Raw genomic sequence first — 133,166 nt, 5'->3', positions numbered from 1 at the left:
GTCAAAGAGAGAGAGACTGAGCAGTCTCCGGCCTCCCCCTGCCCTGCACTCCCTACACCACCCCATCTCACACCGGGGGCCCCCAGCCCGCCTGGATTCCCTGAGGGCACTGGGCTAGGGCCTGTGAATTTCGAGTGGTGGGGCTGCCCTGACCAAGCCCCACCTCCCCTGCCTATGTCTCCTCCACCAACCTGGGGAAGACATCCCAGGGGCAGTTTTGGCACTTGGGGATTCGCAGGGACACGTCGTCGTCCCTGGGGGATCAAAGGAGCCAGTGGCAGCGTCTCCTGGATTAGGCAGTCTCACACCTCCTAAACCCCAGAGCTCTGGGACCAGCCTCAGGTTTTCAGGTGATCTGGGTTCCCGCCAAGCTGAGCTGGCAGTAACTGGCCCAGAGACGGAGCCAGTCCTGGGTCCAGAACACTCGTGGGGTGTGCCTCTCTTGCTGCGTGTGGGTACTGTGGTCTCTGTGGGCCAAATCCCCTCTTCTGAGCTCCGGCTCTAGGCCCCCAGGAGCCCCAGGGAACTGAAGCCAAGGCGAGGGGAGGCGCCCACTGCCTCGGAGATGAGGGTGTGTGTGGAGGGAGGGTCCCAGCCTAGGAGGAAGCTGCCAGAACACTCAGCCCTTTCTCCAGAGGGCCCCTTTGCCGCTGCCTGGGCTCCACCCTCCCATCCTTCAGGAAAGCTCCCCGCTCTTGCCCCAGCCCAGCTGGAGCTGCTGGGCTGGATTATCTGCCTCCCTGTGGGTCCTGGGTGTGGGCTCCATCTCCCTCCCCCGGCTCCCAGGGCAGGGGCAGTCAGCCTCCTTCCTCCTTTGATTATGGTTGGATCCCTCTCATGGAATCTTTCCAAAGAAGCGACCGAACAGGATTCCATAGGGGTGGAAGGAGAAAAGAGACCGACCCTTCCTTGGCGGAAGCTGTCCTGACCCAGAGATGCCAGACAGACTGGGTTCCTGATGCTGCTTGGAGCTGTGACAGTGGGGCCAGGGCCGCAGGTCAGGCCTTGAGAGGAGTGGTGGGTCGGCCCGGAGCTGTGTGAGTGTCCCACGTGCTGCCTGGAATGGAGCTGATCCCAAAGCTTTGCTCTTTTTTTATTTATAAGAGAGAGAGCACAAGTTGGGGAGGGGCAGAGAGAGAGGGAGACACAGAATCCGAAGCGGGCCCCAGGCTCCGAGCCGTCAGCACAGAGCCCGACGCGGGGCTCGAACTCACGGACCGCGAGATCATGACCTGAGCCGAAGTCGGACGCTTAACCTACTGAGCCACCCAGGCGCCCCCATTCCAGATTCTTAAAAATACCTTCCCTCCCACCGCCTCTCCCCACCCCCCACCTCTCTCAAAATCCTGTGCGTTCTATATACCCTTTCAAAGAAAGCCCAGAGTTGGCGGTGTCCTGAAATGGCTGTACATATTCAAGGCAGCCAGCCCGCAGGTCAGGACAGCCAGGGGCCTGGGCAGCGAGGGCTTGGGGGAACGCCCGGCTGGCCAACCCACTAGATGTCACTTACCCATGTCATCACTGCCTGAAAAAGATCTCGCAATCTGACCGCCCAGAGCCCGCAGCCAACCCTCACCCCTGACCGCGCACTAGGTCCTGACCTCTGAGGGTGTGGGCACTCCCTGAGCTCTCTTTGGCAGGGGGGCAGGTGTGTACAAGAACTCAGATGAGAGTTCAAAGGCCAAAGTGTCGGCCTTGATTTAAACAGTTGTTCAGGGCGTGCGTGGCTGGTTCAATCAGAGGAGCGTGTGACTCTTGATCTTGGGGTTGTGGGTTCAAGCCCCATGCTGGGTGTAGGGGTTACTAAAAAAAATAAATTGAAATGAAATGAAATGAACGTCTGTTCAGGATCAACTGCACCAGAGATCGCCCATGTGTGTGAAGTTCATCTGTCCTAAATCAGGGCGGCCGGGGATCCCGTCCTCTCGCCTCGACAGGGCAAGAGCCTTCATGGTCCTCTGTCCCCATTCTGTCCCCTCGCGGCCGCCCAGGGCTGGGAGGGGGTCCTTTGCACCTCAGTCAGTTCAAACCACGCCTTTGCTCAAATCCCTGCAACGGCTCCGTCTCGTGCAGCTATAAGCCGAGTCCTTACAGCGGCCGAAGGTTCAAACTTCCTCCCTCCGTCCCCCCTGCCCACCGACCCCACCTCCTACCACTTGCCCCTTGGCTGGCTCGGCTCCTGAACACACCAAGTGTCCTCCTGCCTCAGGGCCCTGGCACCTCTCACTCTCCCTGGAATGTTCTTCCCCAGATTACACGACTGCTTCCTTCACTGTTTTCAGGTCTCTGCTCCTATGTGCTGCCCTCAGAGACGACTTCTGGAAACAGCCCGTCTACAAAGCGCATGTGCGTATACGTCCGCCTCCGTCCTCACTGTTCCTCGTGTCACTTGTGACCCCTGGCCGCAAGGGAAGGCCACGTGGGCTGTGCTGGCCTACAGCAGAGTCTGGCACACAGTTGGTGCTCAATAAACATCTCTTGAACAAATGAATGAAGAGTAAGCAAATGACTTCAGCCACAAGCAGTGACTATTAAGGCGGAGAGAAACAATCGGTTGCACCTTTCATTAGCAGTCTTGCTCTTTTTTGACTTTATTTATTTATTTAGAGAGAGAGAATCCCGAGCAGGCTCCGCACTGTCAGCCCAGAGCTCCACGGGGGGCTTGGCCTGAGCTGAAGTCAAGAGTTGGACAGTCAACTGACTGAGCCACCCAGGCACCCAGTACCCTTGTTGATTTCATCATTTACTTAGTTGTCCTGGATAAGCGCACGAAGGAAGTACTCTGACAAAAATGAGGTCTGAAAACGAGAGTGGCCCCGCCCTAGCCAGGAGAGCTCCGGATTCTTCAGGGTCCTCAGTGACGCCTCAGCCCCCCTTTTAGAAATGCCATGTGCTTGCGGGCGCCTGGGTGGTTCGGTTGGCTAAGCATCAGACGCTCGATCTCTCGGCTCAGGTCATGATCTCGGGTTCATGAGTGGGAGCCCCGCAGAGGGCTCTGCGCTGACAGGAGCCTGCTTGGGATTCTCTCTCTCCCGATCTCTCAATAAATAAATAAACCTGAAAAGAAATGCCATATGCTTATGGCCACATCTGCCCGGGTCACTGAAGATCCAACTCAGGCTCCGCGCTGACCGGGTCTCTGAGCCTGCAGCGGGCCACCGCGGGTCTCTGACTCGCATCCAACAGCTTAGCCTCTCGGGGCCGCAGCTCCTTGGGCTCCAGCACACCCCAGCCTCCGTCTGCAGCCCGCCCGGCCCCGACCATGTAAACTCTCCACTTCTCTATGTGGACTGCCCAAAGAGTGAGGCCAGAAAGAGCCAGGACAGCCAGCAAGTGCAAACTCAGTTGCTGACGTCACCCAGGACCTCTGCCCTTTCTTGCGAACTCCGTCAGCTCACTCTCTTGTCTCCATGGCTGTGCCAAACGTCTGTTCCCTGGTTTGTGGCCCATGCTCTGCTTGGACTTAGTAAGCCATCCAGGTCACCAGGTGCTGCCTGGGAACATACCCATCAGCCCCACCCTTGCCTCTTTCTTTTGGTCCCAGAAGACAAGTCACCCCTGTTCCTGGACGAGGCTAACCTCAAGACGCCATCTCCTCAGTCTTTTGGGACCCGCTATAGTGCCCATCTTCCTCAGCACTTGTGGTCCACGGCTTTGCTGGCAGCATCTTCAGACCGCTCTCCAGATCGCCGCCTTCCAGATGCCTCCGGATCACCACCCTCCAGATCCCTCCAGATCACCACCCTCCAGATCCCTCTGGATCACCGCCCTCCAGATGCCTCCGGATTGCTGCCCTCCAGATGCCTCCAGATCACCACCCTCCAGATCCCTGCCCTCCAGATCCCTCCAGATCACCACCCTCCAGATGCCTCTGGATCGCCACCCTCCAGATGCCTCCAGATTGCCACCCTCCAGATCCCTCCAGATGCCTCCAGATCCCTGCCCTCCAGATGCCTTCAGATCACCGCCCTCCAGACGCCTCCGGATCACCACCCTCCAGATCCCTCCAGATCCCTCCAGATCACGACCCTCCAGATCCCTCCGGATCACCACCCTCCAGATCCCTGCCCTCCAGATCCCTCCATATCACCACCCTCCAGATCCCCCCGGATCACCGCCCTCCAGATCCCTCCAGATTGCCGCCCCACCTCTCCCCGCCCCCACCGCAGACACTGCTCAGATGAAAGGCACCAAATTGATACAAATAACAGGCCCTTTCCTTGGCTCTCATCTTACTGGTCCTCTGTGTGGTGTCTGATACCATCCCCTCCCTCCTGGAAAGCCTCCTCTGGCCCATCTGATGGCCTCCCTTAGGCCTTCCTCTGGGGCTTGTAGGAACAGCATCCCCAAGCCTCTGGTCTTGACCTCGTGCTCTCCTTTATACACTTTTCTATGTGACGCCCTCACCCCCATCCGAGGCGCCCCCCGCTGTTGCCCTGTCGTCCCTAAGCTGCCGGCCCCAGCTCTTTCCCCCCACCGCTGAGCTGCAGTCTGGTGTCTTCTGAGTCAACCCAAGTCGGCCTCCTCAGAAGCCCGCTCTTCTGCCCGCCGCACGCACCACCCTCACGGCTGACGGCACCACTGTCTCTTCCTGCAGCTCAGAAAGAGCAAGACAGCCTCTGATCCTCTCGCCCTGCTCTCTGGGCCACGTTGATTCCACCTCCTCAGGGACGCTCAGGTGCACCCTCCTGCCTCACGGACCCAGGCCTCGGCCACTGCTCACCCGGGCTCGTCCACAGAACCCCTCTCCTGAGAGGCCCTTCTCCAATCCTGCTTCCATCTGGCTGCCAGCAGCGTCTTCCTAAAACACAAATGTGACCACATCACTCCCCAGCTTTAAATCCCGCAACGGCCCCAGACAGCTTGCCACTGAAATGGATTTACTGGTTTCTCTTTTTCAGACTGTAAGCAGCTGGGGGACAAAGACCACGCCGTTTCCCTGGGGTCTGCCACAGGACCTGGCACACAGCAGGTGCTTCGTCGATATCCGAGCAGGATTCCAAGTCTCATCAGGTGCCGCCCGGACGGGTTAAGAGCGGAGTAGGGCAGCGGTTAAGAGCGGAGGCTTCAGGCACAGCTGGCAGGTCCGAGTGCCAGCGCCAACCCCCAGCTATTTGGCCTGGGCGCGATTTCTTATCGTTTGTCAACCTAGGCTTCCTTGAGAGCTGTCCTAGAACAGCACCGCCTACCTTCCCGAGAATGGCACAGTGTGCCTCCAGGACTTAGCACAGTGCCCGACACAGGGACACAGTCAAAGACCAGGGGCTGTTGTCATTATTATCGATGGCAACCATTAGTTACCCATCAGGGGTAGAAAAGAATCCCAGGATCTTAATGCTGGAGTCCTTAAGCCCCAGAAGGAAACCGACAGCCACTAATGCGGAATGCGGTGAAACCAAACTTGAAACATGTTATCAGTAACTTGTATCAGTATCAGTATCAGTATCAGTATCAGTATCAGTATCAGTACAGGGTAACTTGCTCTTCTGCCATGGGCTGAGGGCTTGCTCTGCAGAGTAAATGCAAGTGCTCTGTGAGCAGCAGTGTAGACAGAAGATACACAGTGCAGACAGGACATACTCGCAGACACACCTGGCGTATTTCACACCTGCGTATGGTCTCTCCCAACACGGACTCGGGCTGACGTACCTTGGGGCAAGTTCATAATTACAGTCCTGTTGTGCTTCCCTATTGTCAGCTGTAATCATCTGTTAAACCAGGAATCAAACGACTCCTCCTTGCAGCCTTCGCTACGGCCATCAGTGGAGACAGGGCGGCACGATCACCTCAAATTCCCACACACACCGCCCTGCCCCTATTGAGAACCGCTTTGCTAAGGTTCAGGCCGTTGAGACGACGTTGGCAGGGTCCACTTCTCACGCGCTGCCCTTTGCTGACCTCACCCGCAGAAGGGGTCCCTGAATCAGAACACGTCCTTCCTCTATGAAGAGAAAGCATTGGAAGAGCTCGTGTTTTGCCACAGTTCAGGCAAAACGCTTGCTGATTGGAATTCGGGCAGCAATCTGCAAGGGGCTGGCCACCCTCTTGGAGGAAGCCAGGCCCCTGGGGACAGAGGAGCAGAGAAGGAAGGGGACTTAAGGAGGCACCCTTGCGGGGCAAGCTGGGCTCTACCCAGAAAGTGTGAGGAGAGAAAACGCTGAGGAAAACGGTCACAAGGTCCTCTGGTCCCCAGGTTCTTCGTGGCGAGCATAAGACAGCTCTTTCCAGCGTTGACCGAGACCAGGTGCCTTTCAGGACACGGGGGTGCGGTGGGGTGGAGAGGAAGTGCAAGGGTCAGCTGCTGTTTACCCAGACAACCACAAGGCCGAGTCAAGCCGACGTGTACCCCCAAAACTGAACTCAACTGAGATTTTTCGTCGTCTCCCACCCTAACTGATTAAAACGTAACTAAGACTTGCCTTCAGCGTATTCCCGGTTTTGGGCGTGGCCCTCCTAGATCATTCCCACCTAGACCTAGAGGTGGGTGTGAGGGCGCCTGGTACGTCTCTGCAGTGTCACGGACGTTCCGTGTGTCAGGCGCAGCAGGAACCAACTTGCTCCGAGCTCCAGAGCTGCCTGTGCAAGCGGGTCCCGCGGTGCAGGACAGGACGGCAAGGCCACGTCTGAGGTCCGGGTTGGCTGCAGGAAATTCCCGTCTACCGGCAGCCGTGACCGTGGCCCTGCCCCTGGAGCCAAAGCAGCCACTCGAGGGGCACAAGCCACACACGAGTGTGGAGGCCGCACTCTCTCAAGACCGTGCACAAAGCAATCCCAGACACGAGGTCAGACCCGTGACTCACCTTCCCAGGAGGGCGTGTGCCACCGAGGAAGCGCTGGCAGGACCGACCAGGCTGGCGTCGCCCAGCACCCTCCCGCCCCTGCTCCGTCCCTCCCGCGTGCCCGCCCTGAATCGCTCTACTGGTCACACACCCGTGTGTGAAGGTGTCTGCGTGGCTTGGGGCACCGCTGCAGGCGTGCTCAATTCATGGTAGGGGTGGGGACCGGGCACCAGAGCACACGGGCCACACACGAGGGCTTAGTCGGTGCTTCCTGGTGACTTCTGGCCAAAAAGGGCCCAGTTAGTGCCGTCCACAGAGATCCTGGACTCCTCACAGAATCACAGCCCTGTGAGACCTTGTCACAGAGACTTTTTTCAAATAGGCTCTACGCCCAACGTGGGGCCTGAACTCACAATCCCGAGATCTAGAGTTGCACGCTCTAACAACTCCAGCCAGCTGGGCGCCCCACCTGGTGACAGAGCTTTTTAGCGTAAACTGAAAAAGAAAACAGCACACGAGTGTTTTTCCATTATAAAAATTTATCAAGGGAATAATTTGAGTCCTTAAAGGTTTGTTTCAATGAAGTAAAAGACTAAAAACCATGAAAACACTTTAAGTTCTTTTTTAACCTACCAAGTGGGATCTAAATTAAATAAATCCTCTAACACTTTAGGAGAGACGTTGCTTTCCCAAATTAGAAAAATTGATCTCCAAGTCCCACTCTCCTACCCCTAAGAACTGAACCTCACCAGGGATGGCTCCCCTAAGGACGGGCGCTATGTCTCCGATGCAGACAAGGCCAAGGGCAGAGTCTGTGACACGCGGTGTGACCAGCCAACCAGCGCACTTCTGACCGCGAAAGAGGGCACTGCTATTTACGTGAGGACCAAAGGCATAAAACGGACATGCGGCCACCCTAGTGATAAGGCAGTTTGGGAAACGGTTCCCAGTATGCCCCGCCCCTTGAAGTCAAAAGGCCCGCCTGGAGCCAAGCACCTGGGACCTGCAGGTAGCACCATTTAGGAGGGAAACAGTCCAGGGCTGGTCCTGACACGGAGGCTTCCTCCCTCCACGGGATTCTCAACCAGACACGACACGACACCGGAGGTGAAATTTCAATGAATACTGTCTGGGGTGGAGCCGGTCTCTCCCGGTTGGGGCAGCGAGCCGGGCCGCTGCCCAGTCCTGCTGCCCGGTCCTCCCGGGCACGGTGCTGCCCTCCACCTCTCGTCACCGGCGCCTCCGCGGCCGCTAGTCCTTTGGGGGATTCTGGGCCAGGTGCTGTTCCCACTCGACTTCAACCAACTTGTACAGCTCCATGGTGGCCTGAGCGTCTTCCACAGAGGAATGCCCGCTTTTCCCAACCTGGACGCCGGAGGAAGAGAAGAACGTGAAGCCACAGAGAGAGACTACGGCTTTCCTTCCCAACTGGCTCTCCGCGGCCCCCGGGGTGCAGGTGCTTCTGCAGAGTCTGTGGGCTGCGAAGGCCGAACTCCGGTGGGGTCTAGTCCCCACCCCATCTCAGAGGCTCCACTCCCACCCTAATGGCTCAGCCCTTCCTGTGGACGCAGGTGCTCGTCGGTCTACGCCCGGCCAGCACGACGCACCAGGTGGCCGCCAGGCCTTCTGAATCTTCCAGCTTCCCCAGTGCCTAACCACGTTCTACGCGACGCGTGGCCCCTCCTCCTCCGGCCAGGCAGGCCGCCCTCCTCTGAGTGCAGACGCGTAGACCACGCAGGGGGTCCCGGCACCCACTCTGTGGACTTCTGGACACCACCACGTGCTCTCCTCTCTTCCTCTCTTCTCAGTTAGGGCTTTGCACCCACCTGAAGGCTCTTCCCTGTCCCAAGCACCCTCTGTGATGCTCTGGGACGGGAGATGTCACCCCACGTACAGATGGAGAGTCTACCGGGCCCCTTGGTCCAAAGCTCTTCCCGTCAGAGCAGCCCGCCCACACCTCTCTACAACCAGAGCAATTCTGGGGCCAGAGCCTGGAGTAAGGCCGCACGGAGGGCGCCCCCAGCGTCCAAGCCACGGGCCTGGCTGCACTGGGGAGACACTACCTGGATGTCCCGGTTCAGAAGCTTCTTGGTGAGACACTTGAGGGACACGGTGGCGTTCTCTGGGCACTCGGCCTTCCGGTTGAGGGGCGGGATGTGGGAGGTGTCGCGGGTGAGAGACTTGGGGTGGGAGTACTGAAGGGCTTTGAAGTCGTTGTGGATGGCATGCCCCACCACTATCTTCCCTGCGAGGATCTTCAAGATCTGAAACAGGAACAGAGGCGGCGCTGGCGAGGAGGCGGCGAAGCCCCTGCATCCTACAAGCCCAACGTGGCCATGGGTCCTTCTAGGCCCTTTTCTCCAAGTGCTCACCCGCCTCATCCTTGAAACGCCCTCTCCCACCAGGCTTCTTCCACCCGAGGCCCAGCTCCACGCCCCGAGGTGAAAGCAGCTACCACCCAAGACGACCCCGCCGCACGACGACGGGAACCCCGTCCGGACTTACATCCCCAACGGCTCCTTATCTTCTAACTTCCATCCCAGCGACAGACCGATTTGCTTCCGTCCCAAATCACACTCACGCCTGAGATGCTCACGTAACTATCCAGGTCGGTTCTGGCTCGCTACGTGAAGACCTTTGACCCCTACCATATGCTGGCCTGAGACACGAGGCTTGGACAGATGGGGTCGAGATGGGCTCCAGGGAGGTGACAGAAGCCCCAAATTGTACACAAAGTTACGTACATGGGTTTTTTTTGGGGGGGGGGGGGGCGGGGAGGGTCTATGGTTTCCATCCGACTCTGGAAGGCCCTACGAGCTACAAAAGCTTCAGAACCTCTTGCAGACTAAGTCCGCGTGCGCCAGCCCCCGGCCTTCAGCTCTCCCCACTCACTCACCAGCCGCCCTGGAACCTTATTCCCGTGAGCCTCAGAAGCAAAGACCTTCTCGCCACCGCAGGATCTTAAAGCGTGAGGGCAAACCGGCAACGAGGACAACCAAAGAATACGCCACCAGCTCTGAAGGCCGTTCCCCCGACGGGTCCCGATCAGGTTGTGAACAAGAACTAAAGCGCCCTGACTGGGACACGGCCGGCAGGAAGCCCTGGAAGCGGCAGACCCTGTGGACGGGGCTCTCGGCCCGGCCTGAGCGCTGGGGGATCACTTTAGGACGAGAGCCCCGCGGGAGCGCCACGAGCCAGGCAGGTGCGGGCTCCTAAGGGCACTCTGCGCCCCGCCACACCCTCCCCACCTTCCGCCTCTCCCAAGCGCGGCTCAGGGGTGCCCTGGTGCGCAGGCTCAACTCCTCTCGGGTTCTTTCTAAGATCCAGCCCCCTCCCCTCTGCTGAACTGCCTCCAACTGAATGCAGGCGCATGAAGAACACCAGCGGAACACAGAGTGTCCAGAGAAAGCAAAGAGCAGGGGGTTGAAGTGGCAGAGAAGCGGACCAAGAGCGCCCTCTGGAGGCCTCCCACGACCAGCTGGCTTCCTCTCCTTCACCTCAGGTTCACCTTCCTTTTCCCGTCCCTCTGTGGAGCTCCCTGCGGCCGGTGAGGAGGCTTGCTCGGCGAGCGAGGTGAGAACCCGACACGACAGCCCTGTGTCATCTGTCGCAGCTGTCTCTTCGGCACACCCGACCCAGGTACGCGAGTCACCCCTGCTCCCACCAAAACCACCAGCACCTCCCACACTAGGCAGGAAGCCCTCCCCACTCTCCCCGAAGAGATGGAGCATTTCTCCACTCCCCCACCGCCCCCCCCCCCCCCGCCATCCGCGCCTGGGGCTCTGTCCCTAAGTGGTTACTTCTCTGTACGGATTCCCAGTTCCCCAGACAAGGATTCGACCGGAGAGCGAACAGTCTCAGCCAACCAAGTTCCCTCCACCAGCTAACTGTAGCTTTCTGGACTCCCACCGCTCTGCCCAGCAGGAAGCCCTCTTCCCGCGGCGATCCACTCCCTCCTTCCCTCCTCCCCATCCTCTGGCGCCTTCCTAGAGCGACATCCTTTGCTGAAAAAATGACGCGGACCTCAGCCCACCGGCCTCGCCACTACCATCGGACCCCAAGCCTCTCACCTGGCTCCGAGCGACCTTGAAGGGTGTGGCATTCACCATGTGCTGCTTCCGGATGCCACTCCATCTGGTCCGGTAGTCCACGATGTGGCAGGGGGGGAGGACGTACTCATCATAAAGCACATCTCCGTGGTAGCTGACGATGCTACATCGAGCCAAGGAACTGACGTGCCCCTTGGGTCCTGTGCCCACCATCTCGCAGTCAATCGCCACCATTTTCCCTGGCGTCTTCTGCGACGCTCCGGAGCATTTATTCTCCAAATGAGATTGGGTGGAGTTCTGTGGGGCGTTTTTCTGAGTAGGATTCTTCTGGGGGCCCTTCTTCTGGGAGCGAGCTGGGCGGCTCCTAGTCTTTGGAAGAGCACTCTGGAACTCCCCCAGCAAATCTACTTTGGCCACGACAGACCCAGCCTTCTGTGAAGGGGCAGGGGTCAGCCAAGGCACCGCAGCTTTCCTGTCCAGGGACTGCTCTGGTCCGCTGCTGGAGGCGGCGGTCTTCTTCTTTGGAAGGGGAGAGACCTTCCAAGTGCCATCCACCCTAGGAGCTTCCCCTTTCTTCGGGGGGTCTGGGTGCAGCTTAGGCACCTTGCTAGGGTGCTGGTTCTTCTTATTCAGAAAACCTCTCCGTTCCAAGAACCTCCTCTTCTTCACAAATTTTCGGTGCTTGGCATTCCCCTCTAATGTCTTTTTGGGGGGAGGTTCACCGAAATCCAAATTGAGGAGTAAGGTAGACATGAGGACAGTGGACGGCGGGAGAGCAGTTGCGAGGAGCGACTTACTGACGACAGGAAGATAGAGGACTCATCTTCTGCTGAATCCCACAGGCCAACGTCTGGAGGTCTGTAGGACACCCTGGGGAAGAGAGTAATCCTGACAACGGAGCCCATAGGCCCCGTGAAACAGTAAGACCCATCTCCGGACGACTTAAAGCTGGAAAGGCATCAGAGCGACCGCCCAGAACAGGTACGAATCTGTAATGTGAAATAATGTCAGGGGCACGGTCTGCGCCAGGAAGCTTCGGTTCTAGCGCGGCCCCACAATTCACCAGCCACAGCGTCTTGAGAAGGCCACTTCCCCTCCCAAGAGCTCAGTCTCGTTCGCACCCGGAGGGGGCTGTAGGGCCAACCACCTCGAACTCTGCGTCTGGAAAGCCAGAACAGTGGAGCTGTACCATCCGCCCGCGAGGGCCTCTAGATTACCCAGGCATCCCCGCGCGGCTCCAGGCGGGGGACCACCACACGCGTCTCACGCCTGTCCTTCTCCCGACAAAGGCCCTCTGACCACACACACCCGCTGGGTGAACCGAGGCTTAGGGCCCCCTACATCGGCGAGCACGCCGGGGGTCCCCGCCACCGAGAGCTACCCCCCGCGCCCACACCTACCTCCTCGCCGGCCCAGCTGAGAGCGGAAGCGCCCGGAATCGGAGGCGGAAGTCGGCGCGCGCCGGCGAGGCCCGGGGCGGCAGGCGCGCGGGTTGGACCGCGCCGGGGGCCGACGCGCACGCGCCCGCAGCGCCCCCGCCTCCGGGAGGGAGGCCAGGGACTCCGAGCGCGTGGGCAGCGGCGGCGGCGGCGGCGGCGGGGGCAGCGGGGGCGGGATGCGCTCCCCGGCCCCTCTAGCCCCGTGGAGGTACAACTCGAAGGCAGGGAGGCCGAGCCCCGGGGGAGGTACCGCCCCCACTTCCGGGGGAGGAGGGAAGTGCGCGCGGAAGGGGCCTGGGCGCCGCGCCACGCCTCTGTGACGTAGTGCGCGGCGCCCCGCCCCAACCCACCCCACGTGTGCGCGACGTCGCCCGCTTGGCGCTGGGGAACGTCGCGACCTGTGACGTCAGGGGACGCATTCCGTCTTCCGCCCCAGCCGCAGGCCCCCCGCGGGGCACTGACCCTGGCTCCCCGCTCGGCTCGTTCTCGCTCCTGACGCCACCAGCTGGACCCCGGGATGCCGGGCGTCTCCGCCCGCGGCCTCTCTCACGAGGAGAGGAGGCAGCTGGCGGTGAACCTCACCCGTGTGCTGGCGCGCTACCGTCCCATCCTGGACGCCTACATCATCGTGAGGCCACAGGGGTGTGGGCGGGGTGCTGCCGGTTGTGCGGTTGGCTGGGTGCCCGTGGCAGGGGCAGAACCTGGAGAGGTGGCTTCTACTCTCTTTTTTTCTATGGGTTTCGGTCTGTGGTCTGTACCAAAAGGGTTAAAACTGGGGTTACTCCCTCCCGGTTTTTGAGTTGACATACGTATTAATATTTCTAGTATCTCGCTGGTTTCTCTAACTTTCCCAAGTCCAAAATAAAATGCGTGAACAACAGAGCCACGCTGCAGTTACGTTGAGCTCCCCCAGGAACCTGTGAGGTGTTCCAGGAACACACGTGTTCATTGATCCGAGCTTTGCATAAAGTCCTGGTTTAGTAGCCTGCTGGACAGCCACAGCTTTGGAATCAGACCGGCTTGACTGCCTCCTTTACTGTGTTAGATGGAGGCATTATTAAGAACTTCCTGCCACCTGTTTCTCAGCTGTAATAGGGATCCCTGTCTGAAGGATCGTTATGAAGAATGAGTGAGATGATGTGTAAGTGGCACCAGCATCCACTGAATTGTTCAGCCCCCCCAAGCCCAGAAGCCATTATTGATTTAACTCTTGCTTTCATTGATCAACAGTCCAGTTCTTCAAAGCGTCCTGTTGCCTCTACCTCCAGAACAGATACTAAATTCACCCTTTGTTTCCACCTCCATTGCTACCACCCTGGGCCAAGCCACCATCATCTCTCTCCTGGACTCCTTCCTAACTGATCTCTGTGTTCACTTACTCTCCATAACCACTTCTTCATAAAGCAGCTTGATCCTTGTAAACTGGGAATCCCGGGCGCATGGGTGGCTCAGTCAGTTGAGTGGCTAACTCATGGTCTCATAGTTGGTGGGAGGGGGTCCCGAGTCAGGCTCTGTGCTGACAGCGCTGAGCCTGCTTTGGAATCTCTCTCTCCGTCCCTCTCTGTCCCTCCCCACCCCGACCCAGGTATGCACATGCAATCTCTCTCAAAATAATTTTTTTAAAAATGTAAGTTTGATCAGGGCACCTGGCTGGCTCAGTCCGTAGAGTTTGCTACACTCTTGATCTTGGAATAGTAAGTTTGAGCCTCACGTTGGTGTCAAGTTTACTTGAAAAACACGTAAATCTGATCGAGACACTGCCTTGCTTCCTAGGTGCTTTGATGAAATCTTAACTCCTTACCATTATCGAAAAAGTGCTACATGATCTGTCCCCTGCTGCCTTTTGAAGGCTAGCACATTCATCCTCTCCCACATTGACTCTACTCCACCTATACTGGCCTGATTTCTGCTCTGTAAATATGGCAGGCCTCTGGGCCTTTGCACTTACTGGTCAGCCTGGAATGCTTTTCCTCCACAGGAAGGCGAAAGAAAACAGTGATTAAGAGCAAGAACTGGAGTCCAGTTGGTTTCAGATTCCAGCTCTCCTGCTTACTAGCTTTTTGACTTGGGCAAGTTACTTAACAGCTGTGTGTCAGTTTCCTTCTCTGGAAAATGCCAAGTAAAAATAGTACTTATCTCATACGGTTGTTTGAAGATTAAATGCATTAATACACGGAAAATGCTTGGGACAGTGCCTGGTATATTAAAATATCTTATGAGTGTTTGCTATGACCTGAGTTTTTTTTTTTTTTTTTTTTAATCGAGGTATAATTGATATGTAACTTTGTATTGGGGGTATAACACAGTGATTTGATATTTGTGTTGCAAAATGATCACCATGGTAAGTGTAGTGAAACACCCTTCACCTCTCAAGTTACCTTTTATTGTGAGGAGAACTTCTAAGGTCTGCTCTCATCAACTTGCAAATATGCAGTCCATCATCGTTAGCTGTGGTCACTTTGATGTACATTACGTCTCCATGACTTATTTATTTTTACAACTGGAAGTTTGTATTTTTTGACCCTCCTCACCCATTTCGCAAGCTCCCCAGACCAGTGTTCCGTCCGTACTCTCTCAAGCTCCGTTGTGTTACCGTTTTCATTAGTGTTTGATCATCTCTGTGGCACTTGACGTTACCTGAAATTATTTTTTTTTATGTAAACTCTGCGAGAGCAAGAATCTTGTCTGGTTCATTGTTGTGTCCTCTGAGCCTAGACTAGAGCTTGGTGCGTAACCAAAGCTCCAGAATTTGTGTTGAACAAGTGAACAAATAAAAACACCCTGGCATATAAAGTGTGTGATGCATATAATGGTAGATTACTTTTTTAATGTGTTTATTTTTGAGAGAGAGAGAAGGGGAGAAAACAGGAGCGGGGTGGGGGCAGAGAGAGAGAGGGACAGAGGATCTGAAGCAGAGAGCCCGACACGGGGCTTGAACTCACCAACCATGAGATCATCTGAGCCGAAGTCAGATGCTTAACCGCTGAGCCACCCAGGTGCCCCGTGGTAGATTTTTTTGTGTTTTTTTGAGTTGTTTTTTTGAGAGAGAGCACAAGCAGGGGAGGGACAGAGAGAGAGGCTCCCAAGCAGGCTGCACGCTGTCAGCCCAGAGCTCCCACGACCTGAGCCAGAATCAAGAGTCAGACGCTTAACTGGCTGAGCCACCCAGGTGCCCGGGTAACAATGGTAGATTATCAAGCGGTGATGTACTAATACCGCACAGGTCAGTCACTGTGGTGTCGCAGATGCCGGTGAAGACACCATCCTTGCCCTTAAGCACAGTTGAGTAGAGAAAGCGGACACATCCATGAGTAGGGACGCTGCTACAAGAGAGGTGTCCGGGATGCCATCTGGGCTCCGAGGAAGGGGGAGGCAGGAGCAGGCTTCAGAGGAGAGGGGACTCGGAGGAGTAGGAGGCGCCTGCTGGCCGCAGCCAGTGGCCCTTCGTTGAGGACGGGGAAGGGCGGGAAGGGCAGCGGCCTGTTGACTGCTCCCCTTCTCCCTTGTCCCGCAGGAGTTCTTTACAGACAACCTGTGGGGCACACTCCCTTGCTCGTGGCAGGAAGCGCTGGATGGACTGAACCCGCCACAGCTGGCCGCACAGCTGCTGGGGATGCCTGGGGAAGGGGAAGTGGTCAGGTATGGGCAAGAGGGGCCCCGTGCCGGGGGACCCAGGGTGTCACTGTCAGGATGCAATGGAGCTATTCACTGGGGGCCCGGGCTGGCCTATCGCAGGTACAGGTCGGTGTGGCCACTCACCCTGCTGGCCCTGAAGTCCACAGCCTATGCCCTGGCCTTTACCCGGACACCTGGGTTTCAGACCCCCTCAGAGTTCCTGGAGAACCCCAGCCAGAGCTCCCGCCTGACAGCCCCGTTCCGGAAACACGTCAGGCCCAAGAAGCAGCATGAGATCCGGAGGCTGGGAGAGGTGAGATGGCAGGGGGGGGGGGGGGTGGCGGGAGGACCCCTTAAGGCTGTGGGTTGCCAGGATGTGGGCACTTTGCACGGCCCGCAGGACCATCCTTGGCAGGCATGGTCTGGATGCTGGGTATTTTGTGCGTCCGCCCTCTCGACGGGTAGGTTGGTGGCTGTGTCTGAACCAAGGTCTTCCTATTCTCCACCTCCGCAGTCTGCTCGGGGCTTCATAGCAGCGCTCTCCTCCTCGTTCACGCTGAGAGGAGCAAGGAGAGGAGGCTGAGCCTGGGGTCAGCACCTCCCTTTCGGTTTCTCTACCTCGTGTTCGTGGCACCCCTGCCCTCTTCCTGTGCCCTCTGCAGTGCCTCCGCCCCCGTTGGGGGTGTTTGCCCTGGGAACCAACACCCAGTGGCCAGGAGAGCTTTGTTCCCTCCTCTTGTAGTTGGTGAAGAAACTGAGTGACCTCACGGGCTGCACCCAGGTCGTGGATATAGGCTCAGGCCAGGTGAGTCAGACCCTTAACATTCTGGGTTTCAGGTCTGGGTGTTTCGTTGTTTGAGTCGTGGGGACAGAGAGCTGGAGGCAGGTCGTCAGGCTGCAGGCCCAGGGAAGCAGGTGCTGGGCAGTGGTGGAACTAAGCAGGGCGGGACTTGAGCCTCCTGCGGGCCCGGGACCCAGGCGTCCAGGTCACTGCTAGGGAGGCTGACGGCAGAGAGGCCGCTGGACGGGACCGTCTCCACCCTCCCTCTCGTGACTCCAGGGCCATCTCTCCCGATTCATGTCCCTGGGGCTGGGGCTGACAGTGAAGAGCATCGAAGGCGATCGGAGGCTGGTGGAGAGAGCCCAGCGCCTGGACCGGGAGCTCCTGCAGGCCCTGGAGAAAGAGGAGAAGAGGAGCCCACAGGTCGGCCAGCTTTTCGTGCAGCCGGGGCTGCGGGACGAGGCCCGCTTGGCAGGCATTGGGCACCAAGGCCGACTCCTCTCTGTTTCCGGGATTGACGGCGTGATCCCCAATTCTGCTACCCCTTTGAGGGCCCCCGTCACCCAAACCTCCTCATACCGTAAAAGCACTTTCTGGTTACAAAGCGCTTTCTTCCACCCTGACGTGCGCTTCTCCCAGCCACCTGTGGAGCGGCCGGTCAGGTGTTCGTTAGGCTCGTGACAGAGGGGAACCGGGACTCACAGACGAGGAGGTTTGCAGTTGATGGTGATGGGCCCCAGAGTTCACCCAGCTCCCCCGTCCCCCGGTTCTCTCCCTCTTGGGGAAGGAGTGCAGGGGACACTCCCTTCCTGTGGCCGGAGGGGGCACAGGGACAGCAGACTTCCCACCTGCCTCTGTTCCGTCCTGCCTCCACAGGTGACCCGGGCCGGCCCTCGCCACTCCCCACACCACGTGGTTAGGTGGGTAGAGCCCACGGCCCTGTGCAAGGAGCTCCTGCTTCCCCTGGAGCCCTTGCCTCCGCGCGGGGCCCGCCTGCTGCTGACGGGCCTCCACGCCTGCGGGGACCTGAGCGTCGCCTTGCTGAGGCACTTCTCCTGCCCCGAGGTGGTGGCCCTGGCCTCGGTGGGCTGCTGCTACATGAAGTTGAGTGAGCCTGGCGGCTACCCACTGAGTCAGTGGGTGGCGGGGCTTCGTGGCTCCGAGCTGCCCTACAGGCTGCGGGAGGGGGCCTGCCACGCCTTGGAGGACTACGCCGAGCGGCTACAGAGAGCGGGCCCCGGGCTCCGCACCCACTGCTATCGGGCGGCACTGGAGACGGTCATCCGGGGCGCCCGGCCCGAGCTTCGACGGCCAGGCGTGCAGGGGATCCCCAGGGTCCACGAGCTCAAGATCGAAGAGTGAGGCTGGGGGGGGGGCGGGGGGTGGGGACGGGCATCACGGACTGAAGGTCTGATTTCCCTCCCATCCTCACTTGTTAGTATGAACGAAAGATCTATGGGGCGTCGGGGGGCGGGGGGGCTCAGTTTAGGCATCCGGCTCTTGATTTCCGCTCACGTACATCATGATCTCTGTCGTGGGCAGAAGCCTGCTTGAGGGTCTATCTTCCTCTGCCCCTCCCCTCAAAAAAAACCAAACCACAAACAAAAGAAGATCTAAATGTGCCCAGGGAGTTGATCTTGAAGTCTGACCGGACAGCTTCTCAGAATTCTTTTAGAACCGAGTTGTCACTCTTTTGTCAGGGGACCGTCCAGGTCTTTAAGTGCTAAAACTATGGTCAGATCATTGTATAGATGATAAACTTGGGGACCAATCTGCTGCTGGACAGACAGTTCCCGGCCAGGGAAACTTAGGAAAATGCACACTAGGGTGGCAAACCCAGCAAAGCCGCCATCAGATCGGGACCATCCAGTCTGGGTGGGAGGGGAGGCTCCTGAAGCCAAACTGAGCATGGTCTGTGGCTGACCCCACAGATACGTACAGCGGGGGCTGCGGCGGGTGGGGCTGGATCCCCAGCTGCCACTGAACCTGGCTGCCCTTCGGGCCCACCAGGCCCAGGAGAACCGAGTGGTGGCCTTCTTCAGCCTGGCCCTGCTCCTGGCCCCGCTGGTGGAGACACTGATTCTGCTGGACCGGCTGCTCTGCCTTCAAGAGCAGGGTGAGGGTGGCCCACAGCAAGGACCGGGGGCTGGGGGGGGGGGTGCTGGGTCTCTGAGGCTCCTCCTTCCGGCCCCAGCCCCGCGGCGGGACTCAGACTAGCTGCTTCGGGTACCAGTGGGGTGGGAGATTTGTCCACGCATATTCCTGCTAAGTCGGGCTCATATCCCATCTTGCGTTTTAAGCAACAACAACCCCAGGGGTGGGGGGTGGGGTCGGTGTCTGGGGTACCCATATTCCTGGTAGAGAATTGGGTCTCTTAGACACCTCAGGCCCCCTGCACAGGGAAAGGGGCTGTGCCCACAGGCCTGGCAGGGAACAGCTGAGTTCGTGATTCCTCCCTGAGTAGCCCTGCCTTTCTTCCAGGCTTCCATGCTGAGCTCCTGCCCATCTTTAGTCCTGAACTCTCGCCCAGGAACCTAGTTCTGGTGGCCACCAAGAGTCCCCTGGGTGAGGCCTTCTCTCTTCTGGAAACTGAAGACAGCTGACGAACTCCATCTGGAATTCACCCAGAGGACCAGCCTCCTAGCTTCCTGCAACCCTGGCCTCTCCCTCCCCATGTCAATATAATACTATGTAAAGGTTTATTTATAATTTATTAAATAAATGAAATCTTTATTTCTCTGCCACTTCTATTTTTCCACCCCCGCTCCCGCCAGCCTCCCTGACGGGTAGCATCTCGTTACTCACGGGTCTCCCAGAACCCGCAGGCCCTGTCCCTGTGGAGGCTGCCTAACTTCCACCCAGGCTGTCACAACGTAAGGACAGACGCCCCTTCCTTCAGTCCCAGAAACAGGTGTGCTGGGTTAAGGTGCCGATCTAGCAGACGCGTGTGGGGGAACTCCTGGCTCTCTCTTGGTGTCTGAAGGAGAGGTGGCCTGGACCTTGGAGGCTAAGACAAGGAGGGGAGAAGCTGATCTCCAGCTGATTCCCAGGATCAGTACCAATAGACTTTCTTGTGTCTCCGCGTCTCCTGGATCCCCATCGCCTCCATCACCTCCTCCTCCAGTGTCTTTAAACGGGGCACGTAGGTTCTTTCTAGGGCATCTTCCACTGATGTGTCTTTAGGGCCATCTATTGAGCCAGAGGAAAGAAGATGGGTGGGAAATCCCCTCCCTCCCTCTCCTCCCACCACCCCCTGTCCCCGTCTTCCTGCCCCTCACCCAGCCTCACCAGTCCAGGTTTCAGGGACGATGCCATCAGCTCTGGGAAACTCAGGTTTGGGGATAATTCTTCCTGATCTAGTGGAAACACGTACCCGCTCTCCTGCCTCCGTGAATCTCCACTCCACGTCAGTGGGTTTCCTAGTGGACAGAAGAGATGAACCCAGCCTGGGAACCACGTCTTCCGGCTACGTGCCGCCCCAAAAAGTCAACAGCTGAAAACATGAAGGTCACCATCTTGCTACTGCTATGTCTGTACTGGGGGTGACCCACAGGGGTCACGTCCACCAGAGGGATGGCCCCTTTCAATCTCCAGAACCTCCAACCCACCATTCCTTTTGTAGAAACGGGATCGACACTGATGCACACTCGCAGGGCGGGCAGCCCTCTGACCAGAGCCCCACGTGCTTGCCTGTCCACGGGATCCACGAGCTTGACCTGGCGGTGGAGCAGGGGTGCTTCACTGGGGATCATGGTTCCCCGGGAATCCACGGTCTTGCCCACATAACGGTAGTGCTGTCCAAAAGAGGGGGGATATGAGAACCGGGGGTGTGCAAGGGGGCTCGCCCACCGCGGCTCGGGGCGTTCAGCCCAAGCTGGAAAACAACGTCAGCTGTCTCACTGTCCCTGCACCTCGTCTCCTGCCTCCCTAGGCTGCTCCGAATGCGGTGACAGAGGGGACAGGCTTCCTGAGCACCCCTGAGCGCCCCATCTTCACTCACCGTGTTCAGTCCCTCCAGGACCACCCAGTTGCGCTGCCGGATGACTTGGACCACTTTGCCTTGCTTCCCAGCATCCTTGCCTTCTAGGACCTCCACCTGCAGGAAGACAGGAGGGTCAGGGAGGGGGGCCCTCACCCAGCCCCCCCCACCACTCCACTTCATCCAAGGCTCACCCTGTCCCCACAGAACAGATGCCATTCTTCATCCGAAACGGGCTCCACGGCCACCCGGCGCCGCCTGGTCCCCGGAGGGTTCTTCCTCTTGTCTGCAAGAGAGCCTGGGCGGCTCATCCCATAGCGGTAGTCGCGGGGCAGAGTGACCTTGGATGCCAAGGCCAGCAGGGCAGAGAGACGCATGGCTGGAGGCTGTGAGAAATACCCTGGCCAGGGAGGATCCAGAAACCTTCCTCATCAGCTCTGAAGGAGACAGAAAGAAACAAGCGGGCAAAGAACATTTTTTTAAACACTTAGTCCCTTGCTCAAGGGATCTCATCTCACGGAGTCCTCACAAGATGCTATCTTCACTTCACGGATGAGGAAACCGGCTCAGTGACTTGCCCGAGGTTATAAAGCTACTACGTGAGAGAACTGACATTCAAGCCCACAACGTCTGACTTCAAAGTCCAGAAAGAGGCCAGGGACCACGCGATCTAGTCACCCCTGAATCGAGTAGACCCAAACAGGGCTTGGCGCATAGTTGATACTTAATAAACAGTTACTAGGTCGCTGCAGGAACAGTGGGATAGGAAAAACACAGGTAAATGGAACAAAAAAGAGGCACAAGGCCAAGGGGCAGGCATTTACAAGGAAAAACAGCAGAGATTAAAAAACAGTACTAAAATGTCCCTATGCCACTCACAATTCCTGAACTCAGTCAGGAAATAACCACTCTTCCTCCCCAAGGCAGCTTCTTTTCCAAAGAAAAAGGCCCCAGAAGCAGACTTTAGGATTACCAAGTCCTACATTTCCCAAATAAGTATATTTTCTAAGCCTCCCGATTTTGGATGATGGACTAAATCAGTTGGGGTGGTGAGAGAATGGAGGGCAAAAATAGTTAAGTGCTCCCATTTTTATTGATTTTTTTAAGAGAGAGCAAGCAGGGGAGGGGCGCCGAGGGAGAGAGAATCCCCAGCAGGCCCCACACTCAGCACAGAGCCCGATGCGGGGGCTCAATCCAAGGACTCTGAGATCGTGACCTGAGCTGAAATCAAGAGTCAGATGCTCAACGGACTGAGTCACCCAGGCGCCCCGTAAGTGCTTCAATTTACTGAGCACTTACTACCTGCCAGGTGCCATGCTGTTTTCCTGCATCATGCGCTACAGAAAAGGATTAAGGAGGGCATCTTTAATTCTATTTTAGAACCAAGAACAGAGTCTAACTTCAAAGTACAAATAAAGTGGGGGATTCACCTTCGAATGCTCCCTCTCTGTAAAGAGAGCTTTCCTACTATTCTTACTTTCTAATCTTATACTCTAATAAAACCTTTTGCCTGCTGCTCAAAAAAAAAAAAAAAAAAAAAAAAAAAAAAAAGTACAAATAAAGTGCACTCTAATGGCATAAAGGGCTGTGGGTTCTAGTCCCTGTTCCGCCACCTTCCTCTATGATCCAAGGCAACCTAGCTTACAAGCTTGTGTCGTCATCCTGAAAACTTTACAGGGTTGTTGGAGCCATTCAAAGTACGTTTAATGTTTTAACAAAACAAGGTACAGAATAATGCGAATCGTATTATGATTTTGGGCAAATTAAAAAATACATATTGTGGCACAGGCTTAAATATTTATGCGAAGGCAACAGGAAACAGCCAAAGTACTTGGCTGGAGCAAGGGCACTATCTGGGGGAAGAGTTACTATCCATCTTATTCCTTCCCCACGACCTTTGTTTACATTTTCCCACTATGCGCCCCGGGGGCGGGGGGGGGGGGGGGCTGGTTTATCTGAACCTTCGGAGTTTTCTTCTTTATACTTCTCAATGTGAAAAAGAAAGTGCCTATGTTATCTTCAATTAGCGTTGGCCTCAATGTTCCCGTGCGGATTCAACAAATGCTTAGGAGCACAGCTAGGTGACAGCCTTAGTGCGAGGAGCCTCACGGATTACTAGCGTCTGATCTTCCCGCCGCCCCGGGAGGGAAGCTGACAGGTGCGGGTACCCCAAGGTTCGTTCCCCAGACAAGGAAACCGGGCGCTGGGGGCTACAGGGCCTGCTCTAGTTCGCAGCTGCACAGGAGCAGGGCCAGCGTTCGGCCCCAGGACGCCAGCGGGGTCGCTGCAAAAGGCCAGGCGTCGGCCACTCTAGGTCTGCAGCTCCGGGAGGAGACCCCCAGAAGCCAGCCCCTAGGCCCTGCCCTCCTCTCCCGCACACCCTGCAGGGGCTGTCCCCGGGCGGGGGGGGCTTCCGCGGCGTGGCCCGGGCCCCGGTTCCAACAGTCTTCACCACCCACCCGCTCCAAGCAGCCGGAGCAGAGCAATCCCGGGCGAGTCCAGGGCGGCCACCACCACCGAGCACTCAACGCTCACCTCCGCTTCGCGCCTCGCCCCACGCTGCCCTGCCCCCCCGCCCCCCCAGCGGCGTCCGCACATGCGCCCTTCGCCCTGGTCCCTCGGCTTTCTGGGAAATGTAGGCTGAATGCAGAGCGGACGCTCAAACCAACCTCGCTCTGAAAGCCGGAAGTTGTAGTCCACCGCTACGGAGCGAGCTGGAAACAGGAAATTTGGTCGGGTAGGAAAGCAAGGAACACCAAGAAGCACGTCGGGAGTTGAAGGCAGGGCAGGATAGGTGCGGCGCTCGGCGCGTCTTTGCGCACGCTCTGCGTGGAGGCCGCTGGGAACCGTAGTTCTCAGAGAGGAGGGCTCCATTTTCTAGGGGACTGTGGCTTCCTGTTCAAAGCAGAGGGCTTCCCTTTCTAGGCTGGGCTGCGGCCAGTCCTCTGCCCGCGCGCCCGTCTGCAGCAGGGGATCGGGGCACACTAAGAAACTGTCCTGGGTTTTCTGCAGAAAGGAATGACACGTGGGCCCTTCCACTGCCGGTCGATGGGCTAGTCACAAAATGTCAGCTGTGGGAGGCACCTGCGATGACCTGGTCCAACCGCTGCGCGCAACTCGGGGTAGCTGGCCGTTCCACGGTACCAGCCTCCGGGCCCTTCCCCACCAGCGGAGGGCGGCGGGCATCCCCAGCTCCTGAGCTCAGCAACACAGCGGCCCCTCCCCACTCCGTGGTGGCCAGGGGCTGCGGCCGGATGGTCAGCACGCACACTGCACTTCTCGTGCAGGCCTTTAAGGCTTCCCAGGTGGGAGCAGGGCAGACGGTGGTTCAGCGGCGGCTGCTGGGAGCAGCGCATTCCTGGGTGTTTGCCCTCCTGTCTCTCAACCTGAGAAAGGAGGCTGGCACCACTTCCTCCGTCTGGGAAGCGGGCCTGGAAATGGCCACTCCCCCCCCCCCCCCCCACCGGCCGCCCACCCAAAGAATCAGTCAAAATCCAATGTAGTAATCAACGGGTTTTATTTTCCTAGAACTGAAATCGTCTACGGTTTTCAGAGCTAAAGTCCCAAAGCTACAGTCAGCAATTTTTCATCAGAGCCCAAGGGGGGGTGGGGGTGGGGGGGGAGACAGGAGACGGGAGAGAGGCATAGAGGCCGCTACAGAGGCTGGGCAAGGGCACTTATTCCCCTGTCCTCCCAGTGGGTTTCAGATCTGGTGACAACGCTGAGGAGACCAGGTGAGGGACGTGATGGGAACGGACACCAGAAGGAACACCAAAGCCCCAGCTACAAAAAGAAAAGTCATCAAACCCCAAATAGAAGGGAAGCCTCCCAGTGCACCTCGTAAGTGGGGGCAAGAGAGGGGAAGGAGCCGGGGGTGGGGGTGGCACACAAAGGGATAGGGGTCTTTAAAATTTTTTTTTGTAATTTTCTTTTATTAAAAACATCTCCTAAAAAATGTGTCTTTTCCTTTATGTCTGGGTGACATATGTGACTGTAGGATGGCCTTGAGCACTGTGGGGAGAGGGAAAAGGGCAGCTAAGGGGTCTCCCCAGGGCATCCTATCTCTGGCCAGAGATCAGAGGTGGACAGACGCTCCTCAATGCTCCCACCCTAGCTGGGTGAAGCCAACCCTCTGGACCTCAGGTCCTCGACCCAACAACTTGGAAGACCCCAAATCTTCTGACGATCATCTATGACCCCCAGAACTCCTGGGGTCAGCAAAAGGAAGGTTGGATGTTGCCCACCATCAAGGGTTTATGGAAGGGAGCCCCTCCCCTACAAGCTGTCCCACTCCCCCTGAATCTAGGGGGCTGAGAGAACAGGTCCGGGAGGAGGGGACAGGAGCGCACGAAGATGCCATCTTCCTGCCGACCCCCCACCCCTACTTGAAGACCGCCCCTCTCAGGCCCAGAAGCCTACCCTGCTGTTTGATTCTCCATCCCTTCCAGTCCTACCCCCGATGCCAGCTAATCCAGAGGTCCAGAATGCTGGGGGGGGGGGGGGGGGGGGGGCGCGGCGGGCAGGAAGGTGTCAGGAGGTGGAAACCACCAGTCCAGGCCCCAACAGATACCCTGGGAAACGGCTCCAGGCAGGGAGGGACACAATGGCCTCATTGCAGCCCACGAAGCAGAACACAGGGCCCTGACTCAGATCACAGGGGTGTGGGGATCTGGAGGCAAGGGCCAGGTGGCCTGCCCCATCCAGGTCAATCTCCAGGGGCTGGGCTTGGAGTGGGGAGAGTTAAGTGGCAGAGGAGGGCGGGGCGGGGTGGGGTTCCCAGTTTGCAGGCCATGGCCAGTTTCCCCAGTAGCACCCAGACAGCAGCAGGAACGGGGCAGGGGCTCCTCTTGAAACATTGGTGGCTACAGGCTGCGGGGGGAGGGTTGGAGGGGAGAAGGGTTATGGGTGTGGCCTTGGGCTGGCCACACCCCAGCCAGTGTCCACTTCCTGGGAGAGCCCACCCTGCCTCCGTGGCAGGACCCCCCTCCTCCTCCACAGGTGGCTGGTCAACCCCCAAGCCCAGCTGCCTCAGAGCAGGGGGCTCCCTCACCTCTCACGATCTCTGATGCCAGGGGCCTCAGAATCTTCCTTGGCAGCCTCTTCCTCCTCTAACTCCTCATCTTCCTCCTGAGGAAGCCCCCGGCCAGAGCCGGGCTCAGAGGGGGTACGGTTCTTCTCCACCTCCACAGGGAGGGGCCTCTCAGCCTCCAAGGGGGCTACTTCCTTCTCCTCCCCTTCGGGGTCTTCTGTCTCCTTGGGACGTTTTGGGGAGTCCTAGGTAGGGTTGGCAGAGACGAGGCGGGCTGAGGCCAAGGAGTGGGGGTGCCAGCCACCCACCTGTGCCCCTCTTCCACAGAGGCTCTTTCCTTGACATACCCACAACCCCCTTCCCCAGGCCTCTGCCGCTGAAGGGTCTCCTGTGCCCCAGCTTCTTGGCAAGGGACCCCCAGACTACGGGCTGGTCCACCCCAGACTACGGGCTGGTCCACCCCAGACTGCAGGGTCTCTGGAGTAGCAGCTGGCTTCCCTGGGACCCAGGCGGGGATCAGTTACCTCCAGCAGGTCCCCCGCTCTCCTCTTCAGCGCCCCCTTCTCGTTCTTCTCCTTGGCCGGCTCATCGATGACCAGCTTCCCTTCCTCGTCGCTGCTACCCTCTGCACTCCCCTTCTTGTCGCCATCACCCTCCGTGGCTTCGGGCTCGGGCTCGGGCTCATCCACAGAGCTCTTCTTGGGGGCAGACTGCGCGCGGAGACACCAGAGGCTGAGTGGCACCTGCGTGGCCTGCGGGGGCCCCTCCCCAGACCCACCCTCGGCCACTCACTCCTTCCTTCTCCCGCCTCGCCCCCGCCCCCCCCCCCAGGTGCCCAGTCTCACGAGTGATTTGAGACCCACCTCTGTCGGATTAGCCCCGGGCTAAACCCACTGGCCGGGCAGGCAGGGCTCTGTGCAGGAGGGGGGAGGGCTGGAGCAGGAGGCAAAACCTCGGGTCAACTTCTCCCAAAGGGAGCTGGGACCCTTTCCCCGCCGACCCCCGCCCCCCACCCTCCCGCCTCATCCTGCCCGGCTCACGAGCACCTCCTCCTGGAAGCCTTCGTGGAAAGAGTTAAGGCCAAGTCCTACACTCACACCGGGTCCCTTAAAGGGCTGTCCCCACTTACCGCCTCTGTCCTGTCCTTGCCCCCCAGGCCACTGTCTAAATAGCACAATGATACCACACGCCTCCCCCAACCCCTCCTGCAGGGCCCCCCACCCCCACCCCAGGAGCTCCTGCCCCCCCCGAAAGGCCTGGTTTCTCAGTCCTGAAAGCTAAGCATCCCGCGTGGGCCCGGGTTCCAAATGAGCCGGCGGCCACACCTGCTTTCCAGGGGGTCTTTGGGGCCGCTGGCTGCTCACCTGGTAGCCCGAGGCCTTGACAGTAGGGTTGTTCTCGATCTCCCACAGCCCCTCGCTGAACCCTTTCCTCTTGTTGGGCTTGCCAAACTTCTCCTTGGACTCTTCGTAAGGGAAGAGGTCTTTGGGACCCAGGAATGCCCTGGGGAGAGAGGGGAGACTGTGCTCTGGAGCCCTCCCTGCCTGAGCCGCGGGGAAGGGGCGCCGACACCACCTGTGGCCCACGGCGCTCTGCCCATGGCCCTCCCCACCTCTGGCCCCTCACTCACGTCTCATGGGTCCCGAAAAAAAAGACTTGGTACTTGTTGGCTGTCGACTTCACGGCGGCCTCGGGCATCTCGTCAATCTGGGAGCAAGATGAGGAAAGTTGAGTGTGAGCCGAGTCCTAAGGTCACAACTTGGGGCCGAGTTGGCCTCCAGGACATATCTGTGTAAAAGCCGACGGAGAGGGGCCCAAGACGTCACCGAGGTGGCTTCTGAACCCTTTTTAGAGGTGGCACTTTGCTCAAAGTCAGACAGCAGCCCCAGCAGAAACCTGGAGTTGGCCCCCTCTCCTCAAGCCCGACGGCACGGTTCCACCTGCCCACAAGCCCACGTCCCAGCCAGCGCCGGTGGTCACCTCTTCCCCCGGGCTCTCGGCCTCCACCCTCACGGGACTGCAGGCTGCCTACAACGCACCGGCCCCAGGGCAGCCAGAGTGGCCTTCCAAGCGCAGCACTTCGCCCCTGCTGAGACCTTCCCAAGTCTGCTCGTGATCAGAGCCCCCCCGCCCCGTACACCTCTTCCTGAGGAGGCCATACTCCCAGGGCTGCCACCGATATCTGTCTGGCCTTGGGCAACTTACTGAACTGCCTTCTACCTCAGTTTCCTCATCTGTAAACGGAGAGTCACAGAACTCAAGCCACAGGGATTAAATTCGGTTTGCCCCACGTGCACTAACTAGCTCTCCTCCTTGGCCACTGGCTGCCCTCCCCCTCTCTGCTGTGGCCACCCTGGTCTCTGCTCTCCCACACTCACTAACTCTTGGCGAGCCCTCCAACCGCAGCCCCGCATGGCTTCCTCCGGAGGGCGCCCCCACCCCTCCTGGCCCAGCTGGCTCCCCACAGAAGCCTCAGCACCTCTCCTTCAGAGCGCCGGTGCCATGGTTACCCACATCAACATCTGAGCAACGCCCATGTGGATTCTCTGGCCCGCACCTGCCCCGAGACCGGACAGCAGGTGCCCAGCAAACAGCAGGCTCACGGGAAGATCTGCTGAATGAATCCATGAGACAGATAAAGGCCACTGCTCTGGTTACCGTGGAGGCGCAAGACCAAGGGGCTGCCTATTCAACAACCCCCCCCCCCCAGGGAGCAACCCCAAAAGCTTCTGGGGAACACTTTGGAAAGCCTCTTGATATAGTCAGACACTCTCATTTTACAGATGAGGAAATTGAGGTCCCCCCCCCCCTCAAACGGCATAAGTTAGTGAGGGTCCCAGAGTTGGTCTCCTGCCACGTCCTGGGGGAACGAGGAGGGAAAGGTGCAGAGATCTGGGGTCAGAGGAAACGCACAGGCAGTGGCCCCAACAGCCTCCCCAGATCAGGCCAGGAGAGCCCAGGCCAAGCGAGCTGGGGGTGGGGGGGACTACAACTCCCGGCAACACTTGCAGCAGCCGCCTCGGCCGCCTGGCTTCCCGCCGGACACGGGCCAGGTGGCCATGTTGACTGGGGCCCCACGCGCATTTAGGACAGAGACAGACAGCCTGAGGCATCGATTAACACCACCAGGACTGGGACACAGTGTCTGACCTGGGGGCCTGGGGACACAGGGAGGCGGGGTGCCGAGAAGGCGCGGAGACACACCCAGGAGGGGGCGGAGCCCCGGGCAGGGAACGGAGGGGCACCGGGCTCCAGGCACGGAGTCTTCAGGTTCCTGGGCACCTCCCCCCTCGCCCTGTGGCCTCTGGGGACAGAAGTCCAGCCCCTCCCCTCAGGAAAGCCCAGCACCAACTGGGCCCTCCCCATGACCAGGAGGTTGGGGTGTGATAGCAGGGGGTGGAAAGGCACGCAGTTCCCCCCCCACAAACAGGATCCCCATCGCCATGACAACCCACCCCGCCCCCGGGGCCACTCAGCAACCAGGAATGTGACCACCCCTCCCCCCACTCTGGATTGGGGAGGAGGGGACACAACACACCCCACCCCCCACCCCCACCCCCGAGCCTGGAGTCTGGCACCTGGGTCCCCGGCCTGCTGGAAACCGCAGCTAGCGCTGGAGGGCCCAGGCCCTTCTCGGGAAGCCAGGCCTGGGGTGCGGGAGGAGGAGGAGCCAGTCTTCGGCCAGGACACCTGGGTCTTGTGACCAGCTGGCTCCCCACCCTCCTCTCAGAGGGGGGCGAGGCAAAAAAAAAAAAAAAAAAAAGAGAGAGAGAGAGAGACTCCAGGGCTTAGAGGTCCCAGGAGACGTGCACAATAGCACGAACCCTCCCCTAGGCCTCTTCTCCACCCATATTGACCCCAGGACCCAAGGCAGGGGTGGGGGGCAAGAGGGCCTTCCTGGGGGTGCAACAGGGAACCTCGTGCTCGGGGCTCACACCTGAGCCAGGGCCTCAAGGCGCAAGAAAGGTGAAAGGGAAGAAACTGAGGCTCAGGAGAGGGGGTGGGGTGAAGGACGGGTCAGACAGGAGGGGACAGGAAGCTCTCTCCAGGAGCACAGCCCTCAAAGCGCTGCCCCACAGGGCTTTCCCATGTAAAGTGAACTCCCAGGCAGCTGAGCGGTGTGACAGGGGACCCAGGAGGCCACCAGCTGCCCAGCCTCAGGGGCGGAGGAGAAACAAAAGAATGGATGAGAATTAAAAATAGAACCACACGCCAGATACACCCGCCCTGCTGACTTCTAGCCAAATGAAGGGTGGGTATGGAGTTCAGAGGGAAGCCAGGGGCCTTCGACCCCAAAAGGGTCACCCTGCTCCCGGCCTCGCCTTGACGGTGGTACCTGTGGGGGAAGCGCCAGGACAAGTGGGCTGTTGTCACTCAGTGGAATCCTCAACCCCTCACCTCAAAAAGGGGAAAAGTCCCTTCCATCCTTCAAGCTACAAAGGAAACCTCGTTTCTCGCGTTTCAAAGCAAAGGGCAGTTCTTTCCTGCGTATGGAGGACGTGAGGTCTCAAGAGAGGCCTGTACCCCCAATACAGACATATGTCTCCCAGGCGGTGCCTTTATATCCAGACCGTGACTCACAACAAGTGAGTCAAGGGTAAGCGGGGCAGGGTGGGGCCGGACCAGTGCTAGGGACCCTGCCGCAACCCCCTCTACTGGTCAACGGGGGAGGGGGGTCTGCTACTTCTCAGCCATTCCAGAAATCCAGGCAGGTTAATTCTCCCAGGCGGGGGCCCATCCACTCCAGGCCCAACCCTCTGCATGTGCCTGGCTCCATCAGACAGACCCGAGGGCAAGAAAAGCTGCCCCCCCCCCGCCCCCAGGGCTCATGGCCACCCACTGAAGCCTGATGAGGGACCCCAGGTGAGGAATGGGGGAGGAGACTGAACACCTCTCCCCAGTCTCGGACCCAAGCCAAGTCGGGGACCGCCTGTCCACACGTAGGAGGACAGCAGGGAAGGCTAAGGCCACACTGCCTGCCAGCCAGGGTTCTGACCACCACACCCAGAGCCGAGCCCGGCCTGACCCAGGAACCGGAAAATCTGGGGCAGGAGACAGTTGGGGCCGGGAAAGTGTGGCAAGCCCAAGAGGCAGAAAAGAGAAGGTGGTGCCTGGACGTGGGGGAGGGAGGAAAGCTGGGTGAGGCCCTGTGGCTGCTCAGGTTTTCTGGGATTGTGAAACAGGAAGCAGAGAGAGGAGGAAGGAACCTGGGGGGGTGGGGGGGAATCCCAGAGTCTTGAAGGTTAGTTGTTAAGTGCTTGGAGATTCCCCCCAAGAAGTCAAGCCGAAGGAAGAGGGGAAGGAGAAGGTTAAGATGTTGTGTGGCACTGCAGTCGGGACAGGTCTTGCCTACCACGTGGCCCCTCCGGCTGGCTGGGCTCTCCAGTCCCACCCAGTCAGCCGTCCTCCCCAGAAGCAGGGGCTGAGGAAGGAAAACCCACTCAGCGGCCTCCACCTGGCCATCCACGAGGCCCCCTTACTCCTCTTTGGTCTCAGGAAAGGTCAGGCCCCTTCACTCTGCCCCTCTAGGGGCTAAGACAGCATCCACGCATGGAGAGGAGACCCAGACTTGTCAGCTCTTTTGGCATCCCAGAAGGATCTATGTGGGAGATAAGAGCCTTGGGTGCACCGATCCCCAGATGTCACAATCGAAAGCTGCAGCACAGGCAGAGGGTGGCACCCTCCCTATCTCTTGGAGATCCAGTCTGACCTCCCCTCCCCAAGCCTCTATCTAAAAGCTCCAGGCCTCAACAGGAAGGCACTGCCCCCTGGTCCCGCCCTTCTGTCCTGGAGGCCGAGGAAGGATGAAGACAAGACTAAATGGCATCCCCAGTCCCAAGGGCGGCCTCACCCTAAAGGCCACCAGAAACCTGGAAGGTCTACCTCATAGGGGCCAATGTGGGCCCGTCTGTGTCCCCCTCACTGTTTTCTCTTTCCTGATCCAGAAGGAGTTCCCTGCAACCCACATTCCAGCTGCATGGCTTCCCCGGGGCCTGGCCCAGCCTCCAGACTTTGTCCCACCCCCCCCCCCAGGAGGTAGGAGCCGCAGCAGAGACCTGGGTTCAGTTCTTGCCCTGCCCAACAGGGCCTTGGCATCTGGGCCAAGAAGCCGGACGGATCAAAGGTACAGAGTAAAGTACACAAGTGCTCACAGGCCACATACCCCAACACACACGCAAGGCTGTCTGCGGCTGCTTCCTCACAACCCGCCTAACCCCCAGCCCAGGCACTTAGAAGGCCCTGGAAGCTGAGAGAGCCCCTCGTTTCCATTCCAGTGTCCGGACATCTAGAGGTTTCAGGGAACAGGGAGCTCAAAGCATATGGGGTTAAGCATACTCCTCGAAGAGGGTACAGGGTGAGGAAGGGACTCCTGGGTTTCCTGAGTGGCCCCAAAGTTGGCCTGGCCCTCTGAACAGGTCCCGGCAGAGCCTGGGGCAACTTCCCAGGCTCCAAGCAGGGTCGGGCCAGATAAAGACACAGACTCACGTGGAGAACCGTAACCTAAAGCCTGGAAGCAGTTCCGCACTTGGCCCCCTGGCTTAGAAAGCTCCCTCCTCCCACTGCCCTCGGCCCTATTTCACTGCCCAGAGTCCTACCTCCAGGGCACAGGGTCACGACTGCACCCAACTGCAAAGGCCTCTCCAGACCAACTTGGAAGTTGCCAGAGGCGCTGCCCCCTGTAACACCCCCAAACTCCTCCAGCAACCTCCCCTCCCTCCTTCCCTCCTTGAGCTGTCCCAGTCCTTAGGGGAAACCTGAGGAACACAGCAGGTTGGGCTTCTGGGCCCCACCCTCCCACCTGGCCAGGTGCTGGGGTGGGGGTGGGGGGGCAGGCCCTCAAGTTGGCGGGCTCAGTCAACCACATGGCACACTGGGCCGTTGCGGCGGGAGGTTCCTATCTAAGGGGAGAAGCAGCTGGCCCCCCCCCCCCACCTCCAGGAACGGGCAGCCTGGACTGGACCTGCCGGCCTCCCAGGGGCCCTGCCACCCTCAGCCCCCAATCTGAGCTGGCAGCATATGGAGGGCTATTTTTGTGGGGCTGAGCAGCGAAGGGTTCTGGCAACTAATTTCCGAGCCAAGTAGATCCCCTCTCACGCCGCCCCCAAACATTCCTCGACCCTCCCAACTTCAGACCTCTCGCGGCCGCCCCAAACCAAAGTTTTCCAGAAGCGAACTCCGCCTCCGCAGATCCCTCCCCGGGCTGGGACCCTCCCGCTACCTTCTCGCTCCTAGCAGGGTCTGAGCGGGGGCAGCGATCGGGGAGGGCAGCGGGGGTCTCTAAGCGGGTCCCGGGGCGCCCGGGAGGGGTTCCCGACGGCCCCAGCCCAGGCCGCGCGCCCCGCGCCGCCGCGCTCGGGGGGAGGGGGGGGGGGGCCGCGCGGACGCCGTGCTCGCCGGGGCCCCCGCCCCCACCATTATGTAACCGGCGGGGGGCGAGGAGGCGCTCGCAGCGAGCCGGGGACTCGGCCGCCCCCCGCCCGCGCCCCTCCGCGCGCGGCGCCCGCGTCCTCCCGAGTGTTACGCAACCCAGCCCGGGGCCGGGGCGGCGGGCCGCGCTGCTCACCCGGGCCGGCCAGTGCGGGTAGCCCTTCATCTTGGCGAACACCAGGTCCCCGCACTTGTACTCCTTCTGCCGGTTGGAGCGCGACATGGCGGGGCTCCGGGCGCCCCGGGCTCCGCGCCGCGCCGGCGAGCGTGAGCCCAAGTTTGCGCGCGCGGCGGTGGCGGCGCCGCTGCGCTCCGGCCCTCGAGCGGCCCCCGCCTCGATGGCGGCCCCCGGCCCCAGCTCCGGCGCGGCCACGGCTGTGCGCCCGCGCCGCTCGGACGGGGCGGGCGCGGATGCGGCGGCGCGGTGCTGCGCGCTCGTGCGGTTGTTTGTGTTTGAAATTCAATTGCTCCCTCCTCGGCGCGAGGCCTCTTCCTCCTCCCCCGCCGGCCCCCTCCCCCTCCTCCCCCGCTCCCCTCCCCCTCCCGCGCCGGTTCGATGCGCGCGGCGCTCGGCGCCCCGGGCCTGCCGCGGCCCGACGCCCAACCCGGGGCCGCCCGGCGGCGCGCGGCGGCACAGGCCTGAGGAGCCGAGCGCCGAGCTCGCCGAGCGGGCTTTGTGTGCAGCTGTCGGGGGGCGCCCGCCCGCACGCCGGCCGGGAGGAGTTGGCGCCCGGCTGGACGGAGCGGCCTGGCGCCCCTCCCCTGGCTCGGGGGCGCTGGCTCGCGGGGCCCGACGCGGCCGCGGGGGCCCGTGTGGGTCCCTGCCCTGCGCCCCCAGTGCGCGCCGGCCGCCGACGTGCGGATCGCCGGGGGTCCGAACGGCGGGCTGTGCGCCCCGCAGCGGCCTCGGCTGAGGGGCGAGGCTCCAGTTTGGGAGCCGGGAGGTGTCCGAGGGCTTGGGGTACAAAGCGGCCACGTTCTGGGTGCTGCTTCCTGGCAAAAGCGATCTGGGCTCCGCCGCCAGCTCAGCCCGCAGAGACGAGCCCTGTTCTCGCGGGGAAGAGACCGTACAATGCCAGTAAATCCCAGACCATCAGTAAACCAAGCCGTGAAGCTTGGGGAGCAGAGGGCACTGCTTCTTGCGGGGGGCGGCGGGGGTGGGGGGGGGCGGGTACTGGGGAAGACTCTTTGAAGGATTCCCAAAGTTGATGACTCGGATCTGGGTCTCCCAAGAGTGATTTTGCTGGATTCCAGAGACGACATCGTAGCCTAGGTTCTGTGATCACAAGTGGTAGAACCAACCCTTGAACGCGGGTCTCTCCCCGTTAAGCCAAACGGGACTACTGTCATTACTTCTTTGGTTTGCTGTCACCATCGATCTTGGATTCGCTCAAATCCAGACACCTGTGTGGTCTCAGATAAGACAACTTTGATCTCTTACCGCACTTCCAGACCCTTAACATCTTGCAACTAGATATTCTGGTAAAATAACGTGGTTTTCTTCGCACAAGTTTCCTGATCCGACCTCAAAGCATATGCAAGATCTCCCTGCAAAGAAGCGCGGAAGGCCCACGTCCGCGTGCCTTCCTCCTGAGAACCCGGATCCCTTCCTTGCACTTTCCTCAGTCAGTTTCCTCAACCGCGAGGTGGGATAACATTCTGCCCTGACACCGTCTGAGGCATGGGGTGGCTACTTATTAGCGGAGGCCCGCGGCTGTTACAGCGTCCTTCCTATCAGCCTGCTGTCCCTACACGCGACATCCTTACGGGCAATGCGTGTTACAAGTTTTGCCTTTATAACAGTGTGGCCTCCCGGCATAATTCCCCCTTGGGATAAGAGTCCCTCCAGCCCTGTCCCAGGCGCTGCTGGCACAGAGGGCCACTCTTGTTGCGATGCGTGGCCCCAGCCTCCCCGCGGACTTGTCGATTCGCTTCAAAAGCAAATCCAAACTTGTTGCAACAGAGCAGCTAGACTCCAGTTGGTGTTTACTTTGCAAAGCATTCCAGTTTGAAATGTTGTCAGTGTGATAGTCCACATTCTGTCAGGCTAATGCTTTTGTTTGTTCTTATTGTTGTTAGCCCAGAGTCTTGTCACAAGTTTTTGAAGATGTTTCGGAAAGCGCTGTGTCACAACACGCTTCCTTGAAGCGTCCAGGCCAGTTGTTACAAATGTGCAGAGTTTGAGGGCAACAAGCATGTTTTAAACTGTTTAACGATGTCGTGTAGCCCAGTTCGTTAAAACCAAGAGCTCTATCCATTTCTCCACTTTGTTGCATCTTAATAGCCTGTTGGGAGGTGGCTGCCAGACTTCAGAATTCTCCAGCAGATCTCTTGGGCCCCGGCATCGAGACCACCGTGCAGATCAAGGTTGAAAGGAAGCAACCAGGTTCCCTTTGTTGCCATAAGCTCCCAGGCCTTGGTTGCAATTTAATATCCAAGTTCTCCTTACAATAACATCCTCAACCACCTCACAGCTGGCCCTAACAATGAGCCCAGAGCTGCAGAGGGTCAGTTACACGGGTGGCCAGGCATAAGCCGGCTTCCCGGGGGAGTCAGGTCTAACTCCTGCTCTGCAGACTTCAGTATGCAAACGAATCTTTTGGGAATCCTCTCCAAGAGAGGATTCTAACTCGGTAGGCTTGGGGTGGCTGCATTTCTCACGACCCCCAAGGTGCTGATGCTTCTAGTTTGCATCACCATTTGAGGGGTAGGAGCTAAAATGCACAGGTCACAGGCCCCTAGATGCCCAGCCCCGCTTGGAACTGATTCACAAATGTCTCAGTGAAATCCTTCTGTGGAGGCTGGTGCCTGGTTCCACTTTTGTGTGAGAGGGAGGTCAGGACAGAAGTCAGGGGACTTGGGGCCCCACAGCAGAGAAGGCTGGGGGTGCAGAGTTAGCTCTAGGGTTCCGAGGCCAAGTCTCTGGACCTTGCTAGGTCAGGGGAGTGGTGGGATACTTAGTGTCCACATCAGGAAGGGAGCGACCCAGGGAGGGAGGTGTGCAGGATGCTCTGTGCTGGGTGCTAGGGGAGTGGGCGGTGTGGTCTAGTAGAAACGACCTGGGTTTGCCTGTTGGGGTAACTGGTTTGAATCCCGCTTTTGGCAAATGGCTTAGACAGAATTTCTAAACAAAATTCCCTTCCGCTGTAACAACGTGATACAAATAGGGGCCCTTGGGTGGCTCCATTGGTTGAGTGCCCCATTTCGGTTCAGGTCATGATCTCACAGTTCATGGGTTCGAGCCCCGCGTCGGGCTCTGTGCTGACACCTCAGAGCCTGGAGCCTGCTTGCGATTCTTGAGTCTCCCTCTCTCTCTCTGCCCCTCCCCTTCTCACACTCTGGCTCTGTCTCTCTCTCAAAAGTAAATAAACATTAAATTTTGTTTTTAATGTGATACAAATAGCTACCTTATGGGGTGTCCTGAAGTGAAAAGATTTGCCTCTGTGAAAACCTCAGATGCTTAATTGGTTCAAAGGAAAGTTTAGTTGCCTTCCTTTGACCGCCTAAGTTAGAGGTTCCGCTCCTGTGCTGGCTCTGTATGACCCCCTCCCCACCCCCTACCACCAGTTATATGCTCTGTAAAGTGGAGGAAGGGAAGGAAGATGGCTAGTTCAGACCAGTGTGGCTGTTTTTTTGTTTTTGTTTTTGTTTTTGTTTTTGTTTTTGTTATTTGGGTGGGTTTTTTTGTTTGTTTTTTGAGAGAAAGAGCACCAGCCGGGGAGAAGAGCAGAGGGAGAGAAAGAAAATTTTAAGCGGGCTCCATGCTGGGCTGGTCTCACAATGTTGAGATCATGACCTGAGCCGAAATCAAGAGTCGGATGCTTCCCCAACTGAGCCCCCCAGGCACCCCTGGACCAGTGGTTTCCAAAACCGTGTCTGCACTGCCCCCCCAACGCATGCCAGCCAACGTAAAGGCGGAGACGTGCATTTCTGCGTGTTACCAAGAGTCCGAGTGGCCAAGTGACCTGGTCCCAGCACCCTCTCCACCGCCGCCACTCTAGGAGAGCTACCTAACCGCCAAGTCTCAGTTTGCATGTCTGTAAAGAGGGGTTGTGATGAGAGATGAATGAAGGAACGTATTTAAAGTGTTTGCGCAGAGCCTGGAACATAGTAAGTGCCTGATAAATGTGTTATCACGGTATTTATTGTTCTATTAGAGTCTCAGTGCTATGCACTTTGAGAAGATGGGCTCCCCTGCCCCCGGCTGCTCAGGCAACAGCATGTGCCTGTTAAAAGCTGGCACCTGCCGCCGTGGGGGCCGCTTGGCTGGGCTCCAGTCCCAGCCCCACCACTCACTCAGTCACCGGTTACCCAGCCTTCCTGTGCCTCAACTCTCTCATCTGGGAAAGGGCTGACTAGAATCAGTTCATGTGTGTGCTCTGGAAATGCTTAGAACGGTGCCTGGTGCATGGTTAGCTGCACCTCAGCTGCTGGTACATTATTAGATATTTTTCTTAAAAAATGCATATGTTCTAACTCTTCTATAGGTATAATATCCTTCATAATAAAAATTTTTTTAAATATTGATTTATTTTGGAGAGAGTGCAAGCGGGGGAGGGAGGACAGAGGACCCAAACCGGGCTCTGTGCTGGCAGGCTGACAGCAGCGAGCCCGAAGTGGGGCTTGAACTCACGACATCATGACCTGAGCCGAAGTCGGATGCTCAACCGACTGAGCTACCCAGGTGCCCCTAAAAAAGTATTTTTTAAAAAGAGGGCTCTGTTGGGGCGCCTGGGTGGCTCAGTCGGTTGAGCGTCCGACTTCGGCTCAGGTTATGATCTCGCAGTTCGTGAGTTCGAGTCCCGCATTGGGCTCTGTGCTGACCGCTCGGAGCCTGGAGCCTGCTTTGGAATGTGTCTCCCTCTCTCTCTGTTCCTCCCCCACTCGTACTGTCTCTCTCTCAAAAATAAATAACAATTATAAAAATTTTTAAAAAATAAAAGAGGGCTCTGTTCTACAAAAAGTAAAACTCACTGGATTCGTTCTCTAGGACTGTGCTGTCCAATCTGTTGGACTCTCGAAACTGAAATTGTTATATTAAACACAATTAAATACTCAGTTCCTCTGCCATTCAAACCATGTTTCAAATGCTTGGTAGCCTCACGTGGCTCATGGCCACCTATCAGACAGCACAGACATGGAACTTTTCTGTTATCACAGACCGTTTGCTTGGACGGCACTGCTCCAAGGCAGTGACTTTCCACTTGGGCTGTACATTAGTCACTTGAAGAATTAAAAAAAAATACCAGTGCAGGGGTGCCTCGCTGTCTCAGCCGGTAGAGTGTGTGACTCCTGATCTCAGACCGTGCGTTCAAGCCTCACGTTGGGCATAGAACGTGCTTAAAAAACAACAACAAAAAAACAGCTAATGCCTGGGCCCGAGTCCCCAGAATTTAGATTTAATTGGTTGACGGTGGGAGCCATTAGAGGGTTTGGGCAGGAGAGAAACATGAGCAGAGCTGAACTTCTAGAAGCTTCTAAAAAGGCCTGGGACTGCCAGGTCAGGGGAGAGGGTGCAGCTTGGCTGCTGCTGAGCGTGTGCCCGATAAGGGAAGGCCAAGGAGGCTCCCAGGCTTGTCTCCCGAGCACTGTGGTGACAACAGCTCCTCAGCTCTCGGGAGAGACGTGACATCTTCCAGGACAGGAGCGGGCAGAGCCCCTCGAGAGCGCCATGAGGCCCGCATCGCCGTTTTCAAAACTCAGTTTCGTTTTTTGGATAAGTAATTAATACACGTTTACAATACAAGACTCAGGAGGTAAAGAAGGTGCCTTTGAAGAAAGCGGTCTCCACGGTATCTCTATCTCCTAGCTGCCCCAGTTTTCTTCTTAGAGACGAAAATATGACCAATTTTGTATGTGTTCTTCCAGTCGTTTCCTATGTAACTTTGAAGCCAACACAAAGCGGATTCCTGCACACAGATCTCAGCATCCCATATGCACCGTTCTGCGCTTTTACTTAAGCAGTTTACCGTGGGACCCCTTCCACGTCGGCCACAAAGGTCTGTCCCATTCACTGTGACGGCTGCGTGACAGTTCACGATTCCTCCCGTCGCGATGACTTAGCCAGTCCCCCGTTGGTGGACGTTCAGATTCCTTGCTCTCTTGTGATAACACCAACCAACGATGCTGTAGCGAAGAAGCCTGTGTGCACGCCGTCCGCTCTGGGCGAAGGATCTCCAGGTTGCTCTGCAATTTGCAAACTGGAAGAGGGCGCACGGTCGTTCACCGCTGTGGTGTTTGCCCACAAGTGGTTCTGGAAGTAACCTCGCTGCTTACCGCCAGAAGTGCCCGGGTTGGATGGGCCGCCCGCCGTTCTGTGCAGCCACAAACCCCCGGTGTGTCTGCTTTCCCCTAAGTCCCTGCGGCGTAAAGGAACGAGGTCTGGGGCCAGGGTCAGGGCCACAGAAGTGTCAGGGCCCCAATCACGTGTGGCCGCACGCCGTAGCCCTCTCTCACCTGGAGTGTGGCCTCTGGGACCCCAGGGACAGACGCGTGGGGAGGGGAGGAGCCTGGGAGGTGCTCGCTAAGGAGGGGTCAGGGCCCTGGTAAGATTGAGCCCTGGCGGGCTCGCTCCTGGTCCCTCCCTCTCAGGGGAGAGAGAGCCTCCCTCCACTGGACAGCAGGACTGGCCCTACTGGAGGAGGCGGTGGTGGCTTCTACGGGGACAGATGGCAATCGGGTCTGAAAGGCCGTTTCTGCCACCACGCTGCCTATGGCCTGGGGCTTCATTCATTCCTTTACCCCACGCAGTTCCTCGGGCATTGTTAGGTGTTGTGCCCGACAGCAGGTGAATTTTGGGGGGAAAGGGCGGGTCTGGAAATGAGTAAGACAGGCGGCTGGGGCGGCCCTGGGTGCTGTCGTCACCCTCACGCACCTGACTTCGTGGTCCGGTATGGAAGCTTCCAGTTTTCTCCAAATTCACCCTCCCTCCTTTATTTTTCGGTGCGTTTCTTTGTTTTTTCAAAGTATTCATGCAAACCAACCTAAGATTATGTCAAGACTATACAAAGAACACGTACAAATCAGTAAAGAGAAACAACCCAACTGAAAAATGGGCAAAATTCACGAATAACAATTTCACATAAGAACAAAATTACAGGGGCGCCTGGGTGGGGGGGCTCAGTCGGTTAAGCATCCGACTCTCGATCTCGGCTCAGGTCCTCATCTCACAGTGAGTGGGACCGATCCCCGCATTGGGCTCTGTGCTGACAGGGCGGAGCCTGCTTGGGATTCGCTCTCTCCTTCCCTCTCTGCCTCTCTCTGTCAAAATAAATAAGTACACTTAAAAAAAATACATGGGCGACACATGTGAGAGGACACCAGTTACTAATGTCATTAGTCGTTACTAATGTTACTTTATTATCAGCGATCAGTAAATTCCCATCAAGACCCCAGTAAGAAGCCACAGTATGCTCACCCAGTAGGAGGTGGACAGTCACTTACATGTTGTTTGGAAATCAGTTTGATGGCACGTTGTAAGGTCTGACATTCACATATGCTACGATCTCCACTCCCAGGGGTGCACACGAGAGAAACCATTGTGCGCGCGCACCAGGAGACGTGGAGAAAGACCATCGCCACCTTGTTCATAACAGCAAACACCGAGGCGCAATTCAGATGCTCACTAGCAGAATGGATAGATAAATTGTATGTTCGTACAAAGTAGTACCAAAACAAAAAATAACAGACGTGTTCAATGTGGATACGTTTAAGGCATATGACATTGCGTGGGAAAGGAAAAGTCATTACAGCTTGATACCCTTTTGGTAAAGTTAGACACAGGTAAAAATGACCAGTGTATTTTCAGTTGTACATATGGATGCGAGAAAAAACTGGATATACATGGAAAAGTTTTCGGGAGAGTGGATACCTAGTGTTGGGGGAGGAGGGGACCCTGAACGGGAAGGGGAGCGCGGGGAAGCACAGATCAGTGGGAGTCATCGGCTGGGCTGGGAGGGACGTAGGTGTTGGTTACATCCATACACAGTTTTCTTTTTTTTTTTTCTTTTTTTTTTTCTTTTTGAGACAGAGAGAGACAGAGTATGAACGGGGGAGGGTCAGAGATAGAGGGAGACACAGAATCAGAAGCAGGCTCCAGGCTCTGAGCCATCAGCCCAGAGCCCAACGCGGGGCTCAAACTCACGGACCGCGAGATCCTGACCTGAACTGAAGTCGGACGCTTAACCGACTGAGCCACCCAGGCGCCCTGATATACAGTTTTCAAGAGAGACCAGAGAGGGTCATGTGTGGACCAACCGTGAAAGCAAATCAGGAGCCGGAGGTTACGGGGTCTCCACTTCTGTGCGGAGATTTGTTGCTGCTGTTTTAAAGTCACAGATGCCTGTGGTTTAAAAGAAACAGAGGTCTCTAAGTTTTAATCAAAAACAGTGGTCCCAGCCCCCACTTTCCTCTCTTCCCTCTCCAGCGACAACAACATTCAGGATGTGTGCTGCCGGGTCCAGCACGAGACAACAACGTTCAACGTTCAAGCCATTTTGACTAACGTTTGGAGATTCACTTCCGTATTTCTGAGCAACACGCTGTGATGGCTATATCTTGATTTTTCTCTTGTGGGCTTTATCTATTGACAGAACCCTCTGGAATATATCTTGCTCTTTCCTCTGTCCGTCTCAGCCACATGGACGCTTCCTGTCCCCCAAGTTCCCATCATCCCAGTACAGTCACGTGATCATGTCTGTTGTATGAACACTCAGGTTCACATGTCAGTTACATCTGCGCCATATTATTTTCCTTTTACGTATAACATTGTTTTCTCTAAGTTGTCAACTATTTTTGTTTCTTAATTTTTTTTTTAATTTTTTTTCAACGTTTTTATTTATTTTTGGGACAGAGAGAGACAGAGCATGAACGGGGGAGGGGCAGAGAGAGAGGGAGACACAGAATTGGAAACAGGCTCCAGGCTCCGAGCCATCAGCCCAGAGCCCGACGTGGGGCTCGAACTCACGGAGCGCGAGATCGTGACCTGGCTGAAGTCGGACGCTTAACCGACTGCGCCACCCAGGCGCCCCTCTTAATTTTTTTTTTTTTAAGTTTATTTTTGAGAGACAGAGAGACAGAGAGTGAGCGGGGGAGGGGACAGAGAGAGAAGGAGACACAGAATCTGAAGCAGGCTCCAGGCTCTGAGCTGTCAGCACATAGCCTGACATGGGTCTCGAACTCACAAACAGTGGGATCATGACCTGAGCCCCCCAGGCACCTATTTTTGTTTTTGTTTGTTTGTTTGGATCTCTAGGTTCTCACCAAATCAGCCACAAAATCTCTCCTTTTCCACTCAATCTCTTCTCAAAATATTTGGACACATCAGATACACCATCGATTTCAAATTTTTGCTGTCGTGGTCCCTGAAGCCATCTGTTCCGAACCAGACTGACAGGCGGCCTTCACCTACCTGGGGCCCAGCTGCCCTCCTGGCACTTCCGTCCCCCAGCACCCTGGGGGCCCTGCCCACTTCTGTGTGTTTTCTACATCATGGGTGTTTCTCTTTCACGAATAATCCGCCCCCACCCCCCAGTTTTGGGATGGAAACATCCTCTAGTAACTTCCTGAGAAAAGGTGTTTGTAACAGAAGTTATTTTGAGAACCCACCGGCCTGAAAATGTCTATTCTGCCCACCCACTCGATTGATGTCTCCCAGTCGAATTCTAGGCTGGAAACATTTTTCCTTCTGACTGGTTCCGCTGTCAGGTAGTTTCCAGAGTGTTTGTTATGAAGTTCGCAGTCTTCCAGAGGGAGATCGTAGGATCTTCTCTTTGTCTCCGGTGTTCTGAAATTCCCCAACGGTGCCGGGCCCTTGTTATCCATTATGCTGAGCAGCTGGTAGACCTTTCAATCGGAAAACCCTTTTCCTTCAGGTCTGCAAAGTTTGCTGTAAATATTCCTTCAGGGGCACCTGGCTGGCTCAGTTGGTAGAGCATGTGACCCCCGATCTTGAGGTTGTGATTTGAGCCGCACATTGGGCATAGAGCTTATTTAAATTTTTTTTTTTAACATTTATTCATTTTTGAGAGACAGAGACAGAGTGTGAATGGGGGAGGGGCAGAGAGAGAGGGAGACACAGAATCCGAAGCAGGCTCCAGGCTCCGAGCTGTCAGCACGGAGCCCCATGCGGGCTTGAACTCACCAACCTCAAGATCATGACCTGAACCGAAGTTGGACGCTCAACTGGACTGAGCCACCCAGGCACTCCAAGATCTGTGTTTTTAAGAAGCTCCCCCAGGGATCTTAGGTCCAGTAAGAACTGGCGTGTAGAAAGAATGTTCTGTGCGTGCAGAGTGGGGAGCAAACAGATGAAAGGAGGGTTGGTGGAAGTGGCATATTGGTCTGGTTCTGAAGGCGGGGGGAGATTGCAGACATGGAGTAAGCTGGCAGGGAGGGGTCATGTAGGCTTGAGCGATGGAAGATTCAAGCTTGGGCCTGTCACTGTCACTGTCGCTCTTCCTTGTGGCCATCACCCCCGGCCCCCCCATCATCCTTTCCATCTTCCTTTTTGGCCTCCTCCCCAAAATTCAACAGTTTTCAGGGGCTGAGCTCAGTAGAATCTTCTGCTCTCCCAGAGTGGGGAGGGGGCGCCCACAGAAGTGGATCAGCATGGGAAGGACACACACAGAGATGACAATAGACGACATCCAGTCACAGGCGGACAGGAAGAGGCAAAGATGGATAAAGAAGAACGGAAACAGAGTCACAGGTGGACAGGTGTGGAATCGCAGGCAGGCGGGCGCGAGCCTTTGGAGGACACACACACGTGGGTGGACAAGGTCACACACGAAGGCACGACAACAAACGGCGGGCACGGAGAGGGACGGGTGCCCAGGACACACGCAGGTGGACAGGCGGGAGGCCCGGGTGGACGGGGATGCGCTCGGGTGATGCCTCGGGTCTCCCAAGGGCACTGGGGAGGCACGCGGTGCTGCTGCCAGGCCCTGCGCATCTGTCTCTCCGCCGGCTGTCGCGGGGAGACCCCAGGCTGGACAGCGAAGGGTCACTCCTGGGCGTGCACCTTGGTCAGGGCGAGGGAGTCACCTCCCCACGCGGGGCACGTTCATTTCAGCTCTCAGACGTTTATTATTAGGCCCTAAGTCTCACTTCTTTCTCACTCATCTCCCAATTTTGCATAGGTCTCTCGGGCCCCGCCTCTTTTTGGGGTGTTTTAGGCCAATTCCTGGCTTCAGGCCACACGGGGGCTGCGTCAGTTCTTTTAAAGTTCACTTTTCCTTTAAGCTCTTTTCCCCATTCACCACTCTCGCGGACTCCCTCTCGTTCCCGACGTCGCTTGCGGTTCCTAAGAGCACTACATCTCCCAGCAGTCTTAGCGCCCACGCGTCTACCCTAGGGAACTTCAAGTACCGAAACGCTCTCCCACTGTCGGCTGACTACCGCGGTGACCGATGGGGCTTGTGGTCCCCTGAGGAATTGTCAGAGGACCGAAGAAACTACTCATCCCAGGAGTCCTCGCGTCAGAGGCGGGTTTCCCTCTTGGCTCTCTGCGCGACCCTTAATCCTTCCTCGGACTCGAACTCCCGCCGTGCCCCGCGCTGGGCTTCCAGTGGCGGAGAATGGAGTTGTGGCCAAAGTGTCCTCTGGGAGTTGTAGTTTCTATATTGGTGAGGCGAGGAGGAGGCGGAGTGACTCGGCGGCCATTAGCTGTGTGTAGTTGCCCGGGACTGGGAGCTTAAGTGAAGAGGGAAGCCTTGCTCGGTGGAAATCTACCGTGGCCATGGGCTCCTGCCGGGCCTAGCCCCAGAGTACGGAGAAGGCGGGCTTTTCGGTGCCCCGCCCCGCCCAGTGGCGGGGCCCACTAGGCCCCCGGACATCCCCGGTCTCAAGTAGGCCTCGTCTGCCGGCAAGGGCGCCCCAAAGGCGGGAGGCGCCATGTCGCTGGTTGCTTACGCCAGCAGCGATGAGAGTGAGCCGGATGAGGCTGAGCCGGAGCCGGAGGAGGAGGAGGCGGCGGCCCCTCCATCTGGGCCCGCTTTAGGGGGCCTGTTCGCCTCTCTCCCCGCACCCAAGGGCCCGGCCCTGCTGCCTCCGCCCCCCCAGATGCTGGCCCCAGCTTTCCCCCCGCCGCTGCTGCTGCCCCCTCCCGCCGGAGACCCCCGGCTCCAGCCGCCTCCGCCCTTGCCCTTCGGCCTGGGGGGCTTCCCCCCACCCCCAGGCGTGAGCCCGGCCGAGGCGGCGGGAGTTGGGGAGGGGCTGGGATTGGGGCTGCCCTCGCCCCGGGGCCCCGGCCTCGGCCTGCCGCCCTCCGTGGGCGGTGCCGGGCCCCCCCTGGGCCTTCCCAAGCCAAAGAAGCGGACAGAGCCCGTGAAGATCGCGGCGCCGGAGCTGCGTAAGGGGGATGTGAGTATCCGGGGAGGGCGCCCCCGCACTGCCGCTCGGCTCGGGTTTGGGCCCCGCCGGACCAGGGACCTGGGAGGTTCCGGGGCTGCCTCCTGTGCGTGCCTCCGTTGGCCGCGGACCGCTGCGTTCCTGCCACGCTGCGATTCACTGAGCTGAGTTTGTCAACTTCCCTGTTTGTCCACGCGGGTTTCGCGGGGCCGGACCCGCCTGCGGAAGGGCCACGTCCCGTCCCCCGGCACTGGCGGTCCCGGGCCCCCGCGCGCCTGCTTCTGCTCCCCTGTTGCGTCTTCAGCCCAGGCCGTGTGGTACTTGTCTTATCCGGAGAACGGCTTACCACCTGCCACCTGAAGAAGTGACAGGAGGCAGGAATCCTGAGCTGAGCCCTTGCCTGCACATTCGGGACCAACTTTTCCCCCCTGCACCTAAAACCATTAGGGTCTGGACGAAAAGAATAGGCGTCCCGAGTTCTGCTCTTGAGGGGAGTTAGGGAAGAAGGGGAGGGTTTGTCCTTCCCCTTCTTCCCCTTTCAACTGCTGCAGAGCTCTGGGAGGTAACAGGTGTCCGGCAGGTAAGATCTTACCTGGAAAAGGACAGAGTGGAGGTGAAGAGCTGGGTGTGTCACTTCCAGGCCGGTGCCTCAGTTTCCCCGTTTAGGTACCGCTAAGCCTAGGGGAGATAGGATGCTTGGGTTCTATTTCTAGAAGAAGCCGCCAAGTTGGAACAGAAAATAGAAGGCCTGTTCTGGAGCGAGTGCTTTGGGAATAAAGGGGACATGGAGCCTGCGGGCGGGCAGGAGCTTAGGGTTATGCCGAGGTCTTTCCTCTCGGGCTCCTGAAAAGCGAACCGGTCAGTCTCGCGCTCACCTTTGGTAGCCCTCTGGGAGAAGCTTATTTTTGCTCTTCCTGCCCTGCAGGCTTCCAGCTCTGGCTGGGGGCCGTCCCCCGTTCCTTGCACTTGCTGGCCCCTCGCCTTCTAACCCCAGATGGCCTTTTGTTCTCCCATCGGCTCCTTTGGAAGCTGGCTTCTCAGGAGGGCTTTCTGGCCCACCTGCATGAACTGCAGCCTCTTGTCCCTCACCCTTTCCTTTCCTTTTTCTCTGGCAGCCGTACAAGCCCCCCCCCCCGAAGGCAGGCCCTGTTGATTCGTGCCGTATCCCTCGCGGTCGAAACAGTGCTCGGGGTGTGCGGACTGCTGCCTGGATGTTCCCTGAGTGAACACACGTGAATGAATGTGGACTGTTCACGAAAAGGAGGCTCCAGGATCTCCCTCACGTCTCGTTCCAAACTTTCTTTCACGTTACTTCACCCTTTCTTTGTCCCGAGTCTGTTGTTTCCAAGTCCAGGATCCCAAACAGCCTTCTGTCTCCAGTGAAACTTTGGTCTTGGTTTTGCCTCGAGCGCAGGGAAGTCCCTGAACAAGACTGAAGAGAACGGGTTCGTTTCTTCCGCACTCTCTCTTGTCTGCTTCGCCGTGTTCTCCGCCTAGTTTACCTCTGATGTCTGGGGGGAGGAGGCACTTTGAGGCAGCCTGCCTCCCTCCACTGTGACGGCGGAGAGTTCATTTGCAGGTCTGGGGAGGCAGCATCAGAACAAGTTGCCGCTAAAGGTTGTAGAGTCTTCCATTCGGTCTGGCTGAGGTGGGGGAAACCCCTGAGGACTCCCCGCCCCGTCCTTCCTTTGTCAGTGTGATTCTCGAAGTTCCCAAAGTTCCCGAATTCTCCAAGGTGAACAAGACTCGAGACTCGGATCATTCAGATAAAGCCAAAGCTTCCTCCCCCTTCAGTTTCCTACCTTCCTTCAGCTTGAGCTGGTGCTGGCGGTCTCTGAGCGCATGGTTCCTGCGGAAAGGTCCCCAAGAGCACAGGCTGGTCAGCTGAGGGCGGCTGCTGGCTTTAGGGTCGTGCTCCTCCGGTTCTAAGCTGTGTGTCTTGCACTTAGTAGGCTCACAGGGCACGTTTGGAGAAATAAATAAACATTTTCTTAAGTGACTTCCCTTTAGGGTTTGGAGTTGAAGTAGCAGCAATGAACTCTGAACTCTCGTTCGTTCGTTGGTTCGTTCGATCGTTCGTTCGTTCGATCCTAGCCTGCTTCTCTGTGTCAGCAGCTCGGAGTACAGTGAACGTGATAGGCTCTGCCCACAAGGAGCTTCTGGAGGAGGCGGACAAGGAGATAGATTTCAGGTCAAGTCGGAGAAGAGCCACGGTAGAGCTGGTGCCGTGGGAACGTACCTAGTGGGTGCTAATCCGGTCTAGAGGCTGGGGAGGCTGCCAGAGGGAGGACATGTCTGCGCAGAGATGAGATGCGTGAGTAGAGGGAGCCGGAGAAAGCGGGTGCCGCGGGGAGGCGCACGTCAGGCGGAGGGGCAGGATGCGGCAGGGAGCTTAGCGGCGAGAGAGACCATGCTTCCGGGGCACCTGGAGTGAGTTAAGCTCCGGAGCTGGATGCGGGGACGTGGGGGTGCTGAGGCCAGGGGATGTGGCCTCTGGGCACCACGGAAAGGCCTTCGTAAGTGACCCTGGGGTAGCGAGGCGCCCTTAACGGGCCGAGCAAGAATTCTCTGGTTGCACAGCGCCTAAGACCTGGGGGAGCAAGACCGGCAGGCACGGCGTGGCAGGGGGTGATGGCCTGGGCACCCGGGCGCGGGCCTGGGGAGAGCTGCAGGTGGCAGGGCTGTGGAGGAGGTAGAGCGTCTGGGCCGTCTGGGCGGTCGATGGGACGGCCTAGGTGAGGGCCAGGATTCAAGGTTGACCCCTGCCTTTTAGCTCAGGCAGCCGGAGGGTAGTGGTGCCATTTATTTAGGGAATACAGAGCAGATTGGGGATTAGCTGGATTTAGTTCGTTGCAAGGATCAGAAACCACCTCAAGCCAGGTTGAATAATGAATGTCCTGAGGTGCCGGGGGAAAGGGCCTGGAGTCAGAAGTTGGAGATCTTTGCGTGTTTGATTCAAGCTTCTTTGGCTGCAGATCAGTTTCCTCTGCTGCTTGACCTTTGCTGCCGATGAAAGATGGCCGCCCCACCCCCACCCCTTCTCGTGTTTTATTTCTCTTTAGTGATCAGTCCAGATGGAGCCGCGTTCTTAGTCCCGGTCCTGGTGTTCCAGGAGAGAATACGGTCGGTCTGATGTGGGTCGGCTCATCAGTCAGCTGCAGTCGGGACGGGGCAGCGCCCAAGTCTGTCCAGGTGCGACGCGAGGTCACATTCAGTCAGCCTTCGGTTTACATGAGGGACTGGGAAGGACCCACAGAACAGATGGTCATTTCCTTTTCCCTTCTTCCCTCCTTACTCCACCCGGGCTAACCCCACCCCCCCACGCATTGGGCTGGACGATTGTTGATTTCGTGGACTCAGACTTCTAAAATTAGGATACAAAATGTCAAAATTAGCAAAGTGAGTCTGCTGTAAGAGTTTTCTGTCCTTGGGGCACCTGGGTGGCTCAGTCTGCGCGTCTGACTTCGTCTTGGGTCGTGATCTCAAGGTTCAGGAGTGCGAGCCCCACAACGGGCTCAGTGCTGACAGCTCGGAGCCCGGAGCCTGCTTGGGATTCCGTGTCTCCCTCTCTCTGCCCCTCCCCTGCTTGCACTCTGTCTCTTTCTCTCTCACTCTCAAAAATAAATAAACATTTAAAAAATTAAAAAAAAAGAAAAAGTTTTGTGTCCTATAACATGCATTTTAGAGCAAGCAAATTTGAGGCTTATCTGGGTTAGGATTACTTATACTTCCAGATCGTATACCCAGATAGTGGAAAATTGGAGGGTGTGAGAGGCAGACTTCACTAATTTTGGGCATTTCCGTTAACCAAGTAAAGAGTTGACGGCAGCAGGTTTAGCTGAGTTTCAGCCCTTGGTAGAGGTGGAGCGGGAAGGGGCACAGACCCTTCTGGGACGCCCGCTGAGTGGCTGACACTGCCTGGGCGGTTGCAGCCCTGGTCTACAGGTGAGGAAACAGAAGTTTAGAGAACAGAGGTGATCTGTCTCAAGTCACAGTTTGGGAGTGGCAGGGTTGAGTCCAGGGGTGTTTTGTTCTGAAGCAGTGCCCGTTGGGGAGAGAGAAGAGCCATGGACAAGCACAGCTGTACAGGCAGCAGGTGAGGGTGCGGTGGGGAGAGGCAACATGGTGAGGGTGCTGTAGGGGAGAGGCCGCGCAGTGAGGGTGCTGTAGGGGAGAGGCAACACGATGAGGGTGCTTGCTGTAGGGGAGAGGCAGCGCGGTGAGGATGTGGCAGGGGAGAGGCAACACGGTGAGGGTGCTGTAGGGGAGAGGCAGCGCAGTGAGGGTATGGCAGGGGAGAGGTAGCGCGGTGAGGATGTGGCAGGGGAGAGGCAACACGGTGAGGGTGCTTGCTGTAGGGGAGAGGCAGCGCGGTGAGGGTACGGCAGGGGAGAGACCGCACAGTGAGGATGTGGCAGGGGAGAGGCAGCACGGTGAGGGTGAGGCAGGGGAGAGGCAGTGTGGTGAGGATGTGGCAGGGGAGAGGCAGCGTGGTGAGGGTGAGGCAGGGGAGAGGCAGCGCGGTGAGGATGTGGCAGGGGAGAGGCAACGCAGTGAGGGTGCTGTAGGGGGGAGGCAGCGTGGTGAGGGTACGGCAGGGGAGAGGCAGCGCGGTGAGGGTGAGGCAGGGGAGAGGCAGTGTGGTGAGGATGTGGCAGGGGAGAGGCAGCGTGGTGAGGGTGAGGCAGGGGAGAGGCAGCGCGGTGATGATGTGGCAGGGGAGAGGCAACACGGTGAGGGTGCTGTAGGGGAGAGGCAGTGCGGTGAGGGTGTGGCAGAGGGAGGCAGCGCAGTGAGGATGTGGCAGGGGAGAGGCAACACGATGAGGGTGCTTGATGTAGGGGAGAGGCAGCGTGGTGAGGGTATGGCAGGGGAGAGACCGCACAGTGAGGATGTGGCAGGGGAGAGGCAGCGCGGTGAGGATGTGGCAGGGGAGAGGCAACGCAGTGAGGGTGCTGTAGGGGGGAGGCAGCGTGGTGAGGGTACGGCAGGGGAGAGGCAGCGCGGTGAGGATGTGGCAGGGGAGAGGCAACACGGTGAGGGTGCTGTAGGGGAGAGGCAGTGCGGTGAGGGTGTGGCAGACGGAGGCAGCGCAGTGAGGATGTGGCAGGGGAGAGGCAACATGGTGAGGGTGCTGTAGGGGAGAGGCAACACGATGAGGGTGCTTGCTGTAGGGGAGAGGCAGCGCGGTGAGGGTATGGCAGGGGAGAGACTGCACAGTGAGGATGTGGCAGGGGAGAGGCAGCGCAGTGAGGATGTGGCAGGGGAGAGGCAACGCGGTGAGGGTGCTGTAGGGGGGAGGCAGCGTGGTGAGGGTACGGCAGGGGAGAGGCAGCGCGGTGAGGATGTGGCAGGGGAGAGGCAACACGGTGAGGGTGCTGTAGGGGAGAGGCAGCGCGGTGAGGGTGAGGCAGGGGAGAGGCAGTGTGGTGAGGATGTGGCAGGGGAGAGGCAGCGTGGTGAGGGTGAGGCAGGGGAGAGGCAGCGCGGTGATGATGTGGCAGGGGAGAGGCAACACGGTGAGGGTGCTGTAGGGGAGAGGCAGTGCGGTGAGGGTGTGGCAGAGGGAGGCAGCGCAGTGAGGATGTGGCAGGGGAGAGGCAACACGATGAGGGTGCTTGCTGTAGGGGAGAGGCAGCGCGGTGAGGGTATGGCAGGGGAGAGGCAACACGGTGAGGGTGCTGTAGGGGGGAGGCAGCGTGGTGAGGGTACGGCAGGGGAGAGGCAGCGCGGTGAGGATGTGGCAGGGGAGAGGCAACACGGTGAGGATGCTGTAGGGGAGAGGCAGTGCGGTGAGGGTGTGGCAGAGGGAGGCAGTGCAGTGAGGATGTGGCAGGGGAGAGGCAGCACGGTGAGGGTGCTGCAGGGGAGAGGCAGCACGGTGAGGGTGCTGCAGGGGAGAGGCAGCACGGTGAGGGTACGGCAGGGGAGAGGCAGCATGGTGAGGATGCGCCAGGGGAGAGGCAGTGCGGTGAGGGTGCTGTAGGGGAGAGGCAGTGCCGTGAGGGTACGGCAGGGGAGAGGCAGCATGGTGAGGATGCGCCAGGGGAGAGGCAGTGCGGTGAGGGTGCTGTAGGGGAGAGGCAGCGTGGTGAGGGTGCTGTAGGGGAGAGGCAGTGTGGTGAGGGTGCTGTAGCGGGGAGGCAACGCAGTGAGGGTGCTGCAGGGGAGAGGCAGCACGGTGAGGGTACGGCAGGGGAGAGGCAGCACGGTGAGGATGCGGCAGGGGAGAGGCAGTGTGGTGAGGGTGCTGTAGGGGAGAGGCAGGCGAAAGGGAACATTGCTCTAACTGGAGGGCATCTGTCCGCAGAAGATCAGGAGACCAAAGACGGAAACCGGCTGATGAGTCAGGCTAATTGGGATAAAGCCGCGAGGAGTGTGGTGGTGATTCGGGTTTGGAGCCTGGGGGGGTCGGGGCCTGGGCCCTTCTTTCCTCCCTGGCTCCTGGCCCTGGCAGCTCGAGATGGCCTTTTGGAGCGGGCGTGTGCCAGAGCCCGAGCCTGGGAAGATAAGAGAACCGCTCTGATAGATGAGCAGATCCCACTGGGCCGGCTTAATGGAAAATGTCTGTTTCCGTTTGCTCTGCAGTCTCCGTGCGTGCGTCTTGTCACTCTTGGCAGCTGGAGCGGAGAGGACAGTGGTGGCCGTGGAGGCTCAGGCTCTTGTGAGGCCAAGACGTCCATTCCTCTCTCCTTCAGAGGCGCAAGCAGTTTGCGCCTCTGAGACCCAGGAGGGCCTGCGCTGGCCCAGCCCGAGGCTCCGTGGTGCCTGGAACGTCGCCCTCTCTGGGTCTGATGGCACAGCCCTGCCCAGGTCACCACTGGCTGATTGCTGCTCTCTAGGAGCTGACTCTATGGCCTTCGTTTGATCTACTCCTGTGGAAAAGTGTGGCAGTTCCTCAGAAAGTCACTTGGAATTACTCCGCAGTCTAGCAGTTTCTTTCTTTTTTTTTAAACATTTATTTATTATTAAGAGAGACGGAGCACGAGACGGGGAGGGTCAGAGAGAGGGAGACACAGAATCTGAAACAGGCTCCAGGCTCCGAGCTGTCAGCACAGAGCCCGACGCGGGGCTCGAACTCACGGACCGCGAGATCATGACCTGAGCCGAAGTCGGCCGCTCAACCGACTGAGCCACCCAGGTGCCCCTCTTTTTTTTTTAATTTTATTTTTTAAGTTTTTTCTTAAGTAAGCTCTACACCCAACATGGGACTTGAACTCATGACCCCGAGATCGAGTCGCATGGCTCCCCCGACTGAGCCGGCCTGGTGCCCCTGTGATCCGGCAGTTTCATTCCTCGGTGAAAAGAGCCGAGAGCAGGCCTCCCACACGCACGCCCATGTCCGCGGCAACGCTCTTCTCCACGGCCGGAAGGCGCCCGCAGCCCAGGTGTCCGCAAGTGGACAGCAGCACGACATGTCCATGCCACACGTGTCATTGAGCCTTAAAAAGGAAGGAAACTCTGACACGTGTGCAGCGTGGATGGCCTTGGAAGGCGTTACGCTAAGAGGAACAAGCCAGCCACAGCGGGGGACGTGCTGTGTGATCCCAGCCACACGAAATGCCCACAGTGTGCAGAGCCCAGGGGACAGGAGAGTGGAGGGTCCCTGGGGCTGGAGTGCAGCGAGCAGGCAAGGGGAGGTATTGTTTACCAGGTACAGACTCTCTGGGATGATGGAAAGTTCCAGAAATAGTGGTGATGGTTGTACAACACTGAACGCACTTAATGCTACCGAGTGCACACAGCGGTTAAAGTGGCAAATGTTATGGGGCCGCCTGGGTGGCTCAGTCGGTTAAGCATATCCGACTCTTGACCTCGGCTCAGGTGATGATCTCACGGTTTTTGAGTTTGAGCCCCACGTCAGCACAAAGCGTGCTTGGGATTCTGGGTCTCCCTCTCTGGCCCTCTCCCATTCACACTGTCTTTCTGTCTTTCTTTTTCAAAACTAAATGTTTAAAAAAAATAATAATTGGGGCGCCTGGGTGGCTCAGTCGGTTAGGTGGCCGACTTCGGCTCAGGTCATGATCTCGCAGTCCGTGAGTTCGAGCCCCGCATTGGGCTCTGTGCTGACTGCTCGGAGCCTGGAGCCTGTTTCAGATTCTGTGTCTCCCTCTCTCTCTGACCCTCCCCCCGTTCATGCTCTGTCTCTCTCTGTCTCAAAAATAAACGTTAAAATAAAAATTAAAAAAAATATATGTTTGTACAGTTTTATAAACGTAATCATCTGAGACTTGGACAAAACCTGTTTATTTGCACATTGTTGCACTTGAACCTAATTGCCTAAGATGTTAAAGTTTGATTGGGCCTCCAGACGTCACGAAAACCGTCTGTGCCCGGTAGTGAGGTGGTTCCACATGCGCCCTGCCGGGGAGGGGACGTGTCTCTGTGGTTACGAGGCCAGGGGATGGTCAGGGGTCTCTGAGGCAATGGGAGTTTGGAACAGAGAGAACGGGTCAAGATGTTTAGGTGTTTGGGGCTTAATGCTTTGTTTATTTGCTTTTTTTTTTTTTTTTTGGTTGAGTTTGATGTCTTGGCAGGCCAGAGAGAATGAGAGTCCTCGAACTCTGCCAAGAACTTTCATTTATGTACGTTTCCATGGCTAGACGCTCGTGCGGTCTTTAGCGCATCGTTGTGATGTGTGCGCGTGCTATTTTCCACAGGCTTGGGGGCCGCAAATAAATGGCACAGCCGAGACTCACACTTGTAGTTCTGATTTGGTGCCGTGTGCGCCCGTCTGCGTCGAGTGGGGTCTTGAGGGGCCTGGTCAGGGCGGATCTCGGGCCCGGGCCAGCAGGGGACAACTCGGCACGGTGTCTCTGCGGAGACGCGCGAGCTGAATGGTTCCGGCCCTTGGTTCCGCCGTGATCCAGCTGGTACTTGACCTCTCCGGGGCTGCCTTCCCTCCCCCTCGAAACAGATGACAGGGCCTGCCGGGAAGTGTTACTGGAAGGACGAGTGAAGCGTCGTGAGTTGATTGCCACCTAAGATGACCGTCCTGCCCTCTGCCACCTCTTCCCCTGTCCCCCTGCCCCCCAGACAGACTCCCCTTACGGGTTTTGTAACATACTGATACAGGTGCCGGGACTGGGCGGTAAGGTGAGGACCCACATGGGGGAGAGACAAACGTGGGACCAGCAGATTCGTGGAGGGGGTGTTTGAACCACACTTGACGCCCTTTGTGTTGTCCTGCCTTGTTACGTGCCGCTTGTCACTCTTACTGGATTGTGAGTTCCTTGAGGACGGGGACTTCTTCCGTGGCACAGCACACACACAAAATCTTTGAGGCACACCGGGGGGACTGGTCTGGGGAACAGGGGACAGGACTCTACCTGCTCCAGGCCCTGCCCCGTGCCCGTGGGCAGAGCGGATGAGCATCGTCACCCAGCCTGGGGCGGCCGTCGGGACATCCGTCGATACATGCACTGTGGATTGCATAGAGTAGATTCTCAGTCGCTGTGAGGTCCTTGTAGCCGATGAGCCGGGGGAGGGACTTGTGGGCCGTGAGGGTCGGCCGAGAGATTCCAGCAGAGCGTTTGAGTTCTTGCAGCATCTTGCACACGGACGCGTCTGAAACCTGCCTGATCCCCTTTATGCACAGACGCCCAAAGCAGGCCCTGGGAACACATGGAAGCTTTTAAGGTTCTTGGCTTGAGAATCCACTTGTTATTTATTCTTAATTTTAAAAAATGCTTTAGCATTATTTTTTTTTATTTTACAGAGACGGAGAGAGTGTGCAAGTGGGGGTGGGGTGGGGAGAGAATCTCAAGGAGGCTCCACACTCGTCGCGCATCCCATGACCCTGGGATCGTGACCTGACCCTAAATCAAGAGTCAGACACTCAACTGACTGAGCCACCCAGGCGTCCCGGGATTTACTTACTTACTTACTTGCTTCCCTATGTATTTATTTGTAATTATTCTTAATGTTTTTATTTACTTTGGAGAGAAAGAGAGAGACAGAGTGCGAGTGGGGAGGGGCAGAGAGAGAGGGAGACACAGAATCCGAAGCAGGCTCCGGGCTCCCAGCTGTCAGCCCAGAGCCCCCCTGGGCGCTTCACCTCCTGAACCGCCAGATCACGACCTGAGCCGAGGTCGGTCTCTCCACCGCCTGGGCCCGCAGGCGCCCCCTAGGGGAATAACTTTGAAAAATCATAGGCTTGCACCTTTTTGATCCTTGGCCATGTTCAGGATCTGGTACTGAGCTCCAAGGTCAGGGAGCTTCCAGTGTGAGAGCTTGTGTTAGGGACAGCCCCGGTGAGTCAGAGGGTGACACAAATGGCCTCCTGTCTTGCCCCCAGCGCTCACCGTCCCCATTTGCTCACCTTCTTCCTGGACGCGAGCAACTCTGTCTGGCAGACGGTAGATCATACTTGCAGAGGGAATGGATTTCTCCAATGGCTTTGACCTTTAATGCTGCACAGGGAGTAGTTAACACCCCACTTAACTCCCGCCGGAGTTGCCCGGCCGTGTGGTTATGGTGTCTGCGTGAGCGGTTTCAGAGGGGCAGCTGAGACTGGGGGAGATGGTGGGCCACATCCATCCGTCTTCCAGCAGACAGATTTATTAGGAGAAAAATGGGTGTAGCCTTTTCTTTCCACCAGGTCTAAACGGGAGGAAAGGCTTTTACTTTAGAGGAGTAGAAATCGATGCCAAGGAGCCGGGGCCGCAGGACCCGGGGCAGAACCAGCGCCCTGGGGAAGTCACCACACCCCCCTTCGCCCTGAGGCGGTTCGAGAGCAGGGAGGGAGCTCTCGGGCGCTTCCCCTGCAACCGCACAGACGCGCGGGCCGCCCTCGTCTGGACCTCGCTGGATGCGGGTGTTTCCTCCTCCGCCCTCACGCAGGAAGGCCTTATTCCGTTTCTTTTTTTCTTAGTCAGATTCCGAGGAAGACGAGCCCTCCAAGAAGAAAACTGTCCTTCAGGTGAGCTTTGTGACCCGGCAGAAGCCGTTTCTCTTCCCGTACTGCCTCCCGAAAGAGAGTCACGACGCCCCGGAAGTGTTTCCGCATCACACGTAGGGCAGATGCAAGCATCTGAGGACCGGCTCCCTCCGCGTGGCCTGGTTGCTCTCGGAGCCGCCGGCCCTCGTGCCGTGTGCCCTCCCCTCGCCGTTGCTCGGTGCTGGCCCGGTGGGGTCACCCCTGCTGGGGGCAGCCAGCGGCAGGGAGGCGGAGACCAGTGGGCGCGATGCATTTCCGCCGAAAGGATTGTTTAGGAAGGGTGAACGGAGCCGGCAGAATGATGTCAGGAGCGTGTGCGTTGTGTAGTTATCCTCCTGCCTCATCTTTAACCTGGAAAGTAAGTACTTCAGCCGTGCCAGGCACAGCTGTCAGTGCTGTACCAGCCTTTAGTTGATTTCATTCTCAAGGTAGCGCCGCAGTCGTGGCGTTATCATCACCCCCGAATTCTGCTGGTGGAAACCTCGGGTGAGGAGCCTGCCCGCGGGCAGCGATGGGTGGGGCAGGGCGGGGGGGTCAGACTCCGGGTCTGACCGTCCAGTCCCAGCCCTTCCCTGCTGCGCTTGGCTCCTGCTCCAGACCTGAGACCCGAAGTCCTCAGCCAGACGATGCCGGGAGCCGATCTCTCGGCCGTTTGCCCTGTTTTCCCCCGTCCCGGTGCCTTTATTCCGGCCCCCGGGAGTTTCTTCCCGCTCCACTCCGCGCTCAGGGACTTACGCGCTCTCTGATCTTGTGGATCGTATGTCTCAGGGGAAACAAGAGCAAAAGCGGTCCTGCCTTTGTCAGACCATGTCGTGACTCAGGCGTGTGACGCCAGAGCTGCCCCTTCCCCTGACTCTGCTAAGATGTCACCTCCACTGCTGGGAGCTCTCCGGGCGCAGTCATGTGGAGGGGAGAGTGACGTCCTGGCCCTGTGTGTGGGGGGTGACGGAAGAGGAGTCGCGGCCAAAACTGGCGGCTGAGGCTGCTGGAGGCCGGTTCTCCGTTACCCAGGGTGGCTTCCTGGAGGGGGTGGGTGAGGGCAGCCTGAGTCATGGGGGCACTGGCTCAGAGGGCCTCCGGAGCACAGAGCAGCCTCCCAGCTGGCGGAGGGGCTGGGGGGACACTGGCTCAGCTGTCGGGCGGAGTGGGGACCCAGTGCTGCACAGGGGTGTGGCTGTGACCCCAGATTCCATCTGAGAAGTCAGATGCTTCAAGGTAGCCTGAGCATGTGAACCACATGGCACCTGGGCCCGCTCCCTACGTGTTTGAGTCTCTGCGGTCCGCCTGGCTGGAATGTTCCAGAGCTGTGGACACACAGCAGGGGGAGGAGCCAACTGGCCAGATGAACTGTTCTGCCTGCCTGACTCACCAGCCTTTCTTCACTTGCTCTGGGTGTTGCTTGGCCGAGGGGCTGAAGTATACTGGTCCTCCAGGATAGGGGCATGGTGGCCTTGTTCCGTTCTCCTTTTTTAGACTGACACCTCCCTCGGCCCTCCAATTAGGCCAGGCTAGCCCCGTGGCATACAGAAAGCAGAATCGGAGAGATTTTTCCGTGCAGTAGGAACTCGGGATGGGCTGACTCATTTAGCTTACAGATTGAGAAGTTAAATTCTCGACTCTGGCATAAGCTGAATGTGCCACATGTATAGGGCTTTCCTTGGGCAGAGGAGAGGACTTTGGACAACAGGAGTGAAGGTCTTTTGGACAGAGCCCTGTTCTTGACTTTGAGTAGCAATCCCAGGGAAGCAGGGAGTTCCTATGTTAAGAAGAACCTTCAAGCCCTGGAGAGAGAGGTAGAGCGATCAGCTGGAGAGAGCCCTGGGCTTTCTGGGAAGAAGGGATGATGTGGGATTAAAAGCATCGTAGTCACCAAAAGCCACAGACACAGGGAAGGCCCTGGGGCACAGGGCAGCGGAGCTGGGTTGGTGTGGAGCCGAGGAGAACAGGGGTGATGTCTTCCCTAGGAGAAGCAGCCAGCAGGGGGGCCTGAGGTAGGAGGCAGATGGGATCCCCCAGCGAGGCAGCGGGCAGAGTTGAGAAGGAAGCAGGGGCCGATGAGATTTTAGGCCGGAGCGCCTATCTGTGCTTCTTGTTCTTGGTGTTGATAACGCGTATCACCAGATCTCACTTGGCACGTTTTTTCCCTCCTTCCCCGAACCTGTGCTCACCAGGGATCCGGCGAGGGCGCTGGCCTGTCTGCCTTGCTTCCCCAGCCTAAAAACCTGCCTGTGAAAGAGACTGGCAGGCTGCCCCTGCCCCACGCCTCCTCCCGGAAGCCCGCGGATGGCTCCTCTGACGCTAAGCCCTCCAGACAGGCTTCTAAGACCAAGCCCTCTTCCCTCGCCTCTGTCGTGGGCACCACAACCACCACTCCGTCACCCTCTGCCATCAAGGCTGCCGCCAAGAGTGCTGCCCTACAGGTGACGAAGCAGATCACGCAGGAGGAGGACGACAGTGATGAGGAAGTAGCCCCCGAGAACTTTTTCTCCCTCCCTGACAAGGCTGAGCCGCCTGGAGTTGAGCCATACCCTTACCCCCTCCCTGCCGTCCCTGAAGAGCTGCCTCCAGGCACGGAACCGGAGCCGGCCTTCCAGGACGACGCAGCCAATGCCCCCCTCGAATTCAAGATGGCAGCGGGCTCAAGTGGGGCCCCTTGGATGCCTAAGCCTGGGGATGACTACGGCTACAACCAGTTTTCCACATATGGCGATGCCAATGCCGCTGGTGCTTATTATCAGGTGGGTAGGTGGTCCGGAGGGCGGGCCAGGGCGCGTTGGAGCGTGGAGGTCACGGAGAGCTCTGAGCCGGTCCTACGGCCTCTGTGGTTTCGCTTTGGCTGAATTAATGTCTTCCGGCGCCTTGATTTTCCTGTATATCTCCGGCCTCAAAGCATACCACCTTTGTTCCGAAAAAGGGCCCGTCTTGAAGTCTGACAGGGAGAAGTACGTAACCGATAACGTTTGTTCTGGAAACCAGCCCCGTAGGAGCTGGCGAGAGGTGTAGGGAGAAGGCGGGAGATCCAAGACCCCCTGGTGTGGATGGTGAGGCTGAGTGAACTGGAGGGGTGCACTGAGAGCAGGAAGGAAGGGAGGAGGGGCTGAGGGCGAAGGGGATCTGGAGAGTTGAACACAGAAGGGAAGAGCGGGGAAGGCAGGAGGCACGGGAAGGTGAGAGGACGGGGGCCCCTGTCCCAGGGAGCCAGGGGACCGTAATTTGTGCTGTGGCAGACAGTGGGGTCTGAGGGGGGGTTGGGCTTGGAATCCCAAGCCGTGTGAGTCTGGGCGGATTCCTCAGCTGTACGGGGGGGGGGGGCGGTAACAGCAGTGGCCTCGTAGCGATGCTGGGACAAGCCCGTCAGCGTGGCATGGTGCCCGGGCCAGAGCAAATGCCCAGGAAAGAGTTGGGATAACTTTTTATCCCAGTGCCATTTGGAAGAGCTGCTTAGCTCTGTTGCGAGTGGCGTCAGAGGATATGGGAGGCCAGGTGAGTGGGTTTAGGAAAGACTTTCCCGGCATCACAGTCCTGGGTGGAGAGGGCTCCAGGGGCTCAGGGACTCGCCGGTGTTCTGACCTGTTTAGCCAAACAAAACAAAACACAACAACAACCAAAGCCATTTAAAGGAACAACAACCAGGCGTTCTGTATTCATTTATAAACTGCACCGAGGGAGTCCGTGCACGTGAAAACATGTAACGTGCACTCGGGACCCTGCAATTCCACGTATCTTACTGTGAATGCTTTCATAGAAAATCGTGCTCTGATCACTCTGGATTCTTACGTGTTTTATTCGGTCAGTGTTAAACCTTACTTTCCATTTAGTTCACTATAAAACGAATGTTCTTAAAGGGGCATTTTTTGGAGTTTTGGGCAAAAGTGGAAGAATTGGGAGAAAGCGTGGGCCGGGAGGAAGCCGCTTCTCAGCCCGAGGGCCACCTGGCTGGCCTCCTGGGGGCTCGTCCTGCCTGCACCCCTCTTCCTCCGGGACCGCAGCAGCCTCCGACAGCTCAGCTCCAGGGCGGTCATCAGATTCCCGAGCCAAGTGCCCGGGAACACACACCTTGGCTCGTTCCCGGCTTTGTAAATTCCGTACCTGTCCGAAAGCCATTTATTTTGTTAGGTTTTTATTGAAGTATAGTTGAGGGGCACCTGGGTGGCTCAGAGGCCGGTTGAGTGTCTCTTGATTTCTGCTCAGGGCATCATCTCACGGATGTGAGATGGAGCCCTCCGTCGGGCTCTGTGCTGCGTGTGCAGCCTGCTTAAGACCCTCTCTCCCTCTCCCTTTGCCTCTCCCGCACTCCCTGAAAAAAAAAAGAAAAGAAGAAAATAACTATAGTTGACGCGATGGATGTTATGTTAGTTTCAGGTGTGTGGCGATTTATTTCATATCAGAGATCTGCACCCTCCCTCCCCGTTGCAGGCAGCGTCCTTGGGTCCACAGGCCCAAAATTAAGACAAGGAGTGGGAACGGTGTGCCCTCACACCTCTCCCCTGCTCACAGCCGAGCGTGTCTCCCATCTCGCGGGCAGGAGGTGTGGCGCTGAGGGGACTGTGGCGTCAGGGTTGGGATTCACCCTGGGGAGCAGCCGAGGGAGAGGGGTATAAACCGAAGCAGGAGAGAATGCCTGTTTCTTGTCCCCCTTCCCTGAGCTATAGCCACCTGGACGGTGCCGATCGGAGAAGCTGCAGAGGGTCTTCTGAGTTACGGATGGGTCCTCGGGATGCACGCACGTCTTCTGAGTTACGGATGGGTCCTCGGGACGCACGCCTCTACCTGGGCCGCTTGAGGGGCCGGTGGTGTGGGTGCCTCCGCTGCCACTTGGTGAGGGTTTGCTCTGCTCCAGACCTTGTCCCCTGTCTGCTGTGCCCCTCAGTTGGTGTGTTTTTTCCCTCTCTTGACTGCAGGATTATTACAGTGGTGGCTACTATCCTGCACAGGACCCGGCCCTGGTCCCCCCCCAGGAAATTGCCCCAGACGCCTCCTTCATCGATGACGAAGCAGTAAGTTAATAAAGCACGGGTGACCATCTTTGACCCATGGACGCCAGGTTTCAAATCCAAAAGTAAAGAAACCTTTTGGGGAGGGGGGCCTGGATAGCTCAGTTGTTTGATCATCTGACTCTTGGTCTCAGCTCAGGTCTTTAACGTTTATTAATTTTTGAGAGACAGGAAGAGACAGAGTGTGAGCGGGGGAGGGGCAGAGAGAGAGGGAGACACAGAATCCGAAGCAGGTTCCAGGCTCCGAGGTGTCCGCACAGAGCCTGACGCGGGCTCGAACTCAACAGACCGCGAGATCATGACGTGAACCAAAGCCGGACGCCCAACTGACTGAGCCACCCAGGCACCCCTGTGGTGGAATTTTGCTCAGGTCTTGATCTCAGGGTCGAGAGTTCAGGCCCTGCATTGGGCTCTGCACTGGGTGTGGGGTTTTTTTGTTTGTTTTTGTTTCTTTTGTAACTATATTCAGTTAGGATTCGCTGTGGCAGAAACTCCAAAGTGCAGTGGCTTACATCAGAGGAGTTAACTTTTTTCTTCCTCAAAGAAGGCCGGAGGCAGCCCTGCATAGTTGTTGGGGACCCGGGGCGCCTTGTGATGATTCGTCTGCTGTCCCTACATTGTGGCCTTTGTGCCTCTGGTCGGTGGTGGCGGCCGAGGCTGCCGCTCTCTCGCCTGCATTGCGGCCGCTGTTCTGCGGCAGGTGGAGAGACCGAGGAAGAGTATCTTCTTCTCCTTTGGGGAGACCTCCCCCAAATCTCCCCGGAGTTCCTACCAGCGCTTCCATTTCTGTCTCGTTGACTAGAGTCTGGTCACGTGACCACGTGTGGCTTCGGGGGGAGCCCAGGGGTGGGATAGTCTTTTATCCGGTTGGGCGGTGATATGCCAGAATGTTGGGCTCCTTCACGTTAAAGGTGAAGGGGACGATGGATTTGGGGAGAGGACAGCAGCCACAGTAAATGACTCCTGTGTTCACACGCCTGGATCCCCTGCCGCTGGGCTCCCTCACCTCAGCACAAGGAGAGAGAAAACCCCGGGTCCCGTCAGGCTGTGTTCCGGACGGGAAACCTTGCTCTCTCCGTAGGGAGGTCTCAGCCTGTCAGGAGGGGGCCGGGGAAGTGGGGGTGTGCTCTTTTTGCATTCAGGCTCTTAGGAAAAATAACCCCCTCTCGCCTCTTCACAGAGAGGTGTCCATCCCTCCGCATGCTTCTTCCTGCTGTCACTGTGTCCCCTGCAGGTGTATCCTTGACACGGTCCATAGTTGGGCCCTTTTTGTCCTCAGCCTGGGAGGCAGCAGAGAGCTCAGCCAGGGGCGAGAGTTCTTTCCTGCAGGTAGAGTCCCTCGGAGGAGACCTCACCAGTGACGCTGAGAGCTGGGCCTGGCCTGCACTCAGGTCTCTGAGTGTTTCAGTTAGAGCCCCCTCTCCCACACGAGTCCGGGCGACGTTGGTGTGACCTGCCCTTTTGGTGAGGAGGGCAAGAAAGAGCGGCAGCCTCCTAGAAACCTTGCCAGGCTCCCTCTCTCCCAGCTCCGCCTCTGAGGTCCGCTCTGGTGTGGAGTCTGCTGATTTTGTGATGCCAAACCAACGTGTAAGAAGGAACGCACGTGTAAAAACCAATTTTTAGAGGAAGAATCCTAGATTTTTTTTTTTTACCCTGAATTCTTTTTTTTTTTTTAATGATTATTTATTTTTGAGAGCGAGAGAGAGAGAGAGAGAGAGAGAGAGAGAGAAAGGTGAGTGCAAGCAGGGGAGGGACAGAGGGAGAGGGAGACACAGAATCCAAAGCAGGCTCTAGGCTCCGAGCCGTCAGCACGGAGCCCGGCGTGGGGCTCAAACCCACGAACTTGTGAGATCATGACCTGAGCTGAAGTCGGACGTTTGACCGACCGAGCCACCCAGGCGCCCCTACTCTGAATTCTTAATCTGAAAATCGTATGCGGTCCTTTTCGGTACATTGAACTTACGCATAGTTTGAGCACATGTTCCCAGCAGTGATCCCCCGCCCCCGTACTCGCTCACGTTTGGGGGTACCGCCTTGGCCTCCCTTTCCCTGAGGGCAGGGGAACGTCTGGGCGGCAGCCTTTCATTGGGCATCAGACGAGTTTGATAGGTGGGGGGTGAAAGGGGGTATCGCACAGGGGGGAGTTAAGGACACTTACTTGTGTTCTCCTAAGTGGGTCGGGAAGCATCATTGCACCGTGTGACAGCCGCCGTGGGTAGCGCGGGGGGCGGGGGGATGGTCGTAAGATGATTCCATAAATTCTGGGTTTCTGGTGAGTCCCCGATCTCTCACCCAGATCCCCCACTGCTGCTCTCTGTCTCCTTTTCCAGTTTAAGCGGCTACAGGGCAAGAGGAACCGAGGGAGGGAGGAAGTCAACTTTGTGGAGATCAAAGGTGACGACCAGCTCAGTGGGGCTCAGCAGTGGATGACCAAGTCGTTGACAGAAGAGAAAACCATGAAGTCATTCAGCAAAGTAAGTGGGAAGGGTCTGTTGCATGGCTAACTTGGGGGTGGGGGGTGCCCAGAGCAGAATCTGGGCCTGCTCCTGTCCCGACCCCACACCCGATGGTTACCCCCCAGCACCTTTCACAGATGCCTGCCACCCGTGGGACTGGAGCCGGCGCCGAGCCTCACGGATGCAGCCTCCGCCTTCCAGAACTTTCCAGAACTTTGCGGCACTTTGCTTTCTGTCTGGGGGGTGGAGTCTTGTCCCTGAGACTGGGCGACTCGGGAAGAGCTTTGATGCGTTGTGGCTGTCTCCCCGGCGGCAGGACAGAACCCTCAGCTGCCCTGCCCTCTCCCTCTGTCACTTCCCGCCTCCACCCTGCCAGGCTGGGGCCTGGCTCAGCACATCTTTGAGGTGTGGGTGGAACAGCAGAATCCTGGGGGCTCCGGTTCTGAGTCTGCAGCCCCTCCCCTCTCCTTTTTTGCTGTTACTTATTGTCGCCAGCTGGGGGCTTTTCGGGTGTTTATTCCCCGTGCTTTCCACACCACACGCCTGCCTTCCTGTGCTAGTTTTCTTCAGTCAGCGTGAGGGACCCCTCTCCACCTAGTAGCTGAGCACAGCAAACATGGACATTTATGAGCCTGCCACGGGGGGCGGAATGTGGGGAAGCCCTGGATTCAAGCCCAGCACCAGCAAGGCCGAGGTCGGGCGTCTTCTCCCCTTCTCCCTCCCACCCTCTCCGCTCTGTTCCGTGGCCACAGATGGCCATCTGAGCCCTGGCCGTTTGTTTTCACCGAATGCTGGCGGTCGTACAGGACAGAGCAGAGGGCTGTGGTTAGATCAGCACAGAGCCATCCGTGTTTCCCGGAAAAACCACCGGGGGGAGCGTGCTCTCCTAACCGGGTCGGAAGCATCACTGTTCCGTGTGACAGCCGCCGTGGGTGGCGTCCACCGTGGCCGGCGAGTGCGTCGTGCTTGTCGGCTTTGATGGTGACGTTAAACGGTGTCCCACAGCAGCCAGGAATTGGGGGTTTGCTGCTGCTTGGGTCCTTACTTTCTTCACCGCCTCATGGTGTTACAGCTCGACTGTTTCAAAAGAAGAGAAACCTACGGTTCGTGTCCTCGAGGGCTTTACGGCACAGCCGGGAGAAAGTTGATGAGTGATGGGGGTTGCCGAGGACCCTCCAGAGAGGAGTGTTGGGGGCTGGGTGGGACCTGATGCTTCTGGTCTGAGGCAGCACTGGTGGGGCAGGAAAACCGTAGGATGAAAAAGCCCAGACCAGTATAGACTTTGACAGTAAAGCCTTTGCTTCAGAGCTTGGTTAGGGCTTGGGTGTAGTTACGGGTGGGGGCTGGAAGACTGGGGAGAGGTGGGTGGTGGTGAAAATTCTGATTCCAGGGTCTCTGGGGAGGCACACGCCGGGGAGGGGGGGGCGGGGACGGGCTTTCAGCTAGAGGCTGGGGATGGGAGAGCTGGGGAAGCTGTAGGTAGGAGCAGGCTGGGTGGCTGGCCTGCCGGGGAGAAAGGGACAGAGACAGGGAGGGCTGAGGCGGAGACGGGCAGGATGACGAGAGGGAGGGAGGTCACCCAGGCCCTGGAACAGAAGCTGTTGTAGAGTCACTGCACGTAATACAGCCAGCTTCAAGTGCCCACTGTGGGCAGAGCCCTGTGCTTGTTGCTGGGGGTGGGGTGGGGTGGGGTAGGGTTACCAAAGAAACAGAAGACACAATCCTGACCTCAAAGGATCTCCAGTCCAGCAGAGATATTAGCAGGCTATTTCAGGCAGAGCTTCTTAGCCTGGGTTTTTGGCATAATGGTTTTAATAAAAATCGTTTTGTGAGCGTACAGACATAAAAACAGCCCCAAGCTGACTTTTCTCCCCCAGGTTTTAGGCCAAGTACTTGGTTTCTAAGCCCCAGCCTTGCACCATCTGGGCACGTGTGATACTTCTCCTTTTCTTCCTGTGGCTTAACGAGTGTGTTTTCTTCCCTTGCAGAAGAAAGGGGAGCAGCCAACGGGCCAGCAGCGGCGGAAGCACCAGATCACGTACCTGATCCATCAGGTGAGAGGGTCCCCGGAGACCCCAGGGACAGCCGGCTGAGACCCCTTGACTGCGGGCCTGAGGCCCCTTCACCGCCCCGTGGGCTGGAAGCCCAGGTGCCTGCCAGGCACCAGCTTCCCAGGGTCCGTTCTCCATGTGGCCACTAGGGGGGGATGTGTCCTTCAGAATCACCTACCACCCCACCCCGCCTGGCGCCTGTCACTTCCCACTTCCCTTCAGCCTCAAGTGCCAGGGGCTTGTGAGTAAACTAGGTGGAGATTCAGATACCCAAACATGCACGCGGAGGGCAGCAAAGTGGTTTCTCCTACGGTTCTATTACGTGGCAAGTTTATCAGACATAAATGGCGAGTTTATCTATCTAGGGATTTAAGAATCTAAAGAAAAAAATGGGTTCGCCAGCTTTTAACAGAACATCCACCTGATAAGGATGTTGGTTTGGTAGTCTCCACTTCTGTGGCAGGAAACAACACAAATAATTAAAAATCGCAGCTAATCCAAACATGTCTTCTGGAATTAGAATGTCACTTACCTGATAGGACCCAGCAACTCTCACTTATTTAATCGTTAAGCAGACATCTTTTGGAGACCTCCTGCACCGAACGCTGTCTGAGACCCAGATGGGAACGTGCTGTTCTGGCCCTTTCCCTGGGGACACATTGCTGCCTGGTGATTTCAGGGGGAAATCTGCTTTTGCTGTTCTTGTCAATGGTTCGCCTTCCTTTTCAGGGACTCCCCTGTGTCCTTATCCTGACTTGTTATTTGTAGGGAAAGGATTCGAGGGTAGGGTTTTCTTTTAAGCCCAAACCCTTTTTTTTTTTTAAATGTTTATTTTGAGAGAGAGTGCGAGTGGGGGAGGGGCAGACAGAATCCCAAGCAGGTTCTGCAGTGTCAGCGCAGAGTCGAAGGGGCGGGGCTTGAACTCATGAAGGGTGAGATCGTGACCTGAGCCAAGATCAAGAGTCCAGTGCTCACCTGCTGAGGCACCCAGGTGTCCCTAAACCCTAACTCTTCACCTCCGCCCCTTAACCAAGGGGAGGTGGGCAGATATCAGCTAACTCTGGCGGGGTGGGGTTGGCGAGCCCCCCTTCTCAGGTGGTGCCCGTAGGGTCCCCAAGTGTGGCGTTGAGGTCAGCAGAGGAAAGTCACAATTCTGGTGCCTTCCAGTCTGTATTTCACAGCTTCAGTTTGTGCTTGAAAGGGGTGTGAATTTCTAGGGTTCCACATCCACTGTGTGCAGCACAGCAGCGACACTCCATCTCGAGACACAGCTGTTGCTTGTTGGTGTCCCGTGTGGCCCTGTCCACATCTTGGACGCTGTCCTCTCCTGCTTGGCTGGTCGGGCATCCAAGGCATCTAATGTCCTCCTTTCAGATGCAAATTCCAGCTCACCTCTGTCCGGTTTCCACTGGAGAGATTCGGTTTTAATTCCAGCAGGTGTAGGACCAGGATGCTTCTGTTCTGTTTTTGTAAAGATTTTATGTATTTACTATTACTTTTTGAATGCTTATTTATTTGAGAGACAGAGAGCATGCACGAGCAGGGGAGGGGCGTCGAGAGAGGGAGGGAGAGAGGCAGGGAAAGGGAGAATCCCAGGTAGGCTCCACACTGTCAGCCCGGAGCCTGACGAGCCTGACGAGGGGCTCTAACTCGTGAAGCGTGAGATCATGACCTGAGCCTAAATCAAGAGTCGGACACTTAAGCAACTGAGCCACCCAGGGGCCCGTGTAAAGATTTTTTAAGTCATGTCCACACCGCACGTGGAGCTCACACTTAGGACCCCGAGGTCGAGTTGCACTGTCCGCCGACTGAGCCAGCCGGGCGCCCGGGGCCAGGGATCCTTGAGTCTTTGCTCTGCTTAAACCCCGTTAGCTCTTTGCTTTCTCGGGGTCTCCCCTTTGACCTGAGTCAGGGAAAACGGAGTCTGGAAGGGGACTTGCTACTTCCCCTACGTGTTCCAAGGGGGGAAAGGGGCGGGTGCGGGAAGCTCACAGAGGCCAGGGGAGAAGTCTGTCACCCCAGGCTGACGCCCCCGCCCGTGTCTCTCGCCGCAGGCCAAGGAGCGGGAGCTGGAGCTGAAGAACGCCTGGTCCGAGAACAAGCTGAGCCGCCGGCAGACCCAAGCCAAGTACGGGTTCTAGGGCTCCGGACCCGACTGCCCCCGGGACCTCCTGCAGCCCGGCGCCACGGCCTCACCTCCGGGACCCCCGCTGCCTCCAAGTCCAGGGCCTCCTTCCCTGGGGACCCAGCCCTCGCCTCCGCGAGGATGAACACGTTTGATAGATTTTTCTTAACAGAAGTTAGAGAACTCAGCTCCTCTCTGTCTTGGAGCAAAGACTCGAGCGGTGATGCTTCAGACGGGGCTCCCGAGTCCTTGGATGGGAGTTTTGCTCCCTCGTGGGTGTGATGAAATGGTGAACCCCTCCCTCCATCTTTTTTTTTTTTTTTTTTTTTCTTTTTTTAATTTTAAACCAGGGATGTCTGTTGAAATAAAACATTCAGTCTGACGGACACTGCTCGCCCTAACCCCTCTCCTACTTTTTCGTGTGCTCTCCTTTTTCCATTCTGGATCTTCCTCCTGCATTTTCCTGTTCCTCGGTCTGACTGTACCTAGTGTAATGCACCCCCCGCCCCGACCCTCACAACCTGCCTCATGATTGCCTTGCTTTTCTCCCCTGGGCCCACCGTCTAAACTGGGCTCGTGGCCATGGAAGACTCTGGAGGCGTGCCTACGACTTCGTACGGGGCGGGGGCCTGTGGTCCCAGATCTGGAAAGTATCGCTGATCTCCGGTGTCTCTGGAGACTAGAGGAGGTCGAGGAGGTCCTTTCTGTGACGTGAAAGAGTCGCTTCACATCTGTTTCGGTCCAGCAGGAGGTGAAGTGGTGAATGTCCCTGGAAAGGACTCACGTTGACAACCAGTTGCCATTGGCTATGAACGGCTTGGAAGATTTGTGTGGAGCTTGGGGGCCAGGCAGGTCTCCTTGGGGACTTCTGGACCCCTAGCTTTTTGCGAGAGAGGGAGGAGTGGTTGGGGGAGGGAGGCGGCAGGGTCACGGACTTGGGTTGGCGGTTCTGCACTGGGATGCCACGTGCAGCAAGACCGGTGGCCTGATTCCTCCTCCGAGGGGCAGGGCTCAGGCAGGGGCGGGAGGCCCACGCCTGTCCCGGGACCGTGCGTCCTGCGGCCACTACCGGAGCGGGGTGCTGGGGGTGCCGGGGGGCCCCGGCCGTGCTTTGCTGCAGCGGCTTCCTGATACCAGGGCGTCGAGAAGAGCCCTGAAGGGAGCGGCCCTGGTGCCGGGCCGTTGGAGAAGCTCGCCGTTTGACAGTCCTGGTGACAGATGGGAAGGTGAAGGTTACGGCCAAGGGGTCATTTGGAGCGTGTGGCGGCGTGGGGACCCGGGCGTGAGAAGGAAGAGGCGGGAGGGAGGGTCTCCCCGAGCTCGCGGTCTTGCGCGTTGGGTAAGTTGAGGAGTCTGTTTCTCATTAAGTACGGCGGAGGGTTTCGTCACTTACAGGAAAACCACCCACTTATCTGAAATCTGACCTACTTGGGGCTGGAGCCAGACAGGGCTCCTGCATCCCACGGGGACACTGGGGCTACAGCTGCCCGTGGCGGTGCCTCCAGCCGTCTTCAGGAAGGAGCATCAACCCACCGGGACTCCACTGCGGAGGCCGCGGGACCTGGGCCGAGGCCACTCGCCGGGGTATCTGAGGTGGTCACCTGGGTTGACAGGCCCCACAGTCTGAGATCCCGAGTCCAAAGCTTTGTCTTCTGTACCCGATGTGCTGCCTGCACATGCAGCCCGGCCTCCTGGCCTGCCACACCCCGGGGACCCTGACACGGGTGGCTGCGTCGCGACTGAGATGCGGGGGCTCTGGGCTGGGAGGCAGGATGTGGCCCTTAGGGAGGGTCCTGGTGTATTCTGGAAGTGGATGGATTTAGGCCTGTTGTCTGTAAGGTTCTTACCTCCCACCTCAGTTCTCTGCAGATAGTCTTGGGCCAGTTTTTAAATTTTTTATTACTTAAAACAAAATTTTTTAATGTTTATTTTAGAGAGGGAGAGAGAGAGAGACAGTGTGAGTGGGCAAGGGGTAGAGAGAAAGGGAGACACAGAATCCGAAGCAGGCTCCAGGCTCCCAGCTGTCAGCACAGAGTCTGATGCGGGGCTCGAACTCATGAACCGCGAGATCATGAACGGAGATGAAGAGTTGGACGCTTAACCAACTGAGCCACCGAGGCGCCCCTATTATTTTTTTAATGTTTATTTTGAGAGAGTGCAAGTGAGCGAGTGGGGGAGGGGCAGAGAGAGGGAGAGAGAATCCCAAGCAGGCTCCATACTGTCCATACAGAGCCCCACACAGGGCTCGAACTCATGAACCGTGAGATCATGAACGGAAATGAAGAGTTGGACGCTTAACCAACTGAGCCACTGAGGCGCCCCTTGGGCCACGTCTTTTAAAGCCACTTTTTAGTCCTACCACTGATGACCTTTTATTTGGTGGTTGGGATTTCCTGGTCACCATGAGAAATACTGACAGGTTAGAAACAGTCCTCACCTGGGAAGGCTTCCCGCAGGCAGTAGCCTCGAGTTCTGATGAATAAACGGGAGGAGGGCAAAGGCTTTGGTCTGAGTGGGTCCAGACAGGCCCTGGGGGGCCACCAGAGCCGCCGGGGCTAAGCCTGGGGTGCAGTGTCGCACGGACCAGGGGAGCAGAGCCCAGGAAGCTCAAGTCCTTGACTACCAGCAGCTGAGGGGCGCTGGGCGGCAGGGGTGCAGAGGCGCTGCGGCAGGTGGAGGGGCTGTGGGGCCTGGGGAGGCCGCAGGGTTGCCGGAGCGCTCTGTGCTCCTGGTCTTGCTGACCTCCCCTTCCTCTGCCACCAGGGGGCAGACGTTCTAGGGCTGTCGGGGTAATGGGGGGGTGGGGCTCAGCGGTGACGCCACTGGCCCTCCCTGGCGGGGGTGGGAGGGCGGTGCTGTGCTGTGGCCCAGGACCCAGAAGGTCGTGGTGGTGATCTCCACTCACCCCCTGCCCCGCTGCCAGTTCCCGGCACCTTAGTCAGCGGGTTCTGGGTTAGCTGAGGGAGCAGACAGGAGGCCAGGGAGGGTCCGGAGGGCCGCCGGGTCTGCCCTGGGGCCGAAAGGGCCGGAGGGGAAGGCTGTGCCCTCTGCTGGGATCCCAGCGAGGCCTGATGGAGGCTGCGGGGCCGGGGTAAAGGTCCTCTCAACTCTGGGTGGACTGAGCCAGAGGCGGCCCTGTATGGAGGGGGGCGGGAGGATGGGGTGACTGGGGAGGTGCCCTTCCCCTGTGGTGCCAGCGTCTCCGGCAAGGGGGGGGCAACTGCTTCAGGAATCGCCCCCCCTCCTTCCCTGCACAAGGCCTCTCCATCCCCAGGCCTCAGCGCAGGAGTGGAGTGAGCAGGTTGAGCAGGGGTGCTGGTCCTGGTGAGCAGGGGAGGCTTCCCTACCTTCTTCAGGGCCGAGCCTGCAGCGGGAGCCCCTGGGAGGACGGGGACCTTATCTGTTGACCCGGGAGGGGCCCCTGATACAAGGGGAGCACTGGATCAGGATAGCAGGATCTGGGTGTGACGGCCTCCAGCTCCCTGTCACCTCCCCTCTCTAGACCTCACTTTCCTATTGGGTTGAACCAAAACAAAACAAAACCACCCCAAACCCAACAAACAGCAAACAAACAGAAACCAGCCACAAAGGGCCTGGCTTTCCTGGGGCCCAGGCAGTCCTGCTTCACTGCGCCCTTCCCTTGCACAGCCTCATCCTGACGCAGCCTTGCCTGCAAACAGGGAAGCATTCTCTCCAATTAGAAAGGCTGCCTCGCCAGCACAGGACCCAGGCCACCAGCCAGCTCGCACAGAGACCCAGGGTTCTCCCCACGTCCGCCTTAGGGATCCTCCCACCCCACCTGCTGAGGGAGGGCGAGCTCCGCAGGGGCCCGCCCTGTCCCCTCTTGCTTTGTTCCTTCAGGGACACCCGGGGGGGGGGGGGGGTCACTAGGCATTTCTGCTCCCCTCCCCCCCGCACCCCTCACCCTGGACATTCAGACTCGACTTCCAGTTCCTGCTCTGCAGTGAGCCTCCCCTCCCTCTGCGGCCTCCCCCAGCGCGGGGCTCCCCCAGCCCCGGAGTCAGCCAGAAGCCCTCTCCCCACCCCCACCCCCACCCATGGAGTTTAATCCAAGACCTTTCTTGTCCTTTCAGCCTCCCTCCCTGATTTCGGCAAAGCCATCTGCTCCCTGCCCTCCCCTCCCCTCCCTCGGCATCTCTCCCCCTGCTCTGGAGAGGCACAGACAGAAGGGAGTGGAACCCCAACCCTGTTGACTCAGCAACAGAAGCTCTCCTTAAGCTGATTAGCACTGGCTGCAAAGGGGGAGAATTCACCAGTCACCGGAGGTGGTGCCCGTGCCAGGCTGGGGGGCGGGGGTGGGGTGTGGCTGCGGCAGGCGGGCGCCCAGGCCTAGGGAGCACCGCTTTGGGGACGGGTCTGGGGGGTTTCTGGGCCCCTGGCAGGTGGTGGTGGGGGGGCGGTGGGGCCTTTGGCGGGAGGAGGGACCCTGATGGGCACTGTCTTGACTAAACTCCCATAGGAATGAGTGTAAGAACGGCTGCACCGGTGGGACCCCGGAGTCCCCAGAGCCCTGCCTCAGAGGGCCCTCCGTCTGAGAGAAGAACGTGGCCTGCGGCAGATTCCTCCAGGAGGCTGAAGCCCAGGGTGTGGAGCCGGGCAGGGGCAGAGGGCAGAGGGAGAGGGACGGAGTGGGTCTGGGTGGGGAGGTGGAGTGGAGAGGAAGCCTCACAAGAGGGCAGGGGACAGGATGGGGTCCTGACTGAGGCAAGGCCTGAGCCCAAGAGGCTGGGAAGACACAAGAGATCCGTAGAGCCACTGCAGGGCCCCCCATCCTCCTAAGGGGCTCACATACACAGGTCACCAACGCACGCTCCCCTCCCCAGGCCTGTGCTTGGCAGGGGGGCTGGGGAAGGGGGTACAGGGCCTACCCCTCAACCGCTCTCCCCCCTGCCCCCCTTTATTTCCTGGCACCCCCAAGTGACGCAGCCACCCCTCTGCCCCTGGCTACCTGCCCGGCCCTGCTAAGAACCAAACACTCCGTGGGCCCTTACCCGGGAGTCTCCCGGCCCCCTGATTTGTGACCCTTGCCCGGGTGTCTCTCAACCCCCAGACCCACTCCCCCCCACTGCAGTGGTGCTCGAACCACCTGCCCTCCACAATAGGACAGAGAGGGAGCCCGAGACAGACAGAAGGAGCGTGCGCTACTTGGATCCCTGTGGGGAGAGGTGGTTGGCGATGATTTATTAGCCAGACAAGAATCAACAAACAAGTTCTAACATCTGTTCTCGCCAAACCATTCCTCAGACAACAGCAGCATTGGACCAGGGCCCAGACCTCAAAGGCTCAGAGGGCCAAGGAAATCAGACTCCAGGAGAAGCCAGGCAGCGGGAGGCAGCGGGCGGCAGCGGCCGCCCTTGCCCAGCGGCCTCGCCCACTTCCGCAGAGGACCACCGATCACTGAGATCGCTGAGCCACCGGATTCTCAGGGACTCTGGGGAGGGAACCAGTGGGTGTGCCCCTACGAGGAAGGGACTTCGCCATCTGCTCCTCTGAACTCCAGGCTTCTTTGAAGGGCGGAGGGGGGCAGACCTGTCCAGGGAACACGGCTAAGCTGCGATTTGGGGGAGGGAGCCGGCACCCAGGCCCCCATGCAGTGGAATTCTCAGAAGTAGCCAGGTTTCCCATCTGAGGAAATCTCTGACATTTCCTGTGGAAAAGAGTTAGTGAATGTGGGGTAAGAAACAGAGTGCAAAACGGGGTAACTAGGAAGCCTGGGTTCTGGGCCTTGGCCTCGGCCAAGTCGCTATCCCTCTCTGGCTTTGTCTCTTCATCTGCGCAGTGAGGAACTTGGCCCAGATTTGTAAGGGCAGAGGAGACACTGCTCCTGCCTCCCTGCCCGTAGCAGACATCACTAATCAATCACGGTGCCCTTTTCTGCTGAGTGCAGACCTGACCTTAGCATCCTTCCCAACATGGTGCCCTAGGCAGCCACGACCAATGGATTGCAGTTGGCACGCAAGATGACACCATTCTGCCATCTTTGCGATAGTTGATGGCTGAGGCCCTTTCTGGCTCTGATCGCCCACGGTGTGTTCCGTGCACATTTCCTGAGAAGGGTGCCCCGCGTGCAAAGGTCTCTGGACCTGGGGTCCTGGGTTGTCCTCCCCCGGGGCAGACTCACCGGGCTACTGAGGAGGCCCCAGGGGAAGCAACGCCTGGCTTCTGTCCTCCGTCCTCTGTCTAGAAAGCTTGTGGGGGAGGGTGTGCCCCCAGCGGGGCAGGGTCTGGTGGGGCACGAAAGGGCCTTGTCCGGTCACAGAGTTCTCAGAATGCAGTTGCTGGCCGGCTGGATTCTGCGGAGAAAAGGGCGATCCCAAGGTCACACCCTCTACCCTCCGCCTCTCAGGCTCACCTGAAGCCTCAAGGGCTATCGTCTGGTCGTCTGGTCGGAACAGATGTCGGCCTGCGGAGAAGAGGCTCTCACCCCCTCTCATTCCTTCAGCAACCATTTCCTGAGCACCTGCTCTGTGCCAGGCACTGTGCTGGAACTCAGGACACAGCTGAGTGAGTCCCAGCCCCTGCCCTCAGGGAGCGTGCACTCTGGGGGGGGGAAGAGGGGAGACAGCTTCTCAGGTGATGAGTGGCAGGTGCTGGAAGGCACAGTGGATGCCTCTGTAGTGGGGTCAGGGAAGTGCGTAGGAGGCAGCAGGCCAGCTGGCCGGAAGGGTGACTAGGTCTGAGGCGGGAATAGCTCTGGAGGTCCGCAGCAGCTGGTGGGAAGGCTGAGGAGGAGGTCCCCTGTTCCGCCAGTGTGGAGGGCCACACGGACTGATTAAGCAAGACCCTTCTGGCTTCCTTGGGGCAGAGTGGAGGGTTGGTGGTTAGACCAGTTAAGAAGCTCTTGGAAGATCGTGATGAGGGGTGATGGGGCTGAAACTGGGGAAAGGGACCCAGCAGGGATCCGTGGCTTATGAGGAGTAGTGGTGTGGAGGGGGTGTCTAGGGAAGCCCTGGGATCCTGGCCTGGACAGTCGGGTGGCTGGAGAGTCATCGGTCGGATGGGAAGTATAGGAGGGCCAATCTGGGGAGAAGGGTGAGAGCCGGTTGCTATGCTGAGTTCAGGAGGCCGTGGGGCTCTTGGGGGCTGAGCAGGAGCACCCCCCGTGGGGGATGCGGGGGCACAGGCTCAAGGGCTGAGGCAGGCCTGGGGCACCAGCTGGGAGGGTGGGGAGGGGCCTGTGGAGGGGGCAGAGGCCCAGGGAGAGGGTCGGAGTGGCCGGAGTGGCTGGAAGGTCTAACACCGCCCTGGACTGAGACCCCCAGAGAAGGCAGGGAGGTGGGGGAGGGAGGAGGGAGAGAGGGGTGTGTGGAGGGGCAGGGGTGCAGGTGGCCCTCCCCAGAGCTCCCTCTGAATTGACACCAGGGACTCAGAATGGCAGGGCTGACGGGGTTGGGGGGAGGGAGGCTGGGCCGGAGAGGCCCGAGTTCCAACCAGGATGACGGGATGATGGTTGGAGTCAAGATTAGGGGCACAGTGGGGAACACGTGGGAGGCACTGGGTGGGTGAGACAGGCAGGCTGGGGGGGGGGGGTGGAGGGCGGGAAGGCTGAGGCGGGGCCTGAGCCCCTATTTCCTCCGAGAAGTGGAGGGGTTGACAAAGGGGACGCCGTCCGGTAGGAGCCACTTCTGGGCCTGGGAAAGGGCCGCTGGCAGCCCCAGCCTCTGCCTTTCCCCCGTCGCCTGAGGCCTCTGACTTCACCCTGACCCCGGCATCCACCTGAGCGCCTTTGCCACCGTCCTCAGTCTGGTTTTCGGGCGCCCCCGCCCCCTGCGGCCCGCCTTCTCCGGGCACCCCTTTACCTGGTTTCGGGGAACAGGCCTGGAGCGGCACTTCCGCAGGGCAGGGTGCGCGAGGGCGCAGGGCGGGCCCCCAGCCCCCGGCGCCAGCTGCACCTCCACCTCGGCGTAGACGTTGCCGGGGGCCTCCCCGGGGCTCCCCCGGCCCATGGCGTAGAAGGCGATGGGTTCGTCAGGCTCGTGGTAGATGCGGTTGGAGGGCTTGGGGGGCGGGGCCGGGCGGGGCCTCGGGGCCGGGCTTGTGTAGACTTCGGGGGGCAGCTGAGGCTTGGCGGGCACGGGAGGCTTGGGCCTGGGCGGCTGGGGAGGCTGGGAGAGAAGGCCAGGCCGCGGTGGGGTGGGAGGGGGGGGGAGGGGGCGTTAGAGCAACCCAGGCGGGCGGAGGCTGGGGCCCGAGTCCCAGCCTGGGCCCTGCAGGCCCCGCCCACAGCCGCGGGCCCCGCCCCCAGGCCCCGCCCCCGCGCCGCTCCCTTCCCTGGCCCCGACCCCCCCCTTCCCCTGGGGCACCCCTCCAGCGCAGTACCTCCTTCCGCTCCCCGGCGCCCTCCTTCTGCGTGGGGCCTGCGTTCAGCGACTTTTTGAGGATGGTGCTGTACTGAGGGTGGAGTTTTGTTCCCGAGTCTGACATTTCAAGGCTTAGGGAGAGTCCTGCAGGCTCAGGAGTCTGCGGGGAAAGAAGGAGACCTCAGGGACTCGGTGCCGGAGGGATGGCGGGCTGGTGGGTGGGCAGGTGCTAGTGGAGGATGTGGGGGGGAGGGGCACAGAAATTTGGGGTGGCTGGGTTCCCTGGGTGAGGAACAGGGAATGGAGATGGCAAGGGGTCCAACAGGGGGAAAGCAGCTTTGGTCACGGGTTGTATCTGGCATTGACGTTAACTCTGCCTGGCACGCAGGGCCAGGCCCGTCTCCATTTGTGCCTGTGGTTGCAAAAATGCAACAAGGCTTTACAAGTCTTTAGCCTGAAAATTTCCAGCCTCCGAGACTGCCGTGCCTGTGTTTATTCTGCAGGTGTCGGAGGAGTACTTTATGGAGGTTTAAGCTATGTATTTTAGGGGCAGGGAGACCGCCTCCAGGGAGATGCGTCTTACTGTGGGAAGGTTCCCTCCCATGGCAGCTGTGCTTTAGCTCAGCAATTCAGCCCTGGGTGCATAAGAGCCCGGGCTCTCCTCACGCCCACGGCTTTGAGAGGCTTAGGCCACAGCTTGTCTGGTGCTTCTGCAATCCACCAAGTGCATGTTCAAGCGCTGCAGGCTTCAAGGATCCACATCAGAATCCCCCTTCCCTGCCTCGGCCCCCTCCTCTCTCTGCATTCCCTTTATGACTAAAAAGCGGCACCCCCACCCTGCTGCTGGGCCAGCATTTTGGGAGCCAGCACCCCCCACACCTAATGGAGCACGGGCCTTGCTCCTTCCGCTGCCTCAGCATCTCCGCATGTGCACCCCTCTCTGCATGCCGCAGCCACTCCCCAGCTCCAGCCTCCTAGGTCCTGCACTGTCTCATCTTGCCCTGCCAACCCATTCTTCTCTCCAGAGCGCAGCCTGAGCTAAAGAAGTCCCCCCCCGGGGCAATCCTTTGGTGGCCACCTGTCACTCCCAGATAAAGTCCAAAGTCCAGAGAACGGGAGGGGAGTGCGGGTGGGTGGTTCGGTTCCTAGAGCTCTGCCTTTGGCTCCTCAGCTTCCGCTGGCTCCCTCACCTCCAGACTTCCCTGCACCCTGTTCCCACTGCTGGGGGTCACGGCCTCTGCCATTCCCCGTGAAGTTCCACACAGGACTTGACCGCCCAGCGCAGGCCCATGGGGCGCACTTCCTTGAACTGACTCCAGTCGGGGCCCGAGAAACTGTCTCCAGGCCACCAGGGAGCTCCTTCTGACTAAGTCCAGTGGTCAACATGGGACCCACCTGCACGGCTCTTCCTTGAGACGTTCTCTTTGCTTGGCCTCCAGTGCATCACATGCCCCTGGTCCCCCCACCCCCCACGCCCCAGTCTCTCCATCTCAATTTTCTTTGTAGCTTTACCCTCATTTGTGCAAGCTCTAAGTGCTGGAGACTTGGTCTTCCTTTCTTTCCCACCTCTGCTCATTCTCTAGTGAGATTTCACCCTCCCTGACGGCTTTATTTATTTATTTTAATATTTAAAACATTTATTTCTGGGGCGCCTGGGGGGCTCGGTCAGTTGAGCATCCGACTTCGGCTCAGGTCATGATCTCGAGATCTGTGGGTTCGAGCCCTGCATCGGTCTCTGTGCTGAGCCTGGAGCCTGCTTCGGATTCTGTGTTTGTGTCTCTCTCTCTCTGCCCCTCCCCTCCTCTCTCTTTCTCAAGTAAATAAACATTAAAAAAATAATAATAAAACGTTTAAATCTTTTGAGAGAGTGAGCAAGCATGCGAGTGCCAGCGGGGAGAGGCAGAGAGAGGGAGAGAGAATCTCAAGCAGGCTCCACCCTGTCACTACAAGCCTGACTCAGGCTTGATCTCAGTGACTCCGTGAGATCCTGACTTGAGCTGAAATCAGAGAGTTGGACGCCTAACCTCCTGAGCCACCCAGGCGCCCCCTGAAGGCTTTTTGAATCAGTCCTTCTAGATGCTGATGAATCCCAGGTGTTTATCTCCAGCCCAGACCTCTGTCCCAAACCCTGGACCCACGTATTTCAACCACCTACTCGGTATCCCCATTTTTTTAAGTTTAAAAAAAAAATGTTTAATGTTTATTTTTGAGAGCGAGAGAGAGAATGTGAACAGGGGAGGGGCAGACAGAGAGGAAGACATAGAATTTGAAGCAGGTTCCAGGCTCTGAGCTGTCGGCACAGAGCCCGACGTGGGGCTCGAACTCAGACTGCAAGATCGTGACCTGAGCCGAAGTTGGACGCTTAACTGACTGAGCCACCCAGGCGCCCCCCCCCCCCCATTTTTTTAAAGTAAACTCTATGCCCAACGTGAGACTCAGACTCGACCCCAAGACCAAGAGTCACAAGCTCCACTGACTGAGCCGGCCAGGCGCCCCTCCACATCCCCATTTGGATGTAGATCAAGGTCTCAAACTGTGCAGGTGGAACTGAACTCCTGCTCTGCCCCGCCTCTCGGGGGTTTGCTCATCCTGCAGAGGCAACGCCGCTTCTCACGCTCCCCAACCAATCCTGCAAAAACTGTCAACTCCACCTTCAAAACGCACCCTGCACTCCGCCTCCTCACCCCTCAGCCTCTTACCCCCCTCATCCAGGCTGCCCTCAGCTCATCTGAAGGATTGTAGTGGCCTCCGTCTCGTCCCCGAATACCCCCCCGCCCCAAACTTGCCAGCTCGTGTCACTCCTCAGGTTGTAACTGCTCGGTGCCACTTAACCTCTCTCAGCATAAAATCTGAAATCCATATGAGAGTCTGCAGGGCCCCCTGCTTTCACTTCTCTGGTCTCACCTCCTACCTCACTGACTGTTCTCACTCTTCCTCACACACATCAGGCATCCTCCTACCTCAGGGCCTTTGCACCTGCTGTTCCTTCTGCCTAGCATGTTTTCCCTCTAGTTGTCTGCATGGCTCCTTCCCTTACTTCATCCAGGCCCCATTCAAATGTCCCCTTACCAGAGCCGCCTGACCTGACGTCCCTCTGTAAAATAGCCCCCACCCTGTTACGCCCTGTCTTTTTTTTTAAATAAAAAAAATTATTAATGTGTATTTATTTTTTTTCCGAAAGAGAGAGAGACAGAAAGAGGGGTAGAGAGAGAGGGAGACACAGAATCCGAAGCAGGCTGCGGGCCCCGAGCTGTCAGCCCGGAGCCTGACACGGGGCTCAAACCCACAAACCGCGAGCGAGATCATGACCTGAGCCCAAGTTGGACACTTAACCGACTGAGCCCCCCAGGTCCCCCTGCTGCTTGTCTTCTTGGCATGCATTTCTCCTACTGGCCATATTATGGATGATCTGTTTCTCTGTCCTATGTGATGACTATCTCCTCGCTAGACTGGAAGTTCCAGAAGGCAGGGCCGTTTTGGTCACTTTGTTTCTGCTGGATTTTTCTGCTGGGTTCCCGGTGCCCAGGCCGCGGCCTGGCACACGGTGGTCCCCGGAACTGCCTGAGCCCCCTCAGGGAGGCACTCCCTGACACAGTCCCCCCAAGTGAGCCCAGGATCACCCCGCTCTGCATGTCCCCTCTCATTGCACCCGATTGCTGCGGTGTAGCCGTCCTTGCTGCTGCTGAGTGAGCTTTGTGGGTTTGAGGCCCTTCTGCTCTGTCCATGGTTCTATTTTCAGGGCCTGTGAGCAGCTGGTGCAAGCCAGGAGCTCAGTAAATAGGCCCTTGACAACACCAAGGACCCCTGTGCCTGCTGTCCCTCGGGGACCCTCCTCCAGCACTCATCCTTCTCCAAGGGATTCTGCCGGACGCACGTGGGCAAGGGACCTATGGCTGGGTCGTGGGTCCCGAGGAGGCGGCTCCTGCAGCCTGGGTCCCCCGGGGCCAGGGTCCGGGCGTACCTGACGGGCCAGGGGTTCGCTGAGCGTCTCCCCGTAGGGGCTGAGCGGGCACACGGTGTAGTGTCGCAGCAGGTCCGGCAGCCGTGCGTGGGCGCTGTCCTCGCCCAGCACCACGTGGCGCCCGTCCCCGAGCTGGGACAGCAGGAAGTGGCGGCAGCAAGTCCGGCTCCTGGCGGGTGCCCGTGGGGTCAGAGCCACCCAGGCCCGGCCTCCCGCCCCTGCCCTCTCCGTCTGACCCGCTCACCCAGCCCGCCCCGCCCCCGCCGAAGCCCCGCCTCCGGGCCACCTGGCGCGAACCCTGCCCTTCACCTGTAAGTCAGCACAAAGGTCACGGCGCTCTCGCTGAACCGCACCAAGTAGCATCCCTCAGGCTTGGGCTCCAGCAGCCTCTCGGCCTCCCTGTGGGCGATGGGGGAGACGCTCGCCAGCCTCACACCTGTCTCCGGCTCTCGAGGGCGACCCCAGCCCCCAGCCAAGCAGGCGGAAGTGGCGGGAGAAGGGTGCAGGTGGCAGAGAGGACGCGGCTCTGCTCCCACGCGCCAGGGACTGGAGAAAACGGGCCGGCGTCCCGCCCGGGGCAGGGGGGGCGGGCGGTGGGGGAGGGAACTCCCAGCCCTGCATCCTCCTCAGGCCTCACCCTGGAGGGCAGCCTGGAGGCGCTGGGGTGGGGTGGTAACAGAATTGTAGGTTTCAATGTTTTTTTTAATGTTTATTTTTGAGAGAGAGAGAGAGAGAGAGCGCGCGCGCGCGCGCGCGCGCGAGCGAGCGCGCCCGCCTGCACGAGTGGGGGAGGGGCAGAGAGAGAGGGAGACACAGGCTGAAGTAGGCTCCAGGCTCTGAGCTGTCAGGACAGAGCCTGATGCGGGGCTTGAACTCATGAGCCGTGGTGACCTGAGCCCAAGTCAGATGGTTAACCGACTGAGTCACCCAGGCGCCCCCAGACTTGTAGATTTCAGGAGTCACCAGCTGAACCGGAGGAGGCCCCCAAAGATGCAGGAGAGGCAAAGTTGAGAAACTGAGGAGGGAGGGGCTGGGGGGGAGAGAAGGCAGAACAGAGGCTGGAGAGGCTGAGACCCTGGGAGACAGTGGCAGGGGCGGGCAGGGGGAACCACGAGGGCAGGAGGCTGAGGCCCAAAGTGGGGGGGGGCTGCAGCCTCTCCAGTGAGCCCCCCCTCCCAGGACAGATGCCCTAGAGAATGGCCTGGGAGCCTCCAGGACTCATCCGTGGACTTGTAGCCTCCATGGACTCCCGACCGCCCGGGGCCCGGCGCACGTCCCGCGCGTCTCTCGGCCGGTTTCCTCCCCGTGACTCACCTCCGGGTGATGAAGCCATGGAACCAGGGGGGGGCTGCCCCGCGCTGCAGGAGCCAGTGGGCCTGGGTCTTCTGGAACCAAGCCCGGGTCTCGGCCTGCAGGGACTGGCCGCCTTCCCCAGGCACCTCTTCAGCCTTCTCAGTGTCTGGGCTGGAGGCAGGCCCTGGGGGTTGAGGACAGGCCTGGAACAGGGGAAGGTTCAAGGAGGACGAAGTAGCCGCGATTAGTGGGCTTTCTCCCGCCTCCAGGCCAGCCTCCACTTTCTCATCCTCACCCCTGCTCTCTATCCCCGCTGCCTGTTTTATGCTGTGATCGCCCAGAAAGTGCTTCTCAAGGCCTAGCGTAACACTCTCCTTCAGCAACACCCGCTTTGGTTTCCAGAGGGTCTCCTTCCCCTTCCCTCCGGCCCCGAGGGCCTCTCATCCAGTAGCTGGGAGCTGACAGATTGTGCATAAACGGATGTGAGACCTTCGAGAAGACCAGGAAGTCATTCCCTGGCCCGTGGGATGAAAGCAGGTGATGCTACTGGCCAACCCAGAGGATGGAAGGAGGGAGGGCTCGGCCTCCTGCAGGAGGGGCTGGGCCGGTCCGCAGGGAGGATTTCCTAATGTCCTGGTGGGTGAGAGGGACTGAGAGAGAGATGCGCCGGGCGGACGGAGGCCACGGCCAGAGACGCGGATGCCTGTTTCCGGGACCCGGTTCCCTGCACCCTGGCCACCTGCGGACTCAGGCCCAGCTTCCCAGGGACAGAGGAACAGTGAAGGGGGAATATAGCACATGAGCATGACGGAGGTGCTCCCCATCCCCTCTCCCTCCCCCGTCCATGGGTGGCCCCAGGTCACTGGGGGGATGGGAGCCCGTGAGGAAGATGTGTCAGCCTGGCTCCCACTCACCACGGCGCGGACAGCGGGGACCCTGGGGCTGGGCTGGGCCTCCTCAGCCTTCGGGGCCCGGAGCCCCGGCCCCTGAGACACGCTCAGGCCGCAGCGGCTCCCGCGGGGCAATTCCACCCTCTGGAAGGTGCTGAAGGCAGCAGCAGGGGCTTCGCGACTTCCTGTTAGCGCAAAGAGGGAAGCTGGGGTTTCTCAGTGAGGGCCCTGCGTGCCTCTGACCAGGGATCTGGAGGACGGACGGACGGGGACAGTCATGGGAGCAGAAATGCAGGCGGGACCATAGGGGGTCTCTGAGGTGGGGGAGGGTAGGGAGACAAGGAGGTGCCCACCGGCCAGGGAGACAGGACTGGGAAGCCAGGGGGCCTCCTGATGGTCCGGAAGTGCCACAGTGCTGGGTGGGGGGTGGCGCATCTCCTCAGGGCAGAGCCGTGTCTTTATGGCCCAGGACCGCCTGCCTCCTGGCCCGGGTTCTCCTCTGCACCCGTTCTCTCTAAGAAGCACCCCGTAGACGCTGCTACCTGTGTTCCCCCGGGCTGAGTGGACTGGAGCCCCGGCCAAGGAGAGGGGGTTGTGGGCGCCCTGCCAGCCGGCCCTGCAGGTTCTGGCCTGGGGACAGGAGGGGTGAGGGGGTCTTGATGTCCCTCCCCTCACGGACCCCGGCCTCGCACTTACCTTGGGGGCATATCTGGGCCAGAGGGGGCTCCATGGGGGCAGCCTGAGAAGGGAGCCCCCGGAGCACGGGATGTGTATGTGCTCCCCGGAGATGTGCACACTCAGCAACTCATCTCCGTCACCCGGCCCCCGACGGCAGGAAATGTCGCCTCACCCACAGCCCTAGCTCTGGCAGGGGACCCACGTCATGGAAAGCCGTAAGACACTTGTCCCTCCCCCGGAAGCCAGGCAGCTGAACCTGGTGGTGGTGTGGTGGTATTTGTGTCATTCTGGGCTTGGGTGTTGGGAGGTCCTTACTGTCGTCTGACCTTGAAACCGCCTGTTTCTTCCTCCACCCCCTCACTCCAGACTGGGACTCCCTTCTCTCTCTCTCTCTCTCTCTCTCTCTCTCCCTGTCTCTCTCCCTGTCTCTCTCCCTGTCTCTCTCTCAGCTTCTGTTATGAGCAGTGGCAATTGTGGATGTCAACCTCAGCAGGATAAGCTCTAATTAGGTGCCTGGGCTTTGGGCTCCTCGGAGGTTTGTACTCCGGAATTTGCTCTCAGGACATATGAGTGGAGGGAGGCAGGGCTGCTACGGAAGGATGCGGGTCAGACTTCTGGAAGGACTTTCTGAGGTCATATGGAATCTGCGAGACCGGTGGCGGAGGGGAGGGGCCTGGCTTCACGTTCCAGCAGCTAACGCATCTGGATTAGGGCCAGACCAGGCCGTCCTGGAGGAGGGAGGAAGACTTTCCTCCAACTCCACACATCGTGATTGCCGCCACATGGTGAGCTGTTGTCTTAAACTCGCGCTGTGGCTGTGCCGACACCTCCTTCCACACCAGAGGACCAATCCCATTTCTCTCTCATTTGATCCTCAAAGGGACGGGGAATGTTACGCGCATTTTCCAGAAGGGCAAACTGAGGCTCAGAGAAGTGCTGTGGCCAGATGTCTCAGAAGCTGGGATCAGAAACTAGATCTTCTCACCCATTTCGCCGCGGTTTAAACCACCAGTCCCTGACTAAGTGCCAGGCACTGCTCCTGGGGCCGGGAACCCAGAGGGAAAAAAAGGATCTTGCCTCCAGAGGCCAGGTGGGGCGGACGGGCCTGCCAACAGATTCTTCTGGTGGCGAGAGACTGGCGCGGGCTGGTGCCACGGGTGCCCGGCCGGCCTGGTGCGCGTGTGTGCGGGGGGGGGGGGGTATCAGAAGAGGAGGAGGAGGAGCTGAGTCGTGGAGGGTGAGTGGGGGGAGGAAGGTGGGCAGAGATGTTTCTAGAAGAGGCACGGGTGTGTGCGAATGCGTATAAGAAGGAAACGGCGAGGTGCGCGGGGCGGAGTGGGGGCTGGCTGGGGGGGCCCCCCGCAGCAGTTCGTGCCGCCGGATGAAATGCTGCCCTGTGCCCAGGAAGGAGTTTGGACACCTGGCCTGAAGCCGGAAGAGCTACTTGGCCAGCAGCTCTGGGCAGGGGCGCCGTCCCCGCCGTCCCCGCTGGCCCGCACGTGCACACACTCCAAGGCCTTCTCCCCTTCCCGAAACGCTATCGCCTTCCCCTCGGGCCCAGCCCCAGGGGTTGGGAGTGAGGCCGAGAGGTGCCCGAACGGCCTCTTCCCCAGACCCCTCACTTTGCTGTGATGACCGGGCGGTGGGGGCGAGCCCCGCACGACCCCGTCAAACGGCAGGACTCTGCTCTATGTCCCGCCGCGTGTCTGGAATTCTGCTTGGCACAGCCCAGTTCTGGAAACCCTGCCCCCCCCGCTCTGGTGCGCTTTGTGATGATCTCAAGGGAAGCATTTTTCACCTCTCAAATGGACTCACTCCCGTGCTCTTTGGAGGCCTGGGCCCGGCTAGAGGCGCTGGCTGGTGGACGCAGGTGCAGCGGACCCAGCTCTGTCCAAATGCAGACCGGCCCCCGGGTGGGCCTCAACACTTGGTCGGGTAGACCGTGTCGGAAAAGCCTTAGCGTCTCTGAGGCGGTGACCGTCTCTCCCCTTTACCTGCGTCTCATCGCCCACCCCCGCTCGTGCCTGGGTCAGCCTGGGCAAGTTGCTCGATCCCTCCAAGCTTTAGGTGCCTCATCTGGAACATGGGGCAAGAAGACCTCTCTGGAAGGGTGGCCGTGGGATTTCATTAGTAAATGGGCACTGAGCCAGCAGTCGGTCTGTCTGATACGTAGGGGCCGGTCAAGTATTCCCTCCCTTCTTTCCTGCAGCTCCTGGCACTGTGATGGGCACTTCTGGCCACTGCCACGCCATGGCTGGGGCACCAGTTCAGACTTTAGGTCTCCCCCCCGGCCGGGCTTGCGCAGGCGGGGGTCTGGGGACCACCGGGCAGATATCAGGAAGGGCTCAAGAACATGTGTGTTAGACGGTTTGTGTGGTGGCGCCCCCCCCTGCCCCCCAGCCCCAGATCTCTTTCTCTGAGGCCCCAGATGTATTAGTCTGGGCTGCCACAGTGAAACCCCCAGTCTGGAGGCATAACGACAGAAATATATTTTCTCACAATTCTGGAGTCTGGAATTCCAAGGTCAAGGTGCCAGCAGGGTTGATTTCTGATGAAAACCCTCTTCCTGGCTTGCAGATGTCTGCTTTCTCGCTGCGTCCTCACTTGGCTTTTCCTCTGTGCTCGTGCAGGGGTGGGGCTGGGGGAATATCTCGGCTGTCTCTTCCTCTTCTGATAAGGACGTCAGTGCTATCAAATCAGGACCCCACTCTTATGACCCCATTTAACCCGAATCCCTTCTCTAAAGGCTCTTTTTCTCAATACAGTAACAGGGGGTTAGGGCTTCAACATATGAATATTGATGGGACCCGATTTAGTCCATACACCAAATGTTAGCACCTGTCGTCTCCTCTCAAGGATCTTGCGTCCTAAGGTAGGTAGGACCTCAGAAGGGACCTGGTGATTCAGAGCATGTGCTGTGTGCTTCCCCCAGGACCTCAGGGAACAGAGCTGTACTCTGATGGGGTGACGGGAGTGGAGGCTAAGGGGGGGAGTTCAGTTTGGGAGGCATCCGGGTCGGGCCATGATGAGAAGTCACGGGTGAGTGCTCGTGGTACCCGAAGCGATCTACAGATTCGCTGCAGTCCCTATCAGAGTTCCAATGGCACTTTTCACAGAAATAGAACAAACCATTATAAAATCTGTGTGCAATCACCAAAGACACAGAATAGCCCAAGCAATCCTGAGAAAGAGCAAAGCCGTGTGCATCACGATTCCTGGTTGCAAAATATAGCACAAAGCTATAGTAATCAAAACAGTATGGCGTCGGTGACACAGACACATAGGTCCATGGAACAGAATATAGAGCCCAGAAATAAACCCAGGCACATACGGTCAATTCATTTATGACAAAGGAGCCAAGAATATACCAATGGGGCAAGGGCAGTCTCTTCAATAAATGGTGCTGGGAAAACCGGACAGCCACATGCAAAAGAATAAAACTGAACGCTGACCTTACACCAGAAACAAAAATTAACTCACAATGGAATAAAGACCTGAGATTAAAGGCATGAAGAAAACAGAGGTCGTAAGCTCCTTGACATCAGTCTTGGTGATGATTTTATGGATTTCACACCAAAAACAGAGGCAACAACAGGAAAAATAAAGAAATGGGACTGCATCAAACTAAAAAGCTTCTGTACAGCCGGAAACCACCAACACAATGAAAAGGTAACCTACGGAATGGGAGAAAACATTTGCAAATCCTATGTCTGGTAAGGGATTAGTATCTAAAACATATAAAGAACGCATAAAACCCAAACAGTCTGACTAAAACACGGGCAGAGGATCTGGATAAACATTTTCCCAAAGAAGACACACAGAAAGGTGCTCAATGTCACTAACCATCAGGGAAATGCAAATCAAAACCAACAGAGAGGGGCGCCTGGGTGGCGCAGTCGGTTAAGCGTCCGACTTCAGCCAGGTCACGATCTCGCGGTCCGTGAGTTCGAGCCCCGCGTCGGGCTCTGGGCTGATGGCTCAGAGCCTGGAGCCTGTTTCCGATTCTGTGTCTCCCTCTCTCTCTGCCCCTCCCCCGTTCATGCTCTGTCTCTCTCTGTCCGAAAAATAAATAAACGTTGAAAAAAAAAAATTAAAAAAAAAAAAAAAACAAAACCAACAGAGAGACGTCACCTCACACCCGTCAGAATGGCTGCTAATCCTATAGACGAGAAATGACAAGAGTTGGCGAGGAGTGGAGAACCGGGAGCCCTCGTGCGCTGCTGGCGGGGGGGTGAGTTGGTGCAGCCACTATGGAAGGTTCTCAGAAGATTAAAACTAGGACTCCCATATGATCCAGCAGTCCCGCTTCTGGCATTTATCCCAAGGAAAGAACACACTAACCTGAAAAGACACCCGTACCGCGACGTTCACTGCAGCATCACTTACAGTAGTCAAGGCCCGGAAGCAACCTAAATGTCCGTGGATGGGTGTGGCGTGCATACACAATGGAATATTATGCAGCCATAAAAAGAAGGAAATCTTACCCTTTGTAACAACCTGGGTGGACCTGGAGGCCATTAGGCTAAGTGAAATAAACCAGAGAAAGACAAACACTCTATGATCTCGCTTTGTGTGGGATCTAAACAGAACAAAACAAACCTCAAACCTACAGACAGAACAGGTTGGTGCCTGGCAGAGGTGGGGGTTGGGCAAAACGACCAAGGGGGTCAAAAGGTACAAACTCCCAGTTATAAAATAAGTAGGTCGTGAGGCTCATGTACAGCATGGTGACTGTGGTTAATAACACTGTATCGTATATTAGAAAATTGCTACCAAAGTTCTTAAGAGTTCTCATCACCAGGTGCCTCCTTTAAGCCTCTGACTTTGGCTCAGGTCATGATCTCACAGTCCGTGAGTTCGAGCCCCGCGTCGGGCTCTGTGCTGACGGCTCAGAGCCTGGAGCCTGCTTCCGATTCTGTGTCTCCCTCTCTCCCTGCCCCTCCCCTGCTCACCCTGTCTCTCTTTCTCTCTCAAAAATAAATAAAACGTTAAAAAACAGGTCTCCTCGCTAGAAAAAGAAATTTGTAACTATGTGTGGTGATGGATGTTATTGTGGAGACCACTTTGCAATAGATACAGATATCAAATCATTACGTTGTACACCTGCCGCTAATATAACGTTACACAACACATCTCAATAAGACAAGAAGTCATGAGGGGCACCTGAGTGGCTCAGTTGGTTGAGCCTCCGACTTCGGCTCAGGTCATGACCTCGCAGTGCATGGGTTCGAGCCCCGCGTCGGCTCTGTGCTGACAACTTGAAGCTCGGAGCTGGAGCCTGCTTCCGATTCTGTGTCTCCCTCTCTCTCTGCCCCTTCTGCTTGCACTCTGGCTCTCTCTCTCAAAAATACATAAACATGAAGAAAAAGAAAAAAAGAGTTGGACGCTTAACTGGCTGAGCCACCCAGGCACCCCTGGCCTTAGCTGCTTTGTAAGTAAATCACCGAGTGTCTACTGAATACTTATTCTGTGCTGGTGTGTGTGAGTTTCAGGGGCTACGGAGATAAGGAAGGCGGGTCGGGGGACACACGGGGCTGGGGGAGACACACAGGTAAACAAACCCGGGTGATTCAGGACACGGGAACTAACCAGGAAACCAGGCATGGGGGGCGTGGGGGTGGGGTGGGGTGGGGTGGGGTGGGGAGGCGTGGGCCATTCTGCCTGGTGCCAGGTTGCATGAGGCCAAGTGAGGCTTCAGGCTTCAGGGAGGGGATGGTAGTTGAGAGAGCGGGTGTAGGGGTGAGCAGGTGATCCTCGGGATAGATCAGCAGGGATGGGTGGAGCAGGGTGGGGGAGCGAATGGGTGATGATGAGGGGCTTCGAGCTGTAGGGTCCTCTGGGGAGGGGCACGAGTGAGCGTGAGTGAGCATGAAGGGAGTGGGAGAGCCGCCAGCCGGGGAGCTCCATCTTGGCACTGGGGAGCCATGGGGGGAGTGGGAGGTCCGCTTCCAGCGCTCACATCGCCCCGTGACGGCTGTCCTGGGCCACTGCGTGCCCTCGCCCCGTCCGGCACGATCCTCGACCCTCGGGGCAAGCCTGGCTTTGCTCATCTTCACGCTCCTTCACCCACCGCAGGCGGCCCGTCAACGGCCGTCCGGCATCTGCTAGGTGCTCGCGTGGTTTGGCACCTGCCGCCATTCCTGCCCATGAGGAATTCCTGGCCGCTTTCCCCGGGGGGGCAGTGGGACACATCGGGAAACACGAGAATGGCTCGGACTTTGAATCCCCCAGCTGTTGGCTGTGGGTCTTTGGGCAAGTTCCTTCACTTCCTCAGGCCTCAGTTTCCTTATCTGCAAGATGTCAGCCACGGTATGAAGCCCCCAGAACGTTCTGTGTGTTAGAGTGCGTGCGGAGTGGAGGTGCGTAGGACGTGCTCAGTGCACTTGAGGAATGGTCGTCGGAGGGAGTAACAGCCGCCAAGGGCGCTGGCCACTCGCCTGTCTCCCAGCCCCACCCCTCCCTTGTTCTCTCCGCCCTGTGCGGTCAGGGCTTCGACTGCAAACTGCACTCCCGGGCTCCTTGCTGGCGGGCCTGTGCCAGGGCCACGGTGAGGTCTGATGCCGGGGACAGGGGAGGACCCGCTCCTTCCTGGTTGCTTCTTTTTGAGGCTGCCCAGCACCGCCTCCCCCGAGAGCTGGATCCCACCTCTGAGCGTCCAGGCCCCGACAACCCCAGCCTCGCCCGCTCATTCTCACAGCCCGGAGGGGGAGCTGCTTCCTGCCTTATCAGTGTCATTAGGCGTGTCCCCTCCCACAGCAGGAGGGTCCTCTGCCTGCCTTCAGGGATGCCTGTGGAAATCCACAGCGTGGTGTGTGTGTGTGTGTGTGTGTGTGTGTGTGTGTGTGTGTGTTCCCGAGGGACTGGCTCCTGACGCCCAGCACCGGGGTCGTGTGACAGCAGGTACAGGGCACACTGTGCTCGGTGCAGAGGCCAGAAGGGCTTGAACAGGAGCCACAGAACACGGCTGGGGGCCGGGGAGGGGTCACCCGCGGAGGCAAGTCCCGGGGCAGCGCGGGCCGGGCGATGGGGGGACACGCTGGCAGGACCGGAAGAGTCGAGGCTGATTGGAAGGTGGGGTTTGTACCGGGTTTGGGCGGATCAGGAGGCTGGAGGGCAGGCTGCAGCCAGAAGTGGAGGCTTCCACGCCAGGGAAGATGCGCTTCAGGGATAAAGAGGGGACTGGAGGACGGAGGGAGGGTGACTGCTCTCAGCCCTTGGCAGGGTGGGCCTCCAGGAGCTGCTGTGCCATCCCAGGCGGGCCAGCTGGCCTCTCAGATCATTGACACCATCCCCTCTGAGGCAGATTTAAAAAACAAACAAACAAAAACCTCTGTCTGTCTCTCTTTCTTTGGCAATGGAAAGTTCTTCGCCAGCGTGAGGAGTTATTGGTATTAAGACGCTATCCTGAGAAAGTGGAGAAGGTCAGCTTGGGGGAGGGGCCACCGCAGCGGGTGTTTCCAGGCTGGGAAGGGGAGGAGGGGGGCGTCCCAGTGGGGAGGAGTGTGGGGTGACCTCAAGGGGTGAGGTGGCCCGCACTGAGCGTGGGGGGACAGGTTGGGCAGGGCGTGGGACCCGAGGGGAAGGGAAGATGCGGTTGGTCAGTGGGTGTGGAGGGTCTGCCCAGTGAAGGGGCTGGGAAACCAGACGGAGGGTGGTCCTGTCGGGGTGGGAGGGGAAGGCGCCCTCACTTTTTGTGGTCCCAAAGACACTGCTCGCGGGGGGCTGTTGGCCTCCCCTGGACTGGGCCCAGAGTTGTCCGGAATCTCCAAGAAGTGTCCGCTTTCCCCCATCTCCCTCCTGTTTTAAGTCTTTCCAGGCAGAAGACATCTTGGGGCTACGGAAGCAGGCTACCAATCCTAAATTCGTGGAAACTGACTTTGGTCCTGCCCAGAACACGGAGGAAACAAGGTTCTTGGAGGATGCGTATGGGTCAGTTCTCGCGATATCCAAGCAAGTAGGGAGAGGGTGAGCCGGGGCCCCACGGGTCTGACCTCACCCGTCCCCAGCCCCGGACCTCGGCCACCTGGGCAGGAAGCCTCCTTTTCAAAGCAACTGCCTGTTTTCCACCCTATGAACGATGCATGCTCTTGAACAGACCGGCGGAGAAGATACAGATAAGCAAAAAGGTTGTCGTTCACAATCGCGTCTCCCAGGCCTCGATTACGCTGGTGATATTTTTCTGAGTTGGGACACGTAAATGCAAAATTTGTGACTTGCTCGTTTTGCTCTGCAGCTCACCGCGGCCACCTTTCCAAGGCGCCACCTGTCCTCGCCACAGGCACTGCCACGTGCCCTTCAAATGGTATCACACTTAGGGGCGCCTGGGGGGCCGGTTGGTTAAGCGTCCGACTCTTGGTTTCGGCTCAGGTCATGGTCTCGCGTTTCGTGGGTTCCAGCCCCGTGTCCGGCTCTGTGTTGACGGCGTGGAGCCTGCTTGGGGTTCTCTCTCTCTCCCTCTCTCTCTGCCCCTCTCCCGCTTGCTCTCTCCGCCTCTCACGAAATGAATAAACTTAAAAAAAATGCTATCACGATTAGGTAACGGTGGTCATTTGTGTGGTGCTCCCCAGCTCGCAGAGTGCTCGGTGTTCATTATTTTGTTTCAGCCCTTGGCCTTCCTTCATGGGGGGGCTCTCCCTTAGGTGAGGCTGCTTCCAAGAGAGGCCACCGTGCTCCTGCGCTACCCCCCCAGCCTCACCTTCCCCCTTCCTGCGTCAGGGGTGAGGCTGGCCGCACCCCTCCCCAGCTCCCCGTCTTCTCGCCTGAGATGCATCATCTTTTATGCACACGCTCTCCTGCCTCTGCCCCCCCAGGGAGGAAGATGCCCTGTCTCAGTTTCTTGAGAGTCTTTCATCATGGTCTTGGGATTTCTCCCCCACGGCCGCCTAGTCTTCTATGTATCCTTCATCCACCCCCTCTCCCTGCACCTCTGCCCACTTCCCCCCTGCTCTAGTTCTGCACGAGCATGTCTGGCAGTGACCAAGCAGAAAGTCCCCCTGTTGTTGCTTGCAAGTGTAGGGTGGGGGGGGGGGAGGGCTAGACCCACAGAGAGCAAAGGGCAGGGTAGGGGAGAGGCCTTGGGGTGGCCTCTCAGCGTCCATGGCGTGTGGAGAGGGGTTCTGAGCTCCTGTCTCCCTGTCTGTCTGTGTCTCTGCTCCTACCGCCTCCCCAGCATCCATGCTTTCCCATCCCGGCACCGAGAAGGCCCGGGTGGTTCAGAGCTGCAGCTGCTGGGGTGTTGGTGGGGAGAGAGGCCCCTGAACGAGCCCCTCTTTCTGTCCTAGGATTTCAGCCAGCCTCCTTGTCCCTGGACGGCCTCCCTTCTGCCCATCCCCACACTTGCTTGTTACCAGCGCCCTCCTCCCCTCTCTCCCAGGCTGTGGTGGGAGCAACGAAGGCAGAGAGAATGACTCCTGGCCTGCTCCGTCCAAGAAGCCAAAGTGTTCAGGTGTCCTGCCTTCCCAGGAACCGAATGAGGGGACATCTCAGCTGGGGCTGCAATATCTACCGTGGGGCAAGATTCGGGGCACGGGCTGTATACCTCCTGGCTTTGGAGAAGAGCAAATACTCCTGAGTCAGGGTGATCCAATATCTAGGCCGCACTCAGAACCCAGGTCCCACGGCCCCTCAGGCCTCCTTTCCACAGCAAGGACACTAGAACTCTTAGCCTTGCAGCCCCTTTGAGACCCCTACTTCTGTCAGGCATCAGGAGTAGCTGAGGACTTGATCGCAAGCTCCTGACCGTGCTCCCAGGGGCCTGCCAAGAGCCTCCCTCTGACCGTGCTCCCAGGGGCTCACCAAGAGCCAGCACCTGCTCATCTTTGGAAGTCGAGCACAGGCAGGGTTTTCCTGAAGCCCTCTTTGCTTCAGCTTTCTAGCCCTTCCTTATGCCCCTCCACATCCAGATGGCCAGCACTTCCGGGACAGGTGACATCCAGCACTGTGCAGGTTAGGGGTGCGGGCGGTGGGGGAAAGCTTGACCGCACTGCCGCCGTCCAGGCCCGTGCAAGCGCCGGTGCGGCTGTGTGCCCTGTGTAGGTGTGTGGGTCTCCCCTGGGGCCCCTGTGTGGCGTGCCCCCCCCCCCCCCTTCTAGTCAGCGGGAGGCCGGTCAGAGACCAGGAACCCAGAGAACAACCTCCGGGGCTTCCATTCTCCGTAAACTGTGGTTCCACCAGCAACCATTAGGGGTCACTGTTGCATCAGCTACCATTGCCGGGCAGGGGCAGGGCAGGGGTCCAGCGGGACAGGTGGTCCCGGCTGCCCACACTGCCCCTGCCAGCGGAGTGTAAGTGAGCTGTAACTGCTATGACGGAGATGGTCTCACACAGACTCGTGCCCACTCCACTCAGGCCTTAAGGAGCTGTGGTTTGCAGGGCACGAGGGCGCCAAGCAAGCTCAGAAGCGCAAACGTCCCCAGACTCTGGGTCCGTGGCAGCGCAGGAGCCATGGCCCCGAGCCCAGGGGGCGGGAGACGCTGGTACAGGATGCTAAAATGTCCTGAGCCGTGACCAGCCCCCTCTGCCTCCATCGTCTTCACCAAGGCTTTAAGTCGTTTATCTGCAGCTCTTCCTGGCATAAGAGCCTGGAAATGGACTCCCCTGTGCTCCTTCAACACGCCTGCAGGGCATCTCTGCTTGTGGGTAATCTAAGGGAGCCAGACACACAGACTCTGCTCGCGGTCCCTGCCCTGGCTGGGGGGCGGGGGCGTCCAGCACGGACCGGTCATCAGGGCCCCTCCCCCACCCCTGCATCTGTCCTCCGATGCCCGGGAGACGTCTGCCCGGTGGAAGCAGCGAGGGACGACCTAAACATGAGGTGTGGGGGACGGTTGGTGAGGCCGGGAGCCCAGAGACAAAGCTTCCTTGCCAGGCTCAGCCACCTCTGGCCGCCCGAGCGGCGGACACGGCCATGACAACCCGGGCTGTTAGGTCCTCGTGGAGGTGGTGTTTGACAGCCCAGTATTTATCCTGTATCGCGGCCTCAGGGTCACCGTGTCAAGTCCCCAAGAAGGGAAGGAGGAAGTTCAGCCGGTGTTAAGACCACATAGATGGAGAGATAATGGGCTCTCCAGGGACCAGGGCACAAACAGACCTCAGCATTTATTGTGCCTCCTTCAGTCTTCCCCTGAGAGGCCGGGGGTTGGGGGGCAGGAGTGAGGGCAGGGAGGAAGCAAGGCTTGAAGGATCAAAGCCTTAATCATCCTAGGGCAGGGGGGAGGTTGAGGGGAAGGGGCTGGGAGAAGGGGTGAATCTGCACCAAGGGATGCCCCTGGGGAGGAGGGCGGAGGAGCACCAAACTTGGGGGGTCCTGGGTGTGGCGAAGGAGGGGAGGAAGTGAGGGCAGGCTACAGGCTAGGAACCTGCTCACCCAGGTCTCTGGGTTCTCCCCACGCCCCTTGGTGCGTGGGGACGAGGGGAGGAGGGGGAACGTGGGGCTGAGAAGGGCATTCGTACGGACATCCCATCCCCCACCTCCACACGGGGACAGGGAGGGCTCCCGGCCTCATGCGGGTGCTCCTCTGGTTTTGAGTGTGTTGATGGTCCCAGAGGTCCACAGGACACCCAAAGCTGAGGCTGGGGGTCTCCGGACCCCACCTTCTGGGTGGGTGGGCCCCTCTCCCCAGGCTGGACTTCTTGTCCACTCTTCCTGCCGTGACCTTGCTGAGCTTCTCGTGGAGAAACTCAGACTCCTATGGGGAGTCTGCTCTGCCCCCTCTGCCCCCACCCAGTCCTCCCTCTCCCGCTCCCTGGCCCAGCCTGGGCCGCCCCCATGACCCTTTTCTGAGCATGGGGTGGGGTGTGAATGTCTGCACACCTCAGGGCCTCAAAGGTCAGGACCCTTCCTCTCTGCCCGTGGGAGGCCCGCCACCCAGAGAATAGGGTGGCCTCAGTGCCCCGGGCCCCCATTTTGGGGGCTGCAGTCTGAGGGAGCCCCTCCTGGGGTCGGTAGGGAGTCGGGCTCGGCCACGGCCAGTGGGGACACCCGGGCGCCCCGGCACTCTGGGCTGTAGTAGAAGGAAAAGAGGCGGAAGGAGGGCCGCAGCTCCCCCCGAATGCTGTCCAGGATGTGGGTGAAGGTGGGCCGCAGGCGTGGGTTCTGCTGCCAGCAGCGGCTCATCAGCTCCTGCCTGGGGAGGGGGGCAGCGTGAGGAGGCCAGCCGGTGGGAGGGGGGCGTGGGGGACTGCATCGGGAGGGCCACAGGGGCGGAAACGGGGTCGCAGTGGGGACTCAGAATGGGAAGGCTCAGAGCGGGGCACCGGTGGACCTACAGCATCCGAGGAGGCGGGGCCACCGTCGCGGGGGCGGGGCAGGGCAGATGGCGGGCAGGGGGCACTCACAGCCGAAGGGGACAGCTCTCCAGCTCCTCCAGCACCCCACCATCCATGACAAACTTGAGCACCTGCTCGTTGGACAGGCCCTGGTAGGGCTGTTCAGCCAGAGTCGCGATCTCCCAGAGCACCACACCGAAGGACCTGGAGGGCACGCACGAGGGCCTGAGCCCAGCACCTTGCACGCGGCGCAGTGCACCCGGGCCCCTCCCCAGCCCCACCTGCACACCCCCTGAGCCCTCTGCTCCAGCCAGTCCCCACCAGACGTCCGAGTGGGTGGTGAAGATCCCGTCTTTGAGGGACTCGGGGGCCATCCAGCGCACGGGCAGCAGCCCCTTCCCACCCTTGCGGTAATAGTCTGTCTCGTACACGTCTCGGGTCATCCCGAAGTCTGCAAAGCGAGGGTGGACAGGTGTGGGGCCGCGGAAGGCCACACCAGCCCCGGCCCCGGCCCTCTCCCCCTGCACAGCCCCCAAGAATCCTGGAATGCGGCGGCTCAAAGGACCTCAGAGATCATCCCACGCCAACCACCCCCTGGCCTTGGACGAGAAGCCTGAGATCCAGGGTGGGGGGAGTGGTTGTTAGGGGCAGAGCTGGGGGCCAGGTCTGGATCTCCTAGTCTAGCTCAGGGAGGGTCACTCTACTCCTCAGGCTGCCCCTGCCCGCTGCACCCTGCGTACCCCCGATCTTGACGGTGAAGTCCTGGGACACCATGCAGTTTCGGGCCGCCAGGTCTCGGTGCACGAACTTGTTGGCGGCAAGGTAGGCCATGCCATCTGCGATCTCACCAGCCATCTGGATCATGTCTCCCAGTGCTGGCCGCGGGAGCCCAGGGTTGTTCTAGAGCCAAGACAGGGGGCTGGTAAAGAAGGAACCCGGAGGTTGGACTCCTGCCCAAGGATTCCCCCACAACTGTGCCCAAGTCAGTTCTAACTCTCCAGCCCCTTGGCCCAGGGTCTTTCTGGTCCCCACCTCTGCCTCAGGCCGCAAAGATCGAAGATGGCTCTTGAGGTCCCCACGGGTCATTAACTCCATGATGACCAGAGTTGGCTGGCCCTGAGACACCACGCCCAGGAGACGTACCTGGGACGGACAAAGAGCCTGGTTGCAGGTCCCCTCTCCTTGACCCACCTGGCCAAAGTACTGACCTGCTGTGACCACAGCCTGACCCAGACGCCAACCCTGACCCTAAACCCAACCATGACCACAGGCGTAATCCTGATCTAACAATGACCTTGACTCTAACCCACGAACTTGATCATAACTATCATTCCAATCTTCACGATTCACCCAACTCTGACCTTGGTCCCAATCATGATCCTAATGACACTGAGTATTGACCCCCAACCATGACTGATCCCAGCCCCAGCCATGATTCTGTCATGGTCTTCCCATGATCCGGTTTTGAGTCCAGCCCTAACCATGACCTTTACCTCAATTAGGATCTTTGCCACAGTCCCAACCCTGACCTTAATGGTGCCCTGACCTCATCCTTGACCCTCCCTATCCGTCTTACCATATGACTTTCAGCCCAATTATGACCCTACCCTGGCATTGTCCCTGATCCTCCCTTACCACGTGGTGACACTTGAATGCCTTCATGACAGAGGCTTCCTTGAGGAACTCAATGCGTTCTCGTGGGCTGGCCAGCTCGTTCACCGTCTTCAGGGCCACGGGTGTGGACTCCTCTCCAGCCTCAAGTCCTTGTGCCAGTCCCTCGTATACCATCCCAAAGGAGCCCTGGCCCAGTTCCCGGATTATGGAGATCTGCTCCCGAGGCACCTCCCATTCATCAGGGATGTACACTGAGGGGAGGTGGGGGTCACGAGGCAAGAACACTGCTCTCTGCCACACCCCCGCCCACCCCTCTCCTCTCTGAAAGGGCCCGGGTCCCAAGGCTGCTTTCTCTAAGAAGGTCTCCTGGGGGGCGCCTGGGTGGCGCAGTCGGTTAAGCGTCCGACTTCAGCCAGGTCACGATCTCGCTGTCCGTGAGTTCCAGCCCCGCGTCAGGCTCTGGGCTGATGGCTCGGAGCCTGGAGCCTGTTTCTGATTCTGTGTCTCCCTCTCTCTCTGCCCCTCCCCCGTTCATGCTCTGTCTCTCTCTGTCCCAAAAATAAATAAAAAATGTTGAAAAAAAAATTTAAAAAAAAAAAGAAGGTCTCCTGGAAGTGTGGCTGTCCTCCCCTCCTGTCTCCCTTTCCCACACACCTGTCCACCCACTCCCAGACCTACTATCAGAGGCGCTGAAGTACTCCGGATTCACGGAGGCATACAGGGTGCTGTTTCTGCAAAGGGAGGTGAGGGGGTCAGGCTGGAAGTGTCCCCAGGAAGGAAGGAGCAATGTCAGAGGACGAAGAGGAGGGAAGTTACTGACCACACCCCCATCCCTGATCAAGGGTGACCTTGGGGATCCCTACGCACTTTCCAAGTCCCGGCATCTGGGCTGTGACAGGCTGGGAATGGGGAGTAGAGCAGCTCCTGCCTACTCTGGTGACCCTGTGACCCTTAGAGTCCAGCCAAGCAAAATCCTGCCTCCGTTGCCCTCTTGTGTTCAGCCCCAGGGCCATCTGGCAACTGTTCCAGGGCACATGGTCAGGTCTCCTGTCTCTTCCCCTGCAGGCTGAGAACGTGGTGGCCAACAGTCCCCGTGTGCCCAGACCGGGGAGTCCCAGGAGGTGGGACTTTCACTGGTAAGGTTGGGAAATTCACCAGTAAACTGAGGCCAGCGGTCACCCCCCTGAAATGTGTGTCTCCTCCATGCTGCCCTCAGGGGATGAGTTAGGGCTCTAGGGAGTCCTCTACTGTCTCATTTACCGTCCTCTGACTGCACACTGACTTTGCGATGAGGGCTCAGGGAGAGAAGGGGGATGGGAAACGGTAGGACTGGTCATCATCACCTCTTCCTGCCGTAGAAGAAACCGAGGGCAGCGAGAATGACAAGCAGCATGAGCCCCACGGGGGTGACGGTGAGGAGGACGTGCAGCCCCCCGGAGTCTTCCTCCTCTGGTGGTCAGAGGGCAGCAGATGGTAGGGTCAAAGATGGAGAAGTCAGAGCACAGGGGACACGTCTCCTTTCATGAGGGGCAACAGGAGCAGGGGGAGGAATGCGGTGGAGTGGCTGTGACTTCCACAACCGGAGATGTGGCGGGGGCGGGGGGCGGGGGACCCAGGCGGGGCTGCTGGGAGTACAGTCTGGGGCAGAGGCTATGCCAACCTGGGCCAGGGATGTAGAAAGCGATACTCTCTGTCCAGGATCCGTTGCCAGCCAGTGAGGTTGCCCGAACTCTGGCAGAGTAGTTTCCAGGGGGCAGAAGGGCCAGGTGGACCCCCCCAGACTTGGCATACCGCAGGCGGGACACACACAGCACTGTGGCCTCCTGAGGACAACACAGAACAGCTGTCTGGAAAGAGGATGGAGGCAAAAACTGGGGCCGGGTGGGGGGTCCCCTGGGGTACCTACCTCTCCCAAGCGGCGGTACTTGATTTCGTACTTGAGGATGAGTCCGTTGGGGTCCGGGGGTTCAAGCCAGCGCAGGAGGACACTGCTTTTGCCGGCTGCCTCCCAGGCCACCTTCCCTGGGATGCCATCGGCTTCTCCTGTGGGAGAGGGCAGCAGGCAGTCCGGCCCCAAGTACTTCCTTTCACCTTCACGTTCAAACTCAAGGGGGCCACCCTGGGAGGTTTCAGGAAGCTCTAGGATATGCGGACTTGGGGACTAGGAAGGGTGAGCAGGCAGAGGCCCTGGTTACCGGGAGGTCGAACTCGCTAGTTGGCGCACTAATTGGGTAGAGTCCTTGGGGTCGGTGTGGGGGGTGGGTAGAGGTGTCGGGAGTCACCTACTGTGGGGCATGGTGCGCGCAAAGACGAAGGTGGCGGCGCTGCAGCCCACGGTGTGCGCCGCGTGGTTGCAGGCGTGGATGTCGATCCGATATTCCGTGAAGTGGCGAAGGCCACTCAGCACTGCTCGCTCCCGGGGCACTTTGTCCTCCTGGATCTCAAAATCCGAGCTGTTCCCCCCAAGCCGGAGGGCCCCGGCTGCCCGGCGGTGCCTCCCTGAGTCTCTGGGGAGTGCGCGAGTCAGAACCACGGCGGCGGCCCGGGACCCCCGCCCCTCAGTCCCACCTCGCTCACCTGTGAGGGCTCTTATTGATGGACGTCACCTTCCAGGGGGATCTGGGGAGACCAGGGAGGGCGGGGTCGGCCCGGGGTCAGCCCCGCCCGCAGAGCGGCCCCACCCAGGCCCCTCCCCCTCCAGCCAGACCCGCCCCCGCGGCCCCGCCCACACCCCCCCATCCAGCCAGACCCGCCCCCTCCGTGACCCCGCCCCCCACACCTCCAGCCAGACCCACCCCCACGGCCCCGCCCACACGCCTCCAGCCACACCCACCCCACCGCAGCCCCGCCCACACGCCTCCAGCCACACCCGCCCCTCCGCGGCCCGGCCCTTCAGGCCCTCGGGGTGTGTGGGGGGGGTTGGCGCGTCTCGCCGCACTTGGGGATTGTGATGGCGTTGTGCAGAAAGTTTTCGAACTTCTTCTGGAACGAGGCCTCTTGCGCCTCCAGCGGCGGCAGGACCTGCCCCGGAGGTGGGTGCTGGCAAGGGCAGCAGCCGGGCTCCGTCTCCGCTTGGAGTTCCGCGTCCTCGCGGTCGAATCGCGGGTCGCTGTTGCTGGTGGGCAGCCGCAAGCCTGGCGCGACGCAGGGAAAGGTAGTTAGACTCACGGCGCCCCGGCCCGCGTCCCAACCCCTCCGGCCCGCGCCGCTGCCCTGCGCACCGCGGTGGCAGTAGTCGTTCAGGTAGAGGTCGCCGTCCTCCGCCAGACGCTGCCACAGCACCAGGTAGTAGGTGATGTTCCCGTTGCGCTGAGTCGGTGGCTTCCAGCGCACCAGCAGGTGGGACGAGGAATTGGACGTGGAGATGACATCCTGGGGCACTGTGGGCGCTGGGGACGTAAGTAGGGTACAGCTGAGGGGCCGCGGATCCCCCTTTCAAATACTGTCTGGTAAGGGGCTCCTCTCTGGGGTCCAGGCCCCTCTCTTTCTCCCAAGGAATCAGTGACCCGCAAACTCCCTTTCCTGGCACTCAGAATCCTGGGCCCCCCGTCCCTCGAAGGCCTTTGAACTGGCTCAAATGTTCCCCCTGCGCTCTCTCCCACCCACAGCCTCCCTAGGACCCAGACGGATGCCCCCTATTCTTTCTAGGACTCTAACATCTGGCTTCCCAGTCTCTCTAGGGGCCAGGTGTTCAGTGACCCAGCTTCTCTATGTCTGGTGCCTGGGTTCCCTCATTCTCCTTCCGACTCAGGCACCTAGCTCCCACCCCCTTGGAAGTCCAGCCTACCCGCAGGCAGGGTTCGGAGGTAGACGATGGGGCTCTGGGCTCCTTGGTGGGGGCTGTCCTCAGCAGTGGTCAGTGTGATGGCCCGCACAAACACTGCATACTGGGTCCAGGGCTTGAGGGGCGCTAGAGTCACCCCTGGCTCCTGGGTGCGGCTTAAGGGCAGCTCCACATCCAGCAGGTTCCAGCTCTGGGTCCCACAGGCATCTGGACCTATGTGCTCCGTGGCGTTCTGGAAGGGGCTGAACATCCCGACCCCTGGAACTGAGGGGTGGCTCAGCCCTACCCCAGTTTTTAGCACCCCCTCCTCTCTGAACCACCTGAAGACTGTCGTTACCATTCTTCCAGTAGGCGTGAAGGCATCCTGCTCTTTGGGGGCACTCACTGAGTGGGTCTGCTCAGAGCTGGGATTGGGCCAGGAGTCACAGCCTGTCTCTGAGTGAGCACAGCCATAGCCATGCTGCAAGGCAGTGATGGTAGGGGGGCTTCGTGAAGGACTTCTAAGATTCTCTATCTTTTGAGCCCAGAGGCAGCTGGGTACAGTTGTGTAGATTGTGAACTGCACAAGCCAGGCAGGGGGTGCCAGGTACATTGCAGCCCATGTTAGTGCTCCCCAAAGTGTGGTCTATGGATCAGAAGATTCAGCATTATCTGGGAGCCTGTTAGAAATGCAGATTCATGGGCCCTACCCAGGACTAAGTGAATCAGAACTTGTGTGTGTGGGGGGGGGGGCAGGGCCCAGGAATCTGTATTTACCAGTCTTCAGCTCCCCGTGCTAGAGACCTTCACCTACCACTGGGACAGGCCACCCACCATTGACTCCCCACCCCCTTCCCCCCAGCCAGGTCCTGTGCTAGTGGGAAGGTTAAGGCCTCTCGATTTTAGTTCCCAAGAAGGACTTCCAAGCGAGGTGGTTCCCATCCTCTGTCTCCCTCAGTTCTCCTCACTGCTGCCCTCCCAGACCGCCCTCCCAGACCCACCCCTCTCTTCTAAGAATTTTAGTTTTGATTCCTAGCCATGCGTTTGGAGAAACCCTTCCTGTGGTCTAACCACTGGCCCTCCTGCGCTGGTCAGTACACTCTCTCGGAGGAAAAGAGCAGCCTGTCCTTGGCTGTCCCTGCTCCCTCCCTTCCTCCGGCTTTAATGAAATGCTGGCAAAGCTACGCATAAAACTGGCCAAATTAGTGGGTACTCCCCAAACCGCTGCTGGGGCAGGAGCATGTGGTCAGTACAGAACATTAGCATAGTGAATTGAAGTTTAAATATCCAAGCCTTCTCAGCGGGGCTCCTGTCCTGGTCTCTCCGAAGTCCTGACTGTCCTCTCCAGTTCACTGGTGAGGCGAAACTGAGGCACGGAGGGATGCATAAAGTGAGGGGAGAGCCAGACGTGGGCACTGCAAGCGAGTGCGACGTGGGGGTCTTGGCCCCTGGGTTCTCTACAGCTCCCCCCCCCCCCCCCCCCGCCCCCGAAAGCGCTCTGCCCTCACCTGACCGCTTTCTCGAAGGAATCGGCCCTGTCCGGGCCTGGCCCCGCCCCGCGGTGGCTCTGGCCCCGCCCACTCCAGCGCGGGCCCCGCCCCTCGCCCTGGCCCCGCCCCCGGCACTCACGACTCCTTGTAGTACACGATGAAGCTGAGCAGGTCCCGAGCCTCCAGCGGCTCGTAGCGCTCCCAGCGCAGCAGGATGCTGTCCGCCTGCGTCACGTTGGACACGAAGCGCAGGGTGCGAGTCTGGCCTGGGCGGGGCGGGGGGCCCAACACCTGCTCTCAGCCGCGTTCGTCTCTGCCCGAGCCACCTAATGCCGAGCCCCCACCCTGACCCCGCGGCACCCCCTCCCCCCACGCGGCCTCCGAAGCCGACGTAACTAAGGGTCCCGGTCAAGCGCCCCCTGCCTCCCGGGTGCGTGTCTGTTGTGTTTCAGCGCGCGCGCGCGCCTGGGCTTTGCGCGGGTCGTGTCTCCCCGGGGTTGGGGTGTCGGGCCTCACAGGCAGCGCGGTCTCCGTTGGTGCGGGGGTTGATCTCGGCCTTGTTTTGGCGTCCCCGCGTGCCGGTCACCTCCTCCAATCGGTAGATGTGCTCCAAGCAGAGGCGCGGGTTGAAGGCGAAGTAAATCTTGCCCACGGGAATGGCGAGCCCCGCAGCCACCCAGGACCCCAGCTGCTGTAGGTTCTGGTTGTCCAGCACGTACAGAGTGTAGTTCCTGGGGGAGGCCAGGGGACCTTGCTCTGCACGAGAGGTGGGGGCAAGGGGGGAGGGGGGTGCCTTATGGGTTCCTCCTGGAGGGGCTGTCCCTGCCGGGGGGCACAGGGGAGAAGGGGCACTCAGCCCGGGGCTCTGCCTCTCCAGCTGCAGTGTGGGTACCCCTGGGGGGTCCGTGGCTGTTCCAGGGAGACATGAAAAACCGCTTGGTGGGACGGTAGTTTAAAACATTCTCTGTACGTTGACAAATCCTGGCTACCTTACAGGTAGGCCTTGACTGGTCCGTGGTAGGGATGGGTTCAAACCGAGGCAGTCTTGCTGGGCAGCTGAGAGCATCGGATAACAATATTAGCCAACCTACGCAGAGTTTGGTGTCACTGTAGTTTCCATAGTACGTACTGTGTTCTAGGCACTGTTGTGTTTCATACATAACAATGTAAGTTGTATTCACAACAGCCCTAAGACATAAGTAGTGTTCAATTAACCCCATTTTACAGAGAAGAAAAATTGAGGCCCAGGGAAGTTAAGTAACCTACCCGGTGTCACACAGACAGTCCGGGGCAGAGCTGGTTCCGGAGCCCATGCTCTTTGCCGCTGCTTTGGGAGGGTTAGGGACAAGGAGGTGTGACAGAGGGATCAGGTCAGAGGCTGTTTCTGACCCCTTACCCATCCACCATGGCGTCTCCCCGGATTAGTTTGAGGTTCTTGAAAAAGCCCAGGGACACGAGGGCGAAGGAGTGCTTGATTTTGAGGAAGCCGGTGATGGTCTCTATCAGCCCTAGGCTGTGCTGCAGCTCCAGCTCTAGGTTGTCTGGAAACGGGGAAGACGGGGCCAGAGCAAGGCGGGAGGTGACAGGTCTGCATGGGGTGGGGGAGCAGGGCGCGTTGCTGGATGGGGGCGCACGGAGGGGGCCCCTCAGGACCGGGACCCGGGGTGGTGGACAGTGGTGCCTTAGCTGGGTCTCTGTAAGCGGGCACGGCCGGGAGGAGAGGTGTGGCCTGGGGAAGGTACTAACAGCCCTGGCGAAGATTGACGATGAGGCTCCCCTCCACGTGGGTGCAGCCCACCAGATCCTGTGCGGCCTGGATGGAGTCGATGGTCTTGGTGCCCACCTTGCACTCTTTGGGGCACAGCCCCTCACACTTGCGGCAGAATATGCTGGCAGGGGCAAGCGGAGGGTGCGGAATGAGCCCCGGACCAGCGTGGACCTCCTCACCGACCCGAGAGTGCCCCCCCGACCCCCTACACTCACCTGCTGCCATTGCGCGTGAAGCCTGGAGGGCACTGGGCCAGGCAGCGGCCCTGGTGGATGCCGAAGGTGGAGGCGCGGCCGGGCACAGAGCGCAGGCGGGCACAGCGCTCCGCCGTGACGCAGCGCCAGGACTCGTGCTGGTAGGTGCCTGGGGGGCAGGCCCGGTGGCAGGCACCCTGGAAATAGAGGTGACGACAAGCGACGCAGGCACGCGGGTCTTCCGGCCGGCTGCAGCCCCCCAGGCATTCGACGTGGCAGCACTCACCCCCAGCGGTGCAGGCCAGCCCATGGGGACAGGGACACACTGCGGACAGAGGGCCGTGTCGGGCCTGGCCCCTGCCCCCTTGGTTCTGGTGCCATCCCTCCCCCTGGGATAACACTCTTCATCCGCACCCAAATTCCTCCCATTCGGATGGCACGGGGTTGCTGGCTCTCTTTTCCTCAGGTGGGTTCTGAGGACAAGGACCACGGTCCCTCTGTGTGGCTCCCCACCTCCCACGGCGCCTGGCCAGGGACGTCGGAACTCAGGGCAGAGCCGTGACCTCGTCCACCACGGCTGCTTCGGCCCCGCCTGCTGCCCTGTCTGGGCCTGGTGCTCAGATCATCACTGGGCCTGGTGCCAGGGGGAGCCTGCCAGCCTCTCCCGGGCACCGAGGCCCGGGGCCAGGGGGCCTGGGAGTGTGTGCGAGGTGGGGCCGCCACGGGCCATTTCGCCCGTGCCCTGCCCACACCTCCTCCTCCCTCCCCAGCTCTCTGCCCTGGGCGGGAGGCGGCTCCAAGCAGCGGCGGGTGGGTTTGGGGCTGGGGGCCCAAGGCTTGTGAACCGTGCGTGGTGGCAGCTCGCTGTCTGTGGGAGCGGGGCGTGCGGGGGTCAGTCAGGGCGTGTTGACACTGTACACGAGACAGGATGTGAAGCAGCCGTGTTTACAGCCAACACGGAGGCACCGGGGAGCTGGGGCCCGGCAGATACAGCGGGGATCTGGTTACTCTTCTGCCCCGAAGCAGAGGCTTTGGGCTGAGGGAGCTGACCTCCTTGTGGCCGGCGACCCCAGATCTGCTCTGAGCCTCTGAACGGTCCTCCTTTCCTCCCCCGTGAACTCCACCTCCTCCCCCCATCATCCCTGCTTATTTCACTTCCCCGCTTCGCTCCACTCCCTTCCCTCCCGTTTTTCTCTCCGTGCACCTGACTTGCTAGACTGGATCCCACCTGACAGCCTGCCTTGTGCCTCCCACCCATGCTGCAGCCACTTTTATCGGGACAGAGAACACCCGCCATGACCCAGGCACTGCCCTAAGCCTCATGGAATAGCTCACGTAAGCCACCTCGGTTACCTAACTGTTCCGAGCCTCAGTTTCCTCATCTGCAAACTGGGAATAACAAAGACGGCCTGCCTCACAGGACGGGTGAGAATGAAGGGGGTCCGTGCCGGCCGAGCGAGGGCACGCGCCGTCCTGTGGCCACCGGCCCGCCTGCCCCCACCCTTCCGGTGCCCCCCCACCCCCGCCCCGCCGCCCCGTCGTGTTCTGGGCCGGCGCCCACCTCGCTGGCAGTGGCTGGAGGTCCAGCATCTGTAGTCGGTGTGCCCGCCGAAGGTGGTCCTGGCGCAGGGCTCGCCGCTGGCGCCCAGCACGCCGGGACACACGTCGGCGCACTCCTCGCCCAGCTTGTTGCCCACGATGTGGTTGGCCCCGGGGGCCGGCTGCAGCAGGCCCCAGTCAATGGTGGACAGGTGGCAGAGCTCCTGGTTCTTCTCGACGCGCACGGCCCCCCGCAGCACGGCCCCCAGCGCCGGCAGCCCCACGTCCCGCAGGTGCGGCATCTCGTAGACGACCAGCGCATAGCCCAGGAAGAGGCGGGCCCCGCGGACCACCGCCAGGTTGGGGAAGAGGTCCCGCAGGCTCTCCAGGCCGTAGACACGGAAGAGGAGCAGGTAGTCCGTGACCTGCGTGAGGCGCGGGAAGCTGAGGCCGCGGAAGTCCTCGCCCGTGGCCGTGAACATGAGCAGGATCTGCAGGTGGCCCTCCACCACGCTGCAGTTCTCCAGCCGGCGCAGTTCTGCCACCTCCGAGCGGATATCCAGGCTGGGGCACACTGCGGGCACAGGCGGCAGGCAGTCGTCAGTGGACTGAGCTCCCCGTCCCGCCCTGGGGGACCCTCTGGGAGCGGGACACGGCGTGGGAGCGGGGCTCCGCCGTGGCGGTGGGGTGGCCTCCTCCCTGGGCCTCACAGGCCTCATGGAGGCTTGAAGGACGGGCACCCCACGGGTCAACGTGGGCCAGAGTGAGCTCCTCCCTCCCCAACCTGCTTCATTCCTGCGGTGACGGTGACGGTGAAGAGTCCTTCCCTCCACGCCCCCCCTGCCCCCGCCCCCAGAGCCTGTGGGCTCCACCTTTAAATGACAGCACATCCAATGCTCAGTCACCGCCTCCGCTGCTGGGCACCGTGCCCTTCTCCTGGATTGACAGGGGTGGCCTCCCAGATGGCCCCCCATCTCCACCCGCGTCCCCTCCCGGTCTCTTCACTCTATAGCCAAAGGGATCATCTCAAAACAACTGGGGTGACCTTGCTGCGCTGCTCACAACCCCCTGGCGGCCCGCATCTGATTAAAAGCTCAAGTCCTTACGGGGCTTGCAAGGCCTCTGCAGCCTCTCTGACTTCACCCCCTTTGCCTCTCTTCCTCAGCTGCACTGACTTTGTTCTGCTGGTTTTTCAAACAAGCCAGCCAAGCTTCTGCTCTGAGGTCTTTGCACATTCTGTTCCCTCTGGCTAGAGCACTGTTCCCTGTACGCGGTCCTTCACCTTCTTTAAGTCTCTGCTCAGATGTCACCTCCTCAATGAGGACTTCTCTGACCATCTGTTTAAACACTCCCTACCCCCCTTCCTACTTAACTTTTCTCCTTACATCTTAACGTTGGCTAATGTCTGAGTTACTTATTTTGTTTACGGTAAGCTCCGGAAGGGCAGGGATCTTTGTGTAGTTCATTGCTGTATCCTTGGTGCTTGGCACAAAACTGGTGCTCAGCAAGTATGTGATGAATGAATGGATTCTGTGACTGGGACGCAAAGCCTCACATCTCCCGCTTCCCTCCCAGGCCTAAGGGAGCCGGATGTCTGGTCCCCGCACTGGTTTACTCTCGAAGGGACGTCCGTGGCTCCCCACTGCCGAAAGTTCAAGTGAAAATTCCTCGGCCTGATATCCAGGGGGCTGATAATCGGGTCCTCGCTAATGTCTCCAAGCCTCAGGAGGGTTCCCGGGCCTGGCCACACACTCAGCTCTTGTCCTGCGAACCTCGGGTCGAGCCCGTCCGTCCCCGATCCTCTGACCTGAGTTAGTCACTTCCCCCTTCGGGCTGGCCAGTTCTGGCTCTAGCACCCACCGGAACACCTGGGGCCTCACCCCACAACTGTTGTCCACATTTTTGTCACCCCTCCAAGGACGGGATCTCCCGAGGGTGGCCCTTGTTAGTCGGCACCGAGTCCGCGGTGCTCAGCTCAGGGCTGCGTCCACCGGGCACTCAGGGGCCATGGTTTGAACTGGCGGACATCTGGTTCCCAGATCCACTCCTCCCCCGGGGACCGGGGTGTGCCTGGCTTCTTCAGACCCACTTTCCTTCCTCTCCCCAAGGCACCTGAGACGGGCCCCCTGACTGGGCTGGATGCCTGGCCCATGCACTCTCATTTGCTCCAGAGGATACCTTCCAGGCTGGAGGATTCGAGTCTATTCTTCGGCTCGCCAGTCATGTCCTGCTAGGCTGTCTGGATCCTGCTCCCCACTTCCTGCCTGGCTCTCAGCTGCACCGCACCCCCACACAGACCCCCGCACCCCCACACAGACCCAGGCCCAGCTCCTGGTAGCGGGCAGGCAAGGTTGGCTCCCTGAGGCTTGCCTCACACCTTCTCCCTGTTGTCATTAATGGTCCCTGTGCTTGGCTCTGCACAGCTGCTGTGTGTGTGTGTGTGTGTGTGTGTGTGTGTGTGTGTGTGTTCACATGCACAAAAAGAGGGAGAGAATGAGAAAACACTTCTAGCCCCTCCAGGCAAAGGCCAATCAGGCTCTCCAAGGCGCCCACATGCCACTTCTCATCATGCCCCGGCCTCTCTAGGGCTCCCCTGATGGGAGTCATTTGGAAAAACAAATCTCCGACCTTCACAGATTAACCCCTGCCTGCCTGCCCTCAGGACCTGGCCCTGCGCAGAGCTGTGCTGGGAAGAGGACATCTGGGTCCCCTGATCAAACAACCAAACACCACGCCCCACCCCCTCCCAGGGACGTGCTCCCCTCCTGACAACCGGGCTCACGGCTGGCATCTGTGTGCCCTGTCCTGGCCCGGCAGTGGGGGAGGGGCTGTCCCTCGCCTGCAGTGCCTTCCCCACCAGCACTCTTCAGGGGACCCCCGACCCCAACCCTTTGCAGCTCCCCTCTGTCTCTGTAGGAAAGGGAGACTCTGACCTCCTCCTGGAAGCCTCCCATCTGAGGGCGCCACGGGGCCCGTTGGGGGGGGGGCACGGAGCAGTGGACCTGCCACCCCCAGCTGCCTCGGTCTGGAAGGGAACGGTGGGACTGGGGAAGGGCACGCTCTTAATCGATCCCGCTTTTGAATGTCGCACATTCAGTGTCTTCCTCCCCTGCTAGGCTCCCCACACCCGCATGGGGCCTCTTGGTCTATGCGGTCCTCCCCTCCCCAACTCTGCACATAGGAAGGGTCTGGCCTGGGCCCAGTGGATTGGCCCTAAGTGTGGGGGACATGGGACAAGGCCCTGGGACAAGCGCTCAGGGCCCCAGTCCAGCTTTCCCTCTCAATTCTCTGAACCTCAAGTTTCCTGTCTGCACAATGGATTCATTACTTCATGGTGCCTAGTTCTCAGCTACCCATCCCTCCCTGCACCCGAGAAACGACCCCTGAGACTGTCCTCCTCATTCTGTTCTCTGGGAATGCACGATGGAGGAGATCTCTTTCATCTCTCTGTTTCTCACATCGCAGGGGGCTGAGGGGGATACACGGTTATGTGGGGGAACTGACTGCTCTTCCTGGTGGGAAGTCCTGAGAGCCGCCCCCCGTCTTCATGCCCTAGGTAAACAGATGTTTGGCCTCCCAGCTGGCTGGGGGGTGTGGGAGGGGGGAGATGGGGGTCCAGGAGGCAGCGCTGGGGGACTCACCCTCTAGTGTGTCCAGGCCAAATCCCAAGGAGAGATGGATCGCAAGCAGGCATGCGACCCCCGGGCACAGGCTGGGCGCTGCCATCGTCCCAGGCCTGCCTCGTGCCCACTCCTGGCTTCTGCAGCTGGCTCGGGGAGGAGCAGGGTCTGGCAGGACCTAAGGGACACAGAGATGCAGGCTTCAGAGGGGAGGGGAGGATGGGGGCCCACGGGCGCGGGGGTGGGGGTGGGGTGGGGTGGGGGGAAATCTCAGAGGGAAAAAGGGAATGAGAGCCACAGAGACACAAAGACAGTGACAGGCAGCTGGAGACAGACTCGGTCTGAACCCAGAGACAGAATGATGAGGGCAGAGATGCAGAAAGCAGCAGAGGAGGCTCAGAGAGGCCTCCAAGAGGGAGAGTCAGGCAGGGTGCAGAGCAAAAGGCAGTCCGCGAGGCCTGCCAACCCGGAGCCGGCGCGGCGAGGAAGCCCGGGGAGCCCGCCCACGAGAGCGGCGCGGACTCGCCCGGGAGAAAAGTCCGGAACCCCGCTGGGCGGCTGGGCGGCTGGGCGCCGAGCGAGCGTCGGGGGGCCGCACGGGGCCGCGGTATCACCGGGCGCTTCGGGCCGCGCCCAGCTCCCGCCCTCCGCGCCCCGGGGCGCAACGGATTGGCTTGCTGGGACCTCCGGGCTCTCTCCGCCCTTCCCGCCAAGCCAAAATATTTAGCCTGACAACTGAGGGGGGACAGGTCTGTTGGGGAAATAAGGCCAAATACAGGGGGATGGTAGGAACGAGCTCGCCCATCGCCCCTGCGGACTCACTCACGTGGGGCCGCGTGTGCCGGCTGGAGTTGGGGTGGGGGGCGGGGGTAAGTTCTGCCGCCCTGACACCTGCTGGGCGACTTCTGGCGGCCACGACCCGGCCGGGCGAGCCTGCTGGAACCTGGCGGGAACGCGAACCGTGTGCTGAACATTCAAGCTGTTCGCCTCTCCGAGGCCCTCGCCGCCCCCTGGGGGGCCGCCGCCTCCGCTTTCGCGCGAGGATCCGTCCCAGCCAAGTCCCTCGGTTCCGACCCAGATCCTGGGGGCCCACCTCTGTCCGGTCGCCTTCCCAAAGCGGGCCGCCGGTCGGTCGGTCTGTCCCTGTCCCGGGGCTGGGGCACGGTCTGCGCTGAGGGCCTGGCGACCCCTTTGGTGGGTTTGGTTGGCGCGCTCCCTGCGGCCCTCGCCTGCCCTCCCGGCCGAACCCCTCCTCCCCGACCCTCTCCCTCGCCCTCTACTGGCCGAACCCCTCCTCCCCGACCCTCTCCCTCGCCCTCTACTGCCTCCTCCCCGGCTTGAGACGGGCGGGTTCCGGCGGCCACCGGGGTGGGAGGGGCTGGGGATCCCGTGGCTTTCCGGGTGCGCGACCTCCTAGGACCGAAGGGTCCCCAGCTCCACCCGCGGGCGGCTCCCGGGTCCGAGGAGCTAAGAGAAGATCTATTAATTTCTCCGCGCAGAAATCGATGCTCTTGTCAGGGCGGCGATCGATGCCAGCCCAGCCCGGCGGGGCCCCACCCGGCCTGGGGCCCGGCGCTGGCCGGCCGGGGTCAGGGGCCGCCGCTGGGGCCCGGGGCGCAGCTCTGGGGGGCTGCAGACCGCGCCCCCAGCCCCGCGGAGCGCACTCTGCGCGCGCGCCTCTAGCGCCACCCTGTGGTCTCTCCTGAAAGCGGGCCTCCTGGCTCCTTGGGGCGCTCCGGCCGTTTTGGGGCGACCCCCTCCCTCTCCTGTTTTCTTTCCCCAGGTCCTGCGTTTGGTCTTTTTGGGGTCCCTTCCCCTTTCTTCCTAGGCCTTAGGGAGTGTTTCACCTTCTTTATCCCCAAGTGACATCGTACACTCCCTCAGGGGCGCGCATCGTGAGGAGATCTGAGGCCGGGGGGGGGCTGGCTGGGATGACCCCGACGGTAACCTTGCCCTCGCCCTGTCATCTCCCCTCCCCCTAAAAGCAGCTGCTTTAGGCTGGGAGAAATAACGGATCAACTTCCCAGCCCTCCCCCACCCCCCCACCCCAGCAGACACCTCTAAGGAGTTCTCTCTGGAGCCGGGGGTCTGGGGAAAAAAGGGGGCGCCGGGTCCCCCGAAAGGGGTGGGGCAGCCGCGGGGCTGAGGAGCCGAGGGGCGGGGGGTGGAGCCGGAGGGGGCAGGGCGGGGCGGGGCGGGCCACGGGCCCCGCCCTTTCCCGGCGGCTGGGTCTTTAACGCGGCAGGCGCACGTGTCGGGGGAGGCCCGGCGGCCGCGGCTGCGAGCGCACGGACGGCTGCCGGCGGCGCGATGCTGCGAGGCGGACGCGGGCCGCGGGGCGGGCACGGCCGGGCCGCGGGGCCGGGCAGCCTGCTGGCCTGGCTGATGCTGGCGTCCGCGGGCGCCGCACCCTGCGCGGACGTCTGCTGCCCCCACGGCCCCTCGGGGCTGCGCTGCACCCGGGCTGGGGCCCTGGAGAGCCTCCGCCGCCTGCCGGGCGCTGAGAACCTGACGGAGCTGTGAGTGTCCGGCCGGCGGGGCGGGGCGGGGCGGGGCGGGGGGGCGGTGGTGGGGAGCGGACGGGTGTAGCCGTAGCCCCGAGGGCGCGGACTCCCCTCGGGCCTGCCGGGCCCGGGAGGGGCGGGCGCGGCGGGAGCCTGCACCTGGCGGCGGCTCCCACCGCGGCGACCGTCTGGAGGGAGCACCGCGGTGCTCAGTGCAGCTGGGGCGAGGGGGCTGTCCGTGCACCGGGTCTGGAGGAGCCCAGCCGAGTGGAAGCGGCCTTCTGGAGATCAGACAGGAGCCCAAGCTCTGCCTCCTGGAGGTGGGGGTGGGGGGAGGGTGGCTAGCTGCGGGGAGTCCCTAGTTTCAAATCCTTACCGCCTTGTCCCGTTTCCAGGGGGAAACTAGCCCCCACCCCGTTCTGGGTCATGACCAGGCAACGCGGGGGGTTGAGCTGGTGGAGGTGGTGAGGAGCGTAGCTTGGTGAGGTGGTCCAGGTCTCTTCTCCCCACTTCCACCTTGCCGTGGCCTCACCACCCCTTGATTCCGAGGTGGAAAAGGAGACCCCTGGCCCCTCTGTCCCTGTCCTGACTCCCTTTCCACCCTCCTCCCCCTACCTGGGTCAGAAAGCCAGGGTTCTTGTTGAGACACTCTCCTCCTTTCAGGGCCCCAGACTGGCAGAAAGCTCCAGCATTCTGCAGTACTCTGATGTCCTGCAGCACTTGGTTACAAAATACTGGAGTACTCCCTAGCAGCTGGTGAACCTATGGGGGTACTCTGTAGAAATACCTAGCGGTCCCCAAGCATCACATGGTGATGGCTTGAATATCCCACGGGACTGGTGGGGCCGGCAAGACTTCTAGAAGAGGGGAGGAATTGCTAGAAAAACCCTCCTCCTGGGGCCTGGGGCTTAGAGGGCGGGTGAGGAACCCTGGCCTCAGGCAGCGACGGGTTGGAAGGCATCCGAGGCGGGAACCGTCACTGTCTGGAAGTTACTTGAGCAGCCCGTGATAATTGGCAGTGAGTTACTCCGGTATCTTGTGGTAATTAACGGGAAGGTCCTCAGTCTCTCTCTTTAATGGCCCTAGGGAGACCAGGAGGAGACGAGATGATGGCCTTGTCTTGGTCTGGGCCTAGGTCTCTGCGTGATGGGAGGGGCGCGGGATCCAGGCCGCCACCGCTGGCCCAGTCCACTCAGTGCCCTGTGCCTTCACATCGGGGCCCAGGCTGCTGAATGTCCCCTCTCGCCCCAGTTCCCTGCCAGGCCCCAAGTGGGTCCAGCCCTGGGGGTGGGGCGGGGGTAGGGGACGGGCTGGGCGGGCGGGCGACTAGGAGGTGCAGGGTGGGGAGAGGGGATGTCCCTCAGGGTGGGGCAGCGGCCTGACCCCCTGCCTCTGCCTGCATGCCCCCTCCTCCTCCCCTCCCTCGCCCGCAGAGCTAACAAGGAGATAATGGACTCCAAAAGACAGATTGATTATGAATCCAAACGAATGAGGCAGCTTTGAGTGTGCCGCCTGACAGCTTGCACACAGCCACCACCCTCCCTGGGTCCCCACAGCTCTCTGTAAACCCTGTGAGCAGGGACCTACTCTTCTACCGTCACTGGAGATTGTCCCCTAGGCCTCAGGGGCCGGAGGGCCTGGTACCCGGCTGTCCTGCTGGGGCCCCGGCTGGGGAGGGGGTCCGTTATGCTGGCTGGGCCCGGTTCCTATAAGCCAGGGAAAGTGAGAGGGCAGAGGAGGGGAGTTCTGAGAACAGGCAGTGAGTCAGGGGCCCCTGGCATGTGGGAGGGGCGGGGTGGGGGGGCACACTGACATGCCACTCCAGGGCAGCTGAGTTCTCAGGAACTCCCTGGCATGCCGAGTCCAGAAGGATCCAGAAGCTGGGCAGAGCCAGGGCGTCAGCAACCCCCAACCCCACATGCAGGGCCTTCTGTCCCGGCTCCCTATCTCGCTTTCTCTGGCGCTCTGTCCTTATCTATCTGTCTGTCTGCCTGTCCTTATCTCTTTCTCCTTGCCTGTGTCTCTCTCTGCCAGTCTCTTCCTGTTTGTTTTCTCCTTTTCGGTGTCTCTGTTCCCCTCTTTGTTTTTTCTGCCCCCCTCCTTGAGCCTTCCCACCACTATCTCGCCAGGTAAGCCAGCCAGTCTGTGCCTCTTCCCCTGTCACCCGTCTCCATCTTCCCGTTGCCCCTCTCCCCCTTTTTGGGTCCCTGCTGGGGCAGGCAGGAGCTCAGGGGGTCCCTGGCCAACAGCCTTGTGCCTCTCGCTTGCTCTGCTGAAAGGTGTGTGTGTGTGTGGGGGGTGGTTAGGAATTGCTGCTTGAGTAGGGAGGGGCTGTGGCTTTGAGGAGGAGAGGGTGGGGCGTGTGTGTGTGAGTGTGTGTGTGTGTGTGAGTGTGTGAGCGTGCGTGTGCTGCAATGTGGGTCAGCGCAGATGGTGAATGTGTGTTTGGGAACACATATGTGCATGACCACAGGGCTTCCTCTGTGCTGGGGGGGCAGTGGCTGTGGTGAGCCTAGGCCCTTGGTGGAAGCAAGAGGCAAGTGTTTCTGCAGGGACCCCCCACTTCTGACACGTGCACGACCCCCCCATTTCTGACATGTGCAGGATCCCCATTTCTGACACGTGCGGGACCCCCCATATCTGAGCAATTGTGGGACCCCCATTTCTAAGCATGTGCGAGACCCCCCATTTCTGACACATACGGGACCCCCCATTTCTGAGCATGTGTGGGACCCCCCCGCTTCTGACACATACGGGACCCCCATTTTTGAGCATGTGTGGGACCCCCCATTTCTAAGCATGTGCGGGACCCCCCGTTTCTGACATGTGTGGGACAGGCCCTGGGCATAAAAGCAGAACACCAAGCTGAGACTGGGCTTCTGCGTGTTTAGGAATGTGAGTACATCTGTGCACGTGAGAGATATGTGCACACACATGTCCACTTGTGAGGGCGCAGGCGTGCTGACGTCACAGGCGCGTGTGTGACGTGCGTTGAGGAGACGTGTCTCTGTGGGCATGTGTATGCCCGCGTGTGTGTGCATGGCTGTGTGTGCACGCATGAGAGGTGAGAGAATGCTCGCACGTGTGTGTGAGGTGTCTCTGCGTACACGTGTATGCATGTACCTGTGCGCGTATGTGCGTGCAGCAGGTCTGCGTGTGCCCGAGTGCGTATGTGTGCAAGTGTTCATAAGAGTGTGTGTGCACCTGCACGTGTGACTGTGGGGGGAGGCGGTGGCCGCATACGGGACTTGGAGAGCTGAACCCCTGTGACTCCCGCCCCCTCTCCCCACAGCTACATCGAGAACCAAGAGCGGCTGCGGCACCTGGAGCCCAGTGACCTGAGGGGCCTGGGGGAGCTGAGAGGCCTGTGAGGGGCTGCGGGTGTGGGCGCGGGTGCGGGTGCGGGTGCGGGCTCAGGGGCGGGCACGGGGCTCAGCAAAGGCCGGGGATTCGGAGACTCCAGGAGGAGATCAGAAAGCCCGAGGGTCAGTGGGGCCAGGGTAGCCGGGGAGGCTGGGAGGGTTTGGGGGGGTCCGGTGCTGGGCACTGGGGTCTGGTGTGGGTAGCTGAGGCCCGGGGGGGGCTGATCCTGCCGTCCCCGCCCCCAGCACCATCGTGAAGAGCGGGCTCCGTTTCGTGGCACCAGATGTCTTCCATTTTACTCCTCGGCTCAGTCGCCTGTGAGTGGCCCGGGCGGGGCAGAGGGAGCGGGAGGGCCCCCAGACTTGGGCGGCTGCCGGGCTCGTGCCCCCCACCCCCCATTCTGAAGAAAGCCCCGAGCCGGTCGGGCCAGTGTCTCCCCCGTTCTCCCGGGGCTCGTCCTCACCTGCTCCGGGGAGGCGGGAGCCCCCAGCTCCCACCCCGTGGGCTCCGAGGTCCTCGCCGTCTCTCCCCCGCACCCGTCTGCCACAGGATGCGTCCGTCTCGTCTCGTAGGTGCCTGCCCCGTTTTTCTTCCCGGAGTTCAGATCCACACCAGTGCGAGGGAGCAAGCGGGCGGCGGGAGCCCCTGGGGTAGCCTGGAAGCCGGGGGCGGGGGGGGGGTGTCTGGCTTTGGCTCAGGTCGTGCTCTCACGGTTCGTGAATCCGAGCCCCGAATCAGGGTCTCTGCTGTGGGCGCGGAGCCTGCTTTGGATCCTTGGTCTCCCCCTCCCTCCGCCCCTCCCCCACCCCTCTCTGTCACACACGCAAAAGTGATGTTCCATCCCGGACTACACACTGGGGGCTTCAGTTAAAGATGAGTGCCCAGTGACACCTCACAATACGTGACGTCAGTGAATCTTCACGGTCAACGCGGTGAGAGGTCGTGTCGTCCCCAATTTATTTCTTTTGAGAGAGAGAGAAAGCACGAGTGGGGGAAGGGCAGAGAGAGAGAGAGAGAGAGAGAGGAGAGCGTGAGAACCCCAAGCAGGCTTCGCCAGCTCAGAGCCCGGAGGCGGGGCTCGAACTTACCCACCATGAGATCACCACCTGAGCTGAAGTTGGCAGCTTAACCCACTGAGCCCCCCAGGCGCTTCTAATGTTTATTTTGATGGGGGAGGGGGAAGGGGCAGAGAGAGAGAGAGAGGAGAGAGAGGATCCTAAGCAGGCCCCGTGCAGTCAGCGCAGAGCCGACACAGGGCTCCATCCCCTGAACTGTGGGACCATGACCTGAGCTGAAACCAAGAGTCGGCCGCTCAACAAAGAGCTACCCCGGGGGCCCCAGGGCAGGCCCTGTAGACGAAGCCCGGTGTAAGGCACCGACCGGGGCTCCTAACCTGGCTCACGGTGTGGCCAGCAGCTGGCACCCCTCAGGGCTCGCTTCTCCCTGTCTCCAGCTAGGGGCCCCGGGGCCAGGGGCCCTGAGGAGGGGAAGGGAGGGGTGGGGGGAGCTGAGGAAGGAGTCTGAGATCCTGGTCCCCACCCCCCTCCTCCTGTGGCCCGTCCCGGGCTCGTGGGTAGAGGGGAACACAGATGGAGCCCCTTCCCCCAGCTGGGGCCTCAGCACTTTGCCAGCTGGGGCCAGGGTGGGGGAGGGGGGAGCGGCTGTTCCCTGGGACCCCCTCCCTGGGGTCTAGGGAGGGGGTTAAGTGGGGTTAACCCTTGCTGTCCCAGGGAGGAGAGGAGGACTCAAAGAGCCTAACCTGTCCCGACCCCGGTGCCCCTTGGATGATTCTAGTTGTTGCCCCAGGAGGGGCGGCCGGACAGCAGCTTCCTGTGGCTCCCGGGGCTCCCCTCCCCCCCCCAGGGCCAGAGCAGGCCAGCTGGGGCTCAAGGCCACTGTCTCTATCTCACCTCCCACAGGAATCTCTCCTTTAACGCTTTGGAGTCTCTCTCCTGGAAAACCGTCCAGGGCCTGTCGCTGCAGGAGCTGTGAGTGTGGGGCTCCCAGGGGGCCGGATCGGTATGTGTGCGTGTGTGTGCGTGTGTGCGTGGGCACTCGTATCCCTGTGTGGAGGTGTGTCACTGGGTGTGTGTGGAGCTGCGGGGCACGCTCTTTGGGGTCTACGTGTTCGGCAGCGAGCTGAGACCCGAGACAGGGACTCGGCACATGACCGTGACCCCCATCAAAGAGGCCGCAGGCCCACTGGAGGCCGGGGGCCGCGCGTGCATCTGCCCACACTGCCGGCACCCTGTGCACGCGGGCCGGCTGGGCAGCAGAGGTCTGTGTGTGGTCGGCACCTGGGGCCTGTGGGTCACCCCAGCGCCCAGGCCTCGCCCGGCCTGTCATCCCAGGGAGCCCGCTGGGGCAGGACCATTGCCTGGAGCCCACAGCCGGCTCCTTGACTTTCCGGATTCGATTTCTTGTGACAATGTCTTGTTCCTGGGTCCCCAGGAGGAGGAGCCTCTCCTCTGTCCCCACTCCTTTCCCTGTGGATCTTCCCCGCTCTGACTGCACTCCCTCTTACTGAGATACCTCCTTCTCTGTGGCTCCCCCGGCTGACACTTGCTCCGCCCTGACTCTCTCTCTGTGGGTGTCCCCCGTGCCCACAGGGTCCTGTCGGGGAACCCTCTGCGCTGTTCTTGTGCTCTGCACTGGCTGCTGCGCTGGGAGGAGGAGGGCCTGGGCGGAGTTCGTGCACAGAGGCTGCAGTGTCCCGGGCAGGGGCCCCTGGCCCTCTTGTCCAATGCCAGCTGCGGTAGGTGCTGGAGGTGGTGTAAGGGGCTGGGAAGGAGCCGCATGCCCGGGGAGCGGGCACTGGCAAAAGCTGGGGGGACTGGAGGTTCGGAGGCATTGCCAGTAAGGGCTCAGGGTAGCTGAGGAGGGTGGGGGAGGAGGCATGGCGCCGGGGAGGGCCCCGAGGCCACTCCCTGCTCTGACATCCCTTGGCCGTCCGGGGCTGCCAGGCGTGCCCGTGCTGAAGGTCCAGACGCCCAATGCCTCCGTGAACGTGGGGGACGATGTGTTGCTACAATGCCAGGTGGAGGGGCGGGGCCTGGAGCAAGCTGGCTGGGTCCTCACGGAGCTGGAGGAGTCGGCCACGGTGACGGTGAGAAGCGCTGTATCCCACCCCCACCCCCCGTCCCTGGTCCTCCTCTTCCCCTCGTCCCGGAGAGGCTTGGACAGGACACGGGGCCAAAGACAGGAAAAGAGAGACAGTGAGGAAGAAGCACGTAGAGCGTGAGGGATGGACAGATATGGCTTACCTCCACGGGGCTGAGGCTCATTCTGTGGGGCAGGTGCACACGTACCCTCAGGGTGGGCACTGGCCCAGCAGGGACCCCAGGCTCTGCTGGGGCCGCCAGGACTTAGGCCCCTCTCTGGCCGCAAAAGAGAAGGTCCCTGAACCCACAGACTGTCCCTGCCGTCCACCTGCTTTCTGGAGAAGGAAACGAGACGAGGGAGAGAGCACAGTATTTGTGGTCCTGGCACCCAGGTGAGTCCTCAGGATCCTTCCCGTCTTTTTCTGGAGATTCTGGAAGCAGCGTCTTCTTGGGCGTGTGACGACCGTATTAGGGAAGAAGGCCCGGGTCTGGGTCCAGCTTTGTCACTAACGAGTTTTTGGACTGACTTTTGGAAAAATGCCTAAATCTGCCTACACTTTGGTCTCCGTATCTGTCTACTGCGGAGGTGGACACGATGACCTTTGATGTCCCGCCTGCCTCTGGACACTCTGGCTGCTATCTCTGTCCTGCAGATGTGTCTTTGGGCATCTTCCCACGCCTTGCCCCTTGTCGTCAGGCCGATGATGGCAGTGTAGCCGCAGCAGACTCGGGCCTTGTTGACAAGATCAGCAGGGGTGGACGATAGGCTGCGCCCACCCAAAACTCTGGCCCCACAAGGAGACACGCAGGGCCCAGCCCCTTGGAGGAGCCAGACCAGCGTGTTCAGTGCGGAGGCCCTCGCTTTGGGAGGGAACCATCCCCCAGAATTGCTGGAGGCCTCTGGAACAGTACTGAAGGAGGAGCCACCAGAGCAGGGGATCCAGGCACGGTGGGGGGGACCAGTAGCCACTGTGTGGCTCCTTCCCTCCCAGAGAGCACAGCCCCCGAGAGTGAGCGGTGGAAGGGAACCAGGTGGAGGCAGGAGGTTGGCCGTGACCATCTGTGGAGAGACCTCTGGTCAACTGCTTTGGGAAATTCCAGGGTTTTGCTTTTTCTCTTTGGGAGACTTACATGTTTGCGACCGCTTCTGTTTTCTAGAAACTTCCTATAGAAAAGCCACACCCAACTGGGTTAAATAGAGGGCAGGGGGGTGCTGGTCACCCTCAGGACACTGGGGGATGGCGGGGCAGCTCTGCGTTAGTGGGATGCCCTGTGCCCAGAGTGATCTGGGGGAGACGGGACAGCAAAGAGAAGCCGGGGGCAGGGCAGGGCAGGGCTTCCCCTGGAGGAGCCTGGAACCCAGAACTTGCACAAGAGACTGGAGGGCTCTTCTGGAGTCTTGGAGCTAATACTCCAGTGGAAACCCGGGGAAGCCTCACCTCCTCCCACACTTATTCAAAGGATCCCACATTTAGGAAATTTCCAGATAAGTGAGGGTCATCCGCTGTTTCGTGTATTTTCATCATTTTATGAAAATAGCTTTCTAGAACGTCAAAAGATCATTTTGTCTGCCTCCCTAGCTTACAAAACAAGAAAACCACGGTTCAGCAAGATTAAGAATTGTCCTAAGGTCGTGGAACTGGCACGTAGCCGCAGTTTCTTAGGAAGAGAATCTGAAGCTGATTCAATCTTTCGATGATGATTCAGAATCGAGTCGCTTTGCCTGTAACTTCACTCTCTGTGTTTATCTGCCAAAGTGGGTGGGGTCATGCTGCCGCTGTCCCTCCCACCTGCCGCCCTGCCATCCAAGCCGCCTCTGCGTTTCTGGCCTTCCTCGGGCTGAGACCATTCGAACTGTGTGTAAACCAAAAACGAGCAGGGTGGCGAGACCCCAGCTGGCTCGTCCAGTGAGTTGTGTCTGTTTGGCGCTTGGGATTCTTGACATCTATTTAGCTGCTCGGACGGTGGTTTTGGTTCAGGGTATCCCGTGCCTATTTTGAGGTTACTGGTCATGTTCTAGATGTTTCGGACCATTAAATACACGATCCAGGACATAGTCTGCGAACGAGCTCTAAAGGAGGGGGGCCATTCTCTGCTATATTCTCTCCTGCACCTCTTTCCTCCCCCTACGCCTTCTTCCTTTTCCATCTGGAGCCCCAGGGGCTCCCCCAGAGACCTCAGCTCCGGCCCCCTGCCTCCATACCCAAGCCTGCTGACACTTTTCCTGATTTCCCCCTCTCTTCCCTGACCCAGCAATCTGGGGCTCTGCCATCCCTGGGGCTGACCCTGGCCAATGTCACCAGTGACCTCAACAGGAAGAATGTGACATGCTGGGCGGAGAATGACGTGGGCCGGGCTGAAGTCTCCGTGCAGGTCAACGTGTCCTGTGAGTCCCAATGACGGCCCCCCACCCCCATGTCCCCTCCTTCCCTGAAAAGAGGCTGCGGGGGTGGGGGGCTGGAGGATGGGCCGGGATACGTGTCTCCACAGCTGCTCCTGCCCAGCTGTTTCCAGATTCCCATGAAAACCTGATCCTGTGGGGGAAGTCCTGGGGGCTTGTCAAGGCCGGAGGGATGGTGATGGATTTCTTTTTGGCCCCCTGCCCAAGTCTTGCTACCTGAGGCCCTTGGTGCCCGCCGCCCGGCTGTTCTCACTGCTCCCTGCTGGATCGCTTCACCGCCTGACCCTTCGTGGCCTTTGTAGTATTCTTGTCGCACGTCCTAGTGTTAAGACAAGAAATTCCCCCCCGGGTTCTTCTGTAGGCTCGCTGCCTAATGCCCCTAGGTCTGCCAACAAATCACTTTAAACCCGGTGCGTTACATAGTCCTTTAGTTGTGATCCGTGATCTAGATTTGTACAGAAAACCTAGACACTTTCTTTTTATTTAAAATTGTTTCTAAGTTTTTACTTATTTACTTTGTTAGCTCTTAACACTGTTTTTTTCAATATATGAAATTTATTGTCAAATTGGTTTCCATCTAAGTTTTTATTTATTTATTCTTGAGAGAGAGAGAGGGAGCAGGGGAGGGGCAGAGAGAGGGGGAGAGAGAGAATCCCAAGCAGGCTCCCCACTGTCAGCGCAGAGCCCGAGGCTGGCTCTCGCGCCCCCAAACCGTGAGATCGTGACCCGAGCCGGAACCAAGAGTCGGACGCTTAACCGACTGAGCCCCCCGGGCGCCCCAAACTCAGACACTGTAAACAGCGATTACTCTTCAGCTCTTCCGAAGACACTCCCTTCCTCTCACCATCCTTTTTCTCCGCCCCATCTGGATTTTTGTGACCCTCTTTTCCTTGCTTTTAAAAACAATTTGACACCCGTCCCGCAGCCCCGTCAAGGTGGCTTCGTCTTACCTGTCCCTGTGCGTCGCATGCGTGGAATCACACCGCCAGTATTACTGTGCGTGCTTTTGCTCAGCGGCACGTTTTCGGGCTCGTCCGTGTCGGTGGGAGTGGCTTTGGCTGCTTCACTCCCTGCCGAGGGGGATCCCGCTGCCTGACATGTATGTGTCTGCTTTTTTTAGGTCGGGTCTCTTTCAAACCCGTATCTGTTTTCAGAAAGCTTTTTAACTAGATACGTTTTGCTTGTTTGATGTCTAGGCCCTCTCCTGGTCTTCTTAAGCTTGACTGCACTTAATTTTTCCGGATCTCTTGTCTGAGAGGCACGGCCTGCTTAGTTTCCGCAGCCGGGCACCCCGCTTCTCCGGGGCCGTCGCTTACTCACGGCCACCACTTAAGTGCTTTAAGCCTCTGCATTTTGTGCACCTGCTGCCTGGTTGGTTGAAGATTTACTGTCGCCCTTCTCCAAAATGTCCCTCCCGGGGAATTGGTTAGGGGCTGCTCACCCGTTTCCCTGAGGCCCGCCACCTGATTTCTGGCTCTGCCCGCCCGCCCCCCCCCCCCCCCCCCCTGACCTGGCGGGGCCACGCTGGGCTCCCCGGCGGCTGACCTCGCCGCGCCCTTGTCTGTGGCCCGCAGTCCCGGCCAGCGTGCAGCTGCATGCCGCCGTCGAGCTGCACCACTGGTGCATCCCCTTCTCGGTGGACGGGCAGCCGGCGCCCTCCCTGCGCTGGCTCTTCAACGGCTCGGTGCTCAACGAGACGAGCTTCATCTTCACGGAGTTCCTGGAGCCGGCGGCCAACGAGACCGTGCGGCACGGCTGCCTGCGCCTCAACCAGCCCACCCACGTCAACAACGGCAACTACACGCTGCTGGCCGCCAACCCCTCTGGCCGGGCCGCCGCCTCCGTGCTGGCGGCCTTCATGGACAACCCGTTCGAGTTCAACCCCGAGGACCCCATCCCCGGTGCGAGGGCCACCCTGAGCCCCGCCCCCCCCCCCCCGGGCTCCCCCTGGGTGAGGGTGCGGGTGTCGAGGGGGCGGGGGGAGGCCCCGCGCACGCGCTGCTGTGATCCCGACCCCAGAAGTTGGGGTGCCGGGGCCTGGGCAGAAAGGGGCCTGGGATTGTGGTGACAGGAGGCTCGGTGCTGGCCTCCTTGCCCCGCCCCCCTCCCAGCCCAGGAGCCCCGAACCCCCCAGGCTAGTCCACTCGCTTGGGCTGGCAGGAGAGAGGGCCCTGCCCCAGGGCATCCGTGGCTCGGCTGGAAGGGGCCACGTGCCTGTTCTCAGCAAGGTCCAGCAGCGTCTCCTCCCGGTCCCACCCCGCCCCAGGAAGGGATGAGTCTGGGGGAAGGGGGGGGTGACTCTCCACTCTCCGCCCGGCATCTGACGGCTTTCTCTCCTCCTCCCATGGCAGTCTCCTTCTCGCCCGTGGGTGAGTAGCTCAGGCCGGAGGGCGGTGCTGTCTGGTCTGAAGGCGAGGCTGGGGCAGGGGGCGCGGCTGACCTGACCCCCCAGGGGTCGGCGGGGGCAGGGGGCATTGCTGCAGGAGGCACTGAGTGTGCCAAGGCCCACTCTTCCCTGTGTCCCCACAGACTCGAACAGCACGTCCGGAGACCCAGTGGAGAAAAAGGATGAAACCCCTTTTGGGGTGAGTGTGGGGCGGGAAGCTTGCCGAGGACTTGGGGTCCGGAGTCTGGGCTAGCGGCTTGTCTTTGTGTCCTTTCTGGTCGCAGTGTGGGGACCGCTACCGTGTGGCCTGAGCTCCCTCAGCCCACCCTCACAGCCACGGCCTGGGGCGCCAGGGGAGTAGGGGGCAGGTCTGGGGGCCTGACTCTGGGCCCCTGCGCAGGCCGGAGAAGCCATGTGCTTTGGGGGAGCTCTGAGGCCATAGGAGGAATTCTGGGTCTGTCCCCCACCCCTGCCCCCCAGGTCTCAGTGGCCGTGGGCCTGGCCGTCTTTGCCTGCCTCCTCCTCTCTGCCTTCTTCCTTGTGCTCAACAAATGTGGACGGAGGAACAAGTTTGGGATCAACCGTGAGTGGGGGTGCCATAGCGGGGCTGTCCGTCAGTCTGTCCATCAGTCTGTCCTGCGGGCTCTGTCCTCTGTGTGGGGGGCCCGCGGGCAGGTGGAGCGCTCGGGGGTGTGTCGGGGTGTTTGGGCGCCTGGCTGCAGGGCTCGTGGGTGTGAGTGAGTGTGAGTGAGCGTGTCGGGGCCGGGGCTGGGGCAGTGTCAGAGGCAGCAGCTGCTAATTGGTGGCTGGACTGTAGTCAAACACTAAGTGGGTCTGGGAGGTCTGAGCTCTGTAGGGGGGTGGCGGGGGAGTTCTCTGGTGGCCCACGGGGCCTGGGGTTGGACAGGAGCCAGACGGAGAGAGGCCGCGGTGCCGCCCCCCCCCCCCACTTTCCCCTGCCGGCTGACTTGCTCCTCCAGTCCTCCCCTGCAAGTGGGGAGGTGGGGTTGCCTGGTGTCCTGCACCTGCCAGGGGCCAGGGCGGGCACCTGGGCTGTGACCCCTCCACATGGCTATGTCTCTTCCCCAGGCACAGCTGTGCTGGCTCCAGAGGACGGACTGGCCATGTCCCTGCATTTCATGACATTAGGTGGCAGCTCCTTGTCCCCCACTGAGGGCAAAGGCTCTGGGCTCCAAGGCCACATCATTGAGAACCCACAATACTTCAGTGATGCCTGTGAGCGGCTATCCTGGGTCAAGGGTGGGGGGGACCTGGGTGTGTGTGCACATGTGTGTGTGTGTGTGTGTGTGTGTGTGTGTGTGTGTGTGTGTGTAAGCCCCGGTAGCGTCTCCTTTGCCCACCCCAGGCCCGAACGGGCCTTCCCCCCACATCTGCCCCCACCCCCGTCCACACCCCGGCATGGGGCTTGGTGAGCACGTGGAGGCTCATGGCAGCCCCCAGCCACCCCCTTGGCTGGCACTTCGCCCCTGCTCCCAGAGGCTGGGGCTCCTGTGCGTGATCCCTCGAGCTTCTCTGCAGGTGTTCACCACATCAAGCGCAGGGACATCGTGCTCAAGTGGGAGCTGGGCGAGGGCGCCTTCGGGAAGGTCTTCCTGGCCGAATGCTACAACCTGCTGCCGGAGCAGGACAAGATGCTGGTGGCCGTCAAGGTGAGACCCCGTGGGTGACGCACCGCTGGCCGGGCCACCTCCCGGAGCACCGGCGTTCCCTGACGTGAGCTGGGGCTGGGGGGGGGCGGGCGGTGCTGCACTCAGTGCCGCCCCGCCGTCCAGGCGCTGAAGGAGGTGTCCGAGAGCGCCAGGCAGGACTTCCAGCGGGAGGCCCAGCTGCTCACCGTGCTCCAGCACCAGCACATCGTGCGCTTCTTCGGGGTCTGCACCGAGGGCCGCCCTCTGCTCATGGTCTTTGAGTACATGCGCCACGGTGACCTCAACCGCTTCCTCCGGTACGAGTGCCTGCCCCCGCCCCCCACGCCGGCCCCTGGCCCCGAGCCCCTCATCCCTTCCCTACGCGCGCATCCCCGAGTCGAGAGGCGGCGCCAAGAAGTAGCGGGAAGGCGCGGTTGCCTCCCCGGGGAGCTCTAGGGCAGATGTGTGAACGCCAGAGGCAGCGTGCGCAGAGGACAGGGTGGCGGCAGTCGGGAAGGTGGCACTAGCAGGAGTCGGGAGCTGTACCTCAGGGGAGGTGGCTTTGCAGAGAGTGGTATGCATTCGTGAGAGGCAGAATGGCCCGAGGCGGAGTGGCCGGTGGGGGAGTGGCCCGAGGCGGAGTGGCCGGTGGCAGAGTGGCCGTGGTGGAGTGGCCCGAGGCGGAGTGGCCATGGAGGAGTGGCCCAAGGTGGAGTGGCCGTGGAGGAGTCGCCCGAGGCGGAGTGGCCCGTGGCGCAGTGGCCCGTGGCGAAGTGGCCCGTGGCGCAGTGGCACGCAGAAGCCGGGCCCCCAGGAGGTGGGGTTTCGAGAATTACAGCAACAGTAACAAACGCTTGTCGGGCGCTTGCTGAGCTCCAGGCTCCATGATCTATGCTCACTTTCTAAGCGAGTCACTTTCACTAAGTGACTAAGTCACTTTCACTAGGGCTGCGTGTGTTTGTACACGTCTGTGTAATAACATAAGTCGACTTTTATTCTTCATGCTCTCCGAGAGCATGTGGCAATTTACACTTGGAGGAAGTGACTAGAAATTCCCTTCTTTTGGGCAGAACAACTCCGATGCGTTTACGGACGTGTGCCGACAATTTTAATAACTTCAGGAAAGGTGCCCATTTCACAGATGAGGCTTAAGTGACTTGCCCCAGGGCACGAAGGTGGTCAGCGGCCCAGGGGAGAGTATGACCCCAGGTAGAGCCGTGTCTCAAGCCCTGACTGTGATGGTCACATGTTCCCTCTGCTGAGTCCTTCTTGCATGAGATTCCCCCTTTCACAGGACGGGACATTGTCAGGTGTGAGGGAGGAAGGGGGAGGGCCAGGGCTGGATCAGCTGTGACCCGGTAGCTTTCTTCTCTGACCTCAGTTTCCCTGCCACTAAGCAGGACAAGAGCGGGGGTGGGGGGGATCCTGTGATTGTGGATAAGAAAGCATTTTGTGGCTGTCGAGTTAAAGGTCGTGATGTGGTCTCCAGACGCCCCTTTGGGAGTGAGGTGTACAGAATTCAGTTGGGAGAGACCTCAGGGTCTAAGCAGGAGGAGGACGCAGTGGAGTCTGGGGAGCAGGAGGGAGGGCCCGATGCTGAGTGTGGGGTGGATGGGCTGAGCGGAACTGGAGTCCACAGCAGGCCTTCCCCTTGCCCACCGCCCCGGTGTGGGCTCAGTGCTGAGTGCTGGTGATGCTGCTATCTGGGGCCCAGGCTGTGGGAGAAGCGCCTCTCATGGCTGCATGGAACACGGAGAACCAAAGGAGGGGACCATGAAAGCTTCTGATACGTCTGGAAGACATTCCCTAGGAGGGCCATCTGTTCCTTCTCACCTCAGGGCCTTTGCACTTACAGCTCCCTCTGCCTGGCACTTCGGGGCTCCCTCCCAGCCACTTCACCTCTGTCTCTGACCCTTTTGAATGGCTTAGTCACCTCTGTTCCTCAGGGTTCGAGTCTCCCTTTAAATGTCTCTTCCTCCAGGAAGTCTTGCCTGACTTCTTCCATCTCTGGCCTGAGTGCCCATCAGGTGCCCCCCACACTGCACTGCGGTGACCCCTTTATCTGTACCCTACCTCCACCTGAGCTCTGGTGCTTGGCACACTGGAGGTGTTTAACAGGCTTTGGAAGAAACGAAGGAATAAGTGGACCAGGAGAAAGTTGGCCAGTAGGAAGGGGCAGTGCTGACAAAGCCCTGGGCTCAGGCAGGGGTCACAAGGCGTATCTGGGGGATGGGGCTGAGTGGTCTGGCCTGGTCTGGCCTGGTGATGGCCGTGTGGGAGGTGGAGGGCGTCCTGGAAACCTCGGGAAGGAAGGAGGACCCCACAGGAGGCTGGATGTTGAGGGCGAAGGTGAGAGAGACAGGAGGACCCCCAAGTTTCAGGCTCGGAGGCTGCAGAGGGAGGTTCCCTTCACGGAGGAAGGCGCACACTTGGCGGAAGATGCTAAGCATCTACAGGACTGAGTAGGAGGTGCCCGTGAGCGAGAGATGCAGGGGCCAGCGGGCAGGTGGATGCTGGGCTCAGAGTGCAAGGGGGCTGCCTGGGGGTGGGGCACGAATGTGGGAAGTGTGGGCAGCGGTGAGCGCTCTGGAGGTGGGCACACCTGGCGGACCCATCCCAGCCCCTCCAGACACCCGCCTCCCTGTTCTTCCCTCCCTCCGTTCTCCTGAGTCCCCTCCCCGCTTCCACCCCAGCTCCTCAGGCTCTCCAGCCTCCATCTCCTGGGGGCTCTCTCCCCCCCAGCCCGCCACCTCCCTCTCTCTCTGGCAGGTCCCACGGGCCCGACGCCAAGTTGCTGGCTGGCAGGGAGGACGTGGCTCCGGGCCCCCTGGGCCTGTCCCAGCTGCTGGCCGTGGCTAGCCAGGTCGCTGCCGGGATGGTGTACCTGGCGGGTCTGCACTTCGTGCATCGGGACCTGGCCACGCGCAACTGTCTGGTGGGTCAGGGACTAGTGGTCAAGATCGGCGACTTCGGCATGAGCAGGGACATCTACAGCACCGACTATTACCGAGTAAGGGTCTTTGGTCCCGGCCGGGCCGCACCGGCACTGCAGACCCCCCCGGGGGGCCCCTCGACCCCAGGAGGGTGGTGTGGGGGCCCAGGCTGCCGGTTTGGGACTTGAACCCCCCTCCTCGGCTCTCTGCTCTCCCGGACAGACGGAAAGACACCGTGGGTTCTTCCCTCTTAGCGCGGGCCCGGAGCCGCTTCCACGGGCGGGAGCGGGATGCGCGGGAGCCGCGGGTCCCCCCCGCCCCCCTCCCGGCAGTGACACGGTGCCGCCCGCAGGTGGGGGGCCGCACCATGCTCCCCATCCGCTGGATGCCCCCCGAGAGCATCCTCTACCGCAAGTTCACCACCGAGAGCGACGTGTGGAGCTTCGGCGTGGTGCTCTGGGAGATCTTCACCTACGGCAAACAGCCCTGGTACCAGCTCTCCAACACCGAGGTCAGCCCCGCCCGCCCCCCCCCCCCCCCCCCGCCCAGCCCTGCCCCTCCTGTCCCCTTCTGCCCCCATCCAGCGTCCCCGCAGCTCTGGGCCTCCTCCCCCCAGCCCCTCCCCCCCAGCATTCTTCCCACTCACCGTCCTAGCCCAGGCCCAGCCGGCTCCTGGGGGAGCCCCAAAGCACTTTACAGACGGAGCCCAGACCCCCATCCCCAGCTGCACTTTACAGACCTCACAGGCATTGTCAGGGTGGAAGGGAGAGGCCCGGGAGGAGGAGCACAGCACTGGAGGGCCTGAGGCCGCAGCAGGAAGGCCGGAGGTCAGACTGCAGGGAGGACAGGCCTGGCGCTCCGTCTGTCCACGCGGCCGGACGCGGCCACCGCGGGGCCCCAGGTGTTCTGTCTCCCAGAGCAGCCCCCCCCTCCTCCTCCTTGGCTCGCAGCTGTCAGTTTCCATTTCTCCTGCTAATGCAGTCTGCTCCCTGGAGGCCGGTGGGGTGGGGGAGAGGGTTATAGATTTTAATTTTCTCAAGCACTGAGAGAAGGAATGGAATTAGTGCTGCCCATAACCCAAGTCCTCTAATGGGGAGGGAGGGGAGAAGGGGGGAGAGGCTCCAGGCCCCTTCGCCCACCTCCCTCCCACCATCTCTCCGTCCCTGGATCCCTTCGCTGCTCTGACAGTCCTTCCTGGAGTCTAACTGTGGTCTCTCCTGCTGCCGTTTCAAACTTTCGGAGGAGCTAGGTCCCCACAGAGTGGTGCCTACAGAAGACAAAAGGGAGTGGGTCGCCCTGTGCCTTAAATTGCTAACCCTTCTCGAGGCCGTTACCTGCAATCCTGCTCTCTTTTCTTTTCGCCCCCTGGAGCTGAGAGGTGGGGGGGGCCCTTCCCCCCGCCTCCATTCAGCCCTCAGCACTGGGCCGGTGGATTTGGCAAATGGCAGGGCCCCTCCCCTTCCTCACGTCACCTGGCAGGTCTTCTGAGGGTCTGATTCCAGCCCTTCTGGAAGCTCCTACCCCCAGAGTCTACCTAGCCTGAATCCTTCCCACTGCTCAGTGTCCGGGTGGTTCACCACATCCTTTTAGAAGATTAGTAGCCCAGAGGCCCAGACCTGTGTGTGGCCTTCCGGGAGAGCCTCCGGGGGCGGGGGGGGTGGGGTGGCGCTCCAGCACCGTGTGCCCTCTTCTCTCTCCCCCGCCCCGGTGGCCCCAGGCGATCGAGTGCATCACGCAGGGGCGCGAGCTGGAGCGGCCCCGGGCCTGCCCACCGGAGGTCTACGCCATCATGCGGGGCTGCTGGCAGCGGGAGCCACAGCAACGCCACAGCATCAAGGAGGTGCACGCCCGGCTGCAGGCCCTGGCCCAGGCGCCTCCCGTCTACTTGGACGTCCTGGGCTAGGGGGCCACCCAGGGGCCGGGCAGCCGGAATCCCGGGCCTGCCATCAGTCACCCCTGCAGTTCCCAGCAGCCCCCGGGGTGATCTCAGCATCTAACTCACCCTCAGCATGCCGGAGGGGACAAGTGGGGTCTGGGAGCACAGGATGTCCCTGCTTCTCTGGGCAGGTTCCGTCATGGCAATTATATTTATTACCCCTTGGCCGCGTGTCTCTCGCCAGTTCTTGGGATGACGTCACTCCGGGAGAGGGGTATCGAGACTCAGGCAGGGGATGAGCCTCCCCTCTCTAGTTGCCCTCCGCGGTGGCCCTGGTCCATGTGGCTGTCACCTCCAGCTGTGGCTGCCTCCTAGTCTTGTGACCGTTGTGTTCACCTGGTGGAGAGGCAGCCTCAGGGCAGGCTTTCCAGAACTTCAGACCCGAATCGTCCGTCTCCGCGCTTCGTGTTCGCGAAGGCTGAGGCTGCGGCGCGAGGCGGAAGTTAGATGTCACGGCGGACCGGGCGGGAGTATCCGTGGGGTGGGTCCGCCTGGTACTGGTGTGGGCAGAACAGGGCGGGCACATGATAGGACCAGTGGATGAGCGAGAGTGAGCTTGAGCGTGCGTGCGCACGTGGCGAGGCCGGGGAAGGAGGGTGGTGGGGGAGGCAGGACGCCATGTTCCTTCTGCTCTGTCGCTCTTCCGGGCTCTAAGTGCTTGGAGATCAGCATCTGGAGGCCAGGGACTGGACAAGGTGTCTGTTTCGGAAGGATAGAGACGTCCCCCTGTGCCATTCTGCCCAAGGAGGAGGTAGGGTCCCCTCTCCCCTCTGCCTCTCGGAACAGCACTTGGCTTTACTGAGTGGCCCCAGGCTTCTGGAGGCTTCGAGGCTGGCCGAGGATCCCCTCAGGACCTGGGCCCTGCCCCCATCTTCATCACATGGAGCCCTGGAGGAGCAGTGCCCGCCCCCCGCCCCCCCCCCCTGCTTCCCGCCCCATCACTTCCAATCACCTGCTCAGCTCCCACAATAACCCACACTCCCCAAGGCTCCTCAGGGCTAATGTCGTGGCTGTCTCATGTCCTTGGGTGCCCAGCTCCCCCCACACAGTGATTCCATCTGGGCCTTATCACCCCTAGGCCTAGCCCGATGGTGTCTGCCTCTTGTCCAGGCTGGTTAGTGCTAATGGAGGTCTGACCCAGGGCTGCAGGCTGATTGATGGGGGTGGGGGGCGGGGGTTGGTCCCTGAGGGCCAAGTTCACAGGCCCTGCTCTCCTGACCTGGGAGGAGTGAGGCTGTACTACACTACCCAGCAAGGCAGGGCTTACAGCAGGTGCGGTAAGGGGGCGTGTGGCAATGTGGCGGGAGAGACAGGGTCGGGGATCACATCCAACAGGTAGGCCAGGGACAGGTGCCTGGAGAGAGACCGGGACAGGGTCTACAGACTCGGAGACATGCAAAGACTGCAGAGGGACATATGAGAACAGAGGGGAGAGACAGACACCCAGAGAGACAGAGGGACACCGATGGAGAGACAGGGTGCAGGTGCATGCTGGAAACAGACACAGGTGAGACACGCAGCTGAATCAGAGAATGTCCTGATTCAGGACATGGGGTCCTGGGACGCTTTCTGTCTCACCTGCGCCCCCATCCTCCCCACCTCCCCTGCCCCTGGAGCCCCAGTTCAGGGCTGAGGAGGGGGTGGGGCAGTGCCAGCCTTGGAGACCCCAGAGGTAGGGCCATAGGGGGCCTCCCGCACTGAGCAGGATTTGGGCCATCGCTGAAGCAGAGGGGATGGAGATCAGGTGGTAGAAGGGACCCGCCAGGGTGTGTGGGGGGCATTTCCAAGGTCAAGGGCATCGGGACATCAGAAGCTCTTAAAATCACAGCTGGAAAAGCTGGGCAGGTAAGGTAAGGTGAGGGGTTCTGGGAACAGGTTAGGACCTGGAGGGGAATATTCCGGGAGAGTGTGGGACAGAGGACTGGAGATAGCTTTTCATTGATCTGGAAGGGGAGCTGAAGCCAGTCATCGGGACCCCTCCAGGTGACCTGGCCCTGGTTGGTGAGGAGGGGGCTTGTACCCACATTGCCAGTTTCACGGCCTAAGAGCCCCCCCACTGGCTCCTCTTTGCTCCCACGCAGATGAGCACACACACACACACACACACACACACACACGGCCCCGCCCCCTCTCTCTAGCTGTTGGATTCCATTGTCAGTAATGGTGCCCCCTCCACCCCAGTGAGGCCCACGCCCCGCCCTGTTAATTACCTCCTGCGGGTGCCAAGTCCATTAGCGGCCCCCCCCGCCACGCCCTACACACCAGGGGCTGAGCACCAGCTGAGGCGGATGCCAGCAGGGGGATCAATGGAATGGGACCCCGAGGACCCCGCGGGGAGCTGGGACAGGGAAAGCAACCTGGGGCTGTGGGGGTCAGACATCTGGGGCCCCTAGACCTACTGTGAGCCCCTCCCACCACCCCTCCCTCTCAGAAAAAGGCTGTGTCCGCTGGAAGACAGAGGCTCAGAAATGGTGATGGGCTCGCTCTGCGAGAACATTGAGAAAAGCACCCAGAACTTTCCTCTAAAGGAAGCTGCTGCCAGCCTCTGCTCTCGGCTCTGGAGAGAGGGAGTCAGTGATACAGGAGCCAGTGGGGGTCCCCCGGGGCCACCCCAGTGCGGGGATGGGCTCTCCAAAGAGCCCAGGGATCCAAGCCGTCCGACCCCCTCCGCCTCCCGAGGCAGCCTCGGCCTCCTTCCTGCACTGCCCCTCGGGGGGCCGGATTCCTGACAGGAGACAGGGGAACGGGCATCTGTTCGGGTTTCCAGGGACTGTGTGGACAGAGGGCCGGGGCAGCCTGGGTGGAAGGTGTCCTGACCCATGCCCCTGTGAACCCCCAAGTTAAGAGAGACCCTAGGGAGAACCCCAGACTCCATAGGCCCTGGGCTCTCTAAGTGCCAGCTGGAGAGAGCCCGTCTTGGCCAAATTCCTAAAGTGGCCTTGGACAGGCTGTCCGGTGAGGGCGGGGGTGACAGTCCTGGGAGGAGCCAGGACCCAGGAGTCGCGACTTTCAGGCCACTGCCAGGCCCCAGGGATGCTCCAGGCATCAGCTCTCACAGACTCCAGTGCTGAAATGGAACATCTGAGCAGCTCGGGCTCTGGGGCTGTGGGAAGAGAGGGATCCGGAGCCGGGAGAGGCGGAGAGAAGACAAAGCCGGAGCTGCAGGGGGGCCCACAGAGAGGCAAAGAGGGGCAGGGGTGCGCCACCGAGCAGGGCAGACACGCACGTGCACTGCGCGGAGACAAGGGCAGAGAGCCCGAGATGCAGGACACAGCCCGCGGGCTGCGTGCTGTCCTCTGAGCCCCATCTCCCAGCAAGCGCTTGGACCAAGAAGCTCTGCAGCCCCCCCCCCCCCCCCCCTGCTTAACTGGGTCCCTTCCTCCTCTTCCAGGCCGAGGCTCCCTGGAGGTTAAGCTCGCAGACCAGCTTCTGCATCCATCGGCTGTGTGATGTTGAGCAAGTTACTCAACCTTTCTGTGACTC

At 59.7% G+C, this 133,166-nt stretch overlaps 8 protein-coding genes across 16 annotated transcripts; 3 read left to right on the top strand and 5 right to left on the bottom strand.

Moving 5' to 3' along the window:
• Window positions 1-7,300: 7,300 nt before the first annotated feature.
• Window positions 7,301-12,472, bottom strand: ISG20L2 (interferon stimulated exonuclease gene 20 like 2). 2 transcript variants are annotated; one of them, XM_047840221.1, is made up of 4 exons: window positions 12,229-12,472; window positions 10,850-11,817; window positions 8,843-9,043; window positions 7,301-8,144 (listed from the first exon to the last, which is right to left on the bottom strand). In XM_047840221.1, exons 2-4 carry the CDS (start codon window positions 11,579-11,581, stop codon window positions 8,031-8,033), a joined length of 1,047 nt encoding a protein of 348 aa, XP_047696177.1. In that variant the 5' UTR covers window positions 11,582-11,817; window positions 12,229-12,472; the 3' UTR covers window positions 7,301-8,030. The 2 variants fall into 2 exon arrangements, with proteins under 2 accessions (XP_047696177.1, XP_047696178.1); XM_047840222.1 differs by having other exon boundaries at window positions 10,850-11,698.
• Window positions 12,473-12,650: 178 nt separating this feature from the next.
• METTL25B (methyltransferase like 25B) lies at window positions 12,651-19,402 on the top strand. Of its 3 annotated transcripts, XM_047840219.1 has the most exons (8): window positions 12,653-12,895; window positions 15,782-15,906; window positions 16,003-16,195; window positions 16,625-16,687; window positions 16,943-17,086; window positions 17,540-18,021; window positions 18,595-18,779; window positions 19,145-19,402. In XM_047840219.1, the coding sequence occupies exons 1-8, from the start codon at window positions 12,785-12,787 to the stop codon at window positions 19,264-19,266; spliced, it is 1,425 nt and encodes a 474-aa protein (XP_047696175.1). In that variant the 5' UTR covers window positions 12,653-12,784; the 3' UTR covers window positions 19,267-19,402. The 3 variants fall into 3 exon arrangements, with proteins under 3 accessions (XP_047696174.1, XP_047696175.1, XP_047696176.1); XM_047840218.1 differs by having other exon boundaries at window positions 12,651-12,895; window positions 15,782-16,195; XM_047840220.1 differs by lacking the exon at window positions 12,653-12,895 and adding an exon at window positions 12,902-14,336 and having other exon boundaries at window positions 15,782-16,195.
• On the bottom strand, window positions 19,356-23,332 carry MRPL24 (mitochondrial ribosomal protein L24). Of its 3 annotated transcripts, none has more exons than XM_047840225.1 (6): window positions 23,312-23,332; window positions 20,837-21,079; window positions 20,664-20,759; window positions 20,354-20,457; window positions 19,952-20,082; window positions 19,356-19,852 (listed from the first exon to the last, which is right to left on the bottom strand). In XM_047840225.1, the coding sequence occupies exons 2-6, from the start codon at window positions 21,017-21,019 to the stop codon at window positions 19,716-19,718; spliced, it is 651 nt and encodes a 216-aa protein (XP_047696181.1). In that variant the 5' UTR covers window positions 21,020-21,079; window positions 23,312-23,332; the 3' UTR covers window positions 19,356-19,715. The 3 variants fall into 3 exon arrangements, with proteins under 3 accessions (XP_047696181.1, XP_047696179.1, XP_047696180.1); XM_047840223.1 differs by lacking the exon at window positions 23,312-23,332 and adding an exon at window positions 23,178-23,221; XM_047840224.1 differs by lacking the exon at window positions 23,312-23,332 and adding an exon at window positions 23,102-23,208.
• Window positions 23,333-24,142: 810 nt separating this feature from the next.
• Window positions 24,143-33,573, bottom strand: HDGF (heparin binding growth factor). 3 transcript variants are annotated; one of them, XM_047841032.1, is made up of 6 exons: window positions 33,236-33,573; window positions 27,302-27,378; window positions 27,036-27,174; window positions 26,196-26,381; window positions 25,693-25,916; window positions 24,143-25,511 (listed from the first exon to the last, which is right to left on the bottom strand). In XM_047841032.1, exons 1-6 carry the CDS (start codon window positions 33,320-33,322, stop codon window positions 25,505-25,507), a joined length of 720 nt encoding a protein of 239 aa, XP_047696988.1. In that variant the 5' UTR covers window positions 33,323-33,573; the 3' UTR covers window positions 24,143-25,504. The 3 variants fall into 3 exon arrangements, with proteins under 3 accessions (XP_047696988.1, XP_047696990.1, XP_047696989.1); XM_047841034.1 differs by lacking the exon at window positions 33,236-33,573 and adding an exon at window positions 32,891-33,022; XM_047841033.1 differs by lacking the exon at window positions 33,236-33,573 and adding an exon at window positions 32,268-32,291.
• Window positions 33,574-44,706: 11,133 nt separating this feature from the next.
• Window positions 44,707-68,413, top strand: PRCC (proline rich mitotic checkpoint control factor). Of its 2 annotated transcripts, none has more exons than XM_047840236.1 (7): window positions 44,707-45,459; window positions 56,321-56,368; window positions 58,558-59,124; window positions 61,288-61,383; window positions 63,711-63,854; window positions 65,825-65,890; window positions 67,942-68,413. In XM_047840236.1, the coding sequence occupies exons 1-7, from the start codon at window positions 44,992-44,994 to the stop codon at window positions 68,026-68,028; spliced, it is 1,476 nt and encodes a 491-aa protein (XP_047696192.1). In that variant the 5' UTR covers window positions 44,707-44,991; the 3' UTR covers window positions 68,029-68,413. The 2 variants fall into 2 exon arrangements, with proteins under 2 accessions (XP_047696192.1, XP_047696193.1); XM_047840237.1 differs by lacking the exon at window positions 44,707-45,459 and adding an exon at window positions 45,534-48,639.
• Window positions 68,414-73,175: 4,762 nt separating this feature from the next.
• Window positions 73,176-83,325, bottom strand: SH2D2A (SH2 domain containing 2A). The gene is made up of 9 exons (XM_047840238.1): window positions 83,174-83,325; window positions 82,502-82,662; window positions 81,609-81,790; window positions 80,604-80,693; window positions 80,295-80,463; window positions 76,353-76,493; window positions 75,833-76,138; window positions 74,155-74,326; window positions 73,176-73,680 (listed from the first exon to the last, which is right to left on the bottom strand). Exons 1-8 carry the CDS (start codon window positions 83,205-83,207, stop codon window positions 74,159-74,161), a joined length of 1,251 nt encoding a protein of 416 aa, XP_047696194.1. The 5' UTR covers window positions 83,208-83,325; the 3' UTR covers window positions 73,176-73,680; window positions 74,155-74,158.
• Window positions 83,326-95,039: 11,714 nt separating this feature from the next.
• On the bottom strand, window positions 95,040-109,516 carry INSRR (insulin receptor related receptor). Its single transcript, XM_047841553.1, has 22 exons — window positions 109,432-109,516; window positions 105,813-106,364; window positions 104,273-104,576; window positions 104,036-104,178; window positions 103,686-103,830; window positions 102,806-103,020; window positions 102,429-102,555; window positions 100,824-101,062; window positions 100,258-100,425; window positions 99,975-100,170; window positions 99,614-99,655; window positions 99,323-99,543; window positions 98,943-99,079; window positions 98,697-98,859; window positions 98,380-98,485; window positions 97,715-97,767; window positions 97,058-97,287; window positions 96,455-96,565; window positions 96,163-96,322; window positions 95,744-95,873; window positions 95,492-95,626; window positions 95,040-95,280 (listed from the first exon to the last, which is right to left on the bottom strand). Exons 1-22 carry the CDS (start codon window positions 109,514-109,516, stop codon window positions 95,040-95,042), a joined length of 3,903 nt encoding a protein of 1,300 aa, XP_047697509.1.
• A 2,204-nt stretch (window positions 109,517-111,720) lies between these two features.
• On the top strand, window positions 111,721-129,797 carry NTRK1 (neurotrophic receptor tyrosine kinase 1). Its single transcript, XM_047841554.1, has 17 exons — window positions 111,721-111,929; window positions 115,207-115,281; window positions 115,523-115,594; window positions 117,197-117,265; window positions 117,887-118,032; window positions 118,241-118,383; window positions 120,632-120,764; window positions 122,354-122,680; window positions 123,131-123,148; window positions 123,309-123,364; window positions 123,646-123,748; window positions 124,255-124,401; window positions 124,705-124,835; window positions 124,959-125,131; window positions 127,584-127,824; window positions 128,100-128,258; window positions 129,465-129,797. The coding sequence occupies exons 1-17, from the start codon at window positions 111,721-111,723 to the stop codon at window positions 129,648-129,650; spliced, it is 2,388 nt and encodes a 795-aa protein (XP_047697510.1). The 3' UTR covers window positions 129,651-129,797.
• Window positions 129,798-133,166: the final 3,369 nt, after the last annotated feature.

This window comes from Prionailurus viverrinus, chromosome F1, assembly GCF_022837055.1.
Source record: "Prionailurus viverrinus isolate Anna chromosome F1, UM_Priviv_1.0, whole genome shotgun sequence".
In the NCBI taxonomy this organism is placed as follows: domain Eukaryota; kingdom Metazoa; phylum Chordata; class Mammalia; order Carnivora; family Felidae; genus Prionailurus; species Prionailurus viverrinus.
Note: the sequence above shows the minus strand (reverse complement) of the source record. Positions and strands in the feature narration are given on the sequence as shown.

Coding starts and splice junctions, on each gene's coding strand:
- NTRK1 (XM_047841554.1), top strand. CDS start 111,721: ATGCTGCGAGGCGGACGCGGGCCGCGGGGCGGGCACGGCCGGGCCGCG. Junction 117,266..117,886: donor GGCCTGTCGCTGCAGGAGCT/GTGAGTGTGGGG, acceptor CCGTGCCCACAG/GGTCCTGTCGGGGAACCCTC. Junction 118,033..118,240: donor CTTGTCCAATGCCAGCTGCG/GTAGGTGCTGGA, acceptor CGGGGCTGCCAG/GCGTGCCCGTGCTGAAGGTC.
- ISG20L2 (XM_047840221.1), bottom strand. CDS start 11,581: ATGTCTACCTTACTCCTCAATTTGGATTTCGGTGAACCTCCCCCCAAA. Junction 9,044..10,849: donor TCAAGGTCGCTCGGAGCCAG/GTGAGAGGCTTG, acceptor TTCCTGTTTCAG/ATCTTGAAGATCCTCGCAGG. Junction 8,145..8,842: donor TTCTGAACCGGGACATCCAG/GTAGTGTCTCCC, acceptor TCCGGCGTCCAG/GTTGGGAAAAGCGGGCATTC.
- INSRR (XM_047841553.1), bottom strand. CDS start 109,516: ATGGCAGCGCCCAGCCTGTGCCCGGGGGTCGCATGCCTGCTTGCGATC. Junction 98,860..98,942: donor AGTACCGCCGCTTGGGAGAG/GTAGGTACCCCA, acceptor TGTTGTCCTCAG/GAGGCCACAGTGCTGTGTGT. Junction 95,627..95,743: donor ACCACCCACTCGGACGTCTG/GTGGGGACTGGC, acceptor CGTGCCCTCCAG/GTCCTTCGGTGTGGTGCTCT.
- SH2D2A (XM_047840238.1), bottom strand. CDS start 83,207: ATGGAGCCCCCTCTGGCCCAGATATGCCCCCAAG. Junction 81,791..82,501: donor TCCCCGCTGTCCGCGCCGTG/GTGAGTGGGAGC, acceptor CCCCTGTTCCAG/GCCTGTCCTCAACCCCCAGG. Junction 80,694..81,608: donor CATGGCTTCATCACCCGGAG/GTGAGTCACGGG, acceptor CATCGCCCACAG/GGAGGCCGAGAGGCTGCTGG.
- METTL25B (XM_047840218.1), top strand. CDS start 12,785: ATGCCGGGCGTCTCCGCCCGCGGCCTCTCTCACGAGGAGAGGAGGCAG. Junction 17,087..17,539: donor AGGAGAAGAGGAGCCCACAG/GTCGGCCAGCTT, acceptor CTGCCTCCACAG/GTGACCCGGGCCGGCCCTCG. Junction 18,780..19,144: donor GCTCTGCCTTCAAGAGCAGG/GTGAGGGTGGCC, acceptor CCTTTCTTCCAG/GCTTCCATGCTGAGCTCCTG.
- PRCC (XM_047840236.1), top strand. CDS start 44,992: ATGTCGCTGGTTGCTTACGCCAGCAGCGATGAGAGTGAGCCGGATGAG. Junction 59,125..61,287: donor CCGCTGGTGCTTATTATCAG/GTGGGTAGGTGG, acceptor TCTTGACTGCAG/GATTATTACAGTGGTGGCTA. Junction 65,891..67,941: donor TCACGTACCTGATCCATCAG/GTGAGAGGGTCC, acceptor CTCTCGCCGCAG/GCCAAGGAGCGGGAGCTGGA.
- MRPL24 (XM_047840225.1), bottom strand. CDS start 21,019: ATGCGTCTCTCTGCCCTGCTGGCCTTGGCATCCAAGGTCACTCTGCCC. Junction 20,458..20,663: donor TCCTGGAGGGACTGAACACG/GTGAGTGAAGAT, acceptor TCTTTTGGACAG/CACTACCGTTATGTGGGCAA. Junction 19,853..19,951: donor CGTCCCTGAAACCTGGACTG/GTGAGGCTGGGT, acceptor CTGGCTCAATAG/ATGGCCCTAAAGACACATCA.
- HDGF (XM_047841032.1), bottom strand. CDS start 33,322: ATGTCGCGCTCCAACCGGCAGAAGGAGTACAAGTGCGGGGACCTGGTG. Junction 27,379..33,235: donor ACCCGCACTGGCCGGCCCGG/GTGAGCAGCGCG, acceptor TCTTGCTCCCAG/ATTGACGAGATGCCCGAGGC. Junction 26,382..27,035: donor TCAAGGCCTCGGGCTACCAG/GTGAGCAGCCAG, acceptor CTCCGCGCGCAG/TCTGCCCCCAAGAAGAGCTC.